The sequence below is a fragment of the Camellia sinensis genome, chromosome 2, assembly GCF_055761805.1.
Source record: "Camellia sinensis isolate YWXY chromosome 2, ASM5576180v1, whole genome shotgun sequence".
Taxonomy (NCBI): Eukaryota; Viridiplantae; Streptophyta; class Magnoliopsida; order Ericales; family Theaceae; genus Camellia; species Camellia sinensis.
This window is the reverse complement of record NC_138962.1, coordinates 37,594,821-37,716,008: the sequence shown is the minus strand read 5'-3', so window position 1 is coordinate 37,716,008 and position 121,188 is coordinate 37,594,821. Positions and strand designations below refer to the sequence as shown.

The 121,188-nt window shown below is 38.9% G+C and overlaps 3 protein-coding genes and 1 pseudogene across 4 annotated transcripts; 3 read left to right on the top strand and 1 right to left on the bottom strand.

The window, feature by feature from the left end:
• The first annotated feature begins 23,335 nt into the window (after nt 1-23,335).
• LOC114281091 (serine carboxypeptidase-like 18) lies at nt 23,336-24,860 on the top strand. The gene is made up of 6 exons (XM_082908338.1): nt 23,336-23,365; nt 23,495-23,581; nt 23,683-23,829; nt 24,429-24,500; nt 24,662-24,772; nt 24,855-24,860. The coding sequence occupies exons 1-6, from the start codon at nt 23,336-23,338 to the stop codon at nt 24,858-24,860; spliced, it is 453 nt and encodes a 150-aa protein (XP_082764464.1).
• A 2,220-nt stretch (nt 24,861-27,080) lies between these two features.
• LOC145813070 (DNA damage-repair/toleration protein DRT102-like) lies at nt 27,081-31,013 on the bottom strand (annotated as a pseudogene).
• A 16,474-nt stretch (nt 31,014-47,487) lies between these two features.
• Nucleotides 47,488-90,832, top strand: LOC114281089 (serine carboxypeptidase-like 18). Its single transcript, XM_082914109.1, has 14 exons — nt 47,488-47,771; nt 47,858-47,994; nt 87,605-87,681; nt 87,771-87,887; nt 88,030-88,132; nt 88,273-88,310; nt 88,453-88,554; nt 88,682-88,768; nt 88,858-89,010; nt 89,599-89,670; nt 89,832-89,950; nt 90,025-90,138; nt 90,250-90,304; nt 90,564-90,832. Exons 1-14 carry the CDS (start codon nt 47,518-47,520, stop codon nt 90,645-90,647), a joined length of 1,512 nt encoding a protein of 503 aa, XP_082770235.1. The 5' UTR covers nt 47,488-47,517; the 3' UTR covers nt 90,648-90,832.
• Nucleotides 90,833-98,291: 7,459 nt separating this feature from the next.
• LOC114281117 (serine carboxypeptidase-like 7) lies at nt 98,292-102,452 on the top strand. 2 transcript variants are annotated; one of them, XM_082914107.1, is made up of 14 exons: nt 98,292-98,503; nt 98,587-98,732; nt 99,552-99,628; nt 99,741-99,863; nt 100,007-100,109; nt 100,209-100,246; nt 100,468-100,569; nt 100,793-100,879; nt 101,089-101,244; nt 101,360-101,431; nt 101,515-101,642; nt 101,865-101,978; nt 102,095-102,149; nt 102,249-102,452. In XM_082914107.1, the coding sequence occupies exons 1-14, from the start codon at nt 98,346-98,348 to the stop codon at nt 102,330-102,332; spliced, it is 1,443 nt and encodes a 480-aa protein (XP_082770233.1). In that variant the 5' UTR covers nt 98,292-98,345; the 3' UTR covers nt 102,333-102,452. The 2 variants fall into 2 exon arrangements, with proteins under 2 accessions (XP_082770233.1, XP_082770234.1); XM_082914108.1 differs by having other exon boundaries at nt 102,095-102,153; nt 102,253-102,452.
• The last annotated feature ends 18,736 nt before the right edge of the window (nt 102,453-121,188 follow it).

The following is a 121,188-nucleotide window of genomic DNA, read 5'->3' as shown; positions in this document are numbered from 1 at the left end:
TTTAATAAAAAATAAAATTAAATTCAAATGTTTTTGGCCCAAAAAGATTAGAAGCCCAACCCAACCACACACCACGCACCCGCGCCCAAGCCCAGGCCCAGCCCAGCCCGCCCGACCGGACGGACGGCGGCGGCGGCGCGCGCGCGTGTGTGGTGATTTTTGGGTCCAATGGGTCTAGCCCATTTTGCCCATAACCTCTCCCTCTAAAACACTTGGGTACCCCTTGGGGCACACCCCAAGTATCTCACCCTAAGCCTTATAAACCCTTTCAAAACCTCCCACCAAATCAATGTGGGACAAGCCAATTTACAACCTTAAGAAATTTCCACCAAAACTCCATTTCCATGGAGCACACTTTGGCTTCAATTTCCCATTCACTCGGTAATGGTTTTGAGCAACCAAATATACCACGTGAATCACAACGCGGCATAGAACGCGTTACCACTTTGACCCGAGTAAATCGACACTCGGGGCCCACCTAAAAAAATAGACCAAACTTGAGGAAAAATAACCATTTCCAACAATCCCCCACATGAATGGAATTTGATGACAACGGAAATGCAACAATATGCAGACTTAACGAAAGAGTATAAGTCGAAAATATCTTGCATCAGGATAGGTAGTTTTCGGCTTTGAACCTTCCCTAGTGATAACCTATCGGACTTACTGGCTAACCAATGGACGCGATGCCTTGAATTGTTCAGCCGTTTGTGTAAGCCAAGACAACAGATTTCACACAAAATATCTTCTAACACATCGTGGTTCTCACTGTTGTGTTCATTTTGGCCTTGAACGCACCTGGTTTTCATAAGTGTTTCTAGAGAATTTAGCCTCTTCATTCTCATAGAACCGGCCCCAGTTCAACACTCATATAGGTGATTCTTATTGTGAGTATCTCTTTATACTCGTCTTGATTTTATGCCTTAATCAAGATATAAGTAATCATTAAAAGCAAAGCTTATCCTTATACCTCTGCATACAACATATGTTGCAGATATCACTCTCACCATAGGAATGGGTAGGAATTTTAATCCCTTGGTGATTTCTGGCGAGCCATACATAACTTAGTTGTCCCTTTGAACTTAGTTCTTGGGATCTCCAGTCATATAAGTAGGGTTACCATTATGACGACTCTTATGTAATAGGCTTTAATCCCATCCCCTTCGATGAACTATATACTAGCTCTTTTGTCAAACCTTTTGTTAACGGATCCGCAATATTCTCTTTAGATTTTATATAATCTATTGAGATTATTCCGTTTGACAACAATTGCCTTACGGTATTATGTCGACGACGAATATGTCGTGACTTACCATTATACATATGATTCTGTGCCCTGCCTATTGCAGATTGACTATCACAATGAATGCAAATAGCCGGCACAGGTTTTGGCCACATTGGAATGTCTTCTAAGAAGTGGCGAAGCCATTCTGCTTCTTCACCTGCTTTGTCTAAAGCAATGAACTCGGATTCCATTGTGGATCGTGCGATGCACGTTTGTTTCGTGGACTTCCAAGAAACAGCAGCGCCTCCTAGAGTAAAGACATATCCACTAGTGGATTTTGAATCTTTAGTATCCGATATCCATTTGGCATCACAATAACCTTCGAGTACTGCTGGATATCGAGTAAAGTTCAAACCATGATCACGAGTAAATCTTAGATATCTAAGAACTCGAATGATTGCTTTCCAATGGTCTTCTCCAGGGTTACTAGTGTACCTACTCAATTTACTTATAGCATAAGCTATATCAGGACGAGTACAATTCATTAGGTACATTAGGCTTCCAATGATTTGGGAGTATTTTAACTGAGACACTGCATCACCTTTATTTTTCGATAAATAAAGACTGATGTCTACAGGTGTTCTAGCTAAATTCAAATCATCCTTGATAAATTTATCAAGAATTTTCTCAATATAATGAGATTGAGATAATGCATATCCGTCAGATGTTTTAGTAATTTTCATTCCTAATATAACATCTGCGACCCCCATATCTTTCATATCAAATCTTTTGTTAAGCATCTGCTTAGTTGATTTGATCATGTTTTGACTGCTTCCAATGATAAGCATGTCATCCACATAAAGACAAACTATGACATACCCTTGGTCAGTGTTCTTAACATAGACGCATTTGTCACATTCGTTTATCTTAAACCCATTAGTAAGCATTGCATGATCAAATTTTTCATGCCATTGCTTAGGTGCTTGTTTTAATCCATAAAGGGATTTTACAAGTCGACAAACTTTCTTTTCTTGCCCTGATACTACAAACCCTTCGGGTTGTTCCATATAGATCTCTTCATTTAGATCACTGTTTAAGAAAGCTGTCTTAACATCCATTTGATGTATTTCTAAATTAAACAACGCTGCTATAGCAATAAGCATGCGAATGGATGTTATTCTTGTCACAGGGGAATATGTGTCAAAATAGTCCAGACCTTCCTTTTGTCTGTAACCTTTAACAACAAGTCTTGCTTTATACTTGTCAATTGAACCATCTGCTTTCATTTTTCTCTTGAATATCCATTTATATCCAAGAGGTTTAGAACCTGGTGGAAGATTCACCAATTCCCAAGTATGATTTTGCATAATGGATTCAATTTCATTATTAACAGCCTCTTTCCACAAAGGTGCTTCAGGACCTGTCATTGCTGCCTTAAAGCTTTGAGGTTCATTTTCTAACAAGTATGTCAGAAAATCTGGACCAAAGGATTTTGATGTTCTCGCTCTTTTACTTCGTCTTGGTTCATCATTAGTTAAATCCTGTTGGTCAAGACTATTACTAGTCTCTTGTGTTTGATTGTCATTAGTCTCTTGACTTTGTGTACAATCATAAGTTCTTTTCTGTGAACTTAATTCCTGTCCTTTCTTGTAAGGAAAGACATGTTCAAAAAATACAGCATTCCTTGACTCTATAATAGTGTTCACATTTATATCAGGTATATCTGATTTATAAGTCAGAAACCGATATGCACTACTATTCTGAGCATAACCAATAAACACACAATCTACTGTTTTTGGTCCAATCTTAGTCTTTTTAGGAACAGGTACTTCAACTTTTGCCAAACACCCCCACACTTTTAAGTATTTGTAGGAAGGTGGTCGACCTTTCCACAATTCATAAGGAATGCTTTTGGTTTTCTTGTGGGGTATTCTATTAAGAACATAATTAGCAGACAAAATTGCTTCCCCCCACAAGTTCTGTGGTAAGCCTGAACTTAGTAACATGGCATTCATCATTTCTTTTAGGGTTCTATTCTTCCTTTCAGCAATTCCATTTTTGTAATCAGAGATTATGGCTACTACAATTGAAACTGCATCTGGCAGTGGTACTCCTATTGTTACACCTACATCGGTCCCTATCCAGAACCATGTTCATCATGGAGAAAAACCGGAAAAATTTAATGGTACCGAGTTTAAGAGATGGCAGCAGAAGATGCTGTTCTACCTTACAACTCTTAATTTGGCCCGGTTTCTCCATGAAGAGGCTCCAGCACTTAAAGAGGGTGAAAGTGATCGGCAAGTTGTTGCCGCTGTAGATGCTTGGAAACATTCAGATTTCCTGTGCAGAAACTACATCCTAAATGGCCTTGACAATATGCTGTATAATGTATACAGTCCTCTGAAAACAGCAAAAGAATTGTGGGATTCTTTGGAGAAGAAATACAAGACAGAAGATGCCGGCACGAAGAAATTTGTCGTCGGTAAATTTCTGGACTTTGTTATGGTAGACTCCCAAACGGTAATATCTCAAGTTCAAAGTTTTCAAATAATTTTGCATGATATTCATTCAGAAGGTATGTCTCTTAGCGAGTCATTCCAAGTCGCTGCTTTAGTGGAAAAGTTACCACCGGCTTGGAAAGATTTCAAAAATTATTTAAAACATAAACGCAAAGAGATGACTATGGATGAATTGATTGTAAGATTAAGAATTGAAGAAGATAACCGAAAGGCTGAAAAGAGGAATGGGAAAAATCCCATTGAGTTCAAGGCAAATGTGGTTGAACAAGTTCATAAACCACATAACAAAAAGAGAAAGTTTACTGGAGATGGTCCTAAACAAGGCGATAGTAGCAAGAAGTTCAAAGGAAAATGCTATAACTATGGATATTCAAGAGAAAAATGAAAGCAGATGGTTCAATTGACAAGTATAAAGCAAGACTTGTTGTTAAAGGTTACAGACAAAAGGAAGGTCTGGACTATTTTGACACATATTCCCCTGTGACAAGAATAACATCCATTCGCATGCTTATTGCTATAGCAGCGTTGTTTAATTTAGAAATACATCAAATGGATGTTAAGACAGCTTTCTTAAACGGTGATCTAAATGAAGAGATCTATATGGAACAACCCGAAGGGTTTGTAGTATCAGGGCAAGAAAAGAAAGTTTGTCGACTTGTAAAATCCCTTTATGGATTAAAACAAGCACCTAAGCAATGGCATGAAAAATTTGATCATGCAATGCTTACTAATGGGTTTAAGATAAACGAATGTGACAAATGCGTCTATGTTAAGAACACTGACCAAGGGTATGTCATAGTTTGTCTTTATGTGGATGACATGCTTATCATTGGAAGCAGTCAAAACATGATCAAATCAACTAAGCAGATGCTTAACAAAAGATTTGATATGAAAGATATGGGGGTCGCAGATGTTATATTAGGAATGAAAATTACTAAAACATCTGACGGATATGCATTATCTCAATCTCATTATATTGAGAAAATTCTTGATAAATTTATCAAGGATGATTTGAATTTAGCTAGAACACCTGTAGACATCAGTCTTTATTTATCGAAAAATAAAGGTGATGCAGTGTCTCAGTTAAAATACTCCCAAATCATTGGAAGCCTAATGTACCTAATGAATTGTACTCGTCCTGATATAGCTTATGCTATAAGTAAATTGAGTAGGTACACTAGTAACCCTGGAGAAGACCATTGGAAAGCGATCATTCGTGTTCTTAGATATCTAAGATTTACTCGTGATCATGGTTTGAACTTTACTCGATATCCAGCAGTACTCGAAGGCTATTGTGATGCCAATTGGATATCGGATACTAAAGATTCAAAATCCACTAGTGGATATGTCTTTATTCTAAGAGGCGCTGCTGTTTCTTGGAAGTCCACGAAACAAACTTGCATCGCACGATCCACAATGGAATCCGAGTTCATTGCTTTAGACAAAGCACGTGAAGAAGCAGAATGGCTTCGTCACTTCTTAGAAGACATTCCAATGTGGCCAAAACCTGTGCCGGCTATTTGCATTCATTGTGATAGTCAATCTGCAATAGGCAGGGCACAGAATCATATGTATAATGGTAAATCACGACATATTCGTCGTCGACATAATACCGTAAGGCAATTGTTGTCAAACGGAATAATCTCAATAGATTATATAAAATCTAAAAAGAATATTGCGGATCCGTTAACAAAAGGTTTGACAAAAGAGCTAGTATATAGTTCATCGAAGGGGATGGGATTAAAGCCTATTACATAAGAGTCGTCATAATGGTAACCCTACTTATATGACTGGAGATCCCAAGAACTAAGTTCAAAGGGACAACTAAGTTATGTATGGCTCGCCAGAAATCACCAAGGGATTAAAATTCCTACCCATTCCTATGGTGAGAGTGATATCTGCAACATATGTTGTCTGCAGGGGTATAAGGATAAGCTTTGCTTTTAATGATTACTTATATCTTGATTAAGGCATAAAATCAAGACGAGTATAAAGAGATACTCACAATAAGAATCACCTATATGAGTGTTGAACTGGGGCCGGTTCTATGAGAATGCAAAGGCTAAATTCTCTAGAAACACTTATGAAAACCAGGCGCGTTCAAGGCCAAAATGAACACAACAGTGAGAACCACGATGTGTTAAAAGATATTTTGTGTGAAATCTGTTGTCTTGGCTTACACAAACGGCTGAACAATTCAAGGCATCGCGTCCATTGGTTAGCCAGTAAGTCCGATAGGTTATCACTAGGGAAGGTTCAAAGCCGAAAACTACCTATCCTGATGCAAGATATTTTCGACTTATACTCTTTCGTTAAAGTCTGCATTTTGTTGCATTTCCGTTGTCATCAAATTCCATTCATGTGGGGGATTGTTGGAATGGTTATAAAATTCTGGATAAAACTAGAATTTTTTCCTAAGTTCGGTCTATTTTTTAGGTGGGCCCCGAGTGTCGATTTACTCGGGTCAAAGTGGTAACGCGTTCTATGCCGCGTTATGATTCACATGGTATATTTGGTTGCTCAAAACCATTACCGAGTGAATGGGAAATTGAAGCCAAAGTGTGCTACATGGAAATGGAGTTTTGGTGGAAATTTCTTAAGGTTGTAAATTGGCTTGTCCCACATTGATTTGGTGGGAGGTTTTGAAAGGGTTTATAAGGCTTAGGGTGAGATACTTGGGGTGTGCCCCAAGGGGTACCCAAGTGTTTTAGAGGGAGAGGTTATGGGCAAAATGGGCTAGACCCATTGGACCCAAAAATCACCACACACGCGCGCGCGCGCGCCGCCGCCGTCCGTCCGGTCGGTCGGGCGGGCTGGGCCTGGGCCTGGGCTTGGGCGCGGGTGCGTGGTGTGTGGTTGGGTTGGGCTTCTAATCTTTTTGGGCCAAAAACATTTGAATTTAATTTTATTTTTTATTAAAATAAAATCCATAATTCAAATTAAATTGGTTTGGATTATTTGTTCATCCAAACAGGGCCCTTCCCGGTTTCAAACAGAAATAAACTGTTTTGGAATTAATGCACACCCAAACAGGGCCCTTCCCGTTTTACTATCTGTTTGAATTGATTCAAATCTGTTTGAATTCAAAACCCAACAGGTATGATACCTGTTCAATTCAAAACCAAGAGCTACATACCTGTTTAATTCAAAATGAAGAGCCACCTTCACATCTATAAATAGGACCACCCTCATTTGATGTTTTCATTCAGAAATTTCGTATTTCACTTCTGTTTTCTATTCTTCATCTTGCCGCATTTTATTTCCAAAAGAAAGAGTGTAAACACTTAGTGTGTTCGTAAGGCAAACAATTAGTAGTGCTGCTATTGTTTGTGGAAGATCATTTCATCCTGGGAGATAGACGTCCGAATTCTGAAAGCACCGTGGAGAGGACGAATCTGTCTTAAGGACACAGTGTTAAACACTGGACTTGATCAGAAAAAATAATTCGAAGAAATTAAATCAAGTAAGTTATTTAATTACTTTCAGTGTTGTTTTTATTTATTTATTTATTCAGATTTTAATTTTGTTTTTGTAACAAAATAAAATCTGTTATTTATTTATTTATTTTTATTTCGAGTTTGATTTTTGTAATCAAACATATTCTCTCCTTTTCTCTATTTCTTTTATTCTTGTTGTTGTTTTGTACACAACAAAATTAAATCTTTTTAAATACGGTGAAGATTGGCCAACAATCGTCTATGTTAAGAACACTGACCAAGGGTATGTCATAGTTTGTCTTTATGTGGATGACATGCTTATCATTGGAAGCAGTCAAAACATGATCAAATCAACTAAGCAGATGCTTAACAAAAGATTTGATATGAAAGATATGGGGGTCGCAGATGTTATATTAGGAATGAAAATTACTAAAACATCTGACGGATATGCATTATCTCAATCTCATTATATTGAGAAAATTCTTGATAAATTTATCAAGGATGATTTGAATTTAGCTAGAACACCTGTAGACATCAGTCTTTATTTATCGAAAAATAAAGGTGATGCAGTGTCTCAGTTAAAATACTCCCAAATCATTGGAAGCCTAATGTACCTAATGAATTGTACTCGTCCTGATATAGCTTATGCTATAAGTAAATTGAGTAGGTACACTAGTAACCCTGGAGAAGACCATTGGAAAGCAATCATTCGAGTTCTTAGATATCTAAGATTTACTCGTGATCATGGTTTGAACTTTACTCGATATCCAGCAGTACTCGAAGGTTATTGTGATGCCAATTGGATATCGGATACTAAAGATTCAAAATCCACTAGTGGATATGTCTTTACTCTAGGAGGCGCTGCTGTTTCTTGGAAGTCCACGAAACAAACTTGCATCGCACGATCCACAATGGAATCCGAGTTCATTGCTTTAGACAAAGCAGGTGAAGAAGTAGAATGGCTTCGTCACTTCTTAGAAGACATTCCAATGTGGCCAAAACCTGTGCCGGCTATTTGCATTCATTGTGATAGTCAATCTGCAATAGGCAGGGCACAGAATCATATGTATAATGGTAAATCACGACATATTCGTCGTCGACATAATACCGTAAGGCAATTGTTGTCAAACGGAATAATCTCAATAGATTATATAAAATCTAAAAAGAATATTGCGGATCCGTTAACAAAAGGTTTGACAAAAGAGCTAGTATATAGTTCATCGAAGGGGATGGGATTAAAGCCTATTACATAAGAGTCGTCATAATGGTAACCCTACTTATATGACTGGAGATCCCAAGAACTAAGTTCAAAGGGACAACTAAGTTATGTATGGCTCGCCAGAAATCACCAAGGGATTAAAATTCCTACCCATTCCTATGGTGAGAGTGATATCTGCAACATATGTTGTATGCAGAGGTATAAGGATAAGCTTTGCTTTTAATGATTACTTATATCTTGATTAAGGCATAAAATCAAGACGAGTATAAAGAGATACTCACAATAAGAATCACCTATATGAGTGTTGAACTGGGGCCGGTTCTATGAGAATGAAGAGGCTAAATTCTCTAGAAACACTTATGAAAACCAGGTGCGTTCAAGGCCAAAATGAACACAACAGTGAGAACCACGATGTGTTAGAAGATATTTTGTGTGAAATCTGTTGTCTTGGCTTACACAAACGGCTGAACAATTCAAGGCATCGCGTCCATTGGTTAGCCAGTAAGTCCGATAGGTTATCACTAGGGAAGGTTCAAAGCCGAAAACTACCTATCCTGATGCAAGATATTTTCGACTTATACTCTTTCGTTAAGTCTGCATATTGTTGCATTTCCGTTGTCATCAAATTCCATTCATGTGGGGGATTGTTGGAAATGGTTATTTTTCCTCAAGTTTGGTCTATTTTTTTAGGTGGGCCCCGAGTGTCGATTTACTCGGGTCAAAGTGGTAACGCGTTCTATGCCGCGTTGTGATTCACGTGGTATATTTGGTTGCTCAAAACCATTACCGAGTGAATGGGAAATTGAAGCCAAAGTGTGCTCCATGGAAATGGAGTTTTGGTGGAAATTCCTTAAGGTTGTAAATTGGCTTGTCCCACATTGATTTGGTGGGAGGTTTTGAAAGGGTTTATAAGGCTTAGGGTGAGATACTTGGGGTGTGCCCCAAGGGGTACCCAAGTGTTTTAGAGGGAGAGGTTATGGGCAAAATGGGCTAGACCCATTGGACCCAAAAATCACCACACACGCGCGCGCGCGCGCCGCCGCCGTCCGTCCGGTCGGTCGGGCGGGCTGGGCCTGGGCCTGGGCTTGGGCGCGGGTGCGTGGTGTGTGGTTGGGTTGGGCTTCTAATCTTTTTGGGCCAAAAACATTTGAATTTAATTTTATTTTTTATTAAAATAAAATCCATAATTCAAATTAAATTGGTTTGGATTATTTGTTCATCCAAACAGGGCCCTTCCCGGTTTCAAACAGAAATAAACTGTTTTGGAATTAATGCACACCCAAACAGGGCCCTTCCCGTTTTACTATCTGTTTGAATTGATTCAAATCTGTTTGAATTCAAAACCCAACAGGTATGATACCTGTTCAATTCAAAACCAAGAGCTACATACCTGTTTAATTCAAAATGAAGAGCCACCTTCACATCTATAAATAGGACCACCCTCATTTGATGTTTTCATTCAGAAATTTCGTATTTCACTTCTGTTTTCTATTCTTCATCTTGCCGCATTTTATTTTCAAAAGAAAGAGTGTAAACACTTAGTGTGTTCGTAAGGCAAACAATTAGTAGTGCTGCTATTGTTTGTGGAAGATCATTTCATCCTGGGAGATAGACGTCCGAATTCTGAAAGCACCGTGGAGAGGACGAATCTGTCTTAAGGACACAGTGTTAAACACTGGACTTGATCAGAAAAAATAATTCGAAGAAATTAAATCAAGTAAGTTATTTAATTACTTTCAGTGTTGTTTTTATTTATTTATTTATTCAGATTTTAATTTTGTTTTTGTAACAAAATAAAATCTGTTATTTATTTATTTATTTTTATTTCGAGTTTGATTTTTGTAATCAAACATATTCTCTCCTTTTCTCTATTTCTTTTATTCTTGTTGTTGTTTTGTACACAAAAGAATTAAATCCTTTTAAATACGGTGAAGATTGGCCAACAATCGTCTATGTTAAGAACACTGACCAAGGGTATGTCATAGTTTGTCTTTATGTGGATGACATGCTTATCATTGGAAGCAGTCAAAACATGATCAAATCAACTAAGCAGATGCTTAACAAAAGATTTGATATGAAAGATATGGGGGTCGCAGATGTTATATTAGGAATGAAAATTACTAAAACATCTGACGGATATGCATTATCTCAATCTCATTATATTGAGAAAATTCTTGATAAATTTATCAAGGATGATTTGAATTTAGCTAGAACACCTGTAGACATCAGTCTTTATTTATCGAAAAATAAAGGTGATGCAGTGTCTCAGTTAAAATACTCCCAAATCATTGGAAGCCTAATGTACCTAATGAATTGTACTCGTCCTGATATAGCTTATGCTATAAGTAAATTGAGTAGGTACACTAGTAACCCTGGAGAAGACCATTGGAAAGCAATCATTCGAGTTCTTAGATATCTAAGATTTACTCGTGATCATGGTTTGAACTTTACTCGATATCCAGCAGTACTCGAAGGTTATTGTGATGCCAATTGGATATCGGATACTAAAGATTCAAAATCCACTAGTGGATATGTCTTTACTCTAGGAGGCGCTGCTGTTTCTTGGAAGTCCACGAAACAAACTTGCATCGCACGATCCACAATGGAATCCGAGTTCATTGCTTTAGACAAAGCAGGTGAAGAAGCAGAATGGCTTCGTCACTTCTTAGAAGACATTCCAATGTGGCCAAAACCTGTGCCGGCTATTTGCATTCATTGTGATAGTCAATCTGCAATAGGCAGGGCACAGAATCATATGTATAATGGTAAATCACGACATATTCGTCGTCGACATAATACCGTAAGGCAATTGTTGTCAAACGGAATAATCTCAATAGATTATATAAAATCTAAAGAGAATATTGCGGATCCGTTAACAAAAGGTTTGACAAAAGAGCTAGTATATAGTTCATCGAAGGGGATGGGATTAAAGCCTATTACATAAGAGTCGTCATAATGGTAACCCTACTTATATGACTGGAGATCCCAAGAACTAAGTTCAAAGGGACAACTAAGTTATGTATGGCTCGCCAGAAATCACCAAGGGATTAAAATTCCTACCCATTCCTATGGTGAGAGTGATATCTGCAACATATGTTGTATGCAGAGGTACAAGGATAAGCTTTGCTTTTAATGATTACTTATATCTTGATTAAGGCATAAAATCAAGACGAGTATAAAGAGATACTCACAATAAGAATCACCTATATGAGTGTTGAACTGGGGCCGGTTCTATGAGAATGAAGAGGCTAAATTCTCTAGAAACACTTATGAAAACCAGGTGCGTTCAAGGCCAAAATGAACACAACAGTGAGAACCACAATGTGTTAGAAGATATTTTGTGTGAAATCTGTTGTCTTGGCTTACACAAACGGCTGAACAATTCAAGGCATCGCGTCCATTGGTTAGCCAGTAAGTCCGATAGGTTATCACTAGGGAAGGTTCAAAGCCGAAAACTACCTATCCTGATGCAAGATATTTTCGACTTATACTCTTTCGTTAAGTCTGCATATTGTTGCATTTCCGTTGTCATCAAATTCCATTCATGTGGGGGATTGTTGGAAATGGTTATTTTTCCTCAAGTTTGGTCTATTTTTTTAGGTGGGCCCCGAGTGTCGATTTACTCGGGTCAAAGTGGTAACGCGTTCTATGCCGCGTTGTGATTCACGTGGTATATTTGGTTGCTCAAAACCATTACCGAGTGAATGGGAAATTGAAGCCAAAGTGTGCTCCATGGAAATGGAGTTTTGGTGGAAATTTCTTAAGGTTGTAAATTGGCTTGTCCCACATTGATTTGGTGGGAGGTTTTGAAAGGGTTTATAAGGCTTAGGGTGAGATACTTGGGGTGTGCCCCAAGGGGTACCCAAGTGTTTTAGAGGGAGAGGTTATGGGCAAAATGGGCTAGACCCATTGGACCCAAAAATCACCACACACGCGCGCGCGCCGCCGCCGCCGTCCGTCCGGTCGGGCGGGCTGGGCTGGGCCTGGGCTTGGGCGCGGGTGCGTGGTGTGTGGTTGGGTTGGGCTTCTAATCTTTTTGGGCCAAAAACATTTGAATTTAATTTTATTTTTTATTAAAATAAAATCCATAATTCAAATTAAATTGGTTTGGATTATTTGCTCATCCAAACAGGGCCCTTCCCGGTTTCAAACAGAAATAAACTGTTTTGGAATTAGTGCACACCCAAACAGGGCCCTTCCCGGTTTCAAACAGAAATAAACTGTTTTGGAATTAATGCACACCCAAACAGGGCCCTTCCCGTTTTACTATCTGTTTGAATTAATTCAAATCTGTTTGAATTCAAAACCCAACAGGTATGATACCTGTTCAATTCAAAACCAAGAGTTACATACCTGTTTATTTCAAATCCAAGAGCCACCTTCACATCTATAAATAGGACCACCCTCATTTGATATTTTGCATTCAGAAATTTCGTATTTCACTTCTGTTTTCTATTCTTCATCTTGCTGCATTTTATTTTCAAAAGAAAGAGTGTAAACACTTAGTGTGTTCGTAAGGCAAACAATTAGTAGTGCTGCTATTGTTTGTGGAAGATCATTTCATCCTGGGAGATAGACGTCCGAATTCTGAAAGCACCGTGGAGAGGACGAATCTGTCTTAAGGACACAGTGTTAAACACTGGACTTGATCAGAAAAAATAATTCGAAGAAATTAAATCAAGTAAGTTATTTAATTACTTTCAGTGTTGTTTTTATTTATTTATTTATTCAGATTTTAATTTTATTTTTGTAACAAAATAAAATCTGTTATTTATTTATTTATTTTTATTTCGGGTTTGATTTTTGTAATCAAACATATTCTCTCCTTTTCTTTATTTCTTTTATTCTTGTTGTTGTTTTGTACACAACAGAATTAAATCCTTTTAAATACGGTGAAGATTGTCCTACAATCTTAAGACAGATTGAACTTAAAGAGACCATCACTCATGTATCCCTTACCAACATACATACCACTCTTTGTTAATACAAACTTATCAGACTCAAATACAAGCCTAAAACCATTTTTACTTAACAAAGACCCAGAAACTAAATTCTTCCGGATGTCAGGTACATGTAGTACGTTGTTGAGGGTCAGTTCTTTCCCTGATGTCATCTTCAAGATTACTTTCCCTTGTCCAGCCACAGCAGAAGTAGAAGAATTTCCCATGAAAAGTTGTTCACCATTTGCAGCCTCATTGTAGGTAGTGAACATCTTCTTGTCCGCACATATGTGACGAGTTGCTCCAGTGTCAACCCACCACTCTTTGGGATTTCCAACCAAGTTAGCCTCAGACACCACAGCAGAAAGGTTGATGTCATTCACTCCGTCAGAGATGTAATCCAATTCTGTTACATTGGCCTGATTGGTGGTCTTCTTACTTGTACTTCCATGATTCTTTTTAGGGCGGCGGCAGTCAGAAGCTCGATGTCCAGTTTTGCCACAGTTATAGCATTTTCCTTTGAACTTCTTGCTACTATCGCCTTGTTTAGGACCATCTCCAGTAAACTTTCTCTTTTTGTTATGTGGTTTATGAACTTGTTCAACCACATTTGCCTTGGACTCAATGGGATTTTTCCCATTCCTCTTTTCAGCCTTTCGGTTATCTTCTTCAATTCTTAATCTTACAATCAATTCATCCATAGTCATCTCTTTGCGTTTATGTTTTAAATAATTTTTGAAATCTTTCCAAGCCGGTGGTAACTTTTCCACTAAAGCAGCGACTTGGAATGACTCGCTAAGAGACATACCTTCTGAATGAATATCATGCAAAATTATTTGAAAACTTTGAACTTGAGATATTACCGTTTGGGAGTCTACCATAACAAAGTCCAGAAATTTACCGACGACAAATTTCTTCGTGCCGGCATCTTCTGTCTTGTATTTCTTCTCCAAAGAATCCCACAATTCTTTTGCTGTTTTCAGAGGACTGTATACATTATACAACATATTGTCAAGGCCATTTAGGATGTAGTTTCTGCACAGGAAATCTGAATGTTTCCAAGCATCTACAGCGGCAACAACTTGCCGATCACTTTCACCCTCTTTAAGTGCTGGAGCCTCTTCATGGAGAAACCGGGCCAAATTAAGAGTTGTAAGGTAGAACAGCATCTTCTGCTGCCATCTCTTAAACTCGGTACCATTAAATTTTTCCGATTTTTCTCCATGATGAACATGGTTCTGGATAGGGACCGATGTAGGTGTAATAATAGGAGTACCACTGCCAGATGCAGTTTCAATTATAGTAGCCATAATCTCTGATTACAAAAATCAGAAAATATTAAAACACAAATTAATTTTCTAGTTACTAAAACCAGAAAATAATTATAACAACAAAATAATTTTAAAAACTTGAAAAAAAAAATATCACAAGAATTTTCTGTAATACCAAATAATATTCTGAATTGTTAATGACACCAGTATCGTACTACTAGTAGTTGTCAAAGAAAAGAGACAGTATATTACTACTATCTGTCAAATAGCATAAATCACTATTTGTTTTTCCAACCAGAATATTAATTTGAAAACACAGAAAATTAAATACAATGAAGATACCCAAAAAGGAATCTGTCTTAAGAGTGTAATATATGTTCTCTACATAATTCAAACAAATCTAGTTCTGTAGCAGTGGATTTTGCCTTCAAATTATAAAATTTGTGCCGGAGACCGTTGAGAAGGGTGCAACAACTATAATTAATGGGTGCAAAACAAGTACAAGCAAACGATTATCAATGATTAATATTTTTTAAAAAATGAAATATTTTTTATTTGTAGGTTTTTTTTTTGGTGGGGGGGGGGGGGGGACTAGCTAATGGGGTTAGTTGACCACTCGCATAAAATCAAAACAAATCATTAGATGTCCTCTTGAAATGTTTGTGCAAGTGAGAGAGAGAGTTTGAATGGTAGTTAATTTTTTAAAACGGAAAGGTTTCAATTTTTTGTTTGGACAAAAAGCTTAAACCCTTACTACCATGAAGAGTTAGTATAATTTAAAAAATTTCAAACTAGAAAAACTCATGACGAAGAAACTGGGACCAATTGAAGCCAACATTTTAGTGTAGCTAGGTTTATCACATTTACAAGTGAAACCAATATTTTGCTGGACTAATATTAAAGACAACACTTGTGAGCAAGATTGTCGCACAAATTGTTTTTACTAGCTATTTTCACCATCCGTATTTAAAGAATGTGCATAATTTTTTCAAAATAAATAATTGTTACTAGAATTTCTTACTATTACAACAATTTTTGCATTTAGTTGACTTAACTAATTATTTTTTAAATAAAAATCAAAGCAAATTGATCCATTACAGAATCAAACTTGTATCTTCAGCTTTGTGAAGCTTTTGCAATTTTAATTAAAATGGAGTAAGTTAATTGCAATTTTTACAATGTAGGTCCATTGGCTTTCAATATTACAGAATACGATGGCGGTACACCACCATTGGAATACTATCCAAACTCATGGATACATCAATATATGAATTTCTAATTTATTTATTTTATTTATATTTTTAATCTCTGATTAGTTGACACAAATTAAAATAATTATCTTATTAGACTGCCAACATTTTATTTGTTGATGCATCGGTGGGCACTGTTTTCTCTTGCCCTACAAACTCGAGTGCATTCCCTTCCTCGGACACAAAATCAGCATTACCGACCTATGAGTTCCTTATAAAGGTCAGTCAAGATTAATTTCATACAAATTGAGAAAAACAATGAGGAAATCATTATATATGTTAGTGTGGCTGTAATTAGCTGTAAAGTATTGTTTCATAATTAGCTGTAAAGTGCTTTAATTATATTGTTCCCTTAGTGCACACTTTTGTGCTTTCTTCTTTCGGTCCTTTTGACCCTTTGTACAATCTCCCTTCTATAAAGGAGAGTAATCTTCCCATTGTACATCAACACACAGAATAGATCAATACATTTGATTCTTTCTCTCTCTACCAAACTATTGTTTCATGGTATCAGAGCGAAGTTCTACACTTCTAGGATTTTTTATTTTTTGTGCTTAGTCCCGTACACAGTGGCACTACACAAACTTGCTCGAAATCACCTCACGATTCCAACGGCACCACCCCCGTCACCAGAATCGTCGTCATGCGCCGTCACACGCCACCTTTGTGTTCGGCGCATCTCAGCTTCCGCTGCCACTCGCACATGTGCCCTTACGCGCTCCTCTGCTGCTTGCTAACGTCAGCATCTGATGTCAGCCCTGAGCTTCCGTGCGCCGCGCCTGTTGCTATGCGCCTAGCGTGCACCGATCCACTATCTTGCACCCGTGTGCACCATTCTGCTCCCGTGCACCGCGCGTGCGCCATTCTGCTCCCATGCGCCGCGCGTGCGCCGTTCTGCTACAGTGCGCCGCGCGCCCTTCCTGCTATTGTGCGCCACCCTTCAGCCTGCCATTGTGCCCCACTGTGTACCATTCTGCTCCCGTGCGCCGCGCGTGCGCCATTCTGCTACAGTGCGCCACGCGCCCTTCCTGTTATTGTGCGCCGCCCTTCAGCCTGCCATTGTGCGCCACTGACATCATTCTCCCTCTACTGACGTCATCTCTTGACAGCACCTCATTTCCCAGCTATTTTCGACCTTCCGGATTCATTGGTACACTTTGTTTTACCTAATTTTGCTCCTACAAGTCTGTTCCCTTTTTATTTACCCCTACTCCACTATTATTATGGATCGCAATGATGCCTCCCATCCGATTTATGTTCTTCTTAATGGTTCCAACTATGTTCTATGGGCTCAAGCCATGTCTTCCTTCCTCAAAGGTAAGAAGCTCTGGCGCATTATCACCAGGGATGTGACCCAACAGGTGAAAGAAGTCGACGAAACTACTGCTACCTGTGAAGACCGACTTGAAGATTGGGATAGTAAGAACTACCAAATCATTTCTTGGTTTCGAAATACCACTGTTCCCTCTATTAGTCTTCAGTTTGGTCGTTTTTAGCTTGACTCTATTACCACTCCTGCCAAAGACATTTGGGATTTTTTGAAAGAGCAATACCAAACTACCGATCTTGCCAATCAATATCAACTTCAAAGTCAACTTCATCGCATGCACCAAGAATCTAGTTAGTCTATTAATGATTTTCTTTCTCAGATGTATTCTGTCTGGGACCAGCTTGCTCTCTCTGAACCCGCATGGCCTCACCTTGAAGATGCTGCTTTATTCACTACCTATCGTAATCAGCAGCAGTTGGTTCAATTTCTCATGGCTCTCACTCCTTACTTTGAGCTCGTGCGTGCCTCCCTTCTTCATCGCCTTCCGTTGCCCACTCTTGAACAGACTATTTCTGAGTTGTTATCTGAGGAGACTCGTCTTGGTACTCTCTAAACTCATCATGTGGACTCTGTTCTTGCCACTTCTTAGTCACGGCCCTCACAGACCCAGCTTTCCACTGCCTGTATCTATTGTCAGAATCGGGGCCTTCCTTCTACTCATCTTTTGGTTCATTGCCCTGTCCGATCCTACCGATATTGCAACAAACTTGGTCCTGGTCATCTACAACAGGATTGTTTTTGTAATCCCTCCCGGGCATCTTCCTCTTCTCCCGGTGGCTCTTCTAGGAGAAGCTTACATCGTCAGTTTAATCGCACTGCTGCTGCTGCCTCTGAAGATTTCTTTGAGTCTCCTGCTCTGTCTGCCCCTATTTTTTCTCAAACTGATGTTGAGACCATGTTCAAACAGCTTCTCTCCACTTCTGGTACACCTCCTCCTACTGCTTTGTCTGTGACTCCAGGTAACTCTTCTTGGTATTTTGACTCCGCCTGTTATAATCATATGACTTCCAGCTCTACTATATTCTCTTCTTTCTCTCCCTCCCTCTACTCATATTCCCTCCATTCATACTGCTGATGGTTCTCTCATGTTTGTCAATCATGTTGGTACTGTGTCCACCTCTCATTTATCTTTACCTCAAGTTTATCATGTCCCTGCTATCACCTTAAATCTTATCTCTATTGGTCAATTATGTGAGCTTGGTCTAATCATCACATTTTCTGCTAATGGTTGTTTGGTACAGGACTCTCTGACGGGGACAGACTATTGGGATCGGCCATAAGCATGGACGTCTCTATGAACTCCGTCAACTTCATGTTCCCGACTCTCCACAGATCGTTGCTCCTGCCTCTACTTCCTCTTTGTCTTCTTTTCATCTTTGGCATTGTCGCTTAGGGCATATTTCTGTTAATCGGTTAAAGTCTTTGGTTTCTAGTGGTCAGTTGGGTCATGTACTTCCAGATACTTTTGATTGTACACCTTATTGTTAGACTTATTTATTTTGATGATTTATTTAATTATGTTTTAATTTATTTGGAAGAGAAAAATAGAACCAAAATTTATTTTGATGATTTATTTGAAAGAGAAAAATAGAATTAACATTTATTTTGATGATTCATTTAATTATGTTTTAATTTATTTGAAAGAAAAAAATAGAATCAAAATTTATTTTGCCCCATTATTTCTTACCTAAACTTTTATCCTAAATGTTGTTAGAATGTATTTAATATTTGCTTAAATCAGGAGTTCAAACAGCCCAAAAACAGAGGTGTTCAAACAGCCCAAAAATAGAGGTTCAAACAGCCCAAAAATAGAGATTCAAACAACCCAAAATAAAGGTTCAAACAACCCAGCACAACAGTAGGCCAAAAGGTTCATGTGAAAGATATTCAAATTAGTAATATGGAGTGGAAGATATTCAAATGAATACAACGACTATAAATGACTATAAGTTTCATTATATATACCAAAGCCTCTAATGTAAACTAGCTACAAAAAAAACCAGAAAATATTCTTTGATCTATAATCATTCACATCTATTCTCTGAAAAATTCTCTGAGAAGTGTTCTTCAATTTTGCTTATATCCTCTTTCAGAAATTATACACTGAGACGTATAGCTTTAAGCCCATCTTTCCTGTGTGAGGTTTACAGAAAAATCAGAGCTTCATTTTTATATCTATCTTTGAGAGATAATTCTTGTAGCTTTCTGTGAAAGCAAAAATGTCTTCTTTTCAACCTTGTAAGAGTGTAGTACACTCAGTATTCTTGACTTAGAAAGTCTGTGTAAAATCCGTGGAGGATTGCACCATTTGTAAAGAGGTTGCTAGCACCCCTGTGAAACTAGAGCATAGTGAAAAATCTCAAGTGAAACTTGAGGAATGGACGTAGGCCGAGTTGAAGCCGAACCACTATAAATTTATTTGCCTCTCTCTTCCTTATCTGTTTATTTTATTTAAATTGCTGTAACTATATTTTACATTTTCACTGTGCTAAAATCATTAACTACATAGTTGTTAGAACACTTGTTTTAGTTATTTTTATTCATTAACTATATTTATCTATTGTGCTAGTCATAATTTTTATTAGGGTATTATTAATTTTTAATTGTAAAAACCTAATTCACCCCCCTCTTAGGTTGTCTTTTGCGTAACACCTATCAACTTGCAAAACAACCTGCTTTACCATTCAACAAAAGTACTTCTGTTTCCCATGCACCTTTTGATCTCATACATTCGGATATTTGGGGCCCATCCCCTACTACTACCATGGGGGGATCTCGTTATTTTGTTATTTTTATTGATGATTATTTACGGTTTACTTGGCTTTTTCTCATGAAAACGCAGTCTGAATTTAAACACCTTTATTATAGCTTTGTTACAATAGTCCACACCTGATTTTCAAAGACCATTAAAATTTTTTACTCTGACAATGCTATGGAATATCAGGATACCGATTTCCTTTCCTTTCTTTAGAGTCATGGTACTCAACCTCATCGTTCCTGTGTTGGCATGTCCCAACAAAATGGACGTGCTGAACGGAAACCTCAGTATATTCTTGACACTACTCACGTTCTCCTTCTCTCTTCTTCCTGTCCTGAAAACTTTTAGGGGAAAGCTGCCCTTACTGCTATGTACACTATCAATTGTGTTCCTACCCCTGTCATCCATAATTAAACTCCCTTTGAATGTCTACATGGCACTCCCCCTCCATACACCAATCTTCGGGTTTTTGGCTCTGCCTGCTTTGTTCTACTTCAATCCCATGAACACACCAAGCTTGAACCTCATTCTCGTCTTTGCTACTTTCTTGGGTATGGAATTGAACATAAAGGCTTTCGCTGTTGGGATCCTATCTCTAAGCATCTTCGTATCTCCCGCCATGTAGTTTTCTAGGAGCACAAAATGTTTTCCTCCCATCCTCCTTTCACTTACCTGCACTTTCTACTACCGTCATATTTAGTGATCCTTCCATAGATCTCTTCTTTAATGACTTTGATGCAGGTTCCTTCTTCATCGAGATGCCCTTGTTGATCCCTAATCCCGTCCAGACTGCTCTCCCTGATGGTCCCCCTCTCATTGAGCCTTCTAGTTCGTCTCGTCCATCCCCGCCAGTCCTTTATCCTACCGATCTTCCCACGGGTCGGCCACACCGGGTAACTCAACCCCCTATTCACCTTCGTGATTATATTGTTGGGTCTGCTGCCTTCTCTACTTATCAACCTACCTCTTATCGTGAAGCTTGTACTAATCCTCTTTGGCATCAAGCTATGACTAATGAACTCCAGGCTTTGGACAAAACTCATACTTGGGATGTTGTTGATCTTCCTCCTGGCAAGACTACGATTGGCTGTACATGGATCTACAAAATCAAGACTCATTATGATGGCTCTATTGAGTGCTACAAAGCTTGTCTTGTTGCAAAGGGTTTCAACCAGGAATACGGCATTGATTATGAGGAGACCTTCTCCCCTATTGCTCGGTTTACCTCTGTTCGCAGTTTACTTGTTGTTACTGTTGCTTGCCACTGGGAGCTCTTTCAGATAGATGTCAAAAATGCTTTCCTTGATGGTAATCTTCTTGAGGAGGTCTACATGCAACCTCCCCCTGGGTCTACTTATCCAACTTATAAGGTGTACAAACTACAATGTGCCTCTATGGTCTCAAGCAAGCCCCGCAAGCTTGGTTTGCTAAGTTCAGTTCCATCATTCATGACTTCGGGTTCACCTCTAGCTCCTATGACTCTTCTTTATTTGTTTGGACCACTACTCATTCTTCTTTATGTGGATGATATGATTATCAGTGGTAATGATGCAGCTGGTATTTTTCGCCTCAAACATTTTCTCCATTGTCAGTTTGAGATGAAGAACCTTGGTACTCTTAACTATTTCTTAGGCCTTGAAATCTCCCATGATTTTACTGGTTACTATTTGTCCCAGGCCAAATATGCATCCGATCTTCTGGCCCATGCTGGTCTTACAGATTGCAAAACTACCTCTACCCCAGTTGATCCTCAGATTCGTCTCACTTCTCTCAATGGGGATCTCCTCTCTGATGCTACTCTTTATCGCCAGCTAGTCGGTAGTCTTGTCTATCTCACTGTGACTCGTCCTGACATTGCCTATGTTGTTCATCTTGTTAGTCAATACATATCGGCTCCTCACACTCCCTATTATACTGCTCTACTCCATATCCTTCGCTACCTCAAAGGCACTCTGTTCCATGGCCTTCACTACTCTGTTTCCTCCTCTCTTGAACTATGTGTCGTTTTTTATGCTGATTGGGCTAGGGATCCTACGGATCGACGCTCCACCACAGGTTTCTGTTTCTTCTTAGGGAATTCTCTTCTTACTTGGCACAGCAAGAAACAATCCCTCACTGCCCGTTCTAGTACCGAAGCTGAATACCGAGCTCTTGCTGATACTACACAGGAACTTCTCTGGCTTCGCTGGCTCCTTGCTGATATGGGCGTTTCTTCTTCTGGTGCAACCTCTCTCTATTGTGACAATCAGAGTGCCATTCAGATTGCTCATAATGATGTTTTCTATGATCGCACAAAGCATATTAAGATTGATTGTCATTTCATTCGACAACATGTTATACATGGCACTGTTCTTCTTCTCCTTATTGCTTCTACCGATCAACCTGTTGATATTTTCACCAAGGCTCATCCTCCTGGTCGCTTCCATGATCTTGTTTCCAAACTCAACTTGGTTGATGCTTACCCTCCTTGAGTTTGCGGGGGGATGTTAGTGTAGCTATAATTAGCTGTAAAGTATTGTTTCATAATTAGCTGTAAAGTGCTTTAATTATATTGTTTCCTTAGTGCACACTTTTGTGCTTTCTTCTTTCGATCCTTTTGACCCTTTGTACACTCTCCCTTCTATAAAGGAGAGTAATCTTCTCATTGTAAATCAACACACAGAATAGATCAATACATTTGATTCTTTCTCTCTCTCTCTCTCTCTCTCTCTCTACCAAACTATTGTTTCATCAATACATTTGATTCTCTCTCTCTCTCTCTCTCTCTCTCTCTCTCTACCAAACTATTGTTTCAATATATAAACTTTTTTCTTTGCTTTTTGGATTTTTTTAAAAAAAAAAAACCAATTGTGCTTAGTCTTTGTTCGAAATTGAAATGGCAATGCAGTGGATCAATGAACACCCAGAATATCTAAAAAACCAATTGTTCATCGGGGCTGATTCATATTTAGACATAACTGCTCCAATAGTTGTTCAACATATATTAGACAGTAACTCATGCTAATTATGAGAATTTGTAACTATTTTGGCTTAATGATGCACTCTTCATGCAATAAAGATAACATCTTTGATCATTAGAACATGTTTTGATTGATTATCATAATTATTCTTTTCTCTCTCTCTCTCTCTTAAAGGAAATGAAGCTGTGGACAAGCCGCGGTTGAATCTCAAAGTAGGTAACCTAATGATGTAAAAAAAACTTGATTAGTGACTCGATAATTAAACTTTGTTATTCCTATTATAAAGTGGTGCATTATAGATTTGTGAAATGAAAATGACTCTTGAATGCAGTGTTGTTTAAAATGATATTTTAGGGATGCATTCTTGGTTATTCGCGAACAGATGTAATTATTAATGAAAATTCAAAGATAACATATTCTCATCGGATGGCTTTTATATTTGACAAACTTTATAAGGTGAATCGCCTGTGCCTTCGGTAAATATTAATTACAAAAAATTAATTACTATTGGTTATAGGTTTTTTTTTAAAAAATTATGCTTTTACATTGTAAATTATGATTTTTAATTTTTTTTTTCTTTTACAGGAAACCAAAACAAGTTGTAATGGTAATTATTATGAGGTAGATCCGAACCAAGCAGAGTGCCTTGAAAATCTTCGAAAGGTCTCAAAGGTGAGTGCAATTGGATATTTAAGTTTTATTTCAAGCAAATAATAGTCTTATAAAAAATATTAAACCTATTATTATAAGGATGAGATTATTTGAATTTGCAGTTGATTCATGACATAAACAAAAATTGCATCCTGGAACCTAAGGGTACTTGGGCATCACCAGAACAAAATGGTGAATCGGACAGACGATTTTGTCGAAGAGGAACAGGAAAATTTCATTTTCTCACCTCCAAAAATTCCCGAAATGTGGTGTCTTGTAATTCTCTCTCTACATGCATTAATTTTTTTCTTTTTCTTTTTTAAGCAATAAGACATAAGTTATAAAAGGGTTTAGCTTTTTTAAAGTTATCTTAACTTGAGAGAGCATCTAAACTTGGTAGGCCTATTTTGGGACTGATTTAAGTGATCCGAACCGTTCAATTTTTAAGACTTATTGAGTAGAATATTCATGTAAAAAATCAAGATAATTGGATATCAGTAGCTATATGTTTTAATCATATTTGTTTTACAAAAATGAACGACAAATGTAATTTCAAGAATAATCATTCATTTTTTGTAATACAAATTTAATCCAAACATATAACTACCAATATCCAATCATCTTGATTTTTTACATGAAAATTCTACTTAATGAGCCATACAAAGTGAACGGTTTGGATTACCGAAATCAGTTTCAAAATAGGTTATCAAGCCCAAACATTCTCTCATGTTGAGATTACAAATTTAAGAAAAACCAAATTCATTTATGAATATCATGAAACTAACCTCAAACTGAACATTTAACTATTAAAAAAATTAATAAAAATTCTTAGACAGAATAATAATATGATTGAGTTATACATGTGCAGAACTTCAATTATGCATTGGCTTATGTATGGGCAAATGATGATAGTGTCCAACAAGCCCTTTATGTCAGAAAGGTATGTGTGATTTTCAAATTTAAAGAACAAGGTTTTATCTATCTAAAAAAAAAAAAAGAAGAACAAGGTTTTATAATGTTGAGTTAATAATGTAATTAATTTCATTATTTTTATTTTTATTTTTATTTATATATATGTAAATAAATGGTGGTAATTATCAGGGAAGAGTTAAAAATTGGAAGAGATGTGACAAGAACTTAGATTATACAATGAATGTGCCTAGTGTACTTGATCTTCATCACAATCTCACTTCATATGGCCTACAAGTTCTAGTATACAAGTAGGTTTTGATATAAACTTAAACTTTATTATACTTTTTTGCAATTTGCTAAACAATATAAATTATTTTTGCAGCGGTAATCATGATTTAATTGTACCAAATACGGGAACATAAGATTCAATAAAACTGTTAAATTTAACTATTGTTAATGACTGACGGCCATGGTTAGTTGATAGTGAAGTTGCAGGGTGAGTTCATAAACTTTCCAAATCTCTGTGTCTATTTTTAAATAATAAATTTAATTAACAAAATTAAAAACATTCTAATAATTAAAATTACTATATTTATTTTTATATAGGTACACAATTAAGTATTCAGAATATGGACACCGCCTGACATATGCTACAGTATTAGTAAGTTACAAATTTATTTATTTATTTATTTTTATAGATTTCAATTTAGGATTTGTTTGGCATATGCTTGTTTTATTTGAGTTATATCACTTCTTATTTTGGTTAAATCACTTTAATTCCAACTCACATTTTACATTTTCTTTATAAAAAATTAAAAAATACACTAATCTAAAAGTATTGTACAATGTAGGGAGCAGGACACCCGCCTCAAGAATACAAGCGGAGGCAATGTTATGAGGTGTTCCAGAGATGGATACATTACAATCCTCTCTAGTTTGACTATTTGTTGATTTGTATTCAAATCTTGTACCATTTCAATAATCCAATGCTATAAATAAATAAAAAAAAAAAAAAAAATTAGCACATACTTTACTGTATCAGGATTGAGGCATTTTTGGACTGTCATATTGTGCACTAACAAATTAAATCAATACACATATATTAGGTATATTACATTCATCTTTTTTAAAATTGAAGAAAAACATAATTAGTCTAATAATTTTGACATAATTATACTGATCTTATTTTTAATAAAATTAAAACGATCAAAACTATAGATAGACAATGAAATAAGCAAAGGATAAATATATATTTTAATATAAAAAATAAAAAAAAAAGATGAGAATATCATTTTGGAAAAATTACAAAAATAAAAACTCAAGGTTTGATTTAAAAAAAAAATAAACTCTTAATTTTTAATTTCGTTAATTTAAACCATAATCTTTTAATTTGTTTTCAATATAATGTAAGAGTCTATCCACTTATAATCAATTGATTTTGAATTATATGCTTTAATAAAATTAAACTATTTGCATATTTTTATGGGGATTTTTTTTAAGGTCGCAGATATTAAGATTTTATAGCATAAAAGACACTCAATATTTTCATAATGTCTAAGGTCCCTCAACATCGATCCAGAGAAATTCGATTAAGAGAAAATTCAATCCAAAGAATTTCTCTGGATACATCACAGAGAAAATTCTGAATTTCTTTGAACACATCACAGAGAAAATTCCGAATTTCTCTGGACATATCACATAGAAAATTCCAAACAGGGCAGAGAAAATTAAAATTTCACTGAATTCAAACTCTTTTAACATATATTGCAAACAAGTCAGAATCCTTCAAACCCCAAACATCTGTAATCTCATGATGAGCTTAAAATTTACTCAAAACCAAATGGTTGGTGAGCATTGAAACCAAGAAATATACATAAATAAACTATAGATTTCCAAACCAAAGAATCTCTCTTGTACAAACCAGAGAAATTCAATCAAAAATTCAATCTACACCAGAAAAAATTCGACTTCACAGAGAAAATCTTACCAGAATTTCTCTGGACTCACTTCAACCCAGAGAAATTCTCTCAGTCCAGAGAAATTCACTTCAACCCCAAAGAAATTCACAAAAACTCCAGAGAAAATTTCTCAAGATTTTTGTAGAACTTTTTAGTTCATAAATTTGTGGGCCATTTGATCAATGATGAATATTATAGTGGGTAATTCTAGTCTTGTTCAGATTTGATTTTTGGTTTGTTTTAACTTATTAACAGTTGTTGGAATAAATTTATGTGATGATTAGTTTTTTGAAGATGCATTCAGAAATTTCACTGAATTTCAAAAAATAATGTGTCTTTACGATCCAGAGAAAATTAGTTAAAATGAATCCAGAGAAATTAAATTTTCTCTGGTTTATAAATGAACTCAGAGAAATTTGAATTTGAATTTGAATCCAGAGAAAATTGGTCAAAACGAACCCAGAGATATTTAAATTTTCTCTGGGTTGAACCTAGAGAAATTCTTTGAAAATTCCAGAATTTCTCTCCAATTTACTAACCATTTTCTTTGTATGTTGACTCAATCATAAAAAAATTGATTAAAAAGCAAACACAATTTTCTTTCGTTTGCTCACCCATCCCATACCTCCATTTTCACACCAACCCACCAACTAAATCTCCTTCTGAATAGAAGCATTGGCAGCATCAAAATCCCCATCCATCAAAAGATCCTAATGCCCATCGCACTTGATGAAAAACTCAGTATCCTCAAAATACTTCACCCAATGCACATCCCTAGCCGACGTGAACAAGAAATCACCAACACCCAAATCGTAATTCTCTTTCTTGCTCAAAATCCACACCCATTTGCTACCTTTCAGCACCACCAAATCATGCCCAAAGTGTGGTGATGAGCCGGTTCTACACTCTCAGCCTTGAACCTCATTATCACCGAGGTTGGTGTCTTTCTCAATATCTTCATCGATCCACCAAGAATTACCTCAATCGGAGTGAACTCTCGGGTCTTAGTCAGGCAACAGATTGCACATGTGTCTGATTGGGTTGTTAGGAAATTGGATCCGATTTTGGACATTTTGGGGATTGAGTTGTCGAGAAAGGAATTTATTTCAGGGGGCCAAGGTTTAGAATCGGAGGCAAGGCATGGAGAGAGAATGAGATGGTGGGTGTGATATATGGGTATGGGTGAGGGACCTTAGACTATAAAAAAAAATATTGTGGACCTCTCTCCATTACTAAAAGTTGGAGAGGGATGTTAGACCAATTTTTCTTATTTTTATTAACTCTACCTAAAAAATATGATATTTTAGTGATTAAACTCAACAAAAGAAGATAAATTTATTTTAAAGGAAACTGTACTTTATCCCATGTGGTTTAGGCTATGTGCGGTTTACCTCCTGACATTTGGAAATGATCAGATAATCCTCTTATGGTTTGTGGACTGAAATGCATTGTTAAGCCCGTTAACGATTTAATAAAAAAAACTAAAATATCCTTGTATTTTCATCATTTGTTTAGAAGGAAAAATGCACTTTAACCCCTGTGCTTATTCCATGTGCGATTTACCCTCTTAAAATTTGAAAATGATCATATAATCCCCTTAATGTGCCACACATTTCACACTAAATTGGACGGAACATTTAATGGTGCACTTCAATCCACAAACCACATAAAAATTATATGATCATTTTTAAATGTTAAGGAAACAAACTGCACATAACTCAAATCACATAAATAAAATCCTTTATTATATTACAAACATCAAACGCTGGAGTTATTTGTAATTTTTCCTATCATTTTTTATCTGAGCTTTTTTTTAGAGTGGTGCTATTAGTGCCCCATGAATTATTTTGGACCCTCCAATTTTTAACTTTTTTTTATTACAATAATAACCTCAAATAAAAATTACTAAAAAAGACATCATTAATTTTGGGACACCCCATCTTACAATTAAACTTACACACCCACTTCATCATGAATTAGGATTTATGAGAGCACCTACCTCCATCACTACCCATCCATCTTCCTCAAATCCTACCTTCAAAACCTACCCACCCTCAAAACCTTGAAAACCTTTTGGCGGCAATATTCCAGCGGTAACAGTGACAACCATTTGATTACCTACACTTCTCCGGCAATAACAATGAGTGGAAGTTTTTCTGATAACCACAACTTTAGAAGACGAGAGGAGTACAACAATAAAAGCTTAGAGGAGGTTCATACCTTTAATGTTGTTCTTAGCTCAGAGGAGATTGGCCTTTTAAGGGTAAGTTTTTTGAAAAAAATGATAAAAATAATAAAATTTGTTTGTCATTTTTTTTTTACCTAAACTCCCGAACATATGACCGAAATTTGAAGACACAGGCCTGAACATTGTTTATTTGTTCAGAAAGGCATTCTTGAAAAAATAAGTAATGTTCGAGAATGCAGGTCCGAACATAAAAATTTCTTAACATATTGAACAGTCAAAATTGTTAACGGTTGCAGAAATTTTCATTTTTTCAAGTTCAGAAATACAAGCCCGAACATTCCCGAACAAATAAGTAATGTTCGGGAATGCAGGTTCGAACATGAAAATTTCATAACACATTGAACGGTCAAAATTGTTAATGCTAGCAGAAGTTTTCATTTTCCCAAGTTCGGAAATATATGCCCGAACATGGAAATTTCTCAACACCACTACAAAAAATTTGACTTTTTGCGACGGCAAAATGCCGTCGCAAATACTCAAAATGCTGTCTTAAAAGGTTTTTTACGACAATAGATGACTTTTAGCGACGGCAAGTGGAGGGTCGCAACAAAGGGGGTCGCAAAAAGGTTTTAGCGACGACACGTTGCCGTCGCCTTTTTTTTTGCGACGGCAAAGTTGCTTTTTTGCGACGGCATTTTTCCGTCGCCATTAATATGAAAAAATCTTAGATTTTTTGAGACGACACTATGTTGCCGTCGCTAAAGGTGTTATTTGAGACGGCAAAAATGTCGTCGCCAAAGAATTTTTATTGCGACGGGATAATGTCGTCGCTAAAAAAATATTTGAGACAGCACGATGCGCCGTCGCTAAAAGATTATTTGCGACGGCAAAGAGTACCGTCACAAAAAGATTTTGTCTCAACTCTGCCAATATCATTTGCGACGACAATGTGATGTCGTCTAAAAAAAAATGCAATAAAATTATTAAAAATATGAAAATTACCTGTATTAAATGGAAAATAATTGAAAAAGAAACCAATAATTACATAATAATATAAAAATTCCAATATAAAAATAACAATTCATCCATAATACAAATATTCTTGCATTCATTCATTACAACACATTAGCAAAATTATCCCACTACATAAAAATGCATAATACATACACAATGTTTAAATACATAATGTTGTTCACAATTCAAAATAACGTAAATCAAAAACAAAAGTTTCCCTCATGATTCTTCTGTGGATAACAAAAACAAAAGTAAATCGCAATCTTCACATGCCTGTATTTCACAAGAAGCAAACTGTTACTCGGGAAATATCTGAAAACAAAAAGTAAAAATAATTAACGACAATATAATTATGTGTTAATATTTTAATTACAAAATGTACAACAAGCGCCATAATTGTCATAAAAGAATCTTTCGTAGAAACTGGAGAGAAAGTTTCTTTAAAGTCAATTCCTTCATTTTGAGTAAAGCCTTTGGCTACTAGACGTGCCTTATATCTCTCCACATTACCATTTGAATCCCTTTTGGTTTTAAATATCCATTTACAACCTATGGGCTTCGCACTAGCTGGTAATGGGACAAGTTCCCAAACTTTATTGTCTTGCATAGACTTATACTCTTCATTCATGGCTTCTATCCATTTATGAGAGTTAGAACTTTCCATGGCTTGACGAAAGTTGATTGGATCATCTTTCAACATTTCATTTTCTACCTCATGTTCCTGGAGATATATGATATAATCATCTGAAATTGCAAATCTCCTTTCTCTCGTGGATCGCCTTAATGGCACAGGTTCTTGAGGTTGTTGAGTTTGTTCCTCAAGAACAATTACCTCATCTTGAATAAGGGGTTGAACAATATTGTCTAGTTGAGGATCCAAATTTACTTGAACAACATTGTCTGGTTGAGGATCCAAATTTACTTCTTGATCAATAACAGGTATAGGAACCTGCACTTGGTCAAAAGTAGTAGTAGAAATTGGGATTGCGCCCTCTTCCTCCTCAAAGACAATGTCTCTAACTGGATTTCTCCCCCCAAACTCAACATCCTCAAAAAAAGGTGCAATTCCCGTCTCAAAGATTAACCTACTTGTGGGATCATAAAACTTGTAGCCCCTTGATCGCTTGGCATAGCCAATAAAGTAGTTGCTGACAGTTTTGGAGTCTAATTTTCTTTCATGAGGTTTATAAGGCCTTGCCTCAGCAGGACACCCCCACACATGCAAGTGTTTTAGACTAGGCTTTCGCCCAACCCAAAGCTCATAAGGAGTTTTGGCAGCTGCTTTAGTTGGTACTCGATTTAAGATATAAGTTGTTGCCTTCAACGCTTCACCCCAGAGGGACTCGGGTAAAGTAGAATGACTAATCATACTTCTTACCATATCCTTAAGAGTCCGATTTCGTCTCTCAGATACACCATTCATGCTAGGTGATCCTGGCATGGTGTATTGTGGGATGATTCCACATTCCTCTAGGTTTTTAGCAAAGGGTCCTGGACGTTGTTCACCTGATCTGTCATATCTGCCATAGTATTCACCACCACGGTCAGACCGGGCACACTTTTTGAAGACATCCAAAGACTATGATTTCTCATGTATAAGAAATAGATACCCATATCTGGAGTAGTCGTCTATGAATGTCATAAAATATTGTTGACCATTCCAAGATGTCGTAGGGAATGGCCCACATATATCTGTATGAATTAATTCTAAGACGTCCGTAGTCCGATTGGCACCTAACTTCTTTATTTTGGTCTGTTTTCCTTTGATACACTCAACATAGATATCAAAGTCTGAAAAATCAAGAGATTCCAAAATCCCATCAGACACAAGGCGCTCAACTCTAGATTTAGAGATGTGACCTAGGCGTTTGTGCCATAATGAGGCTGAACGTTCCTTATTTAATTTACGCTTCGTACCTCGTGATTCCACATGCAAGGTTTCATTATAAGATGAAATAGTTTCCAGCAAATATAGATTATCAAAAGTATTAAGTAAACCAGTACCAACAACATTTGAATTAATAGACAAACTAAACTGCATATTTCCAAAAGAACAATAATATCCAAATTTGTCCAATACAGAAATAGAAATTAAATTTCGTCTAAAGGACGGTACAATAAAAGTGTCTTTTAAATCCAAATAGTAACCAGTCTTAAGTAATAATCTAAAGTGCCCTATTGCCTGCACTTCCCCTGACTGGCCATCACCCACAAAGATATGTCTTTCAGCATCAGTTGGCTTTCGGTAGTTCAGGCAACCCTGCATAGAAACACATATGTGAGTAGTAGCACCAGAATCTACCCACCAAGTGCTTCTTGGTACTGAAGCTAAATTTATCTCAGAACAGACCAAAACAGAAAATGTACCTTTGTTTACACGCCAGGCTGCGTATTTGGCAAAATCCTTCTTCCTGTGTCCGGGTTTGCCACAAAAGAAACAACCATCCTGTGTTTTCTGTTTCTTTCGCTCCGGACCCTTAGGAGCAGCAACTTATTTTCCCTTATGCTTCCTTTTTCCTGTATTCTTGGAGGCGCTAGCCAGATGAGCACTTTCGCTCCTTTCTTGCTTCAATCTCTCTTCCACTTGCACAAAAAATGAAATGAGTTCATTGAGAGTCCATTTCTCCTTCTGACAGTTGTAACTGACCTTAAATTGGTTAAATTGTGCAGGAAGAGAGATGAGAACTAAATGCACGAGCAAATCATCAGATAGGTCGAGCTTTAGTGCGTTAAGTTTTGAAGCAACATGAGGCATCTCCTTGATGTACTCTCGAACATTACCCTTGCCTTTATACTTTATTGAAATCAAGCTTGCTAAAAGCGTGCTTCTTTCAGCCTTATCGTTTTTAGCAAAACATTTCTGAATTTCTGAAAGAAATTGACTGGCAATGGTAACATCTTCTGTTATTGCACCCTAAAAAACTTCTGGAATCCCGCGCTTCATGATCATAAGACTTAGCCTGTTGGAACGATCCCACTTTTCAAAATACGCAATTTCCTCAAGAGTACTTTAGTCAGTGAGATCATTTGGTTTCGGCATTCTTAATGCCAAGTCTATGTCCATGCAGCCAAGAACAATTAATATGTTCTGTTTCCAGTCCTTAAAGTTTGTTCCATTTAACATTGGAACATTGTTCATGTTGGCAGAGATTAAAGTAGTCAACATTAAAGCAAAGTATAGAATAAAATAAAACGGATAAACAATCATGCTCACATCAAATAACAAAATAAATAGTCTCGAAATCAAATAATTTTATGACAACATCTCAAGATACCTAGCACAACATTAATACCAAGCCTTTGGGCAGTGATGTTAATTGTAAGTGGTATTCTTGTTGTAATGATCAAACATTGACAATAAGTTATGTCAAATAGCAAATCTATCTTTTGATTGATTTATTATTCACATTAGGTTACCTTGATAATTGTCACATGTTTACCACCACAAGTGTGTGTGCAATTCAGCCAAGTATTAATCCTATCTTTGGACCGGTTAATACTCGCATGATGTACACATACATGAACATCCAAACATTCCATATAAAATAATCTAGACAAGAGAGGTTGCTTTGGTGACATCTTGTTTTAATTAACTTATATTTAGAATGTTAGACTATTGCATGAAATTATTTCATAAGACTCCTTAATTAGGTAACCCAAAAATTGAACCATAAAAGTCAATGGTTGCATATTATTATGTTGGGTGTCACCTAACAACTAACAGAGGCACAGTAGATAAAATATATATATAAACCAGTCAACAAAAAATAATAATAATAATCTAACACATAGATTACAGGATATATATATACACAAACAAGAGACACGAGGAGACAGTACGATGAACATGTAAATTCTATAATCCCAGAAATATACAGAATTGACATAATTGGAAAAACTGTATTTGAAAATATTTGTATTTCAACAGAACAGTTAATTTAATCGAAATGTGAATTTGAAATCCATACTGGTAACCATAAAACAGTATTATTAAATAAATCAGAAAACCCAGAAAACCAGTTTAACGTACAAGTTTTTTTTTTTTGTTTTTTAACCTAGTGTGTTAAAAAAAAAAAACAGAGCATGTTCTGGCGCATACAATGTTTCATAAAGAAACAATATACCGAATCCATCCAAACCAATAAAAAATATAAAAACACAAGCACAAGAAATAATTAAAAAAAAAAAAAACACACACACACACACACACAATGTCCAGAACCCAAACCAACAAAGTAGCCAGAACCCAAACCAACAAAGCAGTGTAGACGAACACAAACTAACAAATCATGAAAGGCACTACCATAAATCGATTTCCAACAATGAACATGATACAGTGCTCTGATACCAATTGATGTAAATAAAACATAAGAATCTTAAACTTAGGATCTAGGATCATGTATCATGTAAATTATCAAGAAATTAAAACAAATATGCGTAACCGAATCCATTGTTATGATTGAACGGAAGCATGATTTTCAGTATATCCTTTGGTATTGCCTTCCAATCCTTTTCTTCTTCTTTAATGCCTTTATTCTCCAAGAGAGAGGATCTTGAGAAGAAAAATTGCATATATCTTTTCTGGCAGGATTGGGGACCGTAACCATTTAAAGTTGATAGGCTTTTAAATACCAAAAAAAAGCCGTGGTAGTTGAAAACCTAAAAAATAACCAACTAATACAATTTCTATTTCCACCCCTCATAGAAGTAGAAATTGCACAAATAGTATCTGCACATTAGGTCCATGACAAACATACTCTTACGCCTATGAACGGAATTAGATCACTTAAGGTTTAGGCTTCTTTTAAATGATAACACACATTTAAATGTGTGGTTCCAATTAGAAATTAATCCAACGTCTAAAACATTAAAAATATCGAGTTGGATTAAGTTGGTTGATAGGGCACCACCAAAGGCCACCTCTAGTTTTAGGTGATGATAGGAAGGACAAGCTGGTATGATGAATCATAAAGAATGTTTGGTTAGGAGATTTGAAAAAGGAAAAAAAATAAGTGAAATGGGAATAAAATACACATATATTTTACCGAGTTTCACATATTTTTTTTTATTTTTCCTTTCTAAATCTTATCCCAAATCTCTAAACTAAATACATCGTAATAGAAAGAGACAAAGGAGTTATGTGAGTTTGTAGCGTGAGAAATGGTAATGAAAAGAGAGTAAGTAGAGAGAAAAAGATGAAGACGAAGAGAAAGGGAATTGGGTCTACCAAAAGAGAAAGGAATCGAAGACAGAAGTGAAAAAGTGTAATTTTTTTCGAGAGTAAATAGGAAGAGAAAAAAAGAGGTAAAAAGTATCGTGTAGAAAAAGAGAGAAAGAAGTGCCATAAGCAGTGTGGTTATCGATCCGTCTAATTTGTTTAATTTGATCAAATCGATTTAATTCAATTGATTTTGAATGGATACGTGTCTTTTGATAGACAGATGCAGATAAAATATTTATGATTTGAATGAGAAATCAGTTATACAGTACTTACATGAACACGATCTGTCTGTAAATAAAGTTTTTAAAAAAAAATGCTAACAAATAATAACATAGAATAAAAATAATAAAATATATATTTTTATGGAAATAGAAAACAACACCTTTAAAAAAAATGAGTGGTGCCATGGTTTGTTATAGATAAATAATACATTTTTTTTTTCTTCAGATTGCTAACTATTGGAGATTGTAGATTGTAAAAGTTATGAATTACAATTTAAAAGAATATCCAAAATTTTTAAAGTCCAAACCGTCAAACCGATCGCATCCATCCGCCAACCCGCACGCATCCCTCAATTCGCATCCACCAAACAGGTGGACAAATGCGGATTGATTTTTTCTAATCCATCTAATTTTAAATAGATGACAGATAGAATATCATCCAACCCAACCCGAACCGCAATCACCCCTAGCCATAAGATAAAGACAAAGTATCTATGTGTTTTTGTGTTATTTTGTTAAGTTTAAATTTTATTAATTTTGTCTCTAAAATTTTTACTTTACATTTAGCTTAATCAATTTTAAACAGAAATTTTAAATCATTAACAAAATCATAATAAAATATAAAAAGACTTACGTGTAGATCCTAATAGATGAACTTATTATCCAACAGAACTTATGATAATTAATGAATATTTTCATCAAACACTATTAAAAAACGTCACTAATTCGTAATTTTCAGAGACAGTTTGAAAATTGTCACAAAAAATGTTACTAATTACAAATTTTAGCAATAATTTTAAAAAATCGTCACAAAAAAGTTACTAATTTTTAACTTTTAGCAACAGTTTAAAAAATTCATCATAGAAAAACGTCGCTAATTGTAAGTTTTAGCGACAATTTATAAAAGCGTGACAAAAAAATATCACTAATTGTCAATTTTTAGCGACATGTAAAAAATCGTTACAAAAAATTATTTTTAATGACAATTTTACTAAAATTTATTTTCAATAAGACATAATAAAAATTAAGTTTAATTATTAAGACCTATTAGTAGTTTATCTTAAAATATACTTATAATTTTAAATTAGAGGTACTTACGTGTAGGTCCTAATAAGTGGACTTATTGTCTAGTAGGACCTATGGGAAAATTTTACCATAAAAAAAGTCACTAATTATAAGTTTTAGCGATAATTTATAAAAATCATGACAAAAAAAAGTCATTAATAATCAATTTTTAGAACATATATAAAAAATTGTCACAAAATAATTATTTTTAACGATAATTTTACTAAGACTTATTTTTAATAGGATTTGATGAGAATTAAATTTAACTATTAGAACCTATTAATAGTTTACCCTGCATCGTATTAGATATTATTTTGATTATCAAAATTTTCAATATTATCAATTTTGTTATTAAACAAAAATGAAAAACCCGGTTATGCATAAATATTATGCACGTGTGCAAGGAAAAGAAAAGTGAGAAGGACAAAAAGTCATTATTCCAGTAGTACAGTTAGGGGTGTTCGCGGATCGGTTTTGTGCGGTTTGCGGTTCGGTTTTGACCGCCCGCATCTATGCGGTTTGGGAAAAAGTCAACCCGCAACTGTCCGCAGTGCGGTTTGCGGTTTATGCGGATAGGGTTTGCAAATGTGCGGGCGGTTGCGGGCGGTTTGCGGTTTACACTTTTTTCTTTAAAAATTAATTTTCAAGTTTTTTTTCCCCAACGAATTTAGGCATCAGATTCATTTTATATATTTGTGATAACAATTTTTTGATGAGTTTATAAATAAAAATTGAATATCAATGCATTAAATGAAAGTACCCAAAACAAAGAGACCCTACACTAGCATTTTTGCCATGAAAAAAATGTATATCAATACATTAAAGGTTGTACTCAATTAGAATTGTCAGTTCAGTAATCAATAATCAAACTATAACTTCCATTGACCATTAGAAGGAAAATTTTATTAGGAAAAAGTGGATGAATCACCAATGAAAATCATATAAGAAACCAAGTTTAGGACTTGATAATTCTACGGTATTAAGAAAGTTGAGAAATACTTAAAAATAAGGATCCTAGTATCATAGAGAATATAATGGTGCTCTTGTAAAAGTTACAAAGTTGGTATATAAAAAATAATAATAATAATAACAATAATAATAATAATAATAATAATTAAAGTGCGGGCGGTTTTTGCGGGTTGCGGGTTTAAACCGCGACCCGCCCGCAACCCGTAAATTTGTCATATTTCAAACCGCATCCGCCCGCATTATGTTTGCGAAACCGCCCATTTATATGCGGATTAGGCGGATTGGGCGGTTTGAGCGGTTCGGATAAACCGTTGCCCACCCCTAAGTACAGTTATTCCAAGTTTGCCTCTCCACCCTCCATAATTTTATGGACAATGCTAGACCACTAAAAGTGGTGTTTTAAAGCAACTATTAATAATGTGATATTTTTTTTTTAAAATGACACAATAATATTAGAGCAATGCTATAGACCACTAATTTACCATCACTAATACCACTACTAGTGAGGTGGCAATTGAAAAAAAAAAAAAAAAAAGGGCACAAAACACATGTGGTCGTGGGTGGGATCTACTGTCACATCATTAGAGCCATTACTAATTAGTGGTCTAAAATATTTTTGATAATATTATGACAATAGATGAAATCTACTGTCACATCATTAGTGATGACACTAATTAATGTCTTCAATTATTTTTCTAATTTTATATATGTATAAGGCCTCGTTTGGGAACAGGCTAATTTAGTAACTTTTTGGCTATTTGGCTAAAAAGATAGGTAAAAAAAACTTGTATGTTTGGGATGACTTTTTGGCTAATTACGAAAAGATGTGCAAAAAGTAGAGAGAAAAGAGAATCTTTGACTTTTTGGTATGGGTTGTTGGCTTTTTAGCTAATTTAGTAACTTTTTGGCTAATTGACTAAAATAGCCTCTTGCCAAACGAGGCCTAAGATGGTTAGTTGATTCCCTTGATGATCGCTGTTGTGACTATTGGGTGCAAGAATAACCCAACCTCCTTTCCTATTTCCAACGAAAGAGAGAGATAAGGTGGTGCGCCATCCATGAGAGAGAAGAACATGTTCATTGGACAATGAAATAATAAACCTATTTTGAAAATTAATTTTTTTTAATAATTTTTTAATTTTTTACAAAAATATATATAAAATAATAAATAAAATAATTAATTTTTTAAAATGACTTTTTAATTACAATTTGATATTTCCAAAAACAGGCTTACATATATGGATATCACACTATTAAAATAAGTTTATTTTTAAAAATAAAATGAAAGAGATTGTTAATGAGAGAAACGCCAATGAGGAGACTGTTAATCAAAAGATAAAAAGGAAATCATTTTCTATTAGTCAAAAGATAAAGAAGAATTCATTTTCTATTCTCCGCGCTTTCGGAGATGTAGAAAGAGGATCCAATCTACTGTCCTTGCTATTTTTTTTTAATTTTTTTTTGGGTTGCTTCAGAAAAGTATGTCCTTATGGGAGTGGACATGTGCTCATGAGAAATTTATTCAATAATAACAATAAAAAAAAACTCATGAGAATTTGTTATTAGACTTTAGGGAAAATATTAAATAAATTAGAAATAAAAATATTAATTATGATCAGTGAAAAATCGGTGTAATTGATACATACTACCATCTCCATTTTCCCTTTAATATATATATATATATATTTTTAAATAAAAATATGCAAAATGTTATAAATAAATTATTTTTTTAACCAAATGTTATTGAAATTAGACCGAAAGCATCGATTTCATATGTATTTATTAATGTTGGTGGGTATATCTCCTTATTAGAATGTGAGACCTAATTAATTTTGAAAAAAAAAATTAATTTAATTTAATATTAATTATAATATATTTTTATATATTATATTTAATTTGTGAAGACCCAATTCAAGTTAAAAATAACTAAGATTTTATAATAAACTTTAAATTCACGAGGCATATTTTTAGAGATTGTTTGTCCCAAGGAAAAGGGTTGTGCGGCTGCTACAGCATTTAAAAAAAACAAATTCGGTGGAAAAAGTTGAGTTGGTGTGCTTCGGTTGCGGCGTCATAGTTGAATGATCAAAAATGTTTGAGGGCCCGAAATACTGTTGGCTCAAATTGGCTCGAAACCCAAAACGACGTCGTTTTGGGTTTCATTTTTTTTTTCTTTTTCTTGCATTCGAACGCAGAGAGAGAGAGAGAGAAAAGAGAGAGAAGGAGAAAAGAGGGAAGAGAGAAGAGGAAGAAAAGAAGAGGAAGAGAGAAGACAGTGATGAAGGAGGAGGAGGAGGAAGACATGGAAGCAGACCAATTTTAGATCTGGATTGATGATTTGTTTTGATTTTCTTTCTTTCTTTTCTAGTGGATCTGGATTGATGATTTGTTGATGAATAGATTTGTAGATCTGGATTTGTGGATCTGGATTCGACAATTTTAATTTTAATTTTTTTTTTGCTGTTGATGAATGTATGATGTTGATGTTCAGATTTTTTTTTTCTGCAAATTTTTGCTGGGTTTGTTTTTTGATGATTTGCTGGGTTTGTTTTTGTTTTGGGTTTTGATTTTGCTGGGTTTTGCTGGGTTTGTTCCTTTTCTCTTTTCTTCTTTTTCTTCTTCTTTTCTTCCTCTTCTCTTTTCTTCTTCTTCTTCTTCTTCTTCTTCTTCTTCTTCTTCTTCTGGTTCTGCTCTTCCTCTTCTTCTTCTCTTGTTCTTCTTCTTTCTTCTTCTTCCTGCGAGAAAGAAAGAAAAAAAAAAAAAATTTAAAACCCAAAACGACGTCGTTTTTGGGTTTTGAGCCACATTCGAGCATGAATTATTCGGGCTCTGTAACGGGACTGTTGAATGATTTTGTGGAGTTAATTTGAATCTATTATTTTGGGTTTTTTATAATTTTGATTTTGAAGATTTTGGTTCTTTTATTTGATGAGATTTTTTTTCTTATTTATTTGTGATTATTTAAAATTCACCTAAGGGTGGTTTTGTGAGATCATTAGTGTCTCGTTTGTAATTATTTGAAACTTATTTTGTTGATAGTGGAATCAGATTTCGATCTCGTAGATGTACCTTATATTGAAGGAACCACGTAAAAATTCTTGTGTTGCTCTTGATTTAATTTTTCCGCATTAGTTTTTATTCCCATTGATTGATTTACTTGTGGGGAATCATCAATTTTTCCTAACAACTGGTATCAGAGCTTACGGTTTATTTGGGTTTATTTATTTGTGTAAATCAATGGAGGGGAATGTGGGTCGTATGTCTAGCTTCAATGGAAGCAATTGAGTAACTTGGAAAACTGAAATGGAGGACTTATTATTTTGTACAGATTTATATGGACCCATTGAGGGTGATTCTGGCAAATCCAAGGGCATGAAAGATGATGAATGGAATAGCCTTAATTGAAAAGCCGTTGGTGTTATCCATCAATGGATTGATGACAGTGTGTTTCATCATGTTGCTACTGAAACTTTGGCACATGATTTATGGAAAAAATTAGAGGGCCTTTATGATAGGAAATCAGCCACTAATAAAGTTTTTCTGTTTCGTAAGTTGGTTAATTTAAAATATAAAGAGGGCAGCTCTATTCCGGAACATCTGAATGAAATAAAGAGTTTTGTTAATCAACTTGCTTCTATGAAAATTGTTTTTGATGATGAGTTGCAGGCTTTGATGCTACTTAGTTCTTTGCCTGAAAGTTGAGAGACTTTGGTTGTGACGGTTAGTAATTCGGCACCTAATGGAGTTGTCACAATGGGCCAAGTCACTAGTAGCTTGTTGAATGAAGAAACTAGAAGAAAATCAGTGGGTTCCTCTCATTCGGAAACATTTGTTGTGAGAGGTCGAAGCAAAACAAGGGGGAGGAGTAAGACTCCTCATGGTCGTGATCAAAGCCGTGACAAATCAAAAGATGGTTCTTTTTCAAAGAAAGACATTGAGTGCTATTATTGCCATGAGAAAGGGCACATGAAGCGAGAATGTCGAAAGCTCAAGAACAAAGAGAAAAGGCGTGACAAAAGTGTGGATAAGAAGTAAGAAGATACAACGGCAGTTACTACCGATGATCTCATGGTCGTTTGTGAAGATGATTGTATCAATTTTGTGGGCCAAAAGAGCAATTGGGTGATTGATTCTGGTGCTTCTTTTCATGTGACTTCTCGAGTTGATTTCTTCACTACCTACACCGAAGGAGATTATAGTTTTGTTCGAATGGGTAATGAAGGTTTGTCCAAGATTATTGGCATGGGTGATGTTTGCTTGGAAACAAATTTGGGCTGCGAGTTGTTGCTTAAAGATGTGAGGCATGTTTCTGACATTCGCCTCAATTTGATCTATACTGGGAAACTAGATAATGAAGGCTTCAACAACAAATTTAGTGATGGAACATGGAAGCTCACAAAAGGTTCTTTGGTGGTGGCTAAGTGCAAGAAGACTCATAAACTTTATTCGATGCAAGGAAAAATTTGTAAAGGTGTTGTCAATGCACTTGAAGATGATACTTCTACCGAATTGTGGCACAAGTGGCTTGGTCACATGAGTGAAAAGGGGCTGCAAGTATTGTTCAAGAAAGAGCTTCTACCCAGTTTGAAAGGTACACATCTCAAAACTTGTGTTCATTGTTTGGCGGGTAAACAACATAGAGTTTCTTTTCATAAAAATGTTGCTTCTAGAAAAGAAAATGTTTTGGAGTTGATTCATTCGGATGTCTGTGGTCCTTTAAAAGTTAGAACACATGGTGGTACACTTTATTTTGTTACTTTCATTGATGATTATTCAAGGAAAGTTTGGACTTTTCTACTAAAAACTAAAGATCAAGTTCTAGAAGTATTTAAGCATTTTCAGGCCATGGTTGAAAGAGAAACAGGGCATAAATTAAAGTGCATCCGATTAGATAATGGTGGTGAATACATTGGGCCATTTGATGAGTATTGTCGCAGCCAAGGTATTCGGCATCAAAAGACAGTTAAGAAGACTTCTCAACAAAATGGAGTTGCCGAGAGGATGAACCGCACCATTGTGCAAAGAACAAGGTGTTTGCTTTCACAAGCTAAATTGCCAAGATCCTTTTGGGGTGAGGCATTGAAGACAGCGGTTGACGTGATCAATTTGTCTCCTTCCTATCCTTTGAATGGTGATGTTTCAGAAAGAGTTTGGACCGGCAAAGATGTGTTTTATGAGCACTTGAAAGTATTTGGTTACCGAGCTTTTGTTCACATTCCAAAAGATGAGAGGTCCAAGCGTGATAGCAAGTCAAGACAATGTATTTTTCTTGGCTATGGGCATGATGAATTCGGATATAGATTGTGGGATCCGGTCGACAAGAAGATCATTCGAAGCCGTGATGTTGTGTTTCTTGAAGACCAAACAATTGAAGACTTTGGCAAAGGTGATCAACCGAAGCCAAAAACTAGTGATCTCATTGACATGGATCCATCTCCTTCATCTTCAGTTGATGATGAAAATGGGGGAGATGTGCAGCCACCTATTGAAGATGTAGATGATGATGCTAATCTTAATGAAGTTGAGCTAGAAATTAAGGAAGAGCATCCAACTCAAGAACCGCCACCACAACTTGAGTTAAGGAAATCTACAAGGGACCGACAACCTTCAAGAAAGTATCCTCCCAATGAATTTGTGTTGATTTCTAATCAAGGGGAGCCGGAGAGCTACCAAGAAGCAATTGAGCATGCAAAGAAAGGTGATTGGAAAAAGGCCATGGACGCGGAGATGAATTCCTTGCTTGAAAACCAGACATATGATTTAGTGAAGTTGCCTAAAGGGAGGAAAATTCTGAAAAATAAGTGGGTTTTCAAATTGAAGAATGATGGCAAGACTCTGAGGTACAAAGCACGTCTTGTTGTGAAAGGCTTTGGGCAAAAGAAATGTATTGACTTTGACGAGATTTTCTCGCCAGTTGTGAAGATGTCTTCTATTCGGGTTGTACTTGGCATGGCTGCAAGTATGAACCTTGAAGTTGAGCAACTTGATGTGAAGACCGCATTTCTTCATGGTGATCTTGAAGAAGAAATTTACATGGAGCAACCGGAAGGTTTTGTAGAGAAAGAGAAAGAGAAATTTGTTTGCAAATTGAAGAAAAGTTTGTATGGCCTCAAGCAAGCCCCGCTGCAATGGTACAAAAAATTTGACTCTTTCATGATGAATAATGATTTTTCTAAAACCACTTCGGACCATTGTGTGTTCGTGAAAAATTTCCCGGATGGTAAATTTATTATTCTTTTGCTTTATGTTGATGACATGTTGATTGTGGGTCAAGATTCTACCATGATAAACAGGTTGAAATCGGAGTTGAGAAAATCTTTTGCTATGAAAGATTTGGGATCGGCAAAGCAAATACTTTGAATGAAAATTGTTCGTGATCGCAAAGAGGGGCTGATTTGGTTGTCTCAAGAAAGCTACATTGAGAAAGTTCTTGAGAGGTTCAACATGAATAAAGCAAAGCCGGTTGGTTGTCCACTTGCGGGTCACTTCAAGCTTAGTTCGAATCAATGCCCTACAAGTGAGAAAGACAAGGAAGAGATGCTGAAAGTTTCTTATGCTTCAGCAGTTGGTTCTTTGATGTATGCCATGGTTTGTACAAGGCCGGATATTGCTTACGTCGTTGGTGTAGTGAGTCGGTTTCTCTCTAATCCGGGTAAAGAACATTGGGCAACGGTAAAATGAATTCTAAGATATCTTTAAGGGACTTCGAAGGTGTGTTTGTGTTTTGGGGATGGTAAGCCGATGCTTGATGAGTTCACAGATTCTGACATGACCGGTGATATTGATTCTAGAAAATCTACTTCGGGGTATTTGATGACTTTTGCAGGGGGAGCTGTGGCATGGCAATCTAAATTACAAAAATGTGTTGCTCTCTCAACTACCGAAGCTGAATTTATTGCCATTACAAAAGCTTGCAAAGAAGAGTTATGGTTGAAGAAATTTTTGCAAGAGTTGGGTTTGAAGCAAAAAAAGTATGTGCTTTATTGTGATAGTCAAAGTGCTATTCACATGAGTAAAAATTCTACTTTTCATTCGAGATCGAAACACATTGATATGAGATACCACTGGATTCGTGATGTGTTATATTTGAAGTTGTTGCAACTCGAAAAGGTTCACACAGATGACAGTATTTCGGATATGTTGACTAAGACTTTGTCGAGGGACAAACATTTGAAGTGTCGAACTTTGGCGGGTATGCTTGATATTTCCACCTAAGTCGGTAGGGGGAGAATTGTTGGGTATACCTCCTTATTGGAGTGTGGGACCCAATTAATTTTGAAAAAAGAATTTAATTTGATTTAGTATTAATTATAATATATTTTTATATATTATATTTAATTTGTGGAGACTCAATTCAAATTAAAAACAACTAAAGTTTGATAATAAATCTTAAATTGACGAGGCATATTTTTAGAGATTGTTTGTCCCAAGGAAAAGGGTTGTGCGGCTGCTACAGCATTTAAAAAAAACAAATTCGGTGGAAAAAGTTGAGTTGGTGTGCTTCGGTTGCGGCGTCATAGTTGAATGATTTGGTGGAGTTAATTTGTATATATTATTTTGAGTCTTTTATAATTTTGATTTTGAAGATTTTGATTTTTTTATTGGGGTATTTTTTTTAAGGTCCCTGATATTATGATTTTATAGTATAAAGGACATCAAATATTTTCATGATGTCTAAGGTCCCTTAACAGCATCCAGAGAAATTTCAATCCCAGAGAAATTCTCTCCAGAGAAAATTGAAATCCAGAGAAATTTTAGTCCCAGAGAAATTCTCTCCAGAGAAAATTGAAATCCAGAGAAATTTCAGTTCCAAAGAAATTCTCTCCAGAGAAAATTGAAATTTCTCTAAGTACCAAATAAATCCAGAGAAAATTGTGGAAAGGAAATTTGTATGGCTATCCAGGAAATTTCTTTGACTTCGCAAATTTCTCTGGCTCTATTAACTACAATTAAACCAATGTCTAACAAACCCACAAACCTACAAATTTCTCTGGTTCAAAACCAGAGAAATTCTCTTCAAACCAGACAAACCAGAGAAATTCTCTCTATTTACAGTAAAGTTGTATTTTTATGAACAGAACTTGGTGATTGAGTTCAAAAACCAGAGAATTTCTCTGGTTTCAACCTAGAGAAAATTCAGTTAAAAAATCAAAGAATTTCTCTAGTTTCAACCAGAAGATCACTTTTCTCATTAATCTACACTTGGCTTCAATTTCTATTTTTGTGAACTTAAGAATATAGGATTTAGATCCTCCAGTACAACTGCACACCAACATTTCAATAGTCAATGTATTGCTTTTTGTCGAAACATAATTGGAAATGCTAAAAGAGAACAAATACACATCCAGAGAAATTTCAGTTCCAAAGAAATTATCTCCAGAGAAAATTGAAATTTCTCTGAGTACCAAATAAATCCAGAGAAAATTGTGGAAAGGAAATTTGTATGGCTATCCAAGAAATTTCTTTGACTTCGCAAATTTCTCTGGCTCTATTAACTACAATTAAACCCATGTCTAACAAACCCACAAACCCACAAATTTCTCTGGTTCAAAACCAGAGAAATTCTCTTCAAACCAGACAAACCAGAGAAATTCTCTCTATTTACAGTAAAGTTGTATTTTTATGAACAGAACTTGGTGATTGAGTTCAAAAACCAGAGAATTTCTTTGGTTTCAACCCAGAGCAAATTCAGTTAAAAAATCAAAGAATTTCTCTAGTTTCAACCAGAAGATCACTTTTCTCATTAATCTACACTTGGCTTCAATTTCTATTTTTGTGAACTTAAGAATATAGGATTCAGATCCTCCAGTACAACAGCACACCAACATTTCAATAGTCAATGTATTGCTTTTTGTCAAAACATAATTGGAAATGCTAAAAGAGAACAAATACACAGAACTGTACGTGTAACTTAGAACAAAGTAGAACCACACCAAGTACTTGACTCCATACGGGTATCCATCTTTATTGGAAGTTCATCAAACAAAATAATTACTGTGTTAGATATAAACTGTAATCTTCAACAAAGACGACTTCACCTAGAAGAATCTTCAGAAGTGAACTTAAGTGAAATACTATTGACGCAACCAGTGCCGATCAAAAATATCATAGAGTATAACCCAGCACCGTCGGAAGCGAACCTGGATCAACGCTGCACCAAAACACATGTCCAGAGCCGACGAAGTAGCTCGATGTCGCGGATCTTCAGTCCGGCGTAGGAGATGAAGACGAGCGCCTGGATCACGAGGGCTTCGGAGACGAAGATGTATGCGATTGCGATGAGAGGAAATGAGAGAAGGAGAACGAGGCCGGGAATCTCCACTGGGTAAAGCTTTGGGAAGTATTGGAAGATGAGGAGGATTGAGAGTCGGGTTGTTGGGGATGGCAGTGGGTCAGATGATGAAGATAGTATAAAGGACTGAAATTTCTCTGTTGTATGTTTAGGGATCTTAGACATCAAAAAATAATTTTGTGGATCTCTTCCATTATGAAAAGTGGGAGAGGGACCTTAGACCAATTTTCCCTTTTTTATTTAGTGAGATCTTTTTTTTTGTTTATTTGTAATTATTTGAAATTCACTTAAGGGTAGTTTTGTGAGACCATTAGTGTCTCGTTTGTAATCATTTGAAACTTATTTGATTGATAGTGGAGTCAGATTTCGATCCCGTGGACGTACCTTACATTGACGGAACCACGTAAAAATTCTTGTGTTGCTCTTGATTTAATTTTTTCACATTAATTTTTATTCCCATTGATTGATTTACTTGTGGAGAATCACCCATTTTTCCTAAATGTAAATCCCACTACTATCATATTTAAGTAGAATGAAAATAAATAAAAAATAAAAAAAGATACTCTATGATGATGTGAAATAGTTAAAAACAACAATGTTACAAGAATTGAAAATTGTCATTAATGGCATCTTCAAAAAATACAAGTTTTATAGTTTTAGCATTATTTACTGAATTCTCTTTTAATAAAGTTAAAAGGATTTGAGTTAAGACATATGGTACAAAAATATAAAAATAAATAAGATAAGATATATTTTTTATTGTAAAAAAGATGAAAACATTATTTTTTCATTCATATAATTAACGGATCATTAATGATATAATTTAAAATTTTAAAAAAAATTAATAAAATTATGTCAAACTTGTGGAGTTCACAATATTTTTCTAAATTTCATAGGAGATAGTAATTTACCCAAAAATATTTATCGACCAAATCACTCTGTGGTCCAACCTAGACTCTATTGTAACTATATTTCCAATGGCTTTCCTTTTTCAACCAACTTTTCAGGTCTTTTGACCAAAAAAAAAAAAATTACTAAATAGTAAATACCAACTTTTTTTTTTGGGTAAACATAAATACCAACGTTTTAACAGCATGAAGTACCAACCAACTGAGGAATGGCGAGCTTGGTATACACACCATATGATATACTACATATGGCACCAACCAAAGCTATGAAGCATATATCCTATCTAACTATGTCACTCATCATCAGTTGTAGAAAGCACATTAATTGGATGTGTAATTTGCATTTTAATTTTCTCCTCCTAATAATATTGCTCTTCTTCTCCCCAAATGTTGTTTTTTGCAGCCAAACTGTTAAGACCTTACCTGGCTATTATGGTGACCTTTCATTCAGTCTTGAAACTGGGTAACTGTCTCTCTCTCTCTCTCTCTCACTCAATGGTCGGTGGTGATCGGCGATGACATTACAGAGATGGTGGTTTGGTTTTTCAGGTACATTGGTGTAGCTGAATCCCAGTTGTTTTACTATTTTATAAAATCAGAAGGGAATCCAAAAGAGGATCCTCTTTTGCTTTGGTACAGTGGAGGTCCTGGTTGCTCTACTCTCAATAGACTTATTTATGAAATTGGTAATGCTCTCTTTTCGATCTTCTGTCCCAATTTTCTGTCTCATTGTTTTATATGTTGCCATTATTTAAAATTTATCATCATTTCATTATTTATTCCCTTATGTAAAAACTTTCACCGCATCAAATTCTTCCACTCAAGTGGGGATAATATTATAACATGCAAAGTATGAGAAAAAAAGTTGTGATAAAAAATTAATCACCATGTTTGTTTTCAGTTTTTTAAAAATATTTTTCAAAAAATTTTAGTTCCGTTTGGCACAACTCTCAACTTATAGTTTCACCCATTGATTTTAGTGTATTATTTATTTTGAGCTTTCAAATTATAATTCTATACTCATTTCTCAAAACTCAATTCAAAACATAATCATTATTTTTCAAAACTCATAACCAAACACATAATTCAAAACTCTTTTCAAAATTCAATTCAAATAAATATTTTAATTTTTTAAATATTTTAATATTTAAATATGTTACGATTTTTTTTAACTTTTTAATTTTTTGAATATTTTTAAATATTTTATAAAAATAAATTCAAACTCTATTTTATAAAAATATTTTAATTTTTTTGTTATGTATTTGGTTACGATTTGAGTGTAGAGTTGTGAAAGTAATATGGAATTTCGAATTATGTGTTTGGTTATGAGTTTTAAAAATAATTTCTTAATTGAGTTTTGTTTTATGTGTTTGGTTACAATTTGAGTGTAAAGTTGTTTTTAAATTTAAAATATTAACATTTTAAATTATTTAAATTTTTTGAATATTTAAATTATTTAAATTTTTACGATTTAAATTTTTTGAATATTTATTTTAATTTTTTACTTATTAAATTTTTTAGATTATTTAAATTATTTAAATATTTATGATTTAAATTTTTTAAATATTTATTTTGAAAAAAAATTATTTCCTTTGTAGTATTTTCAATTAAAAATTGATTAATGTTATTTTCTGTTAATAATAAATTTTTTTAATTGAATTTTAAAAAGAGTTTGGTTATGAGTGTTGATCAGAATTTTCAATAGTATGAAAGTAGTGTGTTTTGTTATGAATTATAACAATTTGAATTAAGTTTTGAAAACTCTTTCCAAAACTCATAACCAAACAAATTTTCTTACTTTACATGTCAAATTAAACTTTCAAAACTCAATTCCACACTCAATTCGACACTCTATTCAAAAACTATAACCAAACAAATTTTCTACACTCAAATCATAATTTCACAACTCACAAACTCAAAATACAACTCATACTCTCAACTCATACAACTCATACTCATAACTCACAAAACTCTACCAAAAACAACCTTTACTTTCTTGTTTTTCATATTTTTTTATTTTTACTATTTTTTTAATATTTTAAGCAATTTTTTTAATATTTAGACACACCTAACATAAATACACTTAAAAAATATAATTTTTGTGAAAATAATCTTTAAAAAATTCACTAACTACTAAAAATATAAAAATTTAATATATATTTCGTATTTTTGTGTATTTATTAATTTTTTAATATATTTTTTCACAAATATTTTACTTTTTAGATACATCTAAGTAAAGTCCATCTAAAAAAGTAAAAAAAATGCTTAAAATTTTAAAAATATTCACTAAAAAAAATACAAAAAATAAAAAACTTAATTTTCATAAGACTGAAGCCAAACACACTAAATGGCAGTTGTAGAAATTTTTGTTGATAGAGAGTCATGCTAAAGCTAAAAAACTAATTCTAAAATCATATAAAAAAACATATTATTTTTGTCAAAAAAAATAAAATAATGAACTCATTGAACGAAAAAATGACTAATGGGTAATAAAACCGAGATTAATTCAACCAAAAAAAATCATAATTCAATCAAAAAAATCCTATGTTAGTGTAATATGTTCTCTAAATAATTCAAACAAACCAAGTAGTACTGTAGCAGTGGATTTTTCCTTCAAATTACAAAATTTGTGTGGGAGACCGTTGAGATGGTTGCAACAACAATAATTAATGGGTGCAAAACAAGTACAAACAAACGGTTATCAATGATTAATATTTAAAAAAAAATGAAATATTCTTTTATTTGTATTTTGGGTGGGGGGAGGGGAACTAGCTAATTGGGTTAGTTGACCCCTTGCATAAAATCAAAACAAATAATTCGGTGTCCTCTTGAAATGTTTGTAAGAGAGAGAGAGAGAGTTTGAATGGTAGTTAATTTTTTTAAGCGGAAAGGTTTCAATTTTTTGGTTGGACAAAAAGCTTAAACCCTTGCAACCATGAAGACTTAGTATCTGAGTGAATTTTCGATCACACTGTCAATTCAGTATTCAGCTAGAGAGCACTGGCAGAATAGATGACACCTGGCTGACCTGTAACAGAAAGAGAAGATTCCGGCGATGGTTCGTCCACCCGGGGGCACTCTGACGATCAAGTCAGTATATCTCTCAAAGATAATCAATAGTTGTAGACACCCCATTTTTGACCAACCTTAAGACTCAGACGTCACCGATTGAGTGCTCGGTGATGTTGCATATTGTGCTCGTTCAGAAGTTTCAGAGTCTCGGCTGCGAGCCTTGCCTCCGGACTTCCGGACTCTTTCATACCTTGCCTCGGTTTGCGAACCAGGCTCGGTTTTCTCTGTTTCTCTTCCCGAAGGGAGGGAGAGGTCTTGTAGATCATCTCTCAGTGGCCGTAGGCTACGTTTCGTGGTCATAGGCCATTTTGCCCGTTTGGAGTCCGGTTTCCCGTTTTTCGGAGCCGTTGGCCGTGTGCCTCGGTTCGGGACCGCTTAACCACCTCCGTTTGCTCTAGTTTTTGGCATGCATCTCATTTACTCTCTTTCGAGGGACACTGTGGTCCGAGAGACCAACTTCGTGGTTGAACACCACTTCCGGTGCCTAACAGTCAGTTTTTGGGGCCCCAGGCTGCGCGTTTCGACCCCTGAACCTTTATTTTGCATCGGTTTGAGTTCATTTTTGGCAGGGACCTTATTTTCATCACTAGAAAGGCCGTAGAAGGGTGGGAGGCCAGTAATTGTTGCGGCAACCAGTTATATTGAGGCCAATGGGTTTGACCACAGCCTAGAAATTGTCACTATTCAGCCGAACCCTGTCTGGGATAGCCGAAATCTGGTATGCAAAATTGGAGAACTCTGTGAAACAGAACTGGGAAGGGCTGGCTGAGGCCTTTATTGCTCAATACTCCTATAACACACAGATCGAGGTCACGACTCGTGATCTCGAAGTCACCCGCCAAGAGCCAAAGGAGGGTTTCTCAGAGTTCGTGACAAGATGGAGAGCAAAGGCCTCAATGATGGCTACAAGGCCTTCTGACAAAGATCAGATCAGGATGATTGTTCGGAATCTGCATGGCAAGTTGCTGCAAAAGATGGTCGTTCTACCTCTGTTTACCTTTCCAGCCCTTCATGAAATGGGGGTTCAAATCGAGGATGCCATCAGACAAGGGATCTTTGCAGAAGATAATGAGCCTTCGAAGAGAAATGTTGCTCGCAGTTCCAATGCTACTACTGATGGTAGCACAGCTGCGAAATGCTCAGAAGTAGACACTATCATCACTTCCCTCAATGACCAAGAACCAACCACTTTAACTCGGCCCCAAGCCCGAAAATTCCATCCTCTTTACATGAGTCTCTCCCAAGCTTTGAAAAAGTTGCAAGAAGAAGGGCACCTAGAACTCCTAGAACCCCAACCCTTTCCAAATCCTCTTCCACCAAGATACGACCCAGCTAAATACTGTGCCTATCATCAACAACACGGTCATGATACGAACCGTTGCATCCGCCTCCGTCATAAGATTCAGGATCTTATTGACGAAGAGACCCTAGCTCCACCAAAAGGACCTCAGGTTAGTACTGATTCATCACCTCCCCATCTCAACCTCATCTATACACTACCATCCACCTTCGACCCCAGCATATACATCACCCCAGCCTATCTACCCAAGCCTGAGGTGTTCATTTCAGAAAGCATGGACTTATGCATGATGGATGCACCTGGACCCTAATCATCTCAAACCCGTGAACCCACTACTTTTGAGCTGAAGAGAATGATCGAAGATCTTCAGAGAACTGTGACAGATTTGGCCTCCGGGACATCGGCTTCGTCATTAACCACATCACATACCAGGGAGTTCATGTCAAAAGGCTCCCCAGTCTTGGAACGGGCTGTATTTGAGGAATGCCAATCCCTTGGCAAAGTGGAGGCAGACGGTAAGAACAAGGTAGGGACAGGCATTGGTCCCCATGAACATCTTCTGTTGGCTGTTGAGGCTTTGAAGGCCGAAGGACTAAACAAACAGCAAGTGCTTGCCATGGTTGCAAAAACTGCGGATGATATTTTTGCCACTCAAGTTGGGGGCAGTTTGAATCAAGGGGCAAGCCGGGAGAAGGGTCGTTGTATCAGAAACGTTCCTTTCAGCTATAATCCTGCACTCAGAAGAGATCAACAAACCAGGCCAGCACCTGCCAAGCACTTTGCTGGTGCGTCCAGCAAAAATCCACAAACTTTGAAGTACCAACCCCGAGGTCAAAGGGTCTTCCATGCCATCCACATGTCTTTGTCCAAAGCTTTCCAAATCCTTATAAGACAAGGCCATCTCAAACCCCTTGAGCCTCGGCCTCTCCCGAATCCTCTTCCGGCTACGCATGACGCTGCCCAATACTGTGCCTTTCATCAACAAACCGGTCATGGTACTGACAATTGCTCTCGTCTTCACCACGAAGTGCAAGATCTAATTGACAACGGGGTCATTGTCGCGCCAAGCTCTGCAAAGTCTATCGGCACTGGATCGGTGAACTTGGGGGATAATATGACCATGTGATCGGGGGATGAACCACCAGCGGATGGCACTCGATTTACTCTAGATATGGCGTATGACACGCACCGTTTTGAGCATTTGGCGAAAGCTACATTCTGACTTGGGTATTGAGTCAGTCTTGTTGTTTTGTTTTGAGTCTGTCCTTTTGTTTTGAGTCAGTCTTTTCATACTGAGTCAGTTGAGGTCTGTCTTGTCGTATCAAGTCAGTCCTGTTGTATAGGGGTCGGGTGATCCCGAAGGGTGTTACCTCGGACATCACTGTTTCGTTTCGTGTTTGTCTTTTTGCTTTCTTTGAGTCTGTTTCTACCGAGGAGCCAGTTGTGCTGACAGATCTCAATGAAACAGCAGTGATTTTCACACTCTTGTATTTGCTTCAGCCGTGCACCAGTTGTGCCAGAAGATTTGAATGAAACGGCAATGCATCTCACCTGCTCTTTTGTGCCTTGAATTCATTACATCGACCTAAGTTTTTCAAAACCTTTTGAACACTGCGGTGAAAACGAAGAGGAAGGAATTCCTCGGGTTGTGCAAAAATTTGATCAATTGAGAGAAAGAGAGGCATGCTAAGCCCTTAATGAATGAAATCATGCTTGTTAGCGTGAGTACTGAGAAGGACCCTGGCTTGATCCAGACTAGTTTCACACTATCTTCAGCGCGAGCAATTTGTCGCTTTCTTAAAAATTTTCAAAAACAAAATGTTTTGCGCGGTCCTGCGAAGACTTGTGTGGAATCACTCTTGAGATTGTGCAGCTTAGGATCGCTCTTAGCCTTGAGACTTGAGCCCTTACTTTCAAACCTTGACCTTGGATTCAGAGTGTTCAACGGTCAACCGCGACATGAGGCCAGTGTGGCCAGATTCGAAATAGCCCTCGAACAAGAGGCGCCAAAGTCAGATCAAGAAGATCAGACCTCATCAGAAGAAGCTTGTGAAGCTAGAACAGAAACACCCCTCGAACTAGGGGCGAAAATGTCCGATGTGCTCGAGGAGCCGAAGATGGATCCTTCTGTAAATCGATACAACAGCCACTCTCTTGGATACGGATGGCTTCGAGATCCTAAAACCATCTGGCATGGACTTGTTACACTTTTACCCTTTGAGAGGCTCGCTGGGCCGAAAACCCGGAAGGGCGACCCAGGCAAAAGTTAGAGTAAGAGAAAAATACAAAAAAAAAAAAAAAAAAAAGAAAAGCAAAAAAAAAAATGCAAAAGAAAAGAAAAAAAAATGCAAAAAAAAAAAGAAGAGAAAAAGAAATGAAAAAAAATCGAAAAGAAAAGAAGAACAAAGCTCGCAAGGTCGAAAACCCGCAACGGGCGCCTTGGCAAAATTTAGAGCGTAAAAGGAGAGGTTAAATACCCGAGTGTACCTTAACCCCGAACTACGTAAGGCTTGATTCCCATCTTTGGGATACGTAGGCAACTTCATTCTGAAGTCCAGCCATAAACACTTCCAAATCGACTGTGTCCATGTGATGGTTTTGGTCATCTTTGTCTTCTCTGTATCTGAGAGTCTGGTTGTGTTCGTCGCTCTGAGGACTAACTACAATGCGCTGCGGTGCTATCCAAACAAGGGGCAACTTTCTGTTGCCATTCAAAACGCTGTAGTGTCATTTCGAACAAGGGGCAACTTTCTGTTGCCATGAAGTGTTCTTCAGACAAGGGGCAATTTTCCATTGCTATGGATCCGAGGTTGTGCATCTCAAGAGTAGGTTCCGTACTCGTTGAGCAGTGGTCATCTGCAAAAATAGTTTTTGAGAATTCTTACTGAGGTTGACTAATCTTCTCGAAAAGTACTCCATTTTTCAAAACTGGACCATTTCTTGGACCCAAAAAAGGAAAACCCTCAGTGCTCATAGCCTAACTTGCATGATTTTAAATCAGAAAATCGAACAAGCGCATTAATCTAACTCTAATGTTGGTCAAAACTGTTTTAGTAGAGAGCAAAAACAAAAAATGGTCAAAATGATGAACTAGGGGCACAGTTGAGTCAGGTGTTCTGTCTTTTCCCCTTTGTCAAAATACTTGCCAGAAAGGGCACTCTACTTGTCGGAAAGGGCACCGTATTCGCGAGAAAAGGGCACAACAAAGGGCAGAAAGCTCTCCCATCCTCTAAGCAATGAGGTGTCAAGCAAAGTGCGAAGCACGAACTAGAATGAGGCAAGATATTCCACTCCATCATCTGAACAGATCTTATCACGTCCAAACTCCCCAGCAAAACATCATCAACTGATGTTAGCTGCAGATTTGCTACACACCCAGTTGTAGCGCAACCCTTCCATGGGAAGAATTCACTAGCTGTGAGCGGAAGAAAGGGAATCTAGCAGAATGCTAGAGGTACGAGCCCACAATTTGCTGTTTATCCATCAACCACCCAGGGGAGGGATGAAAAATGAGAGATCGAAGAATAGAGAGATGTGCGATGAGAGGAAAAGTGAGAAAAGGGCTTTTTCAAAAAAAACAGAGCTTGAGGGCCGAGTGATGTGAGAACCACAAATGAGAAAGGGTGGGAAACACTACCCGGTGAAACAGGCTCCCTGTGCACGTCTGAGTGTCATGTCTTTTTGTTTTATCTCGATTCTTGTTTTGAGTCGTTTTGAGTGTTACTCGACGTGTCTAGGTTATGTGCCTTTTATTTCCTTGTTGAGTCATTTTGCTGTGTTCAGTCGTAGGCTCAATACCTGGTCGAAAACTCATCTCTCAATTTCCAAAAATAAAATCATTTTGTGCTCCGAGTGTCGTGCCGTTCTCCACATTTGTGCAAAACAGAATTGGTTCTTACATAAAGTCGCGGGGTTCAACCTAGGTCACGTGAAAACAGTAAAACCAGGACCTATCTGAAGCTACATGGGTTCCGGACTGTAAAGCAAAAGAAAAGAGGAAAAATGGAAGCATCTGAGGGTGTTTCACCTTCAGCAAATTTCGTGATTGTATTCCGGATGTACCTTTTCAAAGCCTTGTCAATGCTCCGAAGCATGAGTGTGCCTCTACCTCAAGCGCAAGATCAAGCCTGCTTCAAAGTTATGCACCCTTCCACCTGTATTGTTATGCATTTTTCCACTTGTATTGTCATACACACCATACTTCCATTTATTTGCATCTTGTGTTATCTTCTACCTTTTATCCTTTTACGCTGAGCAGCGTTTAGGATCGTGGTCCCCCGGGACTTAGCTTAGGATGCATGGAACGCGCTCATGAGTTACCTGACCTCTTCTCACGATTTCAGCGTGGTTAGAGTTTGTTTTTTTCCTCACACGATTTCAGCGTGTTTGGAATTTGTTTACCTCCTCTCACGATTTCAGCGTGGCTTGAGTGTCCTGTTCCTTACGCGATTTCAGCGTGTTTAGAATTTATCCTAGGTTGCGTTGTGTACGCACCTGGGCGGTTGTTTGGACCTCCTCTCACGATTTCAGCGTGGTTTGAGTGTCCCGTTCCTTACGCGATTTCAGCGTGTTTGGAATTTATCCTAGGTTGCGTTGTGTACGCACCTGGGCGGTTGTTTGGACCTCCTCTCGCGATTTCAGCGTGGTTTGAGTGTCCCGTTCCTTACGCGATTTCAGCGTGTTTGGAATTTTTCTCAGGTTGCGCTGTGTATGCACCTGCGCGGTTGTTTTTGGGCCTCCTCTCACGATTTCAGCGTGATTTGAGTGTCCCATTCCTTACGCAATTTCAGCGTGTTTGGAATTTATCCTAGGTTGCGTTATGTACGCACCTGGGAGGTTGTTTGGACCTCCTCTCGCGATTTCAGCGTGGTTTGAGCGTCCCGTTCCTTACGCGATTTCAACGTGTTTGGAATTTTTCTCAGGTTGCGCTGTGTACGCACCTGGGCGGTTGTTTTTGGGCCTCCTCTCACGATTTCAGTGTGATTTGAGTGTCCCATTCCTTACGCGATTTCAGCGTGTTTGGAATTTATCCTAGGTTGCGTTGTGTACGCACCTGGGCGGTTGTTTGGACCTCCTCTCGCGATTTCAGTGTGGTTTGAGTGTCCCGTTCCTTACGCGATTTTAGCGTGTTTGGAATTTTTCTCAGGTTGCGCTGTGTACGCACCTGGGCGGTTGTTTTTGGGCCTCCTCTCACGATTTCAGCGTGATTTGAGTGTCCCATTCCTTACGCGATTTCAGCGTGTTTGGAATTTATCCTAGGTTGCGTTGTGTACGCACCTGGGCGGTTGTTTGGACCTCCTCTCGTGATTTCAGCGTGGTTTGAGTGTCCCGTTCCTTACGCGATTTCAGCGTGTTTGGAATTTTTCTCAGGTTGCGTTGTGTACGTACCTGGGCGGTTGTTTTTGGGCCTCCTCTCACGATTTCAGCGTGATTTGAGTGTCCCATTCCTTACGCGATTTTAGCGTGTTTGGAATTTATCCTAGGTTGCGTTGCGTACGCACCTGGGCGGTTGTTTTTGGGCCTCCTCTCACGGTTTCAGCGTGATTTGAGTGTCCCATTCCTTACGAGATTTCAGCATGTTTGGAATTTATCCTAGGTTGCGTTGTGTGCGCACCTGGGCGGTTGTTTGGACCTCTTCTCACGATTTTAGCGTGATTTGAGTGTCCCGTTCCTTACGCGATTTCAGCGTGTTTGGAATTTATCCTAGGTTGCGTTGTGTACGCACCTGGACGGTTGTTTGGACCTTCTCTCGCGATTTCAGCGTGGTTTGAGTGACCCGTTCCTTACGCGATTTCAGCGTGTTTGGAATTTTTCTCAGGTTGCGTTGTGTACGCACCTGGGCGGTTGTTTTTGGGCCTCCTCTCACGATTTAAGCGTAGTTTGAGTGTCTCGTTCCTTACGCGATTTCAGCTTGTTTGGAATTTTTTTTTAGGTTGCGTTGTGTGCGCACTTGAGCGGTTGTTTTCAAACCTCTTCTCACGATTTCGGTGTGGTTAGAGTGTTCTTTTCCTCACACGATTTCAGCGTGTTTGGAATTTATCTCGGGTTGCGTTGTGCGCGCACTTGAGCGGTTGTTTTCAGACCTCTTCTCACAATTTCAGCGTGGTTTGAGTGTCCCCTTCCTCACACGATTTCAGCGTGTTTGGAACTTATCTTAGGTTGCGCGGAACGCGCTCCTGATTGATTTTCTTTCTTCTGCCTCCACTCACGAGTCCAGCGTGGTTGGAATATGTCACCCTTTGCATCTGTTGTACTCTTTGTTGCATCGCATCTATTGTCTATTGCATCACATCTGTTACATCCATTGCATCATATCTGTTTTATCGTCCGGTCTAAGGAGACCTTAAATCCTGCATCATCATTCGCGCCATTTTGCGCATCGCACTTGCATTTCATCGCACTATCTTGTTCACTCCTGGTCTAGGAGACCTTAAATCCTCTAAAGGTGCAATTCCTTTGGTGTTTGTCGTGCCCGAACGACTTCCAGTGGTCTGGTATAGTCACCTGCCTGTGTTTACGGTGAGTTCCTAGGAGACCAACTGAGACGGTGGAAACTAGAGTTCGAATGGCTCTTGCCTAGAACGCAAAGGTTCGGGATTTCCGAGACTAAAGTCTAGTTTAAATACCCAGGGGTATATCCCCGGCTTGAAATCTGTATGGCAGCCCCATAGATTGAGATAGCATGTGTATGCGCCTCAATTCTGGATACTGAATCAACCTAGTCTGTCACCCTGTTGGAGAATAGGGAAAGCTGCGACCATAGTCAGGGAGAAAAGTAGTACCTGTGGTTCAACCAAGAAAAAGCGAGAGATCCCTAGCACCATGAGGCACGATATTGTATGTACGGTTCATTTGAGGCTGGTGCGACCAGACGAACCGCGCAGGTATTGTATCTTCTCTGTGTGAGACGTGGCAAAAATTCAATGATTCTCCGTACTCTTCAACTGCATGAAATGTAGTTTCGCTTCGCATTCTTGCTTAAAACTGTTGCATCTATTGTGAATATGTGCTTCATTACAGCTTGCTGCATTTGCATTGATCATGGGCTACGTTCGGCTTTGTGCATATCATTTTGCATTTTGCCCCTGCCTGCGGGCATGCCTGTGGGCACATCTTTGTTATTTTGTATGTTTGTCTAAATCTTCGGCCTTGTCAAAAATGGGTCGTCTCTGGGCTTTGACATTCACTCCCATCACGTGTGACTTTCGAGTTCTGTCAAAGAGGGGCAACTGTAGACGCCCCATTTTTGACCAACCTTAAGACTCAGACGTCATCGATTGAGCGCTCGGTGATGTTGCATATTGTGCTCGTTCAGAAGTTTCAGAGTCTCGGCTGCGAGCCTTGCCTCCGGACTTCCAGACTCTTTCATACCTTGCCTCGGTTTGTGAACCAGGCTCAGTTTTCTCTGTTTCTCTTCCCGAAGGGAGGTAGAGGTCTCGTAGATCATCTCTCAGTAGCCGTAGGCTATGTTTCGTGGTCATAGGCCATTTTGCCCGTTTGGAGTCCGGTTTCCCGTTTTTCGGAGCCGTTGGCCGTGTGCCTCGGTTCGGGACCGCTTAACCACCTCCGTTTGCTCCAATTTTTGGCATGCATCTCATTTACTCCCTTTCGAGGGACACTGTGGTCCGAGAGACCAACTTCGTGGTTGAACACCACTTCCGGTGCCTAACAGTCAGTTTTCGGGGGCCGAGGCTGCGCGTTTCGACCCCCGAACCTTCATTTTGCATCGGTTTGAGTTCATTTTTGGCAGGGACCTTATTTTCATCACTAGGAAGGTCGTAGAAGGGTGGGAGGCCAGTAATTGTTGCGGCAACCAGTTATATTTCCTCATCGCCCTCCGTCGCCCGTTTTTCTCAATTGAAAGCCAACGTTGACCACCCTAAGGCCACTTTTTCCAGCTCTAAACCACATATTTGTGTTGTACACACATGGGAGGCCACCAATATCATATGGTCGGCTAGTAATTGTGTTTGACCCTTTTGAACCCCTCCTAAAAATGGCCTTTTTTCTCCCCTGGTTCACTTTATCTAGTTTTTGACTACATAGTTGTGTTGTGCACACATGGGAGGCCACTAATATGGCATGGCCGGCCACTAATATGGCATGGCCGGCCACTAATCTTCATTGACCTTTTTGACCCTTGGCCGGCCGGCCATAGGGGGTGGCGGACCGGCCAGCTAAGCCCAAGAAAGCTGGCTGGCCATGATCCTCAGGGTTGGTACATTACAAATCTGTATTCCTTTTTCCAGATTTTGTATCCGGGAGGGGCTTGCCATTTTGGGGGGAAACTTGAATTGTTTTCCACCCCATTTTTCCCCCTCTTTTTGCCTATATAAACCAGCCTCCAGCTCTGGTTTTAAGGGTTAGAAAAATCACCTTTGAGCTCCCATATTGTATCTCTTTCCCTCTACACTTCCAAGCTTCAAACCTCTCAAGTCCTACACCCATTTCTTCACCAACCCATAGCCTCACCCTTCCATCCTCCATTCCAGCAGCTTGAGGTTGTTCTTCAGAGCCTAGGAGTGCTGCATTTTGGTCCAAAAGGCTGTCAAAGACTAGTCTGCAAGGGTAAGTCCTCTTCTCCCCTTTTTGACCCTTTTCTTGGTTCATATTCTAGCTCCTTGTGTTTACTTTTTTGAGCTCCGATCCTAACTGAAAATAGCATTATTTTGAGCTCTATTTTATGCTTGTTTAAGGGCCTCTCACTGTTTGAGGCTTCCTTGTGGCACTTGCTTCTTTACCTTTCTTTTATGCCATCTCCTTGCATAGTATTTTAGGCCTATGAATAAACTGTTTTGAGCTCTATCATAAACTGTAAAGTGGCTTATTTTGAGCCCTTCTTCAACATTGTTGAAGGGCTCATCACTGTTTGAGGCTTCCATTTTTCACTTGCCTTTATATCTCTCTTTTGGCTCCATTTTTGCATGATTTGTTAGCCTCTTATGCTTCTGTTTTTGGGCTTTGGTCTGAACTATAAATGACCTTATTTTTATCCCCTCTTCATGTTTCATTAAGGGTATTTTACTATTTGAGGCATCCTTTTTGTACTTTGTGTTATAGCTCTCTTTTTGGCCTTGTTTTGCATAGTGTTTTGAGCATGCTTGTGCACTGTTTTGGGTCTGGCCACCAACTATAAAACGCCATTTTTTGGGTCCCTCTTCAACATTGTTGAAGGACCCTCTTGTGTTTGAGGGCAGAAACCATCACTTGCTTCTTTATCCCCCTTTTGGCTCATTTCTTGTACAATAGTTTAACCATACTTGTGTTTGTTTTCGTGGCCTGTTGTAAACTGTAAAGTACTTCATTTTGAGCCCATATTTAACTTTGTTGAAGGGTTCTTGGCCATTTAGGGTCTGCATCTGTGACTTGCTTCTTTATCTCACATTTAGGGCCATTTTCGCATATTGGTTTAGCCCTATTTGTGTTCATTGTTTGGCCTTGCTTAAAACTGTAAATATGCTTGTTTTGGGACTGCCTTGAATCTGTCTTCATGCTTCATGATCAAATAATGCATGCTTTGTATAGCTATAGGTCATTGCGTATGCCTAATTTTGTGTTTCGGGTTCATTCCGTGCATCGGGTACCATGTTTCCATGATTCGGGGCTGTTTTGCATCGTATTTCAGCGCTGAAATTTGCATGCGTGTATGTCATATTCCATGCCTTGCCATGTCTTGTTAGAGTGGCATTTGGTGCCTTAGGGTCGGTCCTCGGTTTGCGTGCACGTGTGCACGCATCTCGGGTGTCTCATTTTCATCTAATGGCCTCTTATGTGAGTGTGGCTGAGGTCCACTCATGTTGGTGTGAGCCCATATTGCATTGTGTATGCCATTTCATTTCATAGCATTGTGTATGCTAGGTTGTTTGTTAGCGCATTGTGTATGCCGTGTTACCTCGTGCATCGTGTATGTCATTTCATAGCATCGTGCATGTTAGGTTGTATCTTAGTTGCATTCACGCATGTCATGCATATTGCATCGTGCTCGGGATAGGAGTTAGCTCGAGCACGGGAAATGAGGTACGTTTCGTACTCCGAGTGACGGAACGTGTCTCAATTCCCCAGTCCCCGACACTCCGGATTACCCATGAGGGGGTCTAGGCCTTGTTGTGTCCATATGTGCATTCATTTCATATTGAGTTGTGCAATTCGATCCCTCGGCCATCATGCATCGAGATGCGTGATTGGTGGCACGAGGATCGAGACATGCATACATATGTGAAAATACATTGCTATGCCCCTTTCCTGCTCTCTGTTACAGCAAATCAAGAATTAGCAACCTTCCGGAGCTTGGCGCGCTTTCCAAGAATAATTGCAAAACAGAGGCTAATTGGGGCATCCCAGTGGATTTCCGCGCAAGGCAGCCCAAACATACATCATTCATCAGAGTCGAGGCAGTCCCTGGCTTGCATGCCAGTTTATAGCTTTCTTAGATTAATTTGTAAATTAATTAGGATTTTTGTATTTATTCGGGACTGTATTATTTATTCATTTGGGACTGTATATTATTTATTCGGACCCTCCGAGCGAGGGCAATGTTGTAATAAGTGTGCGTGTGTGTGATGTATGTCTTCCAACCCCACGTCTTTCTCCCTTTTATTTACCCGCTTATGATGGTTAGATTAGGGCATGTTTCAATTAGCATACAGTATGACAGCATGTTTGCATTCATTCATCTGTATTGCATGCACCGGGCTCGGCGCATCATACTAACTGCATCGTATTTTCAATTCCAAGTTGAATGCATGTTAGCTGTAGCATTTCATATGCCATGTTTAGAATAGCCGAGCCTGCTATAGTTGCATTTTTGCTTGTGTTGCATTTGGCATTTCTGTATAATTAGGACCATGCATGGATTTCTAATGAGCTTCTGTTTTGGCTTGGAGTACTCGGTGAGTTTTATGCTTTAGCATCATTGCATGTGTGTGAGTGACTGCCATGATAGCATGCTTACCATGAGGCTATATGCTTATGTGATATATCTGCCTGAATGCCTGTGGGTGAAGGTTGGGTTACTTGGATTGGAACAAATCATCAACTGTGAGTTTTAAGTCCACTAAATAGTGGCAAAACCATCTTTTCTAAGCCCACCCGCGGGTGGCAAAATCTGCATTTTAAGCCTACTTGCGAGTAGCAAACCATCTTTCAAAAACAAACACGAAATGTTTTGTTCCAATTCAGGCGACCCGGTCTATACTTGTATGCTATGCGCATCACATAGTAAATCTAGGCTAATAACCGGAATAAGAACGCATAATGTTTTCAAAACTAGATATCATAGTTAGTAGAGGCCGATCTTTGATCGGGCGAGCGGGGGTGCTCACGAAGTGACCTTCCCCAATCGTACCCAAGTTCCCGAGCCGAGGCAACTTTGGTGATGACGGACACATGGCCTTAGGCAACGAGTCAGGGTTTCCTAAATTCTCCAAAAATAAAATATTTAGGTGGCGACTCTGTATCTGGCAAAGCAGTCCATGTTTGGCACCTCTTTCAAAATCTGTTTTCTCAAAACGATTTGCCGGATTTGGACTCTTTGGTTTAGATTAAGAACCGTGACAAATTTTAGAGTCCTGAACTGTAGTGAGCCCAATATCGAATGGAACGGGGGACTCGTTCCTCCCGGGGCGTTCGGGGACGTCTACAGTTTCTGGCGACTCTGCTGGGGATTTAGAGAACTTGACTCGAACTCATGATATCTTGTTTTGACTACACTTATGTGTTTCTTTGCATTGCATTTGCATTGGTGCGCCTAAGACACTGTGTTTGCCATCTGCTATTCCTGAACGGTTTGCCGGAGGCTTGTCTTGTCAAGGCATGACCATAAGGCTGACCGGTTGTGGGCTCTGCCAGTATGGGAACACAAATCCCGGTTTTACCGGGGCACCCTTTTGACTATTCGACCTAGTGCATATTCGGAATCCATAGTGACCATTCCAAACTAAGACAGGTTGCTTACCCGATCATAGGTTGTTTGAAACCGCTGCGTGCGTAGTGAAACCCTAGCTCCTGACAAAATAGGAGAAGGAAACCCTACCCCAACATAGGGGTGTTTTGGCTCTCACTTATCTGTTATGTGCTTTTAGAGTGCGTCTCTACAAGAATGCATGTATCAGTTTGCAAGTTTGGGCATCAGGCCTGCGAGCACCAGTTCAGTATTTTGGGATTCAGTTTACCTGAGGGCATCAGTTTACGGGCAGAATTCTGTAGAGCACACTCATTCAACTATGCTCATATCTGTTCAGGTGAAATCAGGCTGAGATGCTGTCTGTTTTCTCTTTTGCTAGGCAGTCTTGGAACCATAGCTTCAGAAGGCCCCAATATTCCCCGGGTACACCGAACTTGTGTTGATAGACTTTGTTGGGTCAAAGATTCAGTTCAAGGGAAATCAGTGTTCCTTTACCAGAGGCAGGGTGAAAAGGTCAGTCAGGCATAGACCACCAGTACAGTAGCTACCAGCTCAGTGGTCTTTGAACAGCCAGGTTGAGATTTCTGAGCCTACTGCAGACACAGGTATACCAGTTGCTCAGTTAAATCAGGGCAATATGTCGAGTCTAGAAGAGATGGTGCGCCAACTCCAGGATAGTATGAAAGCCATGCAGCAAGATGCTGTCCGCCAAGCGGAATTTACCAAACAACAGGCTGTGGTCATAGTCCAACAGGCAGAAACAATTGCCAGGTTAGAGCAGCAAACTGGAGTATTTACTTCACACCAGGCTTCTCCCCCACCAAGAGTTCCCATACTCGGGGAGGCAACCCACGTCCAGGATGATATGGATATTCCAGGTGGGCCAGCTCCGCCCCCGGTGCTACCCCAGCTGTCTAAAACACCCACCAACCTACCAGACTCCCCCTTTGAGTTTGAGACGGACCCCACAGCATTGAAAGTGAGCAAGCTTGAGAAATTGTTCAAAAAGTCTCAGGGGGCCCGCTCTATTCCTGATATAGAGGATGGTTATACCGACTCAGTGGTGACCTTCCCGGAGCGGTTTAAAATGCCGCATATCGATCGATTTGATGGCTCTGAAGACCCAATGGTGCACCTCCAACTATTTTCTGATATCTTGAGGCCAATGGGTTTGACCACAGCCCAGAAATTGTCACTATTCGGCCGAACCCTGTCTGGGATAGCCACAATCTGGTATGCAAAATTGGAGAACTCTGTGAAACAGAACTGGGAAGGGCTGGCTGAGGCCTTTATTGATCAATACTCCTATAACACACAGATCGAGGTCACGACTCGTGATCTCGAAGTCACCCGCCAAGAGCCAAAGGAGGGTTTCTCAGAGTTCGTGACAAGATGGAGAGCAAAGGCCTCAATGATGGCTACAAGGCCTTCCGACAAAGATCAGATCAGAATGATTGTTCGGAATCTGCATGGCAAGTTGCTGCAAAAGATGGTCGTTCTACCTCTGTTTACCTTTCCAGCCCTTCATGAAATGGGGGTTTAAATCGAGGATGCCATCAGACAAGGGATCTTTGCAGAAGATAATGAGCCTTCGAAGAGAAATGCTGCTCGCAGTTCCAATGCTACTACTGATGGTAGCACAGCTGTGAAATGCTCAGAAGTAGACACTATCATCACTTCCCTCAATGACCAAGAACCAACCATTTCAACTCGGCCCCAAGCCCGAAAATTCCATCCTCTTTACATGAGTCTCTCCCAAGCTTTGAAAAAGCTGCAAGAAGAAGGGCACCTAGAACTCCTAGAACCCTAACCCCTTCCAAATCCTCTTCCACCAAGATACGACCCAGCTAAATACTGTGCCTATCATCAACAACACGGTCATGATACGAACCGTTGCATGCACCTCCGTCATAAGATTCAGGATCTTATTGACGAAGAGACCCTAGCTCCACCAAAAGGACCTCAGGTTAGTACTGATTCATCACCTCCCCATCTCAACCTCATCCATACACTACCATCCACCTTCGACCCCAGCATATACATCACCCCAACCTATTTACCCAAGCCTGAGGTGTTCATTCCAGAAAGCATGGACTTATGCATGATGGATGCACTTGGACCCTAATCATCTCAAACCCGTGAACGTACTACTTCTGAGCTGAAGAGAATGATCGAAGATCTTCAGAGAACTGTGACAGATTTGGCCTCTGGGACATCGGCTCCGTCATTAACCACATCACATACCAGGGAGTTCATGTCAAAAGGCTCCCCAGTCTTGGAATGGGCTGTATTTGAGGAATGCCAATCCCTTGTCAAAGTAGAGGCAGACGGTAAGAACAAGGTAGGGACAGGCATTGGTCCCCATGAACATCTTCTGTTGGCTGTTGAGGCTTTGAAGGCCGACGGACTAAACAAACAGCAAGTGCTTGCAATGATTGCAAAAACTGCGAATGATATTTTTGCCACTCAAGTTGGGGGCAGTTTGAATCAAGGGGCAAGCCGGGAGAAGGGTCGTTGTATCAGAAACGTTCATTTCAGCTATAATCCTGCATTCAGAAGAGATCAACAAACCAGGCCAGCACCTGCCAAGCACTTTGCTGGTGCGTCCAGCAAAAATCCACAAACTTTGAAGTACCAACCCCGAGGTCAAAGGGTCTTCCATGCCCTCCACATGCCTTTGTCCAAAACTTTCCAAATCCTTATAAGACAAGGCCATCTCAAACCCCTTGAGCCTCGGCCTCTCCCGAATCCTCTTCCGGCTACGCATGATGCTGCCTAATACTGTGCCTTCCATCAACAAACCGGTCATGGTACTGACAATTGCTCTCGTCTTCACCACGAAGTGCAAGATCTGATTGACAACGGGGTCATTGTCGCGCCAAGCTCTGCAAAGTCTATCGGCACTGGATCGGTGAACTTGGGGGATAATATGACCATGTGATCGGGGGATGAACCACCAGCGGATGGCACTCGATTTACTCTAGATATGGCGTATGACACGCACCGTTTTGAGCATTTGGCGAAAGCTACATTCTGACTTGGGTATTGAGTCAGTCTTGTTGTTTTGTTTTGAGTCTGCCCTTTCATACTGAGTCAGTTGAGGTCTGTCTTGTCGTATCGAGTCAGTCCTATTGTATAGGGGTCGGGTGATCCCGAAGGGTGTTACCTCGGACATCACTGTTTCGTTTCGTGTTTGTCTTTTTACTTTCTTTGAGTCTGTTTCTACCGAGGAACCAGTTGTGCCAACAGATCTCAATGAAACAGCAGTGATTTGCTTCAGCCATGCGCCAGTTGTGCCAGAAGATTTGAATGAAACGGCAATGCATCTCACCTGCTCTTTTGTGCCTTGAATTCATTACATTGACCTAAGTTTTTCAAAACCTTTTGAACACTGCGGTGAAAACGAAGAGGAAGGAATTCCTCGGGTTTTGCAAAAATTTGATCAATTGAGAGAAAAAGAGGCATGCTAAGCCTTTAATGAATGAAATCATGCTTGTTAGCGTGAGTACTGAGAAGGACCCTGGCTTGATCCAGACTGGTTTCACACTATCTTCAGCGCGAGCAATTTGTCGCTTTCTTAAAAATTTTCAAAAGCAAAATGTTTTGCGCGGTCCTGCGAAGACCTGTGCGGAATCACTCTTGAGATTGTGCAGCTTAGGATCGCTCTTAGCCTCGAGACTTGAGCCCTTACTTTCAAACCTTGACCTTGGATTCAGAGTGTTCAACGGTCAACCGCGATATGAGGCTTGTGTGGCCAGATTCGAAACAGCCCTCGAACAAGAGGCACCAAAGTCAGATCAAGAAGATCAGACCTCATCAGAAGAAGCTTGCGAAGCTAGAACAGAAACACCCCTCGAACTAGGGGCAAAAATGTCCGATTTGCTCGAAGAGCCGAAGATGGATCCTTCTGCAAATCGATACAACAGCCACTCTCTTGGATACGGATGGCTTCGAGATCCTAAAACCATCTGGCATGGACTTGTTACACTTTTACCCTTTGAGAGGCTCGCTGGGCCGAAAACCCGGAAGGGCGACCCAGACAAAAGTTAGAGTAAGAGAAAAATACGAAGAAAAAAAAAAGAAAAGAAAAGCAAAAAAAAAAAATGCAAAAGAAAAGAAAAAAAAATGCAAAAAAAATAAAGAAGAGAAAAAGAAATGAAAAAAATCGAAAAGAAAAGAAGAACAAAGCTCGCAAGGTCGAAAACCCGCAACGGGCGCCTTGGCAAAAGTTAGAGCGTAAAAGGAGAGGTTAAATACCCGAGTGTACCTTAACCCCGAACTATGTAAGGCTTGATTCCCATCTTTGGGATACGTAGGCAACTTCATTCTGAAGTCCAGCCATAAACACTTCCAATTCGACTGTGTCCATGCGATGGTTCTGGTCATCTTTGTCTTCTCTGTATTTGAGAGTCTGGTTGTGTTCGTCGCTCTGAGGACTGACTACAATGCGCTGCGGTGCTATCCAAACAAGGGGCAACTTTCCGTTGCCATTCAAAACGCCGCAGTGTCATTTCGAACAAAGGGCAACTTTCCGTTCCCATGAAGTGTCCTTCAGACAAGGGGCAATTTTCCATTGCTATGGATCCGAGTTTGTGCATCTCAAGAGTAGGTTCCGTGCTCGTTGAGCAGTGGTCGTTTGCAAAAATAGTTTTTGAGAATTCTTACTGAGGTTGACTAATCTTCTCGAAAAGTACTCCATTTTTCAAAACTGGACCATTTCTTGGACCCAAAAAAGGAAAACCCTCAGTGCTCATAGCCTAACTTGCATGATTTTAAATCAGAAAATCGAACAAGCGCGTTAATCTAACTCTCATGTTGGTCAAAACTGTTTTAGTAGAGAGCAAAAACAAAAAAATGGTCAAAATGATGAACTAGGGGCACAATTGAGTCAGGTGTTCTGTCTTTTTTCCTTTGTCAAAATACTTGCCAGAAAGGGCACTCTACTTGTCGGAAAGGGCACCGTATTTGCGAGAAAATGGCACAACAAAGGGCAGAAAGCTCTCCCATCCTCTAAGCAACGAGGTGTCAAGCAAAGTGCGAAGCACGAACTAGAATGGGGCAAGATATTCCACTCCATCATCTGGACAGATCTTATCACGTCCAAACTCCCCAGCAAAGCATCATCAACTGATGTTAGCTGCAGATTTGCTACACACTCAGTTGTAGCGCAACCCTTCTGTGGGAAGAATTCACTAGCTGTGAGCGGAAGAAAGAGAATCTAGCAGAATGCTAGGGTACGAGCCCACAATTTGCTGTTTATCCATCAACCACCCAGGGGAGGGATGAAAAATGAGAGATCGAAGAATAGAGAGATGTGCGATGAGAGGAAAAGTGAGAAAAGGGCTTTTTCAGAAAAAACAGAGCTTGAGGGCCGAGTGATGTGAGAACCACAAATGAGAAAGGGTGGGAAACACTACCCGGTGAAACAGGCTCCCTGTGCACGTCTGAGTGTCGTGTCTTTTTATTTTATCTCGATTCTTGTTTTGAGTCGTTTCGAGTGTTACTCGACGTGTCTAGGTTATGTGCCTTTTATTTCCTTGTTGAGTCATTTTGCTGTGTTCAGTCGTAGGCTCAATACCTGGTCGAAAACTCATCTCTCAATTTCCAAAAATAAAATCGTTTTGTGCTCCGAGTGCCGTGTCGTTCTCCACATTTGTGCAAAACAGAATTGGTTCTTTCATAAAGTCGCGGGGTTCAACCTAGGTCACGTGAAAACAGTAAAACCAGGACCTATCTGAAACTACATGGGTTCCGAACTGTAAAGCAAAAGAAAAGAGGAAAAATGGAAGCATCTGAGTGTGTTTCACCTTCAGCAAATTTCGTGATTGTATTCCGGATGTACCTTTTCAAAGCCTTGTCAATGCTCCGAAGCATGAGTGTGCCTCTACCTCAAGCGCAAGATCAAGCCTGCTTCAAAGTTATGCACCCTTCCACCTGCATTGTTATGCACTTTTCCACTTGTATTGTCATACACACCATACTTCTATTTATTTGCATCTTGTGTTATCTTCTACCTTTTATCTTTTTACGCTGAGCAGCGTTTAGGATCGTGGTCCCCCGGGACTTAGCTTAGGATGCGTGGAACGCGCTCATGAGTTACCTGACGTCTTCTCACGATTTCAGCGTGGTTAGAGTTTGTTTTTTTCCTTACACGATTTCAGCGTGTTTGGAATTTCTTTACCTCCTCTCACGATTTCAGCGTGGTTTGAGTGTCCCGTTTCTTACGCGATTTCAGCGTGTTTAGAATTTATCCTAGGTTGCGTTGTGTACGCACTTGGGCAGTTGTTTGGACCTCCTCTGACGATTTCAGCGTGGTTTGAGTGTCCCGTTCCTTACGCGATTTCAGCGTGTTTGGAATTGATCCTAGGTTGCGTTGTGTACGCACCTGGGCGGTTGTTTGGACCTCCTCTCGCGATTTCAGCGTGGTTTGAATGTCCCGTTCCTTACGCAATTTCACCGTGTTTGGAATTTTTCTCAGGTTGCGTTGTGTACGCACCTGGGCGGTTGTTTTTGGGCCTTCTCTTACGATTTCAGTGTGATTTGAGTGTCCCATGCCATACGCGATTTCAGCGTGTTTGGAATTTATCCTAGGTTGCGTTGTGTACGCACCTGGGCGGTTGTTTGGACATCCTCTCGCGATTTCAGCGTGGTTTCAGTGTCCCGTTCCTTACGCGATTTCAGTGTGTTTGGAATTTTTCTTAGGTTGCGTTGTGTACGCACCTGGGCGGTTGTTTTTGGGCCTCCTCTCACGATTTCAGCGTGATTTGAGTGTCCCATTCCTTACGCGATTTCAGCGTGTTTGGAATTTATCCTAGGTTACATTGTGTACGCACCTGGGCGGTTGTTTGGACCTCCTCTCACGATTTCAGCGTGGTTTGAGTGTCCCGTTCCTTACGCGATTTCAGCGTGTTTGGAATTTATCCTAGGTTGCGTTGTGTACGCACTTGGGCGGTTGTTTGGACCTCCTCTCGCGATTTCAGCGTGGTTTGAGTGATCCGTTCCATACGCGATTTCAGCGTGTTTGGAATTTTTCTCAGGTTACGTTGTGTACGCACCTGGGCGGTTGTTTTTGGGCCTCCTCTCACGATTTCAGCGTAGTTTGAGTGTCTCGTTCCTTACGCGATTTCAGCGTGTTTGGAATTTTTTTTAGGTTGCGTTGTGTGCGCACTTGAGCGGTTGTTTTCAGACCTCTTCTCACGATTTCGGCGTGGTTAGAGTGTTCTTTTTCTCACACGATTTCAGCGTGTTTGGAATTTATCTCAGGCTACGTTGTGCGCGCACTTGAGCGGTTGTTTTCAGACCTCTTCTCACAATTTCAGTGTGGTTTGAGTGTCCCCTTCCTCACACGATTTTAGCGTGTTTGGAACTTATCTTAGGTTGCGTGGAACGCGCTCCTGATTGATTTTCTTTGTTCTGCCTCCACTCACAAGTCCAGCGTGGTTGGAATATGTCACCCTTTGCATCTGTTGTACTCTCTGTTGCATCGCATCTATTGTCTATTGCATCACATCTGTTACATCCGTTGCATCATATCTATTTTATCGTCCGGTCTAAGGAGACCTTAAATCCTGCATCATCATTCGCGCCATTTTGCGCATCGCACTTGCATTTCATCACACTATCTTGTGCACTCCTGGTCTAGGAGACCTTAAATCCTCTAAAGGTGCAATTCCTTTGGTGTTTGTCGTGCCCGAACGACTTCCAGTGGTCTGGTATAGCTACCTGCCTGTGTTTACGGTGAGTTCCTAGGAGACCAACTGAGACGGTGGAAACTAGAGTTCGAATGGCTCTTGCCTAGAACGCAAAGGTTCGGGATTTCCGAGACTAAAGTCTAGTTTAAATACCTAGGGGTATATCCCCGGCTTGAAATCTGTATGGCAGCCCCATAGATTGAGATAACATGTGTATGCGCCTCAATTCTGGATACTGAATCAACCTAGTCTGTCACCCTGTTGGAGAATAGGGAAAGCTGCGACCATAGTCAGGGAGAAAAGTAGTACCTGTGGTTCAACCAAGAAAAAGCGAGAGATCCCTAGCACCATGAGGCACGATATTGTATGTACGGTTCATTTGAGGCTGGTGCGACCAGACAAACCGCGCAGGTATTGTATCTTCTCCGTGTGAGACGTGGCGAAAATTCAATGATTCTCCGTACTCTTCAACTGCATGAAATGTAGTTTCGCTTCGCATTCTTGCTTAAAACTATTGCATCTATTGTGAATATGTGCTTCATTACAGCTTGCTGCATTTGCATTGATCATGGGCTACGTTCGGCTTTGTGCATATCATTTTGCATTTTGCCCCTGCCTGCGGGCATGCCTGTGGGCATGCCTGTGGGCACATTTTTGTTATTTTGTATGTTTGTCTAAGTCTTCGGCCTTGTCAAAAATGGGTCGTCTCTGGGCTTTGACATTCACTCCCATCACGTGTGACTTTCGAGTTCTGTCAAAGAGGGGCAACTGTAGACACCCCATTTTTGACCAACCTTAAGACTCAGACGTCACCGATTGAGCGCTCGGTGATGTTGCATATTGTGCTCGTTCAGAAGTTTCAGAGTCTCGGCTGCGAGCCTTGCCTCCGGACTTCCGGACTCTTTCATACCTTGCCTCGATTTGCGAACCAAGCTCAGTTTTCTCTGTTTCTCTTCCCGAAGGGAGGGAGAGGTCTCGTAGATCATCTCTCAATGGCCGTAGGCTACGTTTCGTGGTCATAGGCCATTTTGCCCGTTTGGAGTCCGGTTTCCCGTTTTTCGGAGCCGTTGGCCATGTGCCTCGGTTCGGGACCGCTTAACCACCTCCGTTTGCTCCAGTTTTTGGCATGCATCTCATTTACTCCCTTTTGAGGGACACTGTGGTCCGAGAGACCAACTTTGTGGTTGAACACCACTTTCGGTGCCTAACAGTCAGTTTTCGGGGCCCAGGCTGCGCGTTTCGACCCCCGAACCTTCATTTTGCATCGGTTTGAGTTCATTTTTGGCAGGGACCTTATTTTCATCACTAGGAAGGTCGTAGAAGGGTGGGAGGCCAGTAATTGTTCCGGCAACCAGTTATATTTCCTCATCGCCCTCCGTCGCCGGTTTTTCTCACTTGAAAGCCAATGTTGACCACCCTAAGGCCACTTTTTCCAGCTCTAAATCACATATTTGTGTTGTACACACCTGGGAGGCCACCAATATCATATGGTCGGCTAGTAATTGTGTTTGACCCTTTTGAACCCCTCCGAAAAATGGCCTTTTCTCTCTCCTGGTTCACTTTCTCTAGTTTTTGACTACATAGTTGTGTTGTGCACACATGGGAGGCCACTAATATGGCATGGCCGGCCACTAATCTTCATTGACCTTTTTGACCCTTGGCCGGCCGGCCATAGGGGGTGGCCTACCGGCCACCTAAGCCCAAGAAAACTGGCTGGCCATGATCCTCAGGGTTGGTACATTACAAATCTGTATTCCTTTTCCCCAGATTTTGTATCCGGGAGGGGGTTGCCATTTTGGGGGGAAACTTGAATTGTTTTCCACCCCCATTTTTCCCCCTCTTTTTGCCTATATAAACCAGCCTCCAGCTCTAGTTTTAAGGGTTAGAAAAATCACCTTTGAGCTCCCATATTGTATCTCTCTCCCTCTACACTTCAAAGCTTCAAACCTCTCAAGTCCTACACTCATTTCTTCACCAACCCATAGCCTCACCCTTCCATCCTCCATTCCAGCAGCTTGAGGTTGTTCTTCAGAGCCTAGGAGTGCTGCATTTTGGTCCAAAAGGCTCTCAAAGACTAGTCTTCAAGGGTAAGTCCTCTTCTCCCCCTTTTGACCCTTTTCTTAGTTCATATTCTAGCTCCTTGTGTTTACTTTTTTGAGCTCCGACCCTAACTGAAAATAGCATTTTTTTGAGCTCTATTTCATGCTTGTTTAAGAGCCTCTCACTGTTTGAGTCTTCCTTGTGGCACTTGCTTCTTTACCTTTCTTTTATGCCATCTCCTTGCATAGTATTTTAGGCCTATGAATAAATTGTTTTGAGCTCTATCATAAACTGAAAAGTGGCTTATTTTGAGCCCTTCTTCAACATTGTTGAAGGGCTCATCACTGTTTGAGGCTTCCATTTTCCACTTGCCTTCATATCTCTCTTTTGGCTCCATTTTTGCATGATTTGTTAGCCTCTTATGCTTCTGTTTTTGGGCTTTGGTCCAAACTATAAATGACCTTATTTTGACCCCCTCTTCATGTTTTATTAAGGGTATTTTACTATTTGAGGCATCTTTTCATACTTTGTGTTATAGCTCTCTTTTTGGCCTTGTTTTGCATAGTGTTTTGAGCATGCTTGTGCACTGTTTTGGGTCTGGCCATCAACTGTAAAATGCCATTTTTTGGGTCCCTCTTCAACATTGTTGAAGGGCCCTCTTGTGTTTGAGGCCAGAAACCATCACTTGCTTCTTTATCCCCCTTTTGGCTCATTTCTTGTACAATAGTTTAGCCATACTTGTGTTTGTTTTCATGGCCTGTTGTAAACTGTAAAGTACTTAATTTTGATCCCCTCTTCAACTTTGTTGAAGGGCTCTTGGCCATTTAGGGTCTTCAGCTGTGACTTGCTTCTTTATCTCACATTTAGGGCCATTTTCGCATATTGGTTTAGCCCTATTTGTGTTCATTGTTTGGCCTTTCTTAAAACTGTAAATATGCTTGTTTTGGGACTGCCTTGAATCTGTCTTCATGCTTCATGATCAAATAATGCATGCTTTGTATAGCTATAGGTCATTGCGTATGCCTAATTTTGTGTTCCGGGTTCATTCCGTGCATCGGGTACCATGTTTCCATGATTCGGGGCTGTTTTGCATCGTATTTCAGCGCTGAAATTTTCATGCTTGTATGTCATATTCCATGCCTTGCCATGTCTTGTTAGAGTGGCATTTGGTGCCTTAGGGTCGGTCCTCGGTTTGCGTGCACGTGTGCACGCATCTCGAGTGTCTCATTTTCATCTAATGGCCTCTTATGTGAGTGTGGTTGAGGTCCACTCATGTTGGTGTAAGCCCATATTGCATTGTGTATGCCATTTCATTTCATAGCATTGTGTATGCTAGGTTGTTTGTTAGCGCATTGTGTATGTCGTGTTACCTCGTGCATCGTGTATGTCATTTCATAGCATCGTGCATGCTAGGTTGTATCTTAGTTGCATTCACGCATGTCATGCATATTGCATCGTGCTCGGGATAGGAGTTAGCTCGAGCACGGGAAATGAGGTACGTTTCGTACTCCGAGTGACGGTACGTGTCTCAATTCCCCAGTCCTTGACACTCTGGATTACCCATGAGGGAGTCTAGGCCTTGTTGTGTCCATATGTGCATTCATTTCATATTGAGTTGTGCAATTCGACCCCTCGGCCATCATGCATCGAGATGCGTGATTGGTGGCACGAGGATCGAGACATGCATACATATGTGAAAATACATTGCTATGCCCCTTTCCTGCTCTCTGTTGCAGCAAATCAAGAATTAGCAACCTTCCGGAGCTTGGCGCACTTTCCAAGAATAATTGCAAAACAGAGGCTAATTGGGGCATCCCAGTGGATTTCCGCGCAAGGCAGCCCAAACATACATCATTCATCAGAGTCGAGGCAGTCCCTGGCTTGCATGCCAGTTTATAGCTTTCTTAGATTAATTTGTAAATTAATTAGGATTTTTGTATTTATTCGGGACTGTATTATTTATTCATTTGGGACTGTATATTATTTATTCGGACCCTCCGAGCGAGGGCAATGTTGTAATAAGTGTGCGTGTGTGTGATGTATGTCTTCCAACCTCACGTCTTTCTCCCTTTTATTTACCCGCTTATGATGGTTAGATTAGGGCATGTTTCAATTAGCATACAGTATGACAGCATGTTTGCATTCATTCATCTGTATTGCATGCATCGGGCTCGGCGCATCATACTAACTGCATTGTATTTTCAATTCAAAGTTGAATACATGTTAGCTGTAGCATTTCATATGCCATGTTTAGAATAGCCGAGCCTGCTATAGTTGCATTTTTGCATGTGTTGCATTAGGCATTTCTGTATAATTAGGACCATGCATGGATTTCTAATGAGCTTCTGTTTTGGCTTGGAGTACTCGGTGAGTTTTATGCTTTAGCATCCTTGCATGTGTGTGAGTGACTGCCATGATAGCATGCTTACCATGAGGCTATATGCTTATGTGATATATCTGCCTGAATGCCTGTGGGTGAAGGTTGGGTTACTTGGATTGGAACAAATCATCAATTGTGAGTTTTAAGTCCACTAAATAGTGGCAAAACCATCTTTTCTAAGCCCACCCGCGGGTGGCAAAATCTGCATTTTAAGCCTACTTGCGAGTAGCAAACCATCTTTCAAAAACAAACACGAAATGTTTTGTTCCAATTCAGGCGACTCGGTCTATACTTGTATGCTGTGCGCATCACATAGTAAATCTAGGCTAATAACCGGAAAAAGAACGCATAATGTTTTCAAAACTAGATATCATGGTTAGTAGAGGCCGATCTTTGATCGGGCGAGCGGGGGTGCTCACGAAGTGACCTTCCCCAATCGTACCCAAGTTCCCGAGCCGAGGCAACTTTGGTGATGACGGACACGTGGCCTTAGGCAACGAGTCAGGGTTTCCTAAATTCCCCAAAAATAAAATATTTAGGTGGCGACTCTGTATCTGGCACAGCAGTCCATGTTTGGCACTTCTTTCAAAATCTGTTTTCTCAAAACGATTTGCCGGATTTGGACTCTTTGGTTCAGATTAAGAACCGTGACAAATTTTAGAGTCCTGAACTGTAGTGAGCCCAATATCGAACGGAACGGGGGACTCGTTCCTCCCAGGGCGTTCGGAGACGTCTACAATAGTGCTAAACTTACTGTTCAGAATATAAATTGCGTACCTTAGACCCATCGAGGGTGCCTTTCTTTTATAGTTACCTCAATCCTAGTCCCCATAGAAGCCTAGCTTCAATGGACTTCTATTCAGTGCTTATCCAGGACTCTTCTATTAGATAGAGATAAACTCCCTAAGAGTGTTATCCTTATCCACACTAAAGTCCTTCCTCATTCTAGGACTCGTGTTCCTTATCCGCTTATCTCGGATTCCGATATCTTCGGAGATAACCTCGGCTTTGCCGAGATAACCTCGGCGTCATGACTAGGACACATGGCACCTCGGTTGACACGTCGACGTCACCTTGGCCATGTGTTTGGGACTCAGAAAATATATCCCTACAACTGCCCCTAGGTTCTATTACCTCGATATTCTTAGGTGATGAAACCTATACCAGAACTTCCTGCCAATACATCGGTTTAAAGTCCCTCAGCCGAGATCATCATATAGGCCGACATGTCTCTTTAAGGTTTAAAAGTTTCCAAGATCTCCTTCACGCGTATGAGCTGTCATGCAAAATAACTCAACCATTTCAGCCACACGTCATCCTTTTACTGGATCGTACTCCGTACGCACTTGTAAGCCGTCTTATTGCCTGCGTGCGCCGTCTGACGAATCCGTATTTCTAGGGTTATCAATTCCTTTTTGTCGCCTTTTCGTGTTTTTGACAAAATTAGCATCCTCTCTCTTCGCCTCTTCACTTTTCACTTTTGCGTCTGAGGCTCTTTTTCTCTTCTAACTTTTCCCTTCAAGATCCTCCATTGCTCAAGCTTTCAAAGCTCTGCGACTTGCTCCATCCATTTCCTCCGACGAGGTTCCTGCCAGTCTGTTCCGCTGCCGCCGTTCTTCTAACTTCGGCGATCTCAACATCGGCTTCTTTTCTTTGGTAAGTCACCGTTCCTCCTGGTTTTAGTTCTTGTTGTGCTCTAAGAAATTTTGCTTCATCATTAGTCGCCATTGCTGTTTTACTCAAATATTTGATTCATGAATCACGTATCTTGAGCGTATTTATTTCACGATTTTGTTTTTTGCCCATGTCTTGAATACTCGCACTGCTCACAACTTTTCTACACTTTTGCCACTGTTCTTGACCTTATGCCTTTCGTACATACAATGTTCTTGATAGTCCATCTTTATTTCTTGATTCTGAAGCGCATTCTTGCTTTTCTGTTTTCCAGATTTCACGCCTTCAATCTTCATTTCCATAGATCTAGGTTTGGGATTTGTTTGTAGAACTCAAAACAATTGTTAGGGAAAATTGAAATGATTCCCCACAGATTCTGTGTATCTTCAAGCTTTAGCCGAGGTCCATAAAACCCTTTAGAAACACCCCCTTTTGAAATCCAACCCCTTCAATTAAGCCAATATCATGGGTATGTGGAAGCATAGGGTAGACACCCCGACAAAATTAGAATACTTTAGGCGAGAGTTTTCCATCCCTGCCGACGTTCATCTGAGGTTGGTTGGGAAGGATGACTCCATCATGCCTACAACTGATTCTATGCCCTTCCCTGTGGTAGCGTTTATTAAGTGCGGACTTCGGCTCCCACTGAACACCCTTTATCGTGAGATACTTCACTATTATAAGTTGAACCCGATGCAACTCGCCATTAATTCTTATCGAGTTATTAATGGTATCATAGCCTTAGCCAAACAAGAAAACGTTAGGATTACCTTAGCTAATATCCAATACTGCTACACCATGTGTGGCCTCAAAAAAGATACAGGCTACGTTTACTACCTTAAGTCGAGGTCCACAGAGTACAAAAATTGTCGCCGACCTCCCTGACTCCAACAAGGGAGCTGGGGATGACTATTTTATTACCTCGGGGAACTGGGAGTTCGCTCCAGACGAGGACCTCCATCTCTACCTTCTTCCTCGATCAGTTTTTGTAGAGAGCAATGGTAAGAGCCCTGTGTTCATACTAACTTGTTTTTTAAAGTCTTCAATACTTTATTTGTTTCTAACGTCTGTTTTTTGTAGCTCTTCCTCAGCCACCAAAGGGCTTCCGTCAGTCTTTCTTTCCCAGCAAAGGCTTGAGGAAACTGTTGGATTTGCCAGTCCTTAAACGGAAGGCCCCTCTTCTACTCAATTTCATTCCTACCTACAAGTCAGCTCTTCCCGACATCCCCAAGAAGAAGAAGAAAAGCCTTTCTCCGCCTTCCGCTACAACTCCACAATCTGCCTCCTCATCTCGGCCAGATCAAGGATCAACTTCGGACCCAGCAGATTAGCCGTCAACCTCGGCTCCATATCTGATCCTGCCATCTCAACGCCAACGTCGGCGAAGAACGGTTTTTGCTGCTGAAATGGGCTGTCAAAAAGCAGTTGCTAAGGATCTTTTGGCCAACATTCTTGATTCTGTTGATGCTCAATCAGTGCCAACCCAACCTCCAAAGCCTAAGCAAAAAAGGATAAAGAAGGCTCAGCCAAAGGCAAAGGTGACTCAGGTTGACACTGAGGACACCTTGCCGATCTCCAAACTGGCTGAGAGTGATAAGTCCCACTCTGCCACGGAGAAGAGGCCTGCTGAGGCCCAACCATCCGAGTCTACCCGATCAAAGAAGCCGAGGTCATCTGCTACAACCACCTCAGGGTCTTCAAAGCGCGATGCCCTTTGGGCCCTCCAAACCACATTGGAAGATAAGCCAGTTATGGCTAGCGACAATGCCGACGACATTAATGTCGCTGTCGCCCTTAATACCGCTTTGCTCGTTCTCGGCGATCTCGACTGAAATGCCGAGATGAGCAAATATGAGAACTATTCTTTGATGCTCCAGCACTCTATTCAGGTAAGTCTCTTTATTGGGAAATTTTTCTTTCTTTCTCTTCATCACATACTTACAATATTTTCTAATAATTTCTGTTTACTTTCAGGCCATCCAGCATGCTCATTCTTTCTCAGTACAGTCTTTCGAGATCCGGGAGAAGCTGGCCGAGAAGAAGAGAGAGGTCTCCAGTTTGCAAAAGACTAACAAAAATCTGCAGTCAAAGATGAAGACTTTGGAGGATCAGGCCGAGGCTGCCATCAAAGCTCAAAACGACGCCGAAGAAAAGACAGACTCTGCTGAGGCCATCAAGAAGGTGCTTGAGGCCGAAAAGAAGGATGCCGAGGAGAAAATGGCCCAGGCCTAAAAAGAATTGCAAGAGGCCTTGGCCACGAAGGATGCCGAGTTCAAGGCAGCCGATGAGAAGGGCTATAATGAGGGGGTGGCCGATGTCACAGCAGACTATGAAAAGCAAGTAAAGCAGGCATGCAACAAGGGCTTCACCCTTGGTTGGATGTCTCTTCTAAACAAGCTTGAAGTCCCCGAGGACTCGCCCCTCAGGAATGTCGACGTTATTCCTCTTCCATTCTCTCCAACTCCAAGTCAATCCGACGACGAATCTGAGTCTGAGAAGGAGACCTTGGTGAGGAAATCAAAGGAGGTTGCTAGAACCAAGTCCCCTACTCTGAATGAGCAAGTCTTGGACTTGACTCAAGATAAGGAGGGTGAGGAAGTTCCCAAAGATGCTACAGCTGAGAAGGCATCAGCCGACGTGACCCTTGCCGACAAGAGTGTTGATGAAACCCTTTAAGAAATTGATGCCGAACTTTCGGCAGAAAAGGCTACCGAGGTGTCTTCCCAGCAGTCTTCCAAACTTCAGACCCAACCGTTTGTTGTCGCCGAAGAGTCTTGACTTTGATGTCTTTTTCCTTTGTATTTTGTACTTTGTTTTTCTTTTTGAAGTAATGTAAACTCTTTACATCGCCGATGTTCCTTTAATTCAACTCTTTTGTTTTGAATGCTTGCATGTTTGCCTTGTATGCTTCCATACTTAGTATATTTTGTATATCTTTAATATACACTTCAATCCTTGTGCAACCTTCTCGGGGTGACATACCTTGGTTAAACTGATGATTTACCTTGGCAAGTACTCAAGTATCTTTCTTGGTACAACCTTGGTTTCACTTTCAATTTTTTCATAAAATTTCAACAAGTGTTTAACCTTGGTTTAACTTCAACTCGTAAACTTTTTTAAGTTTCAACAAGTGGTAAACATAATCTCGGTTTAACTTCAACTTGTAAACTTTTTAAGTTTCAACAAGTGTTAAACATCATCTCGGTTTAATTTCAACTTGTAAACTTTTCTCAAGTTTCAGCAAGTGTTAAATATCATCTCGGTTTAACTTCAATTTGTAAACTTTTCTCAAGTTTCAACAAGTGTTAAACATCATCTCGGTTTAACTTCAACTTGTAAACTTTTCTCAAGTTTCAACAAGTGTTAAACCCATTTTTCTTCTCTATGTCCCCTGATGTGAACCTAAGTTCCACTTGGGTTCTCATTATACACGTATTCTAGAAACAACGTTATGTATTTTTATCAGTCATAAGTGTATAGACATATATAAATAAACTAAAACTTTATTTATTTACTTCGACAAAAATGACAAAAAATTCTAATGATAAAAAAATTTCAAATTGCAAGTGTTCCAAGGCCTTGGCAACTCTTTGCCCTCATTATCTTCAAGCCGACATGCCCCATTGCCCAGTACCGAGATGATTCTGTAGGGTCCTTCCCAATTTGGGCCAAGCTTTCCCTCTCTGGGATCCTTCTTGTTGCCGACGACTTTCCTCAGGACGAGATCACCGATTTGAAACTCCCTTGGGTTGACCTTTTTATTATAAGCTCTGGCAAGCTGCTGCTGGTATGCTGCGAGCTGAATTGCAGCTCTCTCTCTTCTTTCTTCTAGTAGGTCCAGATCTCAGGCTAAGAGTACATCATTAGTCCTGCCCTCTACTCCTTGGGTTCTAATCCCAGGGATACCGACTTCCAGCGGAATGACAGCTTCTGTGCCATAAGCCATGGCAAAGGGGGATTCCCCCATTGATCTTCTCGACGTAGTTCGATATGCCCAGAGTACACTTGGTAGTTCATCCACCCACTTTCCCTTTGCTGCTTGCAGCCTCTTCTTTATCCCATCCAAGATAACTTTGTTGGATGCTTCTGCTTGTCCATTGCTTTGGGGAAAGCTTAGGGTTGAAAAATAGTTCTTGATTTTGAACTTTGCACAGAAGTTCTTAATTAGCTTGCTGTCAAATTGTGTTCCATTGTCAGCAACTATTGCTCTCAAAATCCCAAATCTGGTGATGATGTTCCTCCATAAGAAGTTCTTCACGTCCACATCTCGGATCTTGGCTAGGGGCTCAGCTTCTATCCACTTGGTGAAGTTATCTGTTACTACCAGCAGGTACTTTCTTTGTCCAGTTGCTTGGGGTAGTTGCCCAACGAGATCTATGCCCCATTGGGCAAACGGTCAAGGACTGGATACTGGGTTCAGGTCTGCTGCTAGTTGGTGTATCAATGGTGCAAATCTTTGGCATTTTTCACACTTCTTGACATGGGCCTCTGCGTCCTTCTGCATGTAGGGCCACCAATATCCTTGGGTAATGGCCCTATAAGCTAGTGATCTGCCCCCAACATGGCTTCCACAAATTCCTTCATGTATTTCATATAAAAAATCTTCAACTTGTGAAGGATGTACACACCTCAAAAGGGGTCTAGTGAAGGATCTTCTGTAGAGATGTCCTTCTGCTGTCAGACTGAATCTTGTCGACTTCAATCTAATCTTGTGCGCCTCTTTGTGGTCGTCTGGCAGTTGCCCTTTCTTTAAGAATACTACAATTGCATCCATCTAGCTTGGTCACATATCCACACACATTGCTTTGTGCTCTGCGATCGGTGGTTCAATGCTCGGGCCCGACAGGTATTCGACTATTATCGTCCTTGTTTTTCCAGGTTGTATTGCACTAGCCAGATTGGCCAGTGCATCGGCGTGACTGTTATCATCTCGGCTAACCTGATGTAGTCGGCAATTCTAAAATAAGGCCACTAACCTGTTGACTTCCTTTGCGTAGGCTGACATCCTTTCATCTCGGGTTGCAAACTCGCCCGTTGTCTGGTTGACTATGAGCTGGGAGTCACAGAAGACTATCACTTCATCTGCTTCTACTGCTATTGCCAGCTTTAGTCCTGCAATCAATGCTTCATACTCTACTTCATTGTTTAAGGCCTTAAACCCCAATCGAATGGACTGTTCCAATATCTCTCCATCTGGAGATACCAGTACTACTCCTGCCCCCGCTCCTTGTTGGTTTGAGCTCCCATCGACAAACAGTCGAAAGGAGTCGCCGATATAAATGCTGCAAGGTCTGAGTTTTTCCTTCTTCCTTTGTTCTATTGCATTTGGCTGGGCTTCTTCCTGCTTGCTTGGACATCGTTCACCTCGGCTCAACGGAGCCCGATGTCCGATGGATCCTGGTGTGAACTCGGCCACGAAATCAGCCAAAACTTGGCCTTTGATTGCTGTTCTGGGTCTGTACTCCAAGTCATACTATCCCAAGGCCACTGCCTACTTGGCTATTCTTCCTGTCAGGTCTCCTTGTTGCAGCAAGGACTTCAAGGGGTGTTCAGTTAGCACCACAATTTTATGGGCCTGGAAATAATGGTTCAATTTATTTGAAGCCATTACTAAAGCCAATGCCAATTTTTCTAAGGGTAGATACCTTGTTTCTGCATCGGCCAGGGTTTTGCTTACATAGTAAACAGCCCTTTGTTCTTCTTTTTCTTCTTGGATTACCACTACACTTACTGCGTGTTCTGAGACTGCTAAGTACAAAAATAACTCCTCCCCAGGTTCTGGATTTGAAAGAACTGGAGCTGTGGTCAAGTACTTCTTCAAGTCGGCCAGGGCGACCTCGCATTCTTTTGTCCATAAGAAATCTGTGGCTTTCTTCACTAAGTTGAAGAAAGATTTGCACTTGTCTGAGCTTCGGCTTATGAACTAATTCAAGGCTGCGGCCCTTCAATTCCAGGATGGCCTTAATCTGGTCTGGGCTAGCCTCAAGGCTGCGGCCCTTCAATTCCAGGATGGCCTTAATCTGGTCTGGGCTAGCCTCAATGCCCCTTCTAGTCACTAGGTATCCCAAAAACTTACCAGATCCCACTCTAAATGCACACTTCGCTGCATTGAGTTGGAGCCGATATGTTTTAAGGATGTCAAAGACTGCTTTCAGGTCGGCCAGATGACCTTTAGGTTCTTTGGTCTTCATGACCATGTCATCGATGTAAACGTCTACTGTTCCGCCAATCAGGTGCTTGAACATCTTGGTTACCAGTCTTTGGTAAGTTGCTCCTGCGTTTTTCAACCCAAAAGGCATCACTCTGTAGCAGTACAGACCTTTTGGGGTGATAAACACAGTCTTCTCCTCATCTAGGGGATGCATGGCTATCTGATGGTATCCCCTGTAAGCATCCAAGAAGCTCATCCTTTCATGTCCCGAAGTGGTGTCTACCAGCTGGTCGATCTTAGGTAGAGGAAAACTATCTTTGGGACAGGCCTTGTTCAGGCTGGTAAAGTCCACGCAGACCCTCCATTTACCATTCTTCTTCTTCACCACCACTGTGTTTGATAGTCATGTCGAGTAATTTACCTCTCGAATGGCCCTGGCTTCTAGAAGTCTGTCTATTTCCTCTTCCACTGCTTCGACGTGTATCAACGTCGGTCTTCTTGCTCGTTGGATTACAGGTTTTGCCGTCCTATCAACATTCAGTTTATGGCAAGTGACCTCGGGGTCAATGCCAGGCATCTCATAAGGTGTCCAAGCAAACAACTTAATATTTGCTCTCAAAAAAGCTTCCAACTCTTTTTCCTCTTCTTCAGCTAAGCCTGAGCCGAGAAGAAAGAAACGTTCTTCGTCCCCTTCCTGGACGAGGATTTTCTTCAGTGCTTCTTCACTCTTCTCAACTGGCTCCTTACCGATATCTTCTAAGACCTCCACGTCTTCGTCTTCTATCTCTGCCTTCTCTGGTTCTCTTATGCTGCAGATGGATTTCATTGCTACCATGGAGCAATTCTTTGCCTGCAGCTGATCTCCTCTGACCTCTTCAATCCCATGCTCTGTTATGAACCACAATAATTGATGCAATGTTGAGGGAACAGCCCCCATCGCATGCAACCACGGCCTTCCCAAGATGATATTGTAAGGGGAGGGTGTATCGATTATGGTGAACTTTGTCTTTATCTTCTTGGTGCCAGCTTGCACCTCCAAGCTCGTTGTTCCCAGTGGCCATGTCGGCGTTTCATTGAACCCAATCATTGGGCTATTGGATTGCTCCATATCGTGTGGGTGAAGGCCAAGCTCCTTGTAACATCTGACGTATATGATGTCACAAGAGCTGCCTTGGTCGATTAAGATGCGTTTCACTTGGCATTCCCTAACTTGGAGGGATACTACCAAGGCATCGTTATGTGGATGCTACACCATCTCAAGGTCGGCTTCAGTAAAGGACACTATTGGTCCTTGGCACTCTTCTGCCGATGTCTCTTCTCCCCGACTTGGTAGACATGTTTTAAGTGTTTGACCTTCTGGGTCTCCCCCCGAATCTCGTTTTCATTGACCTTCGAGTGAATTACATTAATTACCTGAGGTCCTCCTGCTTGAGGTTGCTGTGCTAGGGGAGGTGGAGCTGTTGTTGCCTGAGGCAATCTTGTCTGTTCTTCTCTTGTCCTGGCCTCATCGACAAGGTCTCTCAGATGGCCTTGCCTCACCAGGTCCTCTAAGTGTGTTTTCAGGGCTTTACAACCCTGAGTCATGTGCCCATCTTCATTGTGGTAAGCACAATGTTTGCCAAGGTTTCTTCCCATAAACTCTCCTAGTGCCCTTGCTGGTGCTCTGAAATAGGGTTGGTTTCGAATTTTGTCCAAGACTTTGTGAATTTGGATTCGGAACACAGTCGTAACTGCCTGTGTTGCCCTCAGTCCTATCTCTTGCTTGCTGGATCCGTTGTTACCCCGGCCTCACTTCGGCGAGCAGTTTCCTTTTTCTTGCTTTGCCTTCTTAGTCCCCGATGTGGCTTCCTCGGCTCTGGCATACTTCTTGATTCTTGCCATGAGCTCTTCCATACTCTTTGGCAATGTCTTTGCCAAAGATTTTCGTAGCAGACAGTCGTCTTTTAGGCCGTTCTTGAAAGATACGACCGCCACCTCTTGATTACACTCTGGTATTCGGTTGAACACCTCATAGTACCTTTTTGCATAAGCTCTAAGGCCTTCATCCTTACTGATCTTTAGGGCCATCAGTGCATCCACCCTTAATGGCTGCAGCTTGTTTGTCACGAACCTGGCCATGAACATCTCGGCCAGGCCTTCCCAGGTCTTCACGCTTTCCTTCGGTAATTTTTGAAACCAATCTGATGCAATCTCCCCGAACGATGATGGGAACACTTTGCAGAGCAATAGCTCGTTCCTACTATATAATGCCATTGAGTTCAAGTATAATCCAACGTGGAAGTTGGGGTCTGACTTACCATCGTATATTTGAAACCTCAGCATACTGAATCTCTTCGGCCCCTCAAACTTGTCCAACTCCACCAAGAATGGTGTCCTCGGTTTATCTGGGGAGGTTACCTCGGCATCGGCATTCTGTTGTTCCTCTTGAGGTAATCTCTCAAGTCCTCATTTGTTCACCCAAGAGCTCGGCTATCTCCCGATTTCAGTCTTTTTGGCATACTACTCTCAGCTTCGTTGTGGGCCCCTTTCGACCTTTCTCCATGAGTTGTGTCGAAGCACAGCTTCTGCCTTTGAACGTGCCGATGTTCTCTTGGGTCTGCTTCTTTAGTGCGATGTGTCCTTCGTGATGTTTCTCTCCTTGACTTTCCTCGCCCGACCTCCCTGGAAGGCCGGTGAGAGTGTTTTTCGCTTCTGGTATATTGAGGGGCTATTGGGATTTGCTTCTGCCCTCCCTTCTGGGCATTGGCTGCTGAAATCGGCGTGTCCTATAGCGGGTATGGTGGCTGCATGACATTACTTTGCATCACAAAATTGACGACCGATTGCAGGTCTGCCAACTTGTTTGCCATTTCTTTCACCTCTTCGTCCCTCCGCAGACATCTATCCTTCCATACCTGGAGGTCGTCCTAGTTGTAGTATACGCTTCTATCTGGTTTCTTTGGCATGTCGCCATCCTGGCCGACGTCCTTCTTGCCGTGATTCTGGTTCTGAGTTTCCTCATTACGACCATCTTCCTCCATATTAGGATCAACGTGCTTACCGTTCCCAGCAGGGGTTTCGTCCCCAACCTTATCCTTTTGTCCGTCACTGGCCATCTATTCTCATTTCTTTCCCACAGACGGTGCCAAATTGTGTGAGTGAATTTCCGATCACACTGCCAATTCAGTATTCAGCTAGAGAGCACTGGCAGAATAGATGACACCTGGCTGACCTGCAACAGAAAGAGAAGATTCCGACGGTAGTTCGTCCACTCGGGGGCACTCCGACGATCAAGTCAGTATATCTCTCAAAGATAATCAATAGTGCTAAACTCACTGTTCAGAATATAAATTGCGTACCTTAGACCCATCGGGGGTGCCTTTCTTTTATAGTTACCTCAATCCTAGTCCTCATAGAAGCCTAGCTTCAATGGACTTCTGTTCAGTGCTTATCCAGGACTCTTCTATTAGATAGAGATAAACTCCCTAAGAGTGTTATCCTTATCCACACTAAAGTCCTTCCTCATTTTAGGACTCTTGTTCTTTATCCGCTTATCTCGGATTCCGATATCTTCGGAGATAACCTCGGCCTTGCCGAGATAACCTCGGCGTCATGACCAGGACACGTGGCACCTCGGCTGACACGTCGGCATCACCTTGGCTATGTGTGGGACTTTGAAAATATATCCCCACACTTGGTATAAGTTAAAAATTTTCAAATTAGAAAAGCTCGTGATGAAGAAACTGGGACCAACTGAAGCCAACATTTTGCTAGTGTAGTTAGGTGTATCACATTTACAAGTGAAACCAACATTTTGCTGGATTAACATTAAAGTCGACACTCGTGACAGATTCTTTTCACTAACTATTTTCACCATCCATATTTAAAGAATGTGCATAATTTTTTTCAAAATAATTAATTGTTACTAGAATTTCTTGCTATTACAACAATTTTTGCATTAAGTTGACTTAACTAATTATTTTTTAAATAAAAATCAAAACAAATTGATCCATGACAAAATCAAACTTGTATTTTCAGTTTTGTGAAGCTTTTTCAATTTTAATTAAAATGGAGTAAGTAAAGTTAATTGCAATTTTTACAATGTAGGTCCATTGGCTTTCAATATTACAGAATACAATGGCGATACACCACCATTGGAATACTATCCATACTCATGGACACAGGTACATCAATATATAAATTTCTATTTTTTTTTAATTTATATTTTTAATCTATGATTAGTTGACACAAATTCAAATAATTTTCTTATTATACTGCCAACATCTTATTTGTTGATGCACCGGTGGGCACTGGTTTCTCGTACCCCACAAGTGCATTCCCTACCTCGAACACAAAATCAGCATTACAGACCTATGAGTTCCTTATAAAGGTCAGTCAAGATTAATTTCATACAAATTGAGAAAAACAATGAGGAAATCATTATATATGAACTCTTTTATTTTCTTTTTGGATTTTTTTTTTTTTTAACCAATTGTGGTTAGTCTTTGTTTGGAATTGAAATGGCAATGCAGTGGATCAATGAACACCCTGAATACCTAAAAAACCAATTGTTCATCGGTGCTGATTCATATTCAGGCATAACTGCTCCAATAGTTGTTCAACATATATTAGACCGTAACTAACGCTAATTATGAGAATTAGTAACTATTTTTAGCCTAATGATACACTCTTCATGCAATAGAGATCACATGTTTGATCATTAGAACATGTTTTGATTGATTATCATAATTCTTCTTCTTCTTTTTTCTTTAAAGGAAATGAAGCTGGGGACAAGCCGCGGTTGAATCTCGAAGTAGGTAACCTAACGATGTAAAAAAAACTTGATTAGTGACTCGATAATTAAACTTGGTTATTCCTATTATAAAGTGGTGCATTATAGATTTGTGAAATGAAAATGACTCTTGAATGCAGTGTTGTTTAAAATGATATTTTAGGGATGCATTCTTGGTTGCTCGCGAACAGATGTAATTATTAATGAAAATTCAAAGATAACATATTCTCATCGGATGGCTCTTATATCTGATGAACTTTATAAGGTGATTGCCTATGCCTTCGGTAAATATTAATTACAAAAAATTAGTTACTATTGGTTATAGGTTTTTTTTTAAAAATTATGCTTTTACATTGTAAATTTTGATTTTTAATTTTTTTTTTCTTTTACAGGAAACCAAAACAAGTTGTAATGGTAATTATTATGAGGTAGATCCGAACCAAGCAGAATGCTTTGAAAATCTTCAAAAGGTCTCAAAGGTGAGTGCAATTGGATATTTAAGTTTTATTTCAAGCAAATAATAGTCTTATAAGAAATATTAAACCTATTAGATTATTTGAATTTGCAGTTGACTCATGACATAAACAAAAATTGCATCCTGGAACCTAAATGTACTTGGGCATCACCAGAACACAATGGTGAATCGGACAAACGATCTATCGAAGAGGAACAGGAAAATTTAATTTTCTCACCTCCAAAAATTCCCGAAATGTGGTGTCATGTAATTCTCTCTCTACACGCATTATTTTTTTTTTCTTTTTTCATAAGCAATAAGACATAATTTATAAAGGGTTTAGCTTTTCTTAAGATGTCATTTTTACTTGAGAAAGCGTTTAGACTTGGTAGGCTTATTTTGTGACTGATTTAAGTGATCCGAACCGTTCACTTTTGAAGACTTGTTGAGTAGAATATTCATGCAAAAAATCAAGATGGTTAGATATAGGTAGCTATATGTTTGAATCATATTTGTTTTACAAAAATGGATGACAGATATAATTTCAAGAAAAGTCATTCATTTTTTGTAATACAAATTTAATCCTAGCTACCGATGTCCAATCATCTTATTTTTTGCATGAATATTCTATTTAATGAGTCTTACAAAGTGAACGATTCAGATCACCAAAATTGATTCCAAAATAGGCTTACCAAATCCAAACGTTCTCTCAAGTTAAGATGACAAACTTAAAAAAAAACCAAACTCATTTATTAATATCATGAAACTAACCTCAAACTGAACATTTAACTATTAAAAAAAATTAATAAAAATTCTTAGACAGAATAATAATATGATTGATTTATACATATGCAGAACTTCAATTATGCATTGTCTTATGTATGGGCAAATGATGATAGTGTCCAACAAGCCCTTTACGTCAGAAAGGTATGTGTGATTTTCAAATTTAAAGAACAAGGTTTTACCTTTCTATAAAAAAAGAAAAGAAAAAAAGAACAAGGCTTTATGGCGTTGAGTTAATAATGTAATTAATTTCATTAATTTTATTTTTATTTATATATATGTAAATAAATGGTGGCAATTATCAGGGAAGAGTTAAAGATTGGAAGAGATGTGACAAGAACTTAGATTATACAATGAATGTGGCTAGTGTACTTGATCTTCATCGCAATCTCACTTCATATGGCCTACAAATTCTAGTATACAAGTAAGTTTTAATATAAACTTAAATTTTATTTGATTGTTTTGTAATTTGCTAAACAGTATAAATTATTTTTGCAGCGGTGATCATGACTTAACTGTACCAAATACGGGAACACAATATTGGATAAAACTGTTAAATTTAACTGTTGTTAATGATTGGCGACCATGGTTAGTTGATGGTGAAGTGGCAGGGTGAGTTCATAAACTTTCCAAACCTCCTTGTGTCTATTTGTAAATAATGAATTTTATTAACAAAATTAAAAACTTTCTAATAATTGAGTTGCTTTATTTATTTTTATATAGGTACACAATTAAGTATTCAGAACATGGATACGGCTTGACGTATGCTACAGTACTAGTAAGTTACAAATCCTTTTTTTTAAGACTTTGATTTAGGATTTGTTTGGCATGTACTTATTTTAGTTGGATTATATGATTTTTTTATTTAGATCATATCATTTATCTATTACATCACTCCATTCTCAACTTACATTTTATATTTTTTTTATAAAAAAATTAAAAAATATATCAATTGAGCATTTCTCAAATAATTTTTTTTATAAAAGTATCGTACACTAAATTATTATTACTATTATTATTTTCTTTGTACAATGTAGGGAGCAGGACACCCGCCCCAAGAATACAAGCGGAGGCAATGTTATGAGATGTTCCAGAGATGGATACATTACTATCCTCTCTAGTTTGACTATTTGATGATTTGTATTCAAATCTTGTACCATTTCAATAATCCAATGATGCTATAAAAAAAATAAAAACAAAAAATTAGCACATACTTTACTGTGTGAGGATTGAGGCATTATTGGACTGTCATATTGTGCACTAACAAATTAAATCAATACACATATATTAGGTATATTACATTCATCTTTTTTGAAATTGAAGAAAAATATAATTAGTTTAATAATTTTGACACAATTATACTAATCTTATATTTAATAAAATTAAAAAGATCAAAACTATAGATAGACAATGAAATAAACAAAGGATAAATATATATTTTAAGAAAAAAAAAAGAGAATATCATTTTGGAAAAATTACAAAAATAAAAACTCAAGGTATGATTTTTATAATAAAATAAACTCTTAATTTTTAATTTTGTCAATTTAAACCATAATCTTTTTATTTGTTTTCAATCACCTCCACATGCTATCGTGTCGCACATGAGGCAGAGTCTTAGACTTAATCCCACATCGCAAATATAATGTAAGATCATCTTCACTCATAGTCAATTGATTTTGACTTATATGCTTTAATAAAATTAAACCATCTGCATATTTTTATTAAGTAACACTACCTATAAACATGATATTTTAGTCATTAAACTCAACGAAAGAATTGACCAAGATTAATAGGACTATTTTTCCTAAATAGAGGTGTGTTAAATATTTCATCTTCTTCAATTTCACTTGGAATATTAGAAGTACTATGTCTAGAAGATTGACTCTTTATTCTATTAAATTTAATATGAACAGATCCATCTATGAATTGTTGAATTTCTTTAAGTTCATCTTGGTGTGTTTGTGGATTAAGATTATAATTTTCATTATTGGTAATCCATTCATCAGGTAGAGTTATATCTTTCTAGGTTAACATATTTGGAACAGAAATATTAACATCATTGGTATTACTTTGAATAAGTAGTGTTTTATCTTTTGGATTTTTATGTAAAACTTGAACATTTAAATTGGTTTTAACGACTTTATAATGTACACGATAAATTAAAGCAAGATTCTGAACTTTTTCAAGCATATTAGCAGCTGAACCAGATATTTAAATATTTAGAGTTAAAGCTTTTAATATATGAGGATCACGTAAACTAAGAGTAAAATCAGGAAAACAATTAAAATGAACAGGTCCTTTATGAAGGCCTGATTCCATAATTTCTATAATGCTATCATTAAAATCAATAAAGCGAGCATCTCTTAAGCATAAAGAGCAGATGAATTTTTGCCTTGTTGAGTTAAGGGTTTGATTCCGACTTGAATTAATCCTAAGTGAATAAAATTGTGACCAGTAGCTAAATGACGTCTAATAGTGTCAGCAGAGAGTAATTGGAAGGTTTCTCTAAATTTAGTTAAAGCATAAACTTGTTCAAGAGTTTTAACATGAAGATTGACTTTAAAAGATGACTGTAAAAAGGTTGTTTTATAAATTTATTTGATAGGTATTTTTAGGGCTGAGCAAGAAATCCGTAAAATCCGTAATCCAATCCAGTCCAGTCCAATCTGATAGGTTTGGATTGGTTTTTTGAATCCGTGGTTCAATTCCGGATTGAAAAATTAAAAATCTATAGTCCACGGATTGGTTCCGGATTGAACCCCACGGTTCCGGATTGGAACCGATCCGGACCGTACACAAATAGTCTATATTTTTATTATACATCCTCCCCCATACTATCTTCTCTTATTCTATATAAAATCTAAACTCAAACCTAAACCTCGTATAATATCTTCTTTTATTACTTTTGTTTTTTAGTTTTTAGTTTTAATTTGTAATGGTCTAAATACTTATGGTGAAACTAGTTTTTTTTATGATTGTTTAAATTCTAGAACATTATGTCGCTATTATAGAAAAATATGTTGCTATTGTAGAACTAATATAGCGCTATGTTTTTATTTTTATAAAATTAAAGTGTTATATATATATATATATTTGTTATTTAATTATGTGAATCCGTGGTCCTAAACCGATCCAATCCGTGTTGAAATGGATTGGTTCGGATTGGTTCCAAGATTTAAACGGATCGGATTGGTTCTGATTTTTCAAGAACCGTAAATAACGGATTGGTCATGATTTTATCCCAATCCGGACCATGCTCACCCCTAGGTATTTTTGGGATATTCCAACTTAAATCTATTTGTTCATTATTGTGTAATTCAACTTTTTCCTCATTCATTACTAATTCTGTTTTTGGCATAGGAGCTAAGATTGTAGAGGATGATCGAGAGGTAACTGACGAATTACTTCTGAGTAATCTATTCATTGTTAAATTATGTTATTGGAATTCACGTTCTTAAATTCTATTATTACTTATCAAGTTTTCACGTACCACGTTTCCACACATACCCTCTCCAGGAGACCTTTATGTCTATTAGTGCCTAACCAAAGGACTTACCTGAGACGAGGACGAAAGGCGGGTAGCTACTAACAAAGTGGAAAACAAGGATAAGTAGATAAGAGATAAGAAACTTGAAGTCATTAAACTCAACGAAAAAAAAAAAAAAAATATTTTAAGGCAAACTTTACTTTACCCCATGTGGTTTAGGCCATGGTTTACCTCATGACGTTTGGAAATTACTAGATAATCCCATTGTAGTTTGTGGAGTGAAATGCATCGTTAGGGCCGTTAACAATTTAATAAAATAGACTAAAATATCTCTGTATTTTCATCATTTGTTTAAAAGGAAAAATGCACTTTAACCCCTTGTGCTTATTCCATGTGCGATTTACCCCCTTAAAATTTAAAAATAATCATGTAACTCCCTTAATCTACTACGTGTTTTGCACTTATTGTTAAATTAAATGAAATATTTAATGGTGCATAATAATCCACAAACTATGCAGGAATTATGTGATCATTTTTAAACATCAAAAGATCAAATCGTACATGACTCAAACTACATGAATAAAATGAAATTTGCCCTTTATGATATTACAGACATTAAACACTGGAGTCATTTGTAATTTTTCCTATCATTTTTTATCTGAGCTTTTTTTTTTATATTTTTTTCTTCAGTTGGTGCTTAATGGATCAACTAATATATCAACCTCAATTAATGATGTACACGTGCAAAGTACATTGCTAATATCCACTTTGGCCTTCCACCTGGGGAGACAAAAAACAAGAAGAAAAAAAGGAGGATAAAAAAAAGGAGGAACAAATGGTCTTGTGTAGAATCAGAAATTTGGCTTAATAGGAAATTACACTTTGCCCCCTTAAAGCTTTACTCATTTCTTACTTTGGCCTTTTAGTTTAATTTTTTTTACTTTGGCTCTTCATGTTTGTAATCTTTCACACTTTGGCCCTTTAAGTTTAATTTTTCCCACTTTAACCTTTCATGTTTGCAATCCATCTTACTCTGACCCTTCATATTTGCAATCATTCTCACTTTATTCCTAAACTAACTTCAATCCAAAAAATTAATAGAATTTGCCAAATCATTAACACATCAGCTCCATCTGTGATGTAAAAAAATTCACTAAAGATGCAAAAAATACAAAACAAAAAAGAAAAAAATTGGAATTTTTTTTTCGTCTTTAGTGAACTTTTTTTTCAAATTTATTTATAAACATTATTACATTATAGTTATATCTAGATTAGACGCAGTTAAAAAAATAAAAACAAATTTAATTAAAAAAAGAAAAAAGTTTACTACAGATGAAAAAATATATATATACTGACTCAAATATCTGTATTGTCAATTCCGAAATGAAAAATTTACTATTATTTTTTTCTTCTTTAATGAACTTTTTTCTCTTTTTAGTTAAATTTTTTTTTATAATTTTTTTAGTTGCATCTAATCTAGATGCATCTATGAATAAATTTGAAAAAAAAAAATTCACTAAAGACTAAAAAAAATTTCAATTTTAATGTTTTTTATTTTTTACATCTTTAGTGAATTTTTTACATCACATATAGACCTGATGTATTATTGATATGACAAATTCTGTTACTTTTTTGGATGGTAATTTAGGAGTAAAGTGGAAAGGATTGCAAACATGAATGGTCAAAGTAGAAAAAATTAAACTTAAAGGGCCAAAGTGAAAATAATTACAAATATGAAGGACCAAAGTGGGAAGGATTGTAAACATAAAATGCTAAAATAAAAAAAAAATTCAAATTTAAAGGGTCAAAATGAGAAATGAGTGAAACTTTAGGGGCCAAAATATAATTTATCCGATTAACTAATATATCAACCTCAATTAATGATGTACATGTGCAAAGTATAGCTAATATCCACTTTGGCCTTCCACGTGGGGAGACAAAAAAACATGAAGAAAAAAAAGGAGGATAAAAAAAGAAGAACAAATGGTCTTGTGTAAAATCAGAAATTTGGCGTAATGGGGAAAATTTTAACGATTCTAAAATCTAAAAGAGATTTATGATTTAAAGATGAGTAATATTAGAGATCATGAAAAAAATATCATGAAATGTATTATGAAATTTTTTTATCATTTGATTAGTGTTGATTAGTGTATGGTGTTTTATTGTGCGTACAATTTAAAGATGAAGAATCTTTCATGATTATCTTTATGATATTTTTTTTCATAATCTCTAACATTACTCTTTAAAGATTTTAGCCTACAAACTTATCAATTTGATTCACAAATTTGTTTTAGATTTGGCTGAGATTAGCGATTTGAAAAGCTTTTGTGGAAAAATGGCAGCGAATTTTAGAGGTATGTTAAAGTGATTTTTTTTTTTACGAGATGAGATTAAATTGAGGTTTGTGCAATTTAAGTGTGAAACTGTGAATGGCGATGATGCACAGTGATGGGTTTGGATTTGGATTGATATAGCAGTATAGTGGTGGCATAAGTGGTAGTCGAGACGTTCGACGAAATGCTTCAACGAAACTACACATAAGAAAATCAACCATGCATTGAAGGTTTAGTTAATAATATAAGATGATATGTTCCGAGGTTGAATTCTGAACTAGGAATTCCAAATCAAGGGGTTGTTGTTGGGTAGACTTGAATGGTGCATTGGTTACATTAAAGGTTCCATGAATGGAGTCCTATTGGGAAATCAATCTGTGACTTGTGTCATCATTTTTATCAGACCAAAACCTATTTTCTGAACCAAGACTGGGAAATATTATTGATGAACCAAGACTGGGAACCTAGTTGCTGAACCAAGAAGAAGCCACATTCAGTTTAGTTTTTTATTTTTTATTTGGGGCCCTAATCAAAACGATTTCGTTTTGCTAAAAATGATTTTCCAAAAATGACATCATTTTGCATTACTACAGAAAAGTACTCCAGGGGATCCAAGCGCCCTTAGTGGTTGAGTCGCGACTGTCACTACCCTGCGTGAGGATCCTCTAGAGTTTATTCTCTAGAGTGATCTCCTAGAGTGATCCATCTGAGGGTTGAGATTCTCTCTCACCAAAACGAGGTCGTTTTAGTGTGTAATTTGAAAAAATAAAAAATAAAAAAAAAAAATTCAAATTTCAAAACAGAGAGAAGGGCTAAGAGAAGGAGAGAAGAGGAGGACGTCGCCAGCATGACTCCGCCGTTGCTGCAGAGATCTGGAAGACCTTCTGTCAACGCCTTCGTCTTCGATCTCTTCCGCCGCCGTCGCCACTCCAACACCTTTGGTTCAATCGCATTGGCAAACCATAGATCCGTCGACGAATTGAACCCTAGTTGCACCGTCATCTTTGATCTCCTCCGCCGATCTCCACATCCATTGACTGGATCTGCTGATTCTGATGCTCATTTTAATTTTAATGATGATGGGTCCTATAAATCTATGGGGTCTGTAAATCTTCTCTCCCATTTGCTAAATAATAATTATGAAAAAGAAAGTCATATTATAATAAATCAAAATTGGAAGATCAGTTGATAGTTTACACATGATTTTTAAATTCATTTTATTTTTTTCTTTGAATCTTGTTCCCAATATATATATATATATATGTCTATATAGTTTGAAGCCTCTTTCTTTTTGTTTTATAACACAAACACCCACCTGTTTATTGATGTAAAATTATGGAGTTGATATGACCAATGTTTATGGTTTATTTCTTGTTATAAACCTTAAAACCAAATGCATAGTATATATCATGACCATGCTCTGTTTTTTTTTTCTTTTCTTTTCTTCAAACAGACACTCTGTTTGTTTTTCTTTTTTCCTGACCAAGCATTTTTTCAAATAGTTTTTTCCAATAGATTTCAGAGTTATCTTCCGGCGATGGATGGAGGCAGAGGGGTGGAGGAAATGATGGTTGGCCGGAGGAGGGTTGGGGAGCAATTGGCGGCGGTCGGTGAGGGTGGAGGACCAGGTGGCCTCCACCTCTGAGGAGGGGGGGGTTTGGCCATGGAATGTCTCTATCTTCTATCTTCTCTCTTCTCATTCTGTTCAAGTTTTTTATTTTTTATTTTATTTCCTCACCAAAACGACGTCGTTTGAATGAGAGATTGATCTCAACCCTTAATTCTATTAGTGGGACAGGTGTCACGCCCATCTCCTTTACTGTAGAAGATCACTCTAGAGGAATCACTCTAGAGGATCTTGACGCCACTACCCTAACTTCAGTGGGCCTTGGTCTAATGGGCAGGCCTATCCTTTGAAGTCATAAAAGGAAAATGAAATAAATAAATAAAATAATAATAATAATAATAATAATAATAAAGCTTATCCAAATTTGAAAATATAGGTGACCCTATCATACAACATGGGGTTTTTTTTTTTTTTTTTTAATATTCTGAAAAAAAAAAACAATTTAGAGAATTGACCTACTTTTTAAACTATTTAGGAAATTAACTTACTTTTGAAATCGTATTTCAAAAATGTAATTTTGAAATTAAAATTACATTTTGAACATGCGATTTCACTATGTCATCATAAAATATATTTTCAACCTGCAATTTTAAGGTGAAATTACATGTTGAAAATGTAATTTCAATTTCAAAATTACATTTTGAAAATGCGCTTTCAAAAAACAAGTTAATTTTCTAAATAGTTTGAAAAGTGAGTCATTTTTCTAAATTGTTTTTTTTTTTTCCCTTCAGAATATTAAAAAAAAAAACTCCATAACATGACCCTGTCTACATTTATTAGATAGGTAGTTTGCAAAGGTCACCTCACTTGCCCTACTCATCCCATAACATGAACCCAACCTTCACAGTCAAGGAGATCACATAATAGATACACCATCTAGTAGCCTTAGAAAGTTTGTTAACTGTTCAGTTCAAACTACTATCCCAACCAGTCTTACACTTTGATTTGAAATTACAACGACGTGTTTGATTGACTTGAAGTTGAATTGTTTGATGGACCAACCTTTACTTTACCTAACATTTTGTCAACAAAAGTTTCTCCACGTGACCAAATATTTCATGTCCCCCTTCAATTATGTGGGTGTTTAGGAAGTTGTTATTTTAATAGATTATTTAGTTTTTGACTATTTTAGTATTAAAATTTTTGTTTTTGGGAAGATGATATGATTTTTTATAGCTTGATGTGATGTTTGTGAAAAAAAAAAGTAAAATGATTATGAATTTGGTATGACATTTTGTCTTATTAAGTGTTTTAGTCTATTTGTCCTAAAATTTTTGTTGCCAAACACCCCCATATATAGTATTTCACCCCAACATACAAAAGCCAAAGTGTCTGTTTTGGCTTTCTAGTGTAATATTTTGAGAACCAAGCTATGGCACCACAAGCAAAAGTTGAGCATCAACAACGTCTAATAAAGATGAGTTTGTGCATATTTCTTGTGTTGGCTCTCTCTAGTGTAGCTGCCTCTCAGTCACTTGTCAAGTACTTGCCAGGTTTTGATGGAGAGCTGCCCTTCAACCTTGAAACCGGGTGAGAACTGAGAATTTTCTCGGTTTGTTTTTTTTTTTGTTTTTTTTGGAAGTATGAGAAGTTTGATGGGTTTTTGTGTGTAGATACATCGGCATAGGGGACACGGATGATGTGCAGCTATTTTATTATTTCATTGAGTCGGAGAGAGACCCAGTGACTGATCCTCTTGTCCTGTGGCTCACCGGTGGCCCTGGCTGTTCGGGTTTCTCTGCACTTGTTTACGAAATCGGTATTCTCTCATTATCCTCACTTTCCATAGACATTATTAAATACAATTCAGTGTTCGTCGCAATATTTAACAAATGCCTAGCTACACTTGTATTTGACGCCTACAATATATCAATGTATATTCCATAATATTGAGTCAAGGTTTTTGGTAGGAAGTGAGATTTGACTTTATATATATCTGGTCATTTATGTGTTTACCATTTCTATTTCTGCTTGTGCACTGTTAGGTACTTTTTCAAAAGGGACAACATTTGAAAACACCAACTAGAACACCACAACAGTACAGCAAATTAAATTTAGAACAGTAATTCTACAAACAGGTCCACCTAAATACTAATCCACCCGTACAATTACTCATGGTACTCTCAATAATTACTCCACTTACACACCTAAATAAAACCAGTCTCACACTAGGAGTGTATGTAAAGCCAAGAATCATCTATGCCCAAATGTCTTTGTCCCTTTGTCTTAAAATGTCTACAACCATTGGATGATATGAAAATCAAGGTACGGAAATCTTGAGACATATCCAATGGCTGTAGATATTTTAGAGTAAGCGGATATGCACATTTGAAAACAAAAGATCTTTTGCCGTGTACTTTCTCAACTTAGAATGATTGTTCAAAAATTTTCAATAGGTTGCATTCTTTCCCAAACTCAAGCAATAATGATTTGGTAAGTAAATTTTGGATATGAGATTCTACCCTCACACATGCTCTTAACACTTCAAAGGGTCCCAAGTCCATTCTCATCCCTATTGATGTAAATACATTCCACCTTTTTTTTTTTTTTTTTTTTCCTTTCTCTCTCTTTTCTGTAGGTCCATTGTTGTTTGATGTTGAGTCATGGACTGGCCAATTACCATCTCTTAGAGTAAACAAATACTCATGGACAAAGGTGCAACATTTTAACCTTACCCTAATTGCTTTTTTTTTTTTTTTTTTTTTAAGTAAAACTTATTTTAAAAAATTATGATAATCTTAATTAATTAATCTCAGTGATATTTCAGGTTGCCAACATAATCTTTATAGACCAACCTGTGGGAACTGGATTTTCCTATGCCAGAACATCAGCTGGTTACAATACTTCCGACACAAAGTCCGTGGCACAAGTCTATAGTTTTCTCAGAAAGGTAAAAAAAAAATTTCCCTTATTTAATTGATTAGATATTTTAACAGTGATAATTCCCTGAATTACTATGCGCAAAATTGAAAACTGGTAATTTGGAGAATGTTTTGTGAAATCAGTATTTTGATTTTTTGTGTCGTGACACAGTGGTTGGTGTACCATCCGCAATTCCAAACAAATCCTCTCTACATTGGTGGGGATACGTATTCAGGAATTACTGTTCCGCTCCTCGTCCAAACAATATTAGATGGTATTCCTTTTGATGAGAATTAATTAGTTTATGCTTTGATTGTTTACAGTTTAGAAAACAATTTTGATTAATTAAGTTTTGGTTGGATTGGAATTGCAGGTCTTGATGAAGGGCTTGAGCCACTCATGGGACTCCAAGTATGTAACATAATTAGAAATGGAATTTTTATAGTTAATTTGTTCTTCAAATTCCAATTTTATTGGTGATTTTTCCTTCCCATGGTTGCTAAGAATCCAGAAATAAAATAAGAAAAGAAAAGAAAAGAAAATTTGAGTTCTTACCAATATACAAGGTTGGGACAGGACTGTGTATTTGTGTTTTGAAAATTATGGTTCAGTGGTCTCTAAATTGTTTACAGGGATATTTGTTGGGAAACCCAGTGACAGATTCTTACATCGATGATAATTCAAGGATCCCATATGTTCACCGGGTGAATCTGATATCAGATGAGCTTTACGAGGTGATAATATTGTATTTTTTTGGTGTTTCATAAATTAAGAAATTCCATCTAGTATTACATAGCATTTGTGGTTAGTGCATTGAGTATTAGGAATTCAATAATTCAACTCAAATGCAATTTACAACTACTATATATTATTGATTTTATCTAATAGTCATAATAGTTCGAACAAATCTGTCCTAAAGTCCTAATATTTTATTTTTTCATTTATTTATTTTTGCAGGATGCAAAATTATATTGCCACGGTGACTATGTTAATGTACAATTCAACAATAGTTTATGTGTAACGGCTCTTCTGGCAATCAAACATGTAAGAACGATTATCATTTTTGCTTATATGTTCGAGGAACTTTGAGAAAACTCAGTTGCACATAAATTTTTCACAGAAGATTTCTGTGCTTTATGTTTGTCAGTTATGTTCTCTTCTGTGATTCATTTCTGTGAAATTTTTTTGTGCAACTAGCACGGCTGACAAACTTTCCATCTTTAAGAGCGCTAAGAATGTGTCTGAATTTGCAGTGTCTGCTGCAAATAAACCTAGTTCAAATTTTAGAACCTCAATGCGCTTTTTCATCGCCTAGGAGAATGGAAATCGAATGGGATTTGAGAGTTCGAGAAGCCGAAACCATCGAATATCTCGATTCACTAAATAAACTTCCTAAGCTAACTTGCAGGGTAAATCTCTAGTCTCTCTAAATCTCTCAACACACAACTTTGAATATGGTTATTGTTTAGTAATTTCATTTTTCTATCCTGGAATAAGCATAACTCTACTATTCTCATTTTCCAGAGTTTTAGTTACATGCTATCCGACAAGTGGGCAAATGATAAAGCTGTCCAAAAGGCTCTTAACGTCCGAGAGGTGTGCGTATTCCGTATTTATTTCTCTTAATTTATTTAGATATAAATCACTGACTAGGATACATATTTGTGACATCCAATCAGGGAACAATGAATTATACTAGTTGGATGAGGTGTGCAAAAACCTTACCATTCTATACAGAAGATGTCTCAAGTACCATTGATTATCATAAAAATTTCACAAAGACCGGTCTTCGAGCTCTTGTATACAGGTACTCCTTTCCTTGGTTGTTACAATTCCATCACATTTTTCTACTGAAAGGACTAATTAATAAAGAACAAATAGTGAAATTTATCAGGAAAAAAAATCATCTCAAAATTCATCAGAATTATTATCCTCAATCAACATTCTCATTCTGATTTGTGTTTAAATTGAACAATGAAGTGTCTCAATTACCATATATTCTTATTGACCAAGTTCACAATTTTCACAGTGGTGACCATGACGTTACTGTTCCATATATTGGCACGCTGGAGTGGATAAATTCACTCGGAGTTCCTATTTTTGATCAATGGCGACCGTGGTTTGTTGATGGCCAAATTGCAGGGTATGTTTCATATTATGCCATTTTTTTTTCCTATAATTTTTATTTATTTTTTATTTTTCCAAATTTCACACTAAATTTTTTAACTAAGCAATGGTTATGCTGCCATTTGAATGCAGATATACGCAGAAATATATGAATGATAACTATCGCTTGGCATACGCAACTTTAAAGGCACGTTCAAACTACTCTATTTTATTTTATGATTTTCACAAATTAATCAAAATTTAAGTCAAACTTATGCTCTATTTTATTTATTTATTTTTATAACAGGGAGCAGGATACACAGCTCCAGAATATAAACGCAAGGAAGCCCTCAACTTGGTGGATAGGTGGTTCGCTTATTATCCAATCTAATTGAGGGGTTGTGGATTGAAATATAATCCATATGTGGATGTTCAAAATAATTGAAAATTTGAAGTACTTATTGATATAATTCCAAATTCAAAGTAATTAATGAACATCTCGATTGTTGTATTTTGTAGCATTTTGTGTGAATGTTTAGAATAAGATGAGTTTTTTCTGCACCGACTGATGTAATTGCTATGACATTTTATTTCTGAAAACAAAAATACTAGAGATCATAAAATTTTTATCTAAAATTTTATCAAATGTCTCACATGGTGTGAGACTCACATTGTATGAGTCTCACACTCATGTAAGACATTTGATAGAAATTTTAGTAAATTTTTTGAGATCTCTAACTCTTTTGAAAATGATATAATCACTCATACCGATATCAAAATTTTGGATAGAGCACTCTGATATGGACCAACATCGCCAATGCAGTGTTGCATTGATCGAGTTTGTGAGTCCCACCAAGTGGGTATAATGGGCTAATAGCCCAAGCCTAGAAAAAAGTTAGGCTTTATGGATTCGGATCCTCTCCGTAGTACATTTTATAACCCAGCGTCAATCTTGAATTTTCAACCTTGGGTATATTTTTGGTTTAAGAAGTCCAATAAATAAGTTATCCAATAATACTATTTACTTCAAAAGAAGTATTCAGAGAAATTATCAGAATTTAAAACTAGTATGATATGGATTACACTCAAAATAAATTTCATTCATGTGTTTTAAATTTTGCATATTTTTTTTGTATGTAGGCACTCTATTTTTAGGTAGGTAATATTAAGAAAATTTTATAATAAACACTCTAAGAAATTCGGAGAGTTTGGAATGAAAAGTGAACTTTGTTTTTGAGACAGTGACAACGCAATTAGATGTGTGGTTTAATTGAACCTTCGAACTTGTATGGCAATGGCGGCAAATGGTGATGAGATGAATGAGGGTTAGTTTTGAAACATAGATTTGTTGAGTCAATCATTGTCGACAACAAATATTGATAATTTATGTACTATTTGTTGTGTTGTTTGTTTTTTCCTCAATATATAACTCTTTGTTAAGTTGATTGTTGGGTTTCTATAATTTTAAATATCATTCTCTTCCTATTTGTAAAATATCTCTTATTGATAGACAAAAATAAAATAATTGAATTTTAGTCTTGGATAAAAGAAGAATGTATATTTTTCATATATTTTGTACTTTTCTAATTTATTAGGTAACTAAAAAATGTAAAATTAAATTAATATTTTATAAATAGGTGGATTGGACCAAATCAGACCAGGTGAGAATTTCTCATTCCAATTCTATTGGAAAGTAAACGGATTCAAAATCTTAACCCAACTCAATTTTTTTGGGCAAAATACTTATAATTATCTAAAACATTAAAAGTATAAGTTGGTTGATGGGGCACCACCAATGGCCACCTCTAGTTTTAGGTGATGATAGGAAGGACAAGCTGTTAGAGAAAATAATAGAAAGAGACAAAGGAGTTATGTGAGTTTGTAGCATGAGAGGGTAATTTTTGTGAAAATTGGGCTGAGCCGGGAGATGTCATTATGGCCCACAATACGAAGGGCTGAGTAAAAAGATCGTAAAGTTACTCCGGCCCAAGAGAAGTACAAAATTACTCCGGCCAAAGAGGAATGTAATGTTACTCCGGTCCGGAAGCAACTTGGAGTTAGGCCGGTCTCAAAGTTAGTCCGGTCAAGCGTATTGAGGTTAGAACGGTCAGAACCTTGCTACTCGGTAGCTCGGTCTAAACACACCATGGTTCGTACATGAGAGAACCGAGATAAGGTGTAGCAAAAGGAAGAACCGAACTAAGTATAGTTCGGCCTACTCTGTGGCTCAACATAGCCATGATTACTTCGGTCATGTTGGAGTTCGGCCATGGTAAAAACCATCTCACTTGGTTTAAGCAGTGAGGGGGGTGTTGAAGGATAAGCATTATCTTTCAGGAGTATGAATCCTAGGAGGACTGTGCATGGAGGAGTAGAAGTCCTACTAGGATTGTGTCACACGAAACCTATAAAAGCTCACAAACATCACCTTTGGAGAGGTAACACACAATTTTGCTTTTTGAATACACAGAGTTTTGTCTATTTGTCAAGCTTGCTGACTTAGGCATCGGAGAGGTTTTCGGTACACACCCGCCGGCTAGCTCACGTTTGTGTTTTCAGGTGATAAAGCGATGACGTACGGAGGAGAGCAGACTTGGTCAACAGGATTATACGAGAAGGTTTATTTCTTTCCCGTACAATTGGCGCCGTCTGTGGGAAGAACAGACAACAAAACCTCTTGATTAAGCTTCTCCTCTTTAGAAACAATGGCGCACAATGAAGATTTACCACAGTCCGCCATCGACGGGCAAACACCAGATGGGGGTACAAGGCGTGAAGGATTACCTTCTATCCCTCCCATGGCAGACTTAGAGCCCTAACGACATAACTCCAGGAGAGATACTCGGGGGAGGCGGAATCACAGCCCCCATCACTCTCATTCACAAAGTCCTGACAGACAAAGGCGGAGAATTGATCCTCAAGTTCTGGAGGACCGCGTGAAGGAGCGAGACGAATTAATAAGGAAGATGGCGGCGGACATGGAGGCCTTGAAGCGCCAGATGAGGAAAAAAGAAGTGGCGACAGGAGAGGGGCGCAAAAACAAGACGCCCCCTCGCCACTCAGAAAATCGTAGTAGGAATACCACACCCTCGCAAGGAGAGAGCAGAAGCCTCAGGACAGGCGATACTCAATCCAGGTCTTCCAGAACTCGTCACTCCAGGTCTGAGAGGACGAGATCTAAAAGATCATACACTGAAGGAAGCACGTATTGGCCCTCACATACGCACCAAACCAGATCTAAACAGACGGAGTTACCCAGATCATCCGACTTACAAACCGTGCTCGAAGAAAAGGCACGATGCAAGGAGGATGCCAGGTCACGGGATCCACACAGAGTTTCTGCCTTACAGCGGTTGGCTCCTCGGACGCATGGAAGCGTTGAGGTTGGAATTCCAATACCGCGCCTTGCCTACGAACCAACAGACAAAGCATTAGCAAGGCTGCAAACTTCGCCATTTGTTCCGGCGATTGAAAACGTGCCCCTACCATCAGGCTTCCTTCAGCCCAAATTCACTACATATGAAGGGAAGACGGATCCCTACTCACACTTGAGCCACTTTCGCCAGGTCATGGCTGTATACAGGCGAAATGAGGCCTTAATGTGCATACTCTTCCCATCTAGCCTTGGCGACCTAGGCTTGACTTGGTTCGAGAAACTTCCAGAGGGCAGCATAGTCTTTTGGGCGCAATTGGCAGAGGCATTCGTAACAAGGTTCCGAACAAACACTAAAACCCTGGTGGAAATTGACCAGCTACTCTCCATCGACATGGGTGATAAAGAGACTCTTAGATCCTACAATAGTCGCTACTGGGAGACATTCAATCAGATTGGGGACTGCCCCACCAATCTCGCCATTGCACAGTATAAAAGAGGCCTTCCAGTCGGGAACAGACTAAGGGACTCGATCACCATGACGCCACCCCTCACCATGGAAGCCCTGATGGAAAGAGTGCATCAGCACATCAGGGTAGAAGAGGATGGCGCACGCGCCAAAGCAAAATCTGGGGCGACCTCAGTACCAGAAAAGAAGACCTCAGCAAAGGTTAATACAGTAGATCGACCGAACAGAAACGGACGTGGCAGATGAGATAACGGAGAAGACCCGGATAAAAAATGGTTGAGAATCCGCACTGCCATAACCACGGTGTTCAAAAAACCGATATATCGGATTCTGAGCGAAATAAGAGATGAGCCTTTCGTCAAGTGGCCAGCCAAGTTGGGAGAAGCACAGAAAGACTACGACGAAAGATCGCGGTGCACCTTCTATAAAGAAAAGGGGCACCGCACTGAGAATTGCACACTATTGAGACAACACCTGGAGGAGTTGGTGGCGGCAGGTCACTTGGATAAATACATTGAAGGAGGGACGTAGCCAGCCCCCCAGGACCATAATAACCCCAATGGGATGCCAATCGACGCCCCGCCTCAAGGCATTATCAATGTGATACATGGAGTTTTTGAACCTGAGCGTGTATGCGAGCTCAGGGGATCAATCAAAAAGGCTGAGCACTTTAGAGAGGTGCTAAGTGCCCAACCTGCCATCAAGAAGGGGAAGACAGAGGCAGCAAACGTCATGTCTTTTTCGGATAAAGACTTGGAACGAATATACTGCCCTCACAATGATGCCCTGGTCGTCACTTTTCGAGTCAAGGATTTTGACGTCAAGCGGATTCTGATTGACCAGGGTAGTTCATGTGAAATCATGTACTACGAAACATTTAAACAATTGAAGCTACAAGACAAAGACTTGGCGCCTGCCGTATCTCCCCTAATTGGATTCAACTCCATGCCAGAATGGCCCGTCGGTAAAATAATTCTTCCAGTCAGAGCAGGAAGCGTGACGAAACAAGTGGAGTTCTGGGTATTGAAGGTCCCCTCCACTTACAACATCATCTTGGGCAGAACATGGCTGCATGCCATGCGATCAGTGGCGTCATCCTACCACCAAGTAATGCGGTTCCCCAATGATACCGGGGTAATTGAAGAAGTCTATGGAGATCAGATCATGTCAAAACAATGCTTCGTCACGGTGAACGGCAGTCGCGCTGCCAAAGGATACGCTCATTCGGTGGAAGAACCTGAGAGCAATGAGCTATTCGCAGATGTCGGCAAAGCGGCTGATCAAAAAGCAGTGGAGGACTTGGTAGAGGTAAGAATAGATGAAAAGAACCCGGATAAGTTCTTTTTGCTCGGTTCGTCGTTGTCCAGTACTGAGAGATTAGAGGTCTTAAAATTCTTAACCTCCAACATCGAAGTGTTTGCCTGGACACCCTACGACATGCCAGGCATTGATCCAAACTTCATCAGTCACCAACTTAATGTCCACCCATCTGCCAGACCAATCATCCAACGAACACGCAGATCGGCACTCCACCATGCTGAGATAGTGGCGGAAGAAGTAGGTAACCTGCTGGAGGCAGGAGCAATTAGAGAAGTACACTACCCAAGATGGATCTCCAACACAGTTGTAGTGCCAAAAAAGAATGGCAAGTGGCATGTCTGCGTCGACTATAAAACAGTCAACAAGGCATGCCTAAAAGACAGCTTTCCTCTACCACGGATAGATCAACAGGTAGACCTAACGGCAGGGCACAACCGACTTAGCTTTCTGGATGCATACAGAGGCTACCACCAAAGCGCCATGCATGAACCAGACCAGGAGGTCACATCCTTTACAACTCCAAGAGGACTATACTGTTACAAGGTCATGCCCTTTGGCCTAAAGAACGCAGGGGTAACATTCCAACGGATGGTCACCAAGATGTTTGAACCATTGTTAGGCAGAACAATGGAGGCTTACATCGACGACATGGTGGTCAAGAGCAAGGATGAGAATGACCATCTCAACGACTTAGGAGAGATGTTTGAAATCCTGAAGAAGCACAAGGTGCGCCTTAATGCATCCAAGTGTGCATTCGGAGTAGGATCTGGCAAATTCCTAGGCTTCCTTGTGACCAACCGAGGTATAGAAGCAGACCCCTCTCAGATCAAAGCAATCCAGGATTTGGAGAGACCAAACTTGGTAAAAGAAGTGCAGCATCTCAGCGGCATGGCAGCTGCGCTCAATCGGTTCATAAGCCGGTCGTCAGATAGACTACGACCATTCTTCCTTACACTAAAAGCCAAGTTCGAATGGGACGAAAAATGCGACCAAGCTCTGGAAAGCTTGAAGGAATATATGTCTTCTCCACCATTGCTGGTCACCCCAGTACCTGGAGAAGAACTCTTCTTGTACTTGGCAGTCTCTCAGTACGCAATTAGCGCAGTATTGGTTCGTGCAGAAGGAATCCAGCATCTGCCCATCTATTATGTCAGAAGACATTGCTAGGAGCCGAAACAAGGTATTTGCCACTAGAAAAATTAGCATTGGCCTTAATGATGGCCTCCAGGAAATTGGCACACTACTTTCATGCCCACACTATAGTCGTCCTCACAGCTTTCCCACTAAAAGCTCTGTTTGAAAGGGCGAACTTTTCTGGGCGAATTTTAAAGTGGGCAGTAGAGTTGGGACAATTCGACATCAAGTTCCAACCCAGAACCGCAGTAAAGGCCCAATCTTTGGCAGACTTCGTCGCAGAGTTTACTCCTGGAAGTCATCATATCTTCCCAATCGACCTAACTGACACAACCAAACTAGGGATGGAAGTTGACGCAGGAATAGCGCAACCCCTAGTACAGGATACTCAGTCAGACGCCAAGACAGATCAAAGCAAAGCAAGGAAGGAAGAGCCAAACCATACTACACCAAATCAAGACTCACCAACAAATAAAGACTTGGTACAATCAGATAGCGAGGGGCAGACAGCAAGCATGGACCTTGAAGAAAACACCAGCGACATTCTTGATCCCACAACATCATCTGACCCCTCCACTTGCTGGAGCATCCACCCGGCATGGTGCGGGACTTGGCATAGTCCTTATCTCACCAGACGGCCTGGTTGTGGAGCAAGCAATCAACCTTGGCTTCCCAGCATCTAACAATGAAACAGAGTATGAAGCGCTTCTTGCAGGACTCAAATCAGCATACTACATGAAGGCCACCGAATTAATGGTCTACAGCGACTCACAGCTGGTGGTAAACCAAATTTCTGGCGACTATGAAGCAAAGGATGATAGGATGGCCAAGTACCAAGAATTGGTCAAAACAGAAATCAAGAAATTTGAAGTAGTAAGGATAGAACAAATCGGCAAGGAGGAAAACAGCAGAGCAGACGAACTAGCAGGCTTCGCCTTAATGACAGATACCTCCATACCTCATCCACTACTGATCGACTACCTACCTAGACCAAGCATGGAAGACCCCGAAGCAGAAGAGGTATGTTGCGCAGAACTAGGCCCCTCTTGGATGGATCCCATCATCCTGTTCTTAAAAGACGGCATCTTACCAGAAGAGAAAAAAGAAGCCAACAGAATAAGAGCGAAGTCGCAGCGATTTTGGCTCTTCCCATCCTTGGCATTATACAAAAAAGTCATTCTCAGGACCTTACCTAAAGTGTGTTCATCCCAGCAAAGTGGAAGCATTCTTGTTCGAAATACACGAAGGGGTGTGCGGAAGCCATCAAGGTGGAAGATTGCTAGCTTACAGGGCCATTTCACAAGGATACTGGTGGCCATACATGCAGGCAGACTCAGAGAAATATGTGAAGAAGTGTGAGAAATGTCAAAAATTCGCACACCAAATACATCAACCAGCTAGAGAACTCCTACCATTGACTAGCCCATGGCCTTTCGCAATGTGGGGCTTGGACATAGTAGAACCACTTCCAACAGCACCCGGCAACAGGAAGTTTTTTCTCGCAGCAACAGACTACTTCACAAAGTGGGTGGAAGCAGAAGCATTGGCACCAATCAAGGAAAAAGATGTGAAGAAGTTTGTCTGGCAAAACACCATCACTCGATTTGGCATACCAAAAGCCCTAATTTCAGACAATGGCACTCAGTTTGACGGTAGAATCTTCAGAGGCTTTTGTGAAGAGTACAAGATAGAGTTCTATAATTCTACATCGGCATATCCTCAAGCAAATGGCCAAGCAGAAGCATCAAATAAAGTCGTCTTGGATGGACTGAAGAAAAGGTTAGAGAAGGCAAAAGGCAAGTGGGCGGATGAACTTCCTCATGTTTTATGGGCTTACCGCACCACACCTCGACGATCAACAGGAGAGACACCATTCTCCTTAGCTTACGGAATGGAAGCAGTAATCCCACTGGAAGTTGGCCTCCCCACAATTCGAAGCGAAAATTTTGATCCAGACTTGAATGGAGAAGCCATAGCATTGGAACTCGACCTTGCGGAAGAAAGAAGAGAAAGAGCACTGGTTCACATTGCCTCATACCAACAAGAGTTATCTAGGAAATACAACAAAACGGTGCATCCAAGACAATTCAAGATCGGAGATTGGGTACTGCGCAAAGTGATGGGAAACACCTTGATACCGGGAGATGGCAAGTTAGGACCAAACTGGGAAAGTCCTTACAAAGTGGTTAGATTAGCAGGCAAAGGGGCATACCACCTATAAAACAAGGATGACAAAGCAATCCCTAGGCCATGGAACACGGCCAATTTCAAGTTATTTTATTTTTAGCTTTCTTCTTTTCAAACATGTGTAATTTCTTTTTCCTCAATAAAACAATCGATTTTTTTCAGCATGAGTTGTTCTCTGTAAAAGTTAGCTTTAGTGAAGTTTAGGTACATTGCAAACATTTTATTCTAAGTTGGCTGGAAAAAACTAACTTAGAGGTTGGCTGGACTAAACCAACACCCCTCCTAAGCCTAGGATAAGGATCCAGGTTGCAGGACGTTTGGTCGGAATAACCAAACATTTTATTCTAAGTTGGCTGGAAAAAACTAACTTAGAGGTTGGCTGGATTAAACCAACACCCCTCCTAAGCCCAGGATAAGGATCCAGGCTGCAGGACGTTTGGTCGGAATAACCAAACATTCTATTCTAAGTTGGCTGGCAAAACTAACTTAGAGGTTGGCTGGATTAAACCAACACCCCTCCTAAGCCCAGGATAAGGATCCAGGCTGTAGGACGTTTGTTCGGAATAACCAAAAATTCTATTCTAAGTTAGCTGGAAAAACTAACTTAGAGGTTGGCTAGAATAAACCAACTCTTGTTACTCTTCAGACAAAGTAAGTTTAAAGCTGAAGAGTGGTTGGCTGGAATAAACCAACTCTTGTTACTCTTCAGCCAAAGTAAGTTTAAAGCTGAAGAGTGGTTGGCTGGAATAAACAAACTCTTGTTACTCTTCAGCCGAAGTAAGTTTTAAACCCGAAGTAAGTTTAAGGCTGAAGAGTGGTTTGCTGGAATAAACCAACACCCCTCCTAAGCCCAGGATAAAGATCCAGGTTGCAGGACGTTTGGTCAGACTAACCAAACAATCTATTCTAAGTTGGCTGGAAAAACTAACTTAGAGGTTGGCTGGATTAAACCAATGCTTAGTACTCTTTAGCCGAAGCAAGGACATCGGCTACAGAGTGGTTGGCTGGATTAAACCAACTCTTAGTACTCTTTAGCCGAAGTAAGGACATCGGCTAAAGAGTGGTTGGCTGGATTAAACCAACTTTTAGTACTCTTTAGCCGAAATAAGGACATCGACTAAAGAGTGGTTGGCTGGATTAAACCAACTCTTAGTACTCTTTAGCCGAAGTAAGGACATCGGCAAAGAGTGCCTGGCTGAATTAAACCAACTTTTACTACTCTTTAACCAAAGTAAGGACATCGGCTAAAGAGTGGTTGGCTAGTAAGCTCAATCAGATTGCTCAAATGAGACCGGAATAAAGTATCTCGGCCATTCTTCTATTAGAAAGCAAGAATTTAAACCAAGATAACAGTTGGAAGTGAAAAGATCATGGAAAAGTCATTACAAGTACAAACATACAGATCAACTGAAATAAGAAAAAGGAATTTTTCATTCATCAAAGAGCAAATACAAAGGGGGTCCTTAGCCCGGTTACAAGTCCAAGAAAAAGAAAAATACAAAATTAGTCAAAAAGATCATCGAGATTGGCTTCAATTTCAACACCGACTCCGGTTTCAGAGGGACGAACAGTCTCAGTTGGAAGCATGGTCTCTGTTGGAAGCACATTTTCGGTTGTCAAGTCTTCCACTACTGGCTCCAACCGAGCTAATTGATCGTTCACAGCCGCGTTGACAACCGGAGTCTCAGTTTGCTCATCTTCTTCTTCATCGTCAGACGCATCAAGAAATTGTTTCTGGAGGTCGGCAGCATATTCCGCCAGTGAGGCTGGAATGAAATACTGCGGAGCATTGTAGACATCGGTGTCAGGCCCACAACCGAGCTGCTCCACAGCACCCCTCCAGCCGCATTTGAAGAACAAGTCCTTCGCAGCTTCACATTGTTGGATGTACGCAGCCTCGCCATCCTTGAAACCCTTCACCACGGCGTCCTCAGCCTTCTTCTTCAGAATCGTTATTTCGGCGTCTTTAGCACCCTCAAGCTGTGCCATCTCCCACAAATATTTGTCTTTCACTTCAGTAACAGCTCGCCGTTTATCACTGTCAGCCGAGGCAACTAGTCCGGTTAGACGTGTTACCTCGGCCTCCAGCTCAGCCATCCTTTGTTGAGAGCATTTTAGTTCGGTAGTCTTGGCTTTGGCTTCCGCCATTGCCTGTCTCGTTATTTTTCGGAGCTCCAGCACTTTCCTATGTGTAATGTTGTTCTTCTGAATGGCCTGCAAAATAATAACTCTCTTTAGCCGGACTAACAGTTGGAAAAAATTTAGACAAAGAAAACAGAGAGCCACCTATTAGGATCATTGATTTTGTTGATGACCGGATGGCCTTCAGCTCGGTGTTTAGTTGCTTGTTGTGGTGCTCCATATCTTTTGGAAGGCAAACACTCTTGGCTAGATTGAAAGCCATCAAGTGATCCTTCTCAACAACAACCGAGTCAGTTTTCTGGATATTTCGGTTTTGAAAGGTGAGAATTGGAGCCCATTTGGAGGAGTCAGCTCGGTCAGATTGCTCCAGTTGAAGGCTGGGTTGAGGGCTTGGTGGAAGGATGGACTCGTCTTCGTCGACTAGGCGTTGCTCGGTTTGGCTTGTCCGGGCACGCTTGTTCGCCCGAGATGAAGATGGCTGCTGGGATGGAAGGGCTACCACGGTTTCAGTCGTTTGGCTTGGTGGCGGTACTTCGGGTCTGTTGGTCTCAGTCAAGAGGGCCCTGACTCTGTTTCTCTTGGCCATTTCTTCTTCAGCGGTCAGTGGGATTAGTCTGATTTCTGGCAAGGTTGGGTCCGGTTCTGGGGCCTCCTCTAGCAGAAAGTCGGTCACTCTCGCTTTTCGGCGGCCACTGTATCTGTAGGTCGACTCGAACTTTAGTAGCTTGGCCCAACTACGTTCTGGATATCGTAGTGCGGTGCGCAAGGTCGTTAGATCGGGGTAGCTGTATAGAGAATGAAGGTGGGCAGAATCTGCGAAAGAAGACAACTGTTAGTTCGGCTGAAAGATTGAAAAACTGAAATACAGTAAAGCACGCAAGAAAACCGAAGTAAATATACCGGGTTCTCCTTTTTTCCAGTTTATGCGTTGGCCAGGAATTTGAGCTTGGTGATCCTCAAAGTTCCCAGACACCTAGAAAAAATCGTCATCATTTAAGTCTTTATCCGGTGTATATTTTATTATCTTCTCTCGGCGACGACGTATTCTTAAATAGTAGACCCACCTATCTTCTTTTGAACCAATGGAGTATTGGTGGAAGATTTCGGCCAGATCAAGGTTCAGACTGGCTTGGCGGTTTAGTTCGGCTATTCCCATTATGATACGGTATGAATTGGTGGATAGTTGGGTTGGGCATAGTCTGGTTTGTCTAAGAAACTCACAAATTAAGGGTTGGACTAGAAATCATAGTCCGGTTTCAATTATGGACAAAAGGGTGAAGGGGACAAAGCCTTCATTTCCCTAGGGTATGACATCTTTTTCGGCCAAAATCGAGTGGACGTCATCGGGTATATTGTAATCCGTTCGGAATTCGGCTAGACCGCCCGGAGTATTTACTAAATATCTATACTTCCCCATTTATTGTATAAATTATGAATAACTTAGTTCGGTCCAAAAATTGTACTCAGTAGCACGGTTGAGCGCGCAGAGGAGTGCCTGGGCAACCTAAGTCTGCAAAGTAGAAAACAAAGGGGTTAAGCACAGATTATTGGACCGTGCTACAAAACAAAAGTAACAAATAGGAGCCCTACTTCGGCTATGTGGATGCTACAGGTTCTACCTCGGTTTCTGCAAGGAGATTGGTAGCTCGGTTTGAGTAGGGCTTTTATCAGCTCGGCCTTGGCAAGCGTCTCGATATATCGGTTATGGAAACAATTTTGTTAGACCGGTTGATCGACTAGGGGCAGCTTTCTGAGTTCGGTCTAAAAAACTAAGAAAGCTGGTTTAGCCCCAAAGACCTAGATCGGTTGGAGTTCAGGTATCTCAGTATGCTAAGTGCAAGCTTAGTTCGGTTGGTCACCTCGGCTAAGGTCTAGCAAGAAGTGGTCTGACTTATTCAAAGCTACTAGTGTAAACATGAAGTGTAAGTCCGGTTGTAAGCTGACTAGACTTTTACCTAGCTTAAACAGTGTCCTAGTTCGGTTGCATCATGATTCTGGATCAAAAACTAGTTTTCTACAGAATATTACATATACTCATGTGTTCTATTGTCAAGTTTTTTCCATAAAAGTACAAAGCAAAGCAAAACAGAAAAAGTGTTTGTAAAAAGCACACACAACAAAATATGGATCGAACAAATATGAAAACAGACAGAGCAAGAAAGATGGATTTGCTTACCAGATTGAAGTAGAAGACCCTGGAGATGGAAGCAACGGCGGTAAAAGAGGAACACGAAGCAAGCTTCACAGTTGCAAAAGTTGGAGAGCAATGGAGCTTGAAAGAGAGAATGAGGGAAATAAGAAATGCAGTAGAGAAACCAAAAATGAGGAGAATGTTTTGTGAAAAGGACGAAAGTGGAAGGGCGGGAACTATTCAAATTTTGCGAAGTACGAGGGCGGCGTGACAGCTGCGATAGGCCAGTAAGGGCATGCCACGTGTCCTGGGAAAGAGAAACGATTCAGTTGCTGTGATTGAAGAGACGTTTTGACCGAACAAAGCAGAGCCCGGTGTAAAATTAGCTCGGCTGGAAGGCTTAAGAGTTTTAGCTCGGCTGGAAAGGCTAAAGGGTTTTTTAGCTCGGCTGGAATGGCTTAAAAACTTTAGCTCGGCTGATAGACAGGTAATCCCTATCATGCTGCGCAGATGGAATTAAGGGGCAATTGAGAGGGTAATTTTTGTGAAAATTGGGCCGAGCCGGGAGATGTCATTATGGCCCACAATACGAAGGGCTGAGTAAAAAGATTGTAAAGTTACTCCGGCCCAAGAGAAGTACAAAATTACTCCGGCCAAAGAGGAATGTAATGTTACTCCGGTCCGGAAGCAACTTGGAGTTAGGCCGGTCTCAAAGTTAGCCCGGTCAAGCGTATTGAGGTTAGAACGGTCAGAACCTTGCTACTCGGTAGCTCGGTCTAAACACACCATGGTTCGTATATGAGAGAACCGAGATAAGGTGTAGCAAAAGGAAGAACCGAACTAAGTATAGTTCGGCCTACTCTGTGGCTCAACATAGCCATGATTACTTCGGTCATGTTGGAGTTCGGCCATGATAAAAACCATCTCACTTGGTTTAAGCAGTGAGGGGGGTGTTGAAGGATAAGCATTATCTTTCAGGAGTATGAATCCTAGGAGGACTCTGCATGGAGGAGTAGAAGTCCTACTAGGATTGTGTCACACGAAACCTATAAAAGCTCACAAACATCACCTTTGGAGAGGTAACACACAATTTTGCTTTCTGAATACACAGAGCTTTGTCTATTTGTCAAGCTTGCTGACTTAGGCATCGGAGAGGTTTCCGGCACACACCCACCGGCTAGCTCACGTTTGTGTTTTCAGGTGATAAAGCGACGACGTACGGAGGAGAGCAGACTTGGTCAACAGGATTATACAAGAAGGTTTATTTCTTTCCCGTACAAGTCTTGGATAAAAGAAGAATGTATATTTTTCATATATTTTGTACTTTTCTAATTTATTAGGTAACTAAATAATGTAAAATTAAATTAATATTTTATAAATAGGTGGATTGGACCAAATCAGACCAGGTGAGAATTTCTCATTCCAATTCTATTGGAAAGTAAACGGATTCAAAATCTTAACCCAACTCAATTTTTTGGGCAAAATACTTATAATTATCTAAAACATTAAAAATATCGAGTTGGATTAAGTTGGTTGATGGGGCACCACCAATGGCCACCTCTAGTTTTAGGTGATGATAGGAAGGACAAGCTGTTAGAGAAAATAATAGAAAGAGACAAAGGAGTTATGTGAGTTTGTAGCATGAGAAATGGTAATGAAAAGAGAAAATGGAGTAGAGAGAAAAAGATAAAGATGAAGAGAAAGAGAACTGGGTCTACCAAAAGATAAAGGGAGATCGGAGACAGAAGTGGAAAAGTGTAATTGAGAGAGCAAACAGGAAGAGAAAAAAAGAGGTAGAAAGTAATGTGGAGAAAAGGAGAGAAAGAAGTGCCATAAGATAAAAGACAAAGTATGTGTTTTTGTGTTATTTTGTTAAGTTTAACTTTTATTAAATTTGTCTCTAAATTCTTTAATTTACATTTAGCTTATTCTGTTAGCATATCTAGTGTGAACTGAAGGTGTACAAATTAGGGGTGCAATTTGGGCGGGCTCAACTCGAGTAACCCGAACTCAGTCCGAATTTTTTTAAGGCTTGGACAAGATATTTTTAAATTCGGTACGGCTTAGGCAAAAATTCAGAAGCCCGAATTAAATTTGGATGGGTTTCGGCAAAGATGTCAAACAACCCGAGCAACTCAAAACCTGAATTATACATATAAAGATACATAAAAAAAATTAAATATACATACAAATTATTAGTCATTACATGATATTAAAGTAATTTAGATTATTAAATCATATTGAATATATATTATATATACAAATAATATAAAATCTTACTTTTTTTTTAATTTTTTTTTATTTTCACTCATTAATTGTAAGGACTACTATAGCGGCATCTCTTTTACATTATATAAATTATTTATTTTGATTGTATTAAGATTTTCTATAAAAAGAAATTTGTAAATAGAGTCAAATTTTAATAATTTAATAATGTAGCTGCCAAAAAAAAAAAACTAAAATTCATTTACAATTCGGGCAATTTAGACAAGTTAGGCAATTTGGGTTTAACTCGGGTTGGGCTTGGGTAGGCAACCTCGGGTTACAATTTGGGCCTGGGTGGGCCTGGGTAGGTCTTAGCACAACTTGGATTGGGCTTGGACAACCTCCCAACCTGACTGAACTAGCTCGAGTTGCACCCGTAGTACAAATCAAGTCACCAAAAGCCACCTCCTCAAGCCTCCTCCCGCTCACATATCTTGACTTCATCATCTCCTTCTCTTTTGTCTTATCCCTCTTGTAATGTGTATATATATAGCTATGTTACCACCATCAATGTAATCAAGTAATCATATAATCATATAATCAAGTATTTTAATCATCAATACGATCTTCTCTCTTTTCTTCTCCCTCTATACATTTATCTAATATGGTATCAAAGTTATAAGATTTAGGCCTATATTTTCTCACCGGCGGGCAATCGTCGGCAACCTTGCCTACGCTGCTTGCTGGAGTTTTGAGACATACCTTTTGTTTTTGTCTCAACCCATTCCCCTACCACATTTTCCTTTTAGTATCGCCATCTCACACCGTTGCCCACAAACCTATTGGCACCGGCCATCATTGACATCTCATGGCCAGCCTCGATCTTAAGAACCGTTGAGCACATGCTTTAGCTCTAATCATCATTCAAACTTCCTTCCGGCATTTGCCGCTTTCTTGTAGGTTTCTTCTCCGCCGATGCTTCCTCAGACACTTTGGCCACCACGCCGCCATCTTCCTTGCCAACCCTCTTCGCTCTATCGCAGGTGTCACTTCTCTTTTTTGCCTAAACTGCAACACAGCTGCTCTTTTCATCACCACAATGCCTACTGAAACTCCATAATCTCCGGCAATAGATTGTCTTCTTGGTTCTCCTTTACTTTACCTTTGAGACCCATTCACTCTCTCTGCTATCTTCATTTTGGCTTCACTTTCTTTAAACCCATCATTCCCACTAATTCAATCAAACCAATTTCTTTGTTTTTTTCACCCACATGGGCTTGTTCCCCACTCCCTCATCCTATTTCGTTTGATTTAAACAAATTATTATTTTATTTTTTTTTTCCAAACTACTTTTAATCTTTTCAAATCCCACATTTTCATATTTCAAAATTTTATTCCACCCACACCACCCAAGTCTCTGACAAATTATTTAACCTTTTTGGCAAATTGCCTTTTTTTTTTTTGTCCCTTTCCATCATATTTTCCTTTTCCCACCTCGATAAAAAAAAAAAAACCCACAACAACTTTATTAATTTATTAATTCATTTTTTTTTTATAATTTAAATGGGTTGTCCCAATCTTCACCGCTCTTAAAAAAAAAAAAAAAAAAAAAAAAACTACTTTCCTTTCTATAATTTTTTTCCCCTCTCTGTGTTGGGCCATTCTACTCCACTTTGTGTTGAGCCATTTCGCTTCACTTTGTCAATCCCTCTGCTTCAACCTCAAATATGTTTCAATTTTCAAACCTATTTGAGTTTGTAGGGGGGTATTGTACCTATTTTTTGGTAAGCACGATGATATACCATGTGAACCACCCAAGTCCTCCTTTTCGCACCACCCTAGCCGCCCTATATCTTGGTGAGTATGGTGATATACTATGCGAACCACCCAAGTCACCCATTGGCACACCACTCTAGTCGTCTCTCGGTGCACAACCCAAGCCGTTCCTTGGTGCACTTTCTCATAAGTCGCCCCCTACTGTTCCACTCAAGCCGCCCCTGGCAAACAACCCAAGTCCATTGACCTCTCTTCGCCCCTTGGTGCATTACCCGAGTCGCCCTATATCTTGGTGAGCATGGTGATATACCATGCGAACCACCTAAGTCGTCCTTTGGCGCAACACCCTAGTCACTCCTTGGTGCACAACCCAAGCCGCCCCCTGACACACTTTCTTATAAGTCACCCTTGACGTACGTCTTATACGAAGGTCCAACATGACCCCTTAAAATTGTCTCAACCTTGATTTCGGTTTAGTCCCTACAAGTCCGGCATGACCCCTTAAAACTATTCTATACAAGGGTCCGGCATGACCCCTTAATTAAAACTATTTCGACATTGATTCCGATCAGATCCTACAACGGTCCAGTATGACCCCATAAATTGTCTCCTAACATTAGTTCCGATCTCTATCTCAATCACCCATGTGCTCCCTTCAGAACCTTGCAATCTATTTGCCTCAGATCTATTCATATTTTATTTCAGTTTTAGTTTTATTTCATATTTTTAATTTCTCTCTACAAACTCAAGTTACTTGAATTTAAGAGGGGGGTGTTAGCATATCTAGTGTGAACTGAAGGTGTACAAGTCTAGCCACCACGACAAGCCATCGAAAGCCACCTCTTTGAGCCTCATCCCGCTCACATTTCTGGACTTCATCGTCTTCCTCTCATTTGTCTTATCCCTCTTGTAATGTGTATATATATATATATAGTCGTGTTACCACCATCAATGTAATCAAGTAATCATATAATCATGTAATCAAGTATTCTAGTTATCATTAACAAAATCATAATAAAATATACTTATTATTTTAAAGGAAAATGCATGAGACCCCCAGTGGGGGTGCTGGGGGTCTTAGCCAGCTGGGGATCTCCAGCAAGACCCTATTTTAAATTATACATTCGATGTTATTTTGATTATCAAAGTTTTCAATACTATCAATTTTGTCATTAAACATAAATGAAAAAGCCATGTTATGCGTAAATATTATGCGCGTGTATAGGAAAATTTAAAATATGGTAAAAAATTTTAAAGAAAAAACAAAACAATGAAAAGAAAAGTGAAAAGGACAAAAAGTCCAATTATTCCAGTAGTACAGTTATTCCAAATTTGCCTCTCCACCCTCCATAATTTTATATATATAAAATGGTTCGTTGATTCCCTTGATGACCACTGTTGTGACTGTTGGGTGCAACAATAACCTAACCTTCTTTCCTATTTCCAACTAAAGAGAGAGATAAGTTGGTGCACAATCCATGAGAGAGAAGAAGATGCTCATTGGACAATCACTACAAAAAATAAATAAATTTGGCGACTAAAACTGGATTTTTCGTCGCTGAAAGTAGTAGAATTGGCGACTAAAATGGAATTAGTCGCCAAAATTGGTCACTTTTGCCAACTAAAAGAGTTTAGTCGCCGAATATAAGGGTTTTAGCGACTGAAAGGCAGTTTAGTTGCCGAATATAGGGGTTTTAGCGACTAAAAAAATTTTTAGTAGCCAAAGGTTAAGGTTTTTGGCGACTAAAAACATTTAGTAGCCAAAAGTATAGCTTTTGGCGACTAAAAAATAGTTTGGTCGCCGATTCTACGTGTTTTGGCGACTAAAAACAGTTTGGTCGCTGAAAGTCAAGCTTTTTGGCTACTAAAAAAAAATTAGTATCTAAAAACAGTCAATTGGCGACTAAAACTCACTTTAGTAGCCAAAAGGGAACGTTTTTGGCGACTAAAAACAGGTTTAGTCACCAAAAGGGGACGTTTGTAGGCGGAACTTATTTTTTTAGCGACTGAAAATTAATTAGTAGCCCAAAATTATAGAATTGGCGACTAAATAATTTTTTTAGTCGCCAAAAGTGATCTAAATTTTTTTTTTACTAAATAATTTATTTTTTACATAAATTATATTGAATATATATAATTATATTTATATATATAGTTTTGTATTAATACCGGTCAAAGTAATATATAAATAATATATGTTGCATTTATATTCATGTGATGTTGTAGTGGCATAGTGGAGAGAGTGTGCTGGTAAATGATTGGAATGTGGGAGGTCTCAGGTTCGAAACCTGGGAACAACAGAGGGTAATTTTTTTTTTTTTCAAATATGCTTTTGGCGACTAAACTCTGTGGTCGCCAAAAGATTGACTATTGGCGACGAAAAAAATAGTCGAAAAATGTATAAATAAAAAAAAATTCACTATTGGCGACTAAAAGTTTAGTCGCTAAATGTATAATTTTCAAAAATGGAATTGACTATTGGCGACAAATTCTTTAGTTGCTGAAGACCT

What these genes read in the sequence shown, in the direction of transcription:
- LOC114281089 (XM_082914109.1), top strand. Translation starts at nt 47,518, where the DNA reads ATGGCGAGCTTGGTATACACACCATATGATATACTACATATGGCACCA. An exon ending in TTCCCGAAATGTGGTGTCAT is followed by an intron (nt 89,011 to 89,598) that starts GTAATTCTCTCT and finishes ATACATATGCAG; the next exon opens with AACTTCAATTATGCATTGTC. An exon ending in AAGCCCTTTACGTCAGAAAG is followed by an intron (nt 89,671 to 89,831) that starts GTATGTGTGATT and finishes GGCAATTATCAG; the next exon opens with GGAAGAGTTAAAGATTGGAA.
- LOC114281117 (XM_082914107.1), top strand. Translation starts at nt 98,346, where the DNA reads ATGGCACCACAAGCAAAAGTTGAGCATCAACAACGTCTAATAAAGATG. An exon ending in CTCTTCTGGCAATCAAACAT is followed by an intron (nt 100,880 to 101,088) that starts GTAAGAACGATT and finishes CTGAATTTGCAG; the next exon opens with TGTCTGCTGCAAATAAACCT. An exon ending in CTTCGAGCTCTTGTATACAG is followed by an intron (nt 101,643 to 101,864) that starts GTACTCCTTTCC and finishes CAATTTTCACAG; the next exon opens with TGGTGACCATGACGTTACTG.
- LOC114281091 (XM_082908338.1), top strand. Translation starts at nt 23,336, where the DNA reads ATGGCTTTTATATTTGACAAACTTTATAAG. An exon ending in TATTTGACAAACTTTATAAG is followed by an intron (nt 23,366 to 23,494) that starts GTGAATCGCCTG and finishes TTTCTTTTACAG; the next exon opens with GAAACCAAAACAAGTTGTAA. An exon ending in ATCTTCGAAAGGTCTCAAAG is followed by an intron (nt 23,582 to 23,682) that starts GTGAGTGCAATT and finishes TTGAATTTGCAG; the next exon opens with TTGATTCATGACATAAACAA.